General features: G+C 33.4%; 2 protein-coding genes and 2 long non-coding RNA genes across 4 annotated transcripts in view; 1 reads left to right on the top strand and 3 right to left on the bottom strand.

Moving 5' to 3' along the window:
- The window catches only part of LOC143079197 (uncharacterized), an 822-nt gene extending 432 nt beyond the window's left edge, over positions 1-390 (bottom strand). Inside the window, exon 1 of the mRNA XM_076254428.1 lies at positions 1-390. This exon is cut by the window's left edge and continues 432 nt beyond it. Coding sequence (XP_076110543.1) covers positions 1-245 — 245 coding nt within the window. The 5' untranslated portion in view covers positions 246-390.
- LOC143079198 (uncharacterized) overlaps positions 1-708 on the bottom strand; it is a 1,659-nt gene extending 951 nt beyond the window's left edge. The window contains exon 1 of the long non-coding RNA XR_012979352.1: positions 569-708. This is a non-coding gene — a long non-coding RNA (uncharacterized LOC143079198). The remainder of the gene's footprint in view (positions 1-568) is intronic.
- A 51,825-nt stretch (positions 709-52,533) lies between these two features.
- On the bottom strand, positions 52,534-61,347 carry LOC143079196 (uncharacterized). The gene is made up of 3 exons (XR_012979351.1): positions 61,161-61,347; positions 60,298-60,388; positions 52,534-52,709 (listed from the first exon to the last, which is right to left on the bottom strand). It is a non-coding gene; the product is annotated as an uncharacterized LOC143079196 (long non-coding RNA).
- A 12,625-nt stretch (positions 61,348-73,972) lies between these two features.
- LOC143078538 (nephrin-like) lies at positions 73,973-126,770 on the top strand. The gene is made up of 6 exons (XM_076253400.1): positions 73,973-73,979; positions 74,589-74,909; positions 93,327-93,647; positions 113,146-113,466; positions 126,446-126,569; positions 126,767-126,770. The coding sequence occupies exons 1-6, from the start codon at positions 73,973-73,975 to the stop codon at positions 126,768-126,770; spliced, it is 1,098 nt and encodes a 365-aa protein (XP_076109515.1).
- Positions 126,771-144,179: the final 17,409 nt, after the last annotated feature.

Genomic DNA, 144,179 nt, shown 5'->3' with positions numbered 1-144,179 from the left:
CTAAAAACAAATTCATCAGAATTTGATGTAATACTAGCTAATTTGAGATATCGTTCTAGCATAGAGACAGGACAAGTTACAAGATTAGTTCTAGAAATAACCACATCCCTCCCTTCTCTGTAAATATCAGTTTTACTCTTTGCCAAGTATAAATTTGCATGTGTAGAATAAATCTTTATATCGATACCTCTCAAATTAACTAGTTCTGAAAACCTTAAAAAACCTGCATAGCTTAATAAACACATACAAACAGTTCTTAAGTCTTTAAGATTACTATTAAGAGTACCATAAGTATGAACAATCTTTCGTAAAATGTCTGGTGTAATAGGATCTTTCTTAGTGATAAAATGTCCCAATTTTCTCTGTGCTCCTTCGTTTACAAACGTTACTAATTCAGATGTACAAGGATTATTAAATCCAGCCAGTTTATGTGCCCAGCTAATGGCGTATATTACTTCATTTATCTTGCTTGCCGATTTTGCATTCTGTGAAATGTGAATCAAATATAGAGAAACTGTATAATCAGATGAAGGTAATGGAGTAATATTATGTATTTTAGTCCACTTACAGAAAGCATTAAAGGCATACTGGTACTTTTTACGAGTGTTCAGAGAACGTGAGCTCAAGCAGTACTCTGGTAATCTAGCTTTCAATGTAGAAAGTTCATCCGAAATATCTGAATTCTGTTTCCATCTACCAACTCGAAAAATATCTGAAAAATGTGCAATCGTGAAACAAACATTATAAAATGTCAAAGTATTAAAAACTTATATACAAGTGAACCATGCCACTGTTAACATAACAGGACCTTGTCCAATATTTATTTGACCATGCCAGCTACAATGCTATATACATTAGTGCCGTGTTGAATACAACCATGCTTTCTACAATGTATATACACACTAGGGCCTTAACAACGACCGTGCCTGCTACAATACACATTCATGTACTAGGGCCTCGTAACTTTAACCTTGCCAGCTAGAATACACATCCGTGTACTAGGACCTCGTCACTTTAACCTCGCCAGCTACAATACACGTTCGTGTACTAGGGCCTCGCAACTTTAACCTCGCCAGCTACAATACACATTAGTGCACTAGGGCCTTGTTATCCTTGTCGCATCTAACTTCACTGCCAATACTGGAGCAATAAAAGGCTCAGTGCCAAAAATGGATTGTCTATTAGAACCACTGACAAAAATACCACTTGTATTTTTAAATTCAATAACATCAGATATGTAATCTCTGTAATTCATATTTTTATCAAAAATGAAAGGCCAATAGGTCGCAGATATCCATTTTGGTACAATTAAAGTACCTCTAGCTTTACAAGCAATTACATGTTTTATAGCTCTCAATACTAAGTAAATAGGTGGTACAATCCAATTGTTTTCACCAGACCAATTCTGAGTAAAACAGTCTACAGCTTCTGTATTTACATTCCAGAATAAAGAGTTAAATCTTTCTAATTTTGTGTTACGAGAACTAGCAAAACGATCGACTGTATAAGGACCCCAAAGGTCGTTAATAAAAGTATAGAACAATTCTGAGACTCCCCAGTCTTCATAATCAAGGATTTTACTGATATAATCAGCTTTCGAATTTTCACCTCTCGGAATCCATTGTATGTTAATGGAGATTCCCTTTTGTAAACAAATTGAAAAAATGGAAATTGCTATATCTTGCAGTTTTTCTTTCATGCTTCCTGCTTGAACAATTCTGACACAATTTTGATTATCAGTTAGCCATTTTAAGGATTTTCCCGCAAATGCATGTTGATAAGACATCAACGCCAATTCTATGGCCTTTAGTTCCCTCCACGTGGAACTCTCTAACATTTCAGTGGATTTCCACATAGTGTGAAAAATTTTACTTTCCAACTCTACTGTACATGCTCCGGCAGCTATGCTGCTAGCATCAGAATATACCATTACATGTGACTGACTATATTGATTTAATGTTTTAAAATTTACATTAGCAATGTTATCAAGCCAGAACTTTAATTCTGATATCACAAAACTTTTACTTTCTAAAACTAAATAACTATCCCATGACATTCTACTTTCAATAGACATATAGCAATATCTAGTCATTATTCTAGTAATATTTCCGATCACAGGAGACATACTTATAATTCTACCCGTTACCTGGGCTAAATTTTTGGCAGAAATATATGGAATTTCTCTGAAAACATTATGAATAGATTGAAATAATTCGTCAATTCTCCTTTGAGGAATGCATAAAGTGAAATTACATGAATCCCAAATGATTCCCAACCACTCCAACTTCTGTACAGGAGTAAAAACTGATTTTTCTTCGTTCAGAAGAAAACCCGCACTCAAAAGTGATTGTTTCACAAATTCAGCATCTTTGATGCATTCATTATTTTCGTTATTCATACCAAATCCATCATCAAGATATAAAACTATTTTTATACCATTTTTTCTCCAATACTTGACCAATGGTCTGAGACACTTTGTAAATATGTAAGGACCCGTTGAAAGACCAAATGCTAAAACAGTGAAGCAATAAAATTTATCTTCCCACGAAAAACCTAGATACGTGTGCTGCTGTGGACATATATCCAAATGAAAATAACCAGACTTTAAATCAAATTTATACAGATAATCATTTTTCTGAAAGTATTGCACAGCTATTTTCCAATCTTCAAATTTAATCTTTTCCTTTTTCACTGATAGATTCAAAGTGCTCAAATCTAAAATTAGACGCCTTTTCCCAGACTTTTGAGTAGCTACACTGAGCGGATTCACAATGTAAGGTTGAAAAGGGACCTCAATGACGCAACCTGAAAGAACAAGTTCATTTACAGATTTGCTAACAAAATCATCATTCTTAAGAGCAGATTTGTTATTTTTCATGTACATGCTCGAAGGAGTATCAATAAATGGAATAAGATAACCATTTTTCAGTGTGTCTAAAATAAATGAATTAGCACCGATATGCTCCCAGTACTGAATACTTTTGGCTAACCTTCCCTTTACACCAGAGAAAATACCCGTGTTAGATTTGAAATTTTCAAAAAATCTTACTTGTCTAAGGAAAATCTCAATATCATGATTTAAACAATAATCACTATCATATTCAGAAAATAAATATAAATACTTATCATTAACTAACTGTTCATTGTTAATTGTTCTGTTGTGTATTGTTGAAGTTGAACTGGTTGCGTTTGACAAGTGGACAGTTCTTCCTCCAGTGGCCAAATTGTTTACAGGCATGGCACATATCGTGCTGGGACGGCTCACGCCGCCCGCTGCCAGCTCGAAAGGGCGGCGGGTTCTGACGCTGATACTGATTGGAATAATAAGGATTAGGAGCAGTTTCAACGGGAGCCGGTCTAGAAGTTGTCTTGTAGGGATTTGGGCGTCGGGATTTGTCTTTAGTCGAACGCATGGCTCTGGACTCCGCCTGGCGGATTTTCTTCTCATCTTCAGAGTCTGAAGCGATAACATTTGCTTCATACTCTCTGACAGTAGCCCAACCACCGGCTGAAGTATCTGCTATGCGTATCAGTTTGTTTCTGCCCTTAACCTTATCTATGAGGTCTATGATGATACGTGACACCTTGGTTTCTGAACGGGGAACAAAGCTATAAACCTTGTTTAACTCGGTAATAGTTTCCTCGTTAAATTTGTATTGTATTTTGTTGCCCTCGTGCTTGAATTTAAGGGAAACCTCTTCCTTTAACTTTTTGGAAATTACGTCCTGTTCACGGACCAAATCTGATTTAAGATCTACAAGCTTATTGTCAAAATATACTTTAAAAAGTTCAAAAGTATCAGCTAAATCACGGCGCTCTTCTACTATGTGGTTGCTACTATGTGATTTACCGGTCGAAATGTGTGAATGCTCAGTCTCACCTTCGGACATTGGACTTCCTTCTCTATTCTCAGACATACTCAGGTTAAGCACAAGCTTACAACTTTACTGCACCAAAAGCGAACCTCGAATGACAATATCTTTAATATACAAAACCGCCAAAAGTATAGCACGAAATATTTGAAATGACCTTATTCAAATATTATGGTCAGTTCTAACTCGACCAATGAAAAACATTTAACCTATTATATACTTTCAAACACGTGTAATTTTATAAACAAATACACGTGGTAATGTTTACATACCGGTGTACATAACTTTAATAAATATATTTACAACACGATCTTACCAATCGTATACTGCGATTATAGCACGTTCTTCCAACAATTATACTACGTTCATACCCCGATCCTACTTCGTTCTCAGCAATAACGTCAACATCCGTGTTGTATATTAAAACTGTTCTATTCTTTCTATTTCTGATTAATACGTAAATTTCTCGGAGACAACACAGTCATGACACCAAAATCTACTAGAACACGAGGGCGTCGTGGTATCGGTAGATGTAGAGGCAGAGGGAGTTCTGGTAGTAACGAATCCTAATCCAACAGAGATGCCGGACCGACCAATCTAACCTGAATCAGAACCTTATGTTGGTCATTCAAACTTAAAATAACGATGTTTTAGTAAACGATAGCAGGGATTACAGAAATGTGTCAAGCATGGTTAAGCCGTTAGAGAAAAAGGACAAGAGTTTGTAATTACAACAGACAAACCTGGAGAGCTTTTATATATTTTATGCGAAAATGACAATGAGCATGATGGTCGTAGTATGAACGTACATGTAGGCAGGTCGTTAAAAGAGTGTGATGAGAACGACATAGGCATGCAACAATCGTACTATGGTCTTTAACAGCGTGGTGTAAAGCTAGGTTCACACTGCCGATCAGACCAACTCGATGATCCAGATAGTCCCCATTTCCACGACCAAGCGTGACCAAATTCTTGATTGGGCCTGTGTACGACTTCTATCCGACTGCTATCCGACTGTACACGACATTATCCCGACCATTCACGACTCCTTGACGACTCTACCACGACTCAAACCCGACCACTAATTGAATACATATTCGATTATTCCGACCAATTCACGATCTCTTCACGATCTTTACTCGACTAGCTAGACAAAATCAACTACATGTACACTCGATCTCAGCAAGATCTCGGCCAGACCAGATCGACTTGATCGTATAAGAATCGAAGGGATATTGGTCGTGTCTGGACAATTTCAGCATAGAAACATCTGATTTTTTTTTATTACCCGCTGCGGCGGAGGAGGCATCAAGTGTTACCCTTGTCCGTCCGTAAGTACGTATACGTACATTCCAACAATTAGTTTCCGTTCTCTAATTTTTGTTTACCTCAACCGAATTTTATGAATAGCAATACCATAAAACACAGAGCAAGTGCGAATTTTGGTGGTGCCACTTTTTCCGTTATTGAGTAATGACTCTTTATAACGTTCTATGTAAGCTGGGTCATTATCTGTGTCCAATAGGCACGTTCCCCGTTTAATTTGGTTAGATTCAGTAGTTCACAGGAGGTCTGAGTAAAATTATACATTTAACACATCTACATGGAAATAAAGCAGTTGGATTGTTTGGTAAGGTGGTTAGATCTCAGATAGGCAGGTTAATAGCTGTGACGGAGCTTGAAGAGAGTGTAGAAAACGAACAAAAACGGGTAGACAGAAAAGGGTGCCAAAAAATGTAGATGATACAGTGGCTGACAAGGCGACCACTGTGTGGGCAGTATAAATTGTAATAAACTACGAGGAAAATTAAAAACGGAAAGACCCTTATCAAATGGCAAAATCAAAAGTATGATAGCCTTGCAGGAGCTGAACAAAGAGGACCCCAATGGTTATAAAAACTTCCTGAAAGTAAAGTAGGACGCTGTTTTGCTATGGTAGTGTTACTGCTCTTTTCCTCAAAATGAGCTTGTCGCTGGATTAGAACTGATGTTAGATAGCAATATACATAAATATTCCCATCCTCAGGCCTTTTCTTGCTTTCTTACAAATTAAACCCACTGTTTGTGTCATATATGTGCATAATTATGTATGTAATTAGTATGTTCCATAGATCTGATACCCAGTAGTTGAATGGTTTAATATATTTCTTTTTGGTGTATCCATGGCAACAACCTGCCTAATAATATTTGCAAAACAGGGGTAAAGATGTCACGTATTTTTCCAAAAATTTAGCCAAAAATAGAATTTCAATCCCCTGGAAGATACCTTTTCTGAAACTGTTTACATATATCTTTCACGAACTCAAATAAATATCACTTGTCGTTCGTCTCATTTTTATGCCCCACCTACGATAGTAGAGGGGCATTATGTTTTCTGGTCTGTGCGTCCGTCCGTCTGTTCGTTCGTTCGTCTGTTCGTCCGTCCGTCTGTCCCGTTTCAGGTTAAAGTTTTTGGTCCAGGTAGTTTTAGATGAAGCTGAAGTCCAATCAACTTGAAACTTTAAAAGCCAAATTAGACTTTTGACCCCAATTTCACGGTCTACTGAACATACAAAATGAAACTGCATGTTTCAGGTTAATTTGTTTGGTCAAGGGAGTTTTTGATGAAGTTGAAGTCCAATCAACTTGAGACTTAGTACACTTGTTCCCTATGGTATGATCTTTCTAATTTTAATGCCAAATGAGATATTTTTTTACCAAATTTCACGGTTCATTGAACATGGAAAATGATAGTGCGAGTGGGGCATCCGTGTACTTTGGACACATTCTTGTTTTTTAATAAAATTATGTCAAAGACCGTATAAAAAAATGTTTGTAAACATTCGACCGTCCGTTACATATAGTTGGTAATTTCTGTGTCATTCCGTGTCCTGTGGAGAGTTGTCGTATTGGCAATTATACCACATCTTCTTATTTTTAAACTAAAAAAAATCTGGACATACTGAAAATACGGACAGTCAAACAAAAATAGCCCATTAAACAGCTTAAATATAATAAAGATGTTCTTAAAAACTAACTTTGAAGGCTAAATTAATCTTCAGCTGTCTAATAATAAATTTTAATGCACAGTTACTTTCATATTTAAAAAATCCTCTGGGGCCATTGCCAACATGCAGAATCTACTTCCCTTCCGAAACACCTGCATGAGATCATTCCAGGTTTTATTGGGTTTCGTATCTCATCATACATCAAACATCATCATCACCATCACCGATCATCACCTTCATCAACAAAAAACGTATAATGTTGTGAGCACTTCATATAATGTCGTGAGCACTTCATATAATGTTGTGACCAGTGCATATAATGTTTGGACCACTGCATATAATGTTGTGAGCACTTCATATAATGTTGTGAGCACTTCATATAATGTTGTGAGCACTGCATATAATGTTGTGAGCTCTGCATATAATGTTGTGAGCACTGCACATAATGTTGTGAGCACTGCATATAATGCTGATCATTAACATAAGCAGTCATGGCGTTCCATACAATACTAAAATTTCGTATCTGTAACAAAATTAACGCTTACATGAACTTATCATTTTGAAAATGTTGCTTGACCCTATTGATAGTTGAAGGTGTTAACAACCTGTTCAGTTTATTGTTTTCAATCACATGGTTTAACCGAATAATTCTATTTGAAGTTATGATGCAATGGCGGAATTTAAATTCGGTTGTAAATAGTCTATCGACCTATTAGATTTTAATATAGTTCCAGTGACGGATCCAGGGGGGGGGGGGGGGGGGGCGGGGTCCGGGGGTTTTGACGATCAATGCATTATAATGGGGACATACGGTTAATTGGAACCCCGCTTTTAACCTGGGTTTGGAACCCCCTTTTGAAAACAGCTGGATTGCCTTTGAGGTCCCACTGCTATAGCTTATTTACATGGGTAATATCGAAATAGACAAACAAATTGCTTTCTTTAAAAAAAAGAAAAGCAATACATGAACCTAAGACCGCTGACTGCCGGGTCACCAAAAGATTGTTGCTGAATTTGTGTTTGCTTTTGAATTGAAATAATTGACTGTAAATAGAAGAAGCCAATTGAACGTATATATTTACAGCTTCTATTTGAATAGTTATTTTAAAGCTCGACTATTTTATATATTACTGGGAATGTACATATTTTTTCCGATTATAACCCATTGGCAAATCCTAATTTCTACTAACCGGATGACTTATGCAAATTTCACAAACCTATCGCAATATAAATTTATGCACTCAGTTTGCTTTATAATCTGGAATTCTGGATGCATTTATTTTATCTATCATATCTTTATATTTTGTTTCCTAAATGAATGCCTTTATATTCTCAACTCGTATTTGAAGCTGTCTTTACTCATGGTAGATGTTGTATGCGGTTAAACCTGTGGCATGCAATTGATTGGGACATCTTATGAAGAGACTTATTTTGGACTCATAAAACATCTCAAATTTTAAGGATTTCCTGATTTTACTTAAATCTATTCAAACACTATACAGAGAAACTTAGTTTTGCCAAAGAATTTCTTAATTCAGAAGTTTAGGAATACCTGTTCACACTTACACTTTCAAAATAACCAATTTATATAAAAAGGTATGTAGATATAAAAAACACCAGACACGAGTTAAGTCTACAAAAAAGCATTTGTGACGCTCGAATGAAAAAAATTAAAAGGCTAAATACATTACAAAGTTAACATGAGGAATATATTCCTTGGGTAGACAATCCTAAGCTTTTTGAAAAGGTCAAAGTTTATAATAGGACAGTGACTCAAAAAAGAAACAAAAGAGAAACAACTCGAGGTCAGAATACCGTTAGTAATGATGACCGTGCTTGAAAGTCACATGTAAAGCTCTTTCTGCCGTGTCCTGAATTTAGAAAACGAAAATAAGCTTCCGCGAGTGAATTTTATAGTATTGCATGCAAGTAGTATTTTAGAGCACGAAATAGTAAATAGAAAGCATCTCACTGCTACTCAGGAAACGAATACGCATTTGCGTCATCACATATCTTAATCTAATAGTTGAAATCGAATGTCAAACGGCCTACATTAAATGTTTTGACTCCGGATTCATTGACATTCTATCCGGAATTTTTGAGAACGCAAACCGATAGTTGTAATTAAATTTTGCTGTTATAATTGTAAATTATTTGTACGGTTGTTGTGAGCTGCAAGGATTTAAAATCATGCTTTATGAATTGAAAACACACAAGTATTTTTATTCACGACCGTTTAAAATTTAAATATTTAATAAATTGATCTTACTTTCCGTTTTATGGATATATTACAATACAAAAAAATAAATAATAATTACTCATAAAACATAAAAACTAAAATGGTATGAAATAATTAATGTAGAAATATAATGATTATTGTTTATACACATTTTTTTTGCAAGAATTTATTTAGATTTAATTTTTATGTTTCCTTTACAAATGAATATTTAAAAATATCAAAGCAGAGTATCTTGTCATATAAAATACTTTAATTGTAACTCTGAAAATATTCTGATTTCAACCATTGTTAGTTTCTCCAGAAACATAAATACCGTATTTATTAGGTCTTTCCACTTTTCTGTGGAAAGACCTATTGTTTTTCTTCTGATTATTAGGTCTTTCCACTTTTCTGTGGAAAGACCTATTGTTTTTCTTCTGATTATTTTTTTTTTTTTTTTTTTTTTCTTCCGCCTAATTTTGTTCTTGCGATAAACATTTGTTTCGCAATATGTCGCTTAGATATTTGGTATATGATATCGAACAGTTTATGCACTTTTGAAATTTACCCTGCGTAAACGAATACTTTTCTTTGTAGGAGTTATCTCCCCAAACACTGTTTTCCTTGTTAGCGCATCTCCTTCGCAACCGTAAAAGATTATGACAAATTTATTTTACAAAATTGCTCGTTATATCCTTCGCATGATTTGTCCTATTTTGACCGAAGCAATATGACCACTCCATATGAGAGTTATTTCCCCTTATGCATCTGATATAAGTGATATGAATTTCTATCTTATAAATCATAAGTGATAGAGACCTAGGATCTTTTGATTTGAGGTCCTTGGTCCCAAAAAATGAAAATTAGGTCAAGGTCAAAGGTCAAGGTCATATTCTAATATTTGAATTTGGCTTATTTTCACTTATATCCAAAGACTGTATAAGATATCAACACATTATTTTTACTAAATTGTTAGTTGCGACATGTCGTAAGATGTAAATTTTGATTGCAAGCGTACGTTGAATGTAAAAGGGAGTTTTCTCCCCTCTTGTATTTAAAAATATGCGTTTGGTGATATAACTCATTAACTAAATATAATAAAGACCTATGGTCTTTTGATTTGAGGTCCTTGGTTTATGACCTTGAAACTGATCTCAAGGTCATAGCTTAATTTGACGTTCTAGATTTTGACCTTTGCTTTTATTCTATATGTATACATGATAAAGATATACAACTTTTAGAAAAAGATATCAAACCATTTAACCTTGTAAAAAACAACCGGAAGTGACCTTTTGTAAACCGGAAATAGCTATTTTTTTGTACTTTTTAATATAAAAGTATATAGAACCAGATATTTTTGGAATCAGTGTCAAGTGAATATTCAAATATAATCGGAAGTAACATTTTTCAAACCGGAAGTAACAAATTATCTCCCTTATTTAAAAAAAATGTATGGAAACAATATATTTTTGGAATCAGCTTACTAGGAGCTATCATTTGACGATTGAAATGACATTTTAAACTTAGTTTCACAACTTTTCATATCAAAATACATTGTTTTGATGGAAAGACCTTCAATTGTTCTCTGAACAATTGGTTTTTAATTTTTTTTTTTTTTCTTCCGCCTAATTTTGTTCTTGCGATAAACATTTGTTTCGCAATATGTCGCTTAGATATTTGGTATATGATATCGAACAGTTTATGCACTTTTGAAATTTACCCTGCGTAAACGAATACTTTTCTTTGTAGGAGTTATCTCCCCAAACACTGTTTTCCTTGTTAGCGCATCTCCTTCGCAACCGTAAAAGATTATGACAAATTTATTTTACAAAATTGCTCGTTATATCCTTCGCATGATTTGTCCTATTTTGACCGAAGCGATATGACCGCTCCATATGAGAGTTATTTCCCCTTATGCATCTGATATAAGTGATATGAATTTCTATCTTATAAATCATAAGTGATAGAGACCTAGGATCTTTTGATTTGAGGTCCTTGGTCCCAAAAAATGAAAATTAGGTCAAGGTCAAAGGTCAAGGTCATATTCTAATATTTGAATTTGGCTTATTTTCACTTATATCCAAAGACTGTATAAGATATCAACACATTATTTTTACTAAATTGTTAGTTGCGACATGTCGTAAGATGTAAATTTTGATTGCAAGCGTACGTTGAATGTAAAAGGGAGTTTTCTCCCCTCTTGTATTTAAAAATACGCGTTTGGTGATATAACTCATTAACTAAATATAATAAAGACCTATGGTCTTTTGATTTGAGGTCCTTGGTTTATGACCTTGAAACTGATCTCAAGGTCATAGCTTAATTTGACGTTCTAGATTTTGACCTTTGCTTTTATTCTATATGTATACATGATAAAGATATACAACTTTTAGAAAAAGATATCAAACCATTTAACCTTGTAAAAAACAACCGGAAGTGACCTTTTGTAAACCGGAAATAGCTATTTTTTGGTACTTTTTAATATAAAAGTATATAGAACCAGATATTTTTGGAATCAGTGTCAAGTAAATATTCAAATATAATCGGAAGTAACATTTTTCAAACCGGAAGTAACAAATTATCTCCCTTATTTAAAAAAAATGTATGGAAACAATATATTTTTGGAATCAGCTTACTAGGAGCTATCATTTGACGATTGAAATGACATTTTAAACTTAGTTTCACAACTTTTCATATCAAAATACATTGTTTTGATGGAAAGACCTTCAATTGTTCTCTGAACAATTGGTTTTTAATTTTGTATATATTTGTTTGATTCCGATAGAATTAAATACTTTTGATAAGAATATTATCTTTTTGTTTTCCGATCTAATATTAATATTTTAATCAGAATGTTATCTCCCGTAAGTCTAGTATGATGAAATACACAGTATCCCGTGGTTAAATCTTCAAACATAATTAGTTTACATGTTATCGAGACAACAGACAATATCACGTTATAATTGATCCAGATACACACAGTGTACAGTGGTAGTTTTAAAACAAATATAATTGCGTCGTCAAGGGCCATCAAGGGACCATATCAAAGACGTAGATAATAACATGTTAAGACCTGTATAAATGACAGAAAACTTTAGAGACGTTCCGAGAATTTTATTCTGACTTCCGGCCGAGAGATATCGAGTGGCCCATAGACACATCCAGAACTCGCCAATATATAAGCATGAACCCCTCAGGGGGTTCATGCAAAAAATATCATTACTTAAAAGAAGAAAAAAAAATTCATTCAAACAATCCAATCCATAACAGCTCTAACAGATGTCTAAATAACAATGAATATTCAAATGGTAAAATAAATATTCCAAACAAATGAAAATATACAAATTCTGATGTCCCGAACTTTAAAGATACCAACTGAGTAGCCTCAGACTATAAATTGTACAACTTCAGATACAGTGGAGATCACTTCTAACCTCTCATTAGAACTGTCAGGAGAACTGTCATAGAACTGTTCTAACCTGTCCTAGAACAGTTCTACCTAGAACAGTTCTACCCTAGAACTGTTCTAAGTAGAACTGTCAGAATCAGTTCTAGGTAGAACTGACTAAATCAGTTCTAGGTAGAACTGTCAGGATCAGTTCTAGGGTAGAACTGTCTAAATCAGTTCTAGGTAGAACTGTCCAAATCAGTTCTAACCGTAGAACTGTCAGCAGAACTGACTTAATCAGTCAGGACTGTAGAACAGTTCTAAACTGACGTCACTACAGTAAGGGCACTTTAAAATTTAGAAGAAATAAATCACTTCCAATTACTTTGCTATATAATAGCAGATTTTCTATATTTCTTTCTGATCATACGTTACATGTACAAATATCGAAGTGAATAGGAGGTTATCCAACTCATCGGAGAAATATTTTTATAAGATTGCATAGGAAACATCATTGTTTACGTTTCTTTGTTCCCCGTTTTTAACAGTCTCTTCATACATGTCATAAATATATCTCTGCATTTAATTCATGGAATTTTAATCGTAATTTACCTTGTTTGCCTTGGATTTACATTCATTTAAGATTCTGTTTTGACAAATGTTCATACGAAAATTGTACAGAGGATGAATTATGGGATATTAATGATAAAAGTGTTGTTTTATAACGTAAAAAAACTATATACATTTGCACCATCTCGTCTATTTAGCCAGACTTATCCATAACGATTATAAATGATATCTGGGAGTCTGAAACTCAGAAAAATATACTCATCTGGACATGAATGAAGCATTTGCCACTGGACGTTCGGCTACAAACAAAATCATGCATTTTTCTTTGACTTCTTGAAGTTCTTCCAGTTGTCTTCAAATTATATTAACAGTATACTATTCCAAGAAGAGAACTTCCCATACATGTACTTTTTATTTTAAAATAAAGTATATGAATCAGTCATGTTAGTGTTGGATGATTCCGTAAAATAGTTTTGTTTAAAAAAAAAAAAACATCACAAACTAACTGACTTAAAAAGTCACTTTAGTGACGGTTCATTATTATGGATACAGAGAGAAAATAAGGGTGCGCTAAATTTTTGGATATGGTATAAATACACCTTACCGCTATTTGTCTGCCATTCCTGGATATCGCACAGGTTCCCGTAAAAATTTGACATCATAATGAAACAAAATATCTGACGCCACAATGGAAAAGTGATTGTTGTATGCTTCAAAAGTTCAAGAGGCCGGGTCAGCCAGGATAAGCAATATAGGTGTATTGTGTTCCAAAGTTGGTGTCATTTTTGTCATACGATCCGTCCTGACATAGAAATATTATTGGTTTACAATGAGGCCATATATATTTACATGATAAGTGTAAATAAGTTCAGTTTTGGTTGATATGGTCAAATAATTTTTGTTAAAACGACCTAGTCTGATACATGTATATCGGAACTACTGAAATTTGTTTACAATTCAATATTTTGAATAAAAAGAGGACTTGCAGAAAATTGCTGGTACTCTAAATTGATTAGCCAATGTGTTACAATATTGCTGTCATTTGAATTATACAATCCATCGTGATATGTAACTACATGACTTTTTTGTATAAGTGATTTACTATGCGGCTATATATATATATATATTAAGATTTACATTAAATGTAAATCTTAATATAAAGTGTAAATATGGTCAGTTTTGGTTGATGCTGTCACATATGGTCAGTTTTGGTTGATGCGGTCAAATATGGTCAATTTTCATGGTTTTGGTTGATGCGGACAAATAATTTTGTTATATCCATGAGTCAGTCTGAGATATCAAAACTACTGAAATTAGTTTACGATTCAAAATTTTGATTAAAAAGAGGACATGCTGGCACTTTAAACTGATGCGAGCATAATTTTGTTTTCCAATGTTGCTTTCCTTTATCATGTTTATATTGAACAATCAAAACAATAAAAATATAAGCACGCGCAATATAAAATTCTACTCGGAACAATATTCCCCAATATTCATGCAATATCCCTATAATATAGATCATTTGTATTATAATGATTATACACGCCATCCTTACATAAAAATATTACAGATTTACTATGCGACTATAAGAGTTGTATAAAAAAGAGCAAATATGGTCAGTTTTGGTTGATGTGGTCAAATATGGTCAGTTTTGGTTGATGCTGTCAAATATGGTCAGTTTTGATTGATACAGACAAATAGTTTTGTAACATGAGTCAGTCTGAGGTATGAAAACTACTGATATTTGTTTCTGATGCGATATTTTGAATAAAAATAGGAAATGCTGGTACCCTCAATTAATGCGAGAAAAAAAATTTGTGGTCATTGATTTCCAATATTGCAGTTATTTATATACTACAGTCCCTCTCGAACTAAAATTATAACTGAATTGCTGTGCAGCTATATAGATTTACATAATAAAAAGCAAATATGGTAAGTTTTGGTTGATGCAGTCAAAAGATTTTATTACACAACTCAGTCTGAAGTATAAAAACTACTGATATTTATTTATGATTCAATATTTTGATTAAAACAAGGACATGATCATTGGAGGATCAAGGGGAGGGGGTCCAGGGGTTGGAACCCCACTTTTTTTTTAACATCAATGCATATGAATGGGAGCATATAGTTGGACCCCCAGCCTGGATCTAGGTGCCCCTGCATGCTGGCACTATAAATTGATGTGAACAATTACATTTTTTTTCCAAAATTGCTGTTACTTGTATATTACAGTCCCTCTAGACCTAAAATTAAAACTGAAGTACTGTGCAGCTATATGGATTTGCAAAAAGAAAAAGCAAATAAAGGCAGTTTAGATTGATGCCGTCAAAAGATTTTTGTTAAACAGGTCGTCCGAGGTATGAAAACTACTCGTAAACAGATATTATATTGGTTATTGAGGTCCGATAACTTTGTTATGTGATAATGAGCCATCCTGACTCCCGGAATAACAAATGTAAAACAATTCAAATAATAATGCCCCCCTAATACTAAAAACTAACTATGTACAAAAATTGAGAGAAAAACAAAAATTTATGTAACACATCAACAAAAGAAAATCACTGAATAACATGCTCCTGACTTGTTACAGGCACATGCATGCAGAATATGGCGGGGTTAACAGGTTAAACATGTTCTCTAAGGCAGCAACCATTTGATTTTCTGGCCGGGGGGGGGGGGGGCTTTGGGTTTTTTTTCTGTACAAACTCTTTTTTTCGACTTCGGCGAAGAAGAATCTATTTTTTTAGCGACAAACCGAAAACAATTTTTTTCTTTCAATTTTAGCATTACATAAACTGGAAACAAACTTTTTTTTCCAAAAAAACCCAAAGCCCCCCCCCCCTCCCCCCCCAGAAAATCAAATGGTTGCTGCCTAAGTCTTGACGATTATAAATCTGAAATAAAACCGGCAAAATAGCAAAACTCTATATAATTTAAATCGCTTTTTTATCCAACCCTTTATATTAAGGCAAAGCCTTCTTAAAACTTATAAATCAACTCTAGCCGTAGAATTTATAAATCAATTCTAGCCGTATAATTTATAAAAATCAATTTTAGCCGTAGAATTTATAAATCAATTCTAGCCGTATAATTTATAAAAATCAATTTTAGCCGTAGAATTTATAAATCAATTTTAGCCGTAAAATTTATAAATCAATTTTAGCCGTAGAATTTATAAATCAATTCTGGCCGTAGAATTTATAAAAATCAATTCTAGCCGTAGAATTAGAAATCAATTCTAACCGTAGAACTGTTCTAGAAGTAGAACTGACCAAATATCTGGTCAGTTCTAGCTAGAACTGTCAGGATCAGTTCTAGGGTAGAACTGTCAGGATCAGTTCTAGGTAGAACTGTCCAAATCAGTTCTAGGTAGAACTGACCAAATCAGTTCTAGCTAGAACAGTTCTAACCTAGAACTGACTAAAAGGTGTCAGGCTGACAGTTCTACGTACTGTTCTAGAACAGTTCTCCTGACAGATTTAATGAGAGGTTAGAAGAGATCTCCACTGTATTTATATATGACTGCTGTACCCATATTTTGACAATTTTACCTATTATGTCTGTTTTGTTTACGCATCGTTGTAAATATGACAGAATTTGATAAGACTGTCATACACGTGAGAGGTTTAGCGCTATAAAACCAGGTTCAATCCACCATTTCCAAAATTTGAAAATGCCAGTACCGATGGGGTTTAATAAACAATGTCGTAATCAAATAGCTAAGTATCAAAATTATTGTTCACATAAATTATATAACATTTTATAGCAAATTTTAAATTGAACGCACCGAAATAACATATATTTGATATGCTCTCAACGCACGCATGGAAGACTTTCTTTATTGATTACAATGAAACTAACTTGTGAAAAGATGAATCACACTGTCCTCGTTCAGATTGATTCGACAAAGTCTGACCTGTACTTTTGAATCTCTTTTTTTATACAAGTTAGACCGTTGGTTTTCCTGTTTGAATGGGTTAACACTAGTATTTTTTTATTCCTATATAGCGTGGTGTTCGCTGTGAGCCAAGGCTCCATGTTTAAGGCCCTACTTTGATCTATAATGGTTTACTTGAAACAAATTATTACTTTGATGGAAAGTTGTCTCATTCGAACGCATGCACCATCTTCTTATATCTATAAATCTTTAAAATTTCCACTTATAAATAACTGCTTTCCAGTCCTCCAAAAACGTCATTTGGGTGCTTAATCTTTTGTAAAGTGCATTATGAACTAGCACACTTCCAAAGCTTTAACGGTAACGACGACAGTGATGATGGTACAAGAACGATTACGTCAATAAAAATACCAAATAAACAGCACTGAACTATCTAAATTTATATATATAGAAAAGATATATACACATTTCTACCGTCAACAGACATTTACATCTTATTCATTTGTTTTCTTCACATTTGTTTTAGTATTCATTGAAGAAATTAATCATTACAACAAGCGATACGGATTGTTATTTTGCACTAAGAAATGTCCGCGTATTTATACGATCGGTTACTAGTCAAAAACGAAAGTCAAACCTCTGTGGCATCAATACATCGGAATGCCCTCACGGTCATGGCGATGTAAGAGAGCGTCCACTCGGCGAGCTGAATTATGTTCATAGAGATATCGATTTACCAACGGGAAAATTCTTTGATATCCAAAAAGAATTGTTTTCCTTCATAATATTTTTTCCCTTGTTAATAATAAACACATTTTCTGTTTGACAAGATTTTTGATTTTCGTTGTACAGTGGAGATCACTTCTAACCTCTCATTAAATCTGTCAGGAGAACTGTTCTAGAACAGTACGTAGAACTGTCAGCCTGACACCTTTTAGTCAGTTCTAGGTTAGAACTGTTCTAGCTAGAACTGATTTGGACAGTTCTACCTAGAACTGATCCTGACAGTTCTACCCTAGAACTGATCCTGACAGTTCTAGCTAGAACTGACCAGATATTTGGTCAGTTCTACTTCTAGAACAGTTCTACGGTTAGAACTGATTTCTAATTCTACGGCTAGAATTGATTTTTATAAATTCTACGGCCAGAATTGATTTATAAATTATACGGCTAAAATTGATTTATAAATTCTACGGCTAAAATTGATTTATAGATTCTACGGCTAAAATTGATTTTCATAAATTATACGGCCAGAATTGATTTATAAATTCTACGGCTAAAATTGATTTATAAATTCTGCGGCTAAAATTGATTTAAAATTCTACGGCTAGAGTTGATTTTTAAGTTTTAAGAACACTTTGCCTTAATATAAAGGGTTGGGTAAAAAAGCGATTTAAATTATATAGAGTTTTGCTATTTTGCCGGTTTTATTTCAGATTTATAATCGGCAAGACTTAGGCAGCAACCATTTGATTTTCTAGGGGAAAGGGGGGGGGGGGGGGGGGGGGCTATGGTTTTTTTTTGGAAAAAAAAGTTTGTTTCCAGTTTATGTAATGCTAAAATTAAAAGAAAAAAAATTGTTTTTGGTTTGTCGTTAAAAAAATAGATTCTTCTTCGCCTAAGTCGAAAAAAAAAGTTTGTACAGAAAAAAAAACCATAGCCCCCCCCCCCCCCCCCCAGAAAATCAAATGGTTGCTGCCTTAGAGAACATGTTTAACCTGTTTACCCCGCCATATTCTGCATGTATGTGCCTGTTCCAAGTCAGGAGCATGTAATTCAGTGATTTTCTTTTGTTGATGTGTTACATAAATTTTTTGTTTTTCTCTCAATTTTTGTACATAAATTAGGCCGTTAGTATTAGGGGGGGGGGGGGCATTATTATTTGAATTGTTTTACATTTGTTATTCCGGGAGTCAGGATGGCTCATTATCACATAACAAAGTTATCGGACCTCAATAACCAATATAATATCTGTTTACGAGTAGTTTTCATACCTCGGACGACCTGTTTAACAAAAATCTTTTGACCGCATCAATCTAAACTGCCTTTATTTGCTTTTTCTTTCTGCAAATCTATATAGCTGCACAGTACCTCAGTTTTAATTTTAGGTCTAGAGGGACTGTAATATACAAGTAACAGCAGTTTTGGAAAAAAAATGTAATTGTTCACATCAATTTATAGTGCCAGCATGCAGGGGCACCTAGATCCAGGCTGGGGGTCCAACTATATGCTCCCATTCATATGCATTGATGTTAAAAAAAAAGTGGGGTTCCAACCACTGGACCCCCTCCCCTTGATCCTCCAATGAGCATGTCCTTGTTTTATTCAAAATATTGAATCATAAACAAATATCAGTAGTTTTTATACTTCAGACTGAGTCGTGTAATAAAATCTTTTGACTGCATCAACCAAAACTTACCATATTTGCTTTTTATTATGTAAATCTATATAGCTGCACAGCAATTCAGTTATAATTTTAGTTCGAGAGGGACTGTAGTATATAAATAACTGCAATATTGGAAATCAATGACCACAGATTTTTTTTTCTGCATTAATTGAGGGTGCCAGCATTTCCTATTTTTATTCAAAATATCGCACCAGAAACAAATATCAGTAGTTTTCATACCTCAGACTGACTCATGTTACAAAATTATTTGTCTGTATCAATCAAAACTGACCATATTTGACAGCATCAACCAAAACTGACCATATTTGACCACATCAACCAAAACTGACCATATTTGCTCTTTTTTATACAACTCTTATAGTCGCATAGTAAATCTGTAATATTTTTATGTAAGGATATAGTGTATAATCATTATAATAAAAAAATCTATATTATAGGGTTATTGCATGAATATTGGGGAATATTGTTCCGAGTAGAATTTTATATTGCGCGTGCTTATATTTTTATTGTTTTGATTGTTCAATATAAACATGATAAAGGAAAGCAACATTGGAAAACAAAATTATGCTCGCATCAGTTTAAAGTGCCAGCATGTCCTCTTTTTAATCGAAATTTTGAATCGTAAACTAATTTCAGTAGTTTTGATATCTCAGACTGACTCATGGATATAACAAAATTATTTGTCCGCATCAACCGAAACCATGAAAACTGACCATATTTGACCGCATCAACCAAAACTGACCATATGTGACAGCATCAACCAAAACTGACCATATTTACACTTTATAATGTAAATCTTTTAAATATATATATATATATATATATCCGCATAGTAAATCACTTATACATGTAGTTACATATCACGATGGATTGTATAATTCAAATGACAGCAATATTGTAACACATTGGCTAAAAAAAAATTTTTCACATCAATTTAGAGTACCAGCAATTTTCTGCAAGTCCTCTTTTTATTCAAAATATTGAATTGTAAACAAATTTCAGTAGTTTCGATATACATGTATCAGACTGAGTCGTTTTAACAAAATTATTTGACCATATCAACCAAAACTGAACTTATTTACACTTATCATGTAAATATATATGGCCTCATTGTAACTTAAACCAATAATATTTCTATGTCAGGACGGATCGTATGACAAAAATGACACCAACTTTGGAACACAATACACCTATATTGCTAATCCTGGCTGACCCGGCCTCTTGAACTTTTGAAGCATACAACAATCACTTTTCCATTGTGGCGTCAGATATTTTGTTTTATGTCAAATTTTTACGGGAACCTGTGCGATATCCAGGAATGGCAGACAAATAGCGGTAAGGTGTATTTATACCATATCTAAAAATTTAGCGCACCCTTATTTTCTCTCTGTATCCATAATAATGAACCGTCACTAAAGTGACTTTTTAAGTCAGTTAGTTTGTGATGTTTTTTTTTTTAAACAAAACTATTTTACGGCATCATCCAACACTAACATGACTGATTCATATACTTTATTTTAAAATAAAAAGTACATGTATGGGAAGTTCTCTTCTTGGAATAGTATACTGTTAATATAATTTGAAAACAAATGGAAGAAGGCAAGGAAAAATGCATGAACGTCCAGTGGCAAATACTTCATTCATGTCCAGATGAGTGTATTTTTCTGAGTTTCAGACTCCCAGATATCATTTATAATCGTTATGGATAAGTCTGGCTAAATTGACGAGATGGTGCAAATGTATATAGTTCTTTTACTTTATAATACAACACTTTTATCATTAATATCCCATAATTCATCCACTGTACAATTTTCGTATTAAAATTTGTCAAAACAGAATCTTAAATGAATGTAAATCCAAGGCAAACAAGGTAAATTACGATTAAAATTCCATGAATTAAATGCAGAGATATATATGACATGTATGAAGAGACTGTTAAAAACGGGGAACGAAGAAACGTAAACAATGATGTGTCCTATGCAATCTTATAAAAATATTTCTCCGATGAGTTGGATAACCTCCTATTCACTTCGATATTTGTACATGTAACGTATGATCAGAAAGAAATATAGAAAATCTGCTATTATATAGCAAAGTAATTGGAAGTGATTTATTTCTTCTAAATTCTAAAGTGCCCTTACTGCAGTGACGTCAGTTTAGAACTGTTCTACAGTCCTGACTGATTTAGTCAGTTCTTCTGACAGTTCTACGGTTAGAACTGATTTGGACAGTTCTACCTAGAACTGATTTAGACAGTTCTACCCTAGAACTGATCCTGACAGTTCTACCTAGAACTGATTCTGACAGTTCTACTTAGAACAGTTCTAGGGTAGAACTGTTCTAGGTAGAACTGTTCTAGGACAGGCTAGAACAGTTCTATGACAGTTCTCCTGACAGTTCTAATGAGAGGTTAGAAGTGATTTCCACTGTACTAATAAATACTAATATTGATATAACAAAAACACCGCTATGAAATTTTAAAAGTATCGCATTGATATTAGAACTAATAGCATTTGTATATTTATGTATATAAGAAAAACACAGCACTTCAAATTTTACACGGACATAACTTCTGAATGTATATTTAGACTCAATTGTTGTTTATATTTGAACAATAAGTTTTAAAGTTAGTATTTTCTTAGTTTGTCGTTGCCGAAAACAACATTTTCCGCATGGAATGTTTGCGTGTTTACAATTGATATTAGACAATATCGCTATGTGATATAAGAAAAGTTTTTACCGATTCGCTTCTTCCATAGACTGGCTAGCTATGACTATTGTTAAACTACAGAACGAGCATAACCATGTGGCAGATGATACAAAAGCATGGGCTAAAGAACTATGGGTACGGTCAAGGAAAAAGTCTGGAGGTGTATCTAGTAGGCCTTCTTCCACGTACCTCCCCGTGGTTAGCGGGGGACAACATTTAATAGTATATACATGTTATGATTGACAATGCATAACAATTGTACAACAGGCTAACGGAAGAGGTCTATAATGATAAATGAAAAATAACATGACTTCGACGGCGTTTTGCATTTGCGCCGATCTGCATTTCATTTGCGCCGATTTTTTTACAGGTAAATTAGAGGTGAATAGATATAAGAAGATGTGGTATGAGTGTCAATGAGAGAACTCGCCATCCAAGTCATGTTATTTTTCATTTTCATTTTAGACCTCTTCCATTAGCCACTTGTACACATAAAATGAATTGTCAATCATAACATGTATATAACTGTTGTCCCCTACTCACCATGGGGAGATAGAATAAGGCCTACAAGATACACCTCCAGATTTATTCCTTGACATAACTCGTGGTTCTTTAGCCTGTCTTTCGGACATCTACCACATGGATATGCTCGATCTGTGTTTTGACAATAGAATCCGTGGTGACTCTGGCTTTACACGATTGTATGGTACATTTGTAAGATATGCTGTTATGTTTCAGGACACTAACCTTCCGATATGTACAAAAATGTATGGCCCTCGATGATTAAAGAATTGACTCCTCGGCTGGTTTCAGTGTGCAATATGTCAATCATGTTACAACAAAGTTCCAGAACAATATGAATCAAAATGAACTTAAACATAAACGAACAGCATTTATAACCAGATTTTACCAATGGTATAGTACAGTACATGTACAAGTATTAACCTACCTGTAAATCTAATTAGGAGCAAATATAAAATCGGCGCAAATAAAAAAATGAAATCGGCGGAAATTAAAGAATGAAAATTTTCAAAATCGGCGCATATGTCATACGCCCGACTTGGATAGTGAGTTGTCTCATTAGCACTCATACCACATCTTCTTATATCTATTCACCTGTAATTTACCTGTAATAATATCGGCGCAAATGCAAAAAAAAATCGGGGAAAATGAAAGAAAAAATCGGCACAAATGCAAAACGCCGACTTATACGGAACATATTTTTAATTCGTAATCCCCGCTTTCGACAAAACGCGAATTAATACTATTTAACAAAAAAATAGTTTGATTGGTCATTTCCTGCATGTCAATCAATCTTTGGAATTTGTATTTTATGTTTTTTTTTCTGTTGTTAGGCAGTTATGTTTTAATGTTTGAAATATATGGATGTGAAATAAAGATGAAAACTTGCCAGCGACTTGGACTTTATCAGAGCTACCGCTAGTTTTCCCCCGAAACTAATTAATATGACAGATCTCGAAGATTAGCTTCTGTCCAACTTGTCCAAGTTGTATAACAATCCATGAGGGTTTACACATTTATCATGTTAAAAAAGTTAATTAGGCAAATGTTTAATTAAAACAATATAAAACGAGTACTATCTTTAAAAAGGAAATCTTCTGCCACCGTAGATATCTGACGCATTCAGATGTGAGCATTGAGTTAAAATCCGACCATGAATCTTTATTATAGTTACACAAATTGCACACATTTTGGGTGTTGCTCAACGGCGGAAACGGAAAACGGAATGAATCAAAATGGTACTTTCAATCGGGTTACAACGGAAAATGAAGGTAAAAATAGGGGTTATTTTTTTTTTGTAATTCTAATAAGAAAACTAAGGTCAACTTTCAAGTTGTCGACAAATTCACTTAGATGTTTAGAATATTGAGCTCTATCTAATTTCCATTCACGTCAAAACGGTGAAATGATTTCTTGTCTATAGGAGTTTTCGCCCTTACATGTATATGACGAATTTTACCACTTTCCATGTTTGCCTATTATATTGAAATATATAATGAATCGATAGGAATTGTAATAGCAAACACTACTAGAACAACAAGGTCAACATGTCTGGCGAAATCGATAGTCGACTCGTTAGTTTCGCTCTTAATGATTTTATCAATCCTTGCTGTGTTTGTCAATTATCTGGCAAACTATACTCGATAGATAGAAACTTTTTTAAAACATAAATGATCAGCAAGACATGATCTACAAACAAGTAAAATTTCTGTTATAGTAAGTTGACTTTTTAGAGTAGCGATTGCCCTTAAAGGGCAACTTTTTTTATCCTCTCTTGTGTTTTGGGTAAAAACTAAAGAAGATCGATAAAAAAAATACATGAACTATTCAGGTCTTAAATGTTGGAGAGTTCCAATTGTTTAAGATACTCATAGACCTATATTAATGGCACGTCTTCGTGCTTCTATAGCCTCTTGTTTTTTTAAGCTGTTATGTATTTATAAAACTGATTTTCTTTGATATCTAGTTACGATCCTATTGTCAACATAATTGTAGTGTTATTTCGTTATTTCAGTCGTTATTGATTTTTCTAGTTCTTTCCACCCCAGCCCCATTAAATTCCGTCTATATAAATATTTCTTTCCGTTTCCGTTCCGGTTTCCTTTTCTGCGGTTTAGAAACACCCACACATTTTGACCATATGTCAAGCACAACTTTAACAATTAGAGATTCAACCTATTTCGGTGTGTGTATTGGGGACGGACAGACGACAAAGGAAAATGAAATATATAACACAGCTATTGACAAGAAATTAAATTGTGTGATATATGTATTTTGTCACTCTTAATTACAAGCATAACATTTTGTACCTTTTGAGATTATCATTACGCCATAGAAGTTTTAGACTGCACTTGTAAGTACACAAAATCCATAAGAAATATTTATAGCACTCGAGCTATTATTAGTCTTATTGACCCGATGGTAGCACTCTTGTATTATTATTGACTGCTCCATAGGCTTACATGCAAAACAGATGATCTTTGAAAATAGTTTTTATGTTATTTTGAATAGACAGAAAAAATGTAACAGTCATTTCTTATAATTTAATTCTAAATTTCATTTTAAACCGTAGAAAACCATGAAAAACGTTGATGACGTCATGGTCATGTCTATGGGCTGATAACAAAATAACGTCAGTCAATCAGAAGACGCGAAACATTCAAAATTAAATTATAGTAAAATATGATCTGAAAACAATTTGTACTTTTTTTCGAAATAGTATTTACCTTTCTAGTTTACAGTAAAAGTTTTATATATCTTAACTGTTATGATTTTATAGAAAAGCTGTTTATAAGGGTGGACTTGTTGAATACACGGTATTGACGCAATAATGCGCGTTACGTCAAATAGTGCAGAGATACAGGCGATCCCCTCTATCTCGTAAATGACGTCATAAAGGCGCGCATAATCAACGAGTTTTTTTTTCCGGTGACGGATGAACTCGAAAGTGGTCTATTGAAAGACTTAAAATTAAGCCTGATAATATAATCTTCAATGTGTCCCAAATGTAACGGTCATTATGGCATGACGTCATGTATCGAATGACGTCATTGTTAGGCATGAGACGTCACAGACGTCACACACGAAATGCAAAGGAGTAGGTCCGGTAAGGGCCGATTTTGGCCTCAAATTTCAGGTTCATCTAACGAAAGATTTTGGACACTTTTTAAACACTTAAGTGTCTATTTCAATTGATTCAATTAGTTTATGTGAAAATTTTCACTGAATAGTCATTAAAAACGCTCCGATTCAAGCTTAAATATGAAAAATCTATCAAATATGCCAAAAAACGTGACGTTTTAGATGGTTTTTGTCTAAATTGAATGTTGCCGCATCCATGTTCATCCTCAACCTTTATATATGTAATGTATTATCATCAGATACAACTAACATTTCAATATTATGAATGAACACGAATGCGGCCACTTTCATTTAAGACGGAAACCGTCTAAAATTTAACTAAAATGCTAAAATTGTGAAGATTTCAGTAATTTAGCATGACTTAATGATGCTAGTACCAGATAAATGTGCATTGTTTTGTCAAAAAACAGCCCAGATTTATGTAGCAGAGGCATTCTACTTTCCAGTAAATAGTTAAAAGATTACATTTTCACAATTTTGTAAAACTGCTATATGTTGGGGCCAAAAAGGGGTCTTACTGAACCTACTCCTTTTGAAAACCACCGGCAGCAAGAATAACAAAACAACTTATGACTGGTTGTGCGAGTGATAGCAAGTTTGTTGTCCCTTCGCATACTGGTCAACTATTGCCCTCGGCTTCGCCTCAAGCAATAGTTGGTATCTCAGGGACAACAAACTTGCTATTCGCTTACATCTAGTCAACAGAGGTATACTATAACATTACAAAATTTACTAGTATATAAAGAACTCATCGCTTATAAAACATATTGGTAAGAACATTATCACCAGCCCAGTAGTCAACACTTCGGTGTTGACATGAATATCAATAATGTGGTCATTTTTATAAATTTTCTGTTTATAAAACTTTGAATTTTTCGAAAACCTAAGCCAATTTTCTTATCCCAGGCATATATTACCTTAGCCGTATTTGGTAAAACATTTTAGAATTTTGAATCCTCAATGCTCTTCAACTTTGTAATTCACTGTGTCTAAACCACACCGGCAAAAATTGCTCGGACTCGATGGTATCTAACATCCGGCACAATGACGGAACATCAATAGACAAAAGAAAGGTAGGTTTCTCCTTATTTTTTTATTTTTTTTTATGATATCGAAGAATATATATACATATACAACTAGTTTCTATTGTGAGATGCAATATCTTCTACAACCGTTCTATATTAACGGAGAAATAAGTAAAAATGCATGTTAAAATTACGAATTGAGTGAACCTTGCCTCGAAATTGTTTAATTTCTCGTTAAATTGTTCACATTATACGGAAAGAAAGGTACGGGAAGATAGATACTGCCACGGAGATTGCAAATTTAGTTATTTTGAGCACCTCAATACTTGTATTTCTATGTATGGAACGAAAGAAAAGGGTCATGTCAAACTAAAATAAACCGGTTTCGTCAATGTTGTTTACTACACAATCACCCGGTTTCGTCTATATATATCACCCGTTTTTTTTTTTGTTTTTTTTTAAACAAACAATTTATGAAAAGCAACGTTGACACGGATTTGAACATTGTCTTTCGAGAATTTAAATATATATTTATTGTAAAGTAAAATTGGCGTGTTAAAATCTAATTTAAACGGGCACTTTTGGACATAGGTAGTTATGGTAATACACATTTTCCAAATGAAAGGCGTATCCCTTATTTCACTTAACTTCAAACTAATTTTAAATGGAATTTAAATACTCAATAACAAACACTGGTATCTAATTATTTTATAACATTATTATATTTTCTTTGTTTATTATAGTAGTATGTAAAGATGTAAAAATAAAAGGATGTGTTTTGATTGTGCCATAATTTTAATTTACTATACTATACACTTAGTTTACAATATTTACTATCAATTATTAATACATTTAATCATTCAATCATTGACGAACAGTCACAAACCGACTATAGTCTATACTATTCTGCACAAATTAATCATGCATGCAGCACTGCTAGATTTTCTGGTACTATATATATTATGTTACTCGCGCACTAACGCGAGTTTTCACACTTGAGCATCCATAACATAGCAGTGAGATTTGTAACTTTCTCCCCGTTTCTGGTAAGCACATTTATTTTCATAGGCATGTTCTTCACATTATTTTTACAGTTCAAATTCAAATTTTTTACAGTTCAAATTCAAATTTTTTACAGTTCAAATTCAATTTTTTTACAGTTCAAATTCAAATGAAACTTCAAGATAACTTTAAAAAAAAATATCTCTCAATTTTGTATTTTCAATGTGAATAAACGTTGGTTTGCAAAACATGACCGTCATTTATATCTAGGTCTTATTTAGAAGAAGTGACGGTCACCATTTATCCTATAAACATTGCCAATGAGACAACTTTCTGTTAGAGACAAACATGATGTTGAATTAATCAAGTTTAGGTCAGCGTATGCCTTAAACAATTAGCAAAAACACACAAACTGCATGAAAGCAAGCTATAACAGGGCCCTTAATTACAAATGTAAAACAATTCAAACAAGAAAACTACCTGCCTAGTATGTGTTCAAAACGCATACGGTATAAAGCAACCAAAGACAACAACGGAATTACAAGCTAGTTGATTCGGGAATGGACTGAGTTAAAGTGTTGTCGCTGACACAAACAGGACAACAAAAGTACAAACAATAAAAAATGATGAAAAAACCTTAACTCGTCCGATGACAGAGCCTGTATAGTAAATGCGCGAATTGTGCCAAAACTTGTATCACAGTTAAAATTATCCCTTAATAGTTCATCGACAAAATTCAATAATAATTATTTTGTTAACATTACTAAACAAAAAACGGGTCTGTACTGTCGCCATTGTCTTATGATGATCGTAAACTGACGTTGGTCAATATATTTTGACAATATATAGGGACAGACGGATTTAGTTTATTTCAAAGTGGACGTACTTCAAACAGCTTTTACATACCGCCGAGCGTAGCGAGTCGAACAATATTTTGATTATTTTTTGCATTACAAAATCAAGGAGAATGTTTATAATAAACATAATCCAACTCACATAATCCCATTTCTTTCGTTCCATACACAGAGATACAACTGTATTGAGATGCTCATAATGACTAGTTTTGCAATCTCCGTGTCAGTATCTATCTTCCCGTACCTTTCTTTCCGTATAATGTGAACGATTTAACAAGAAATTAAACAATTTCGAGGCAAGGTTCACTCAATTCGTCATTTTGACATGCATTTTTACTTATTTCTCCGTTAATATAATAACGGTTGTAGAAGATATTGCATCTCACAATAGAAAATAGTCGTATATGTATATATATTCTTCGATATCATAAAAAAAAATTAAAAAATAAGGAGAAAACTACCTTTCTGTTGTCTATTGATGTTCCGTCATAGTGCCGGATGTTAAAATACCATCGAGTCCGAGCAATTTTTGCCAGTGTGGTTTAGACACAGTGTAATTGTTTGGCTCAGGAACGTTTTAAATATTTTATAATGAGTGTCACTGATGAGTCTTATGTAGACGAAACGCGCGTCTGGCGTACTAAATTATAAACCTGGTACCTTTACAGTATAAAAAAGATTTCTACGTCTTTTTAAAGTAATTTACAGGCTTTGGCACAGCTACGGATCATATATTATTGATTTTTTTCTTTCCAAAATCGTCCTATATAAAAGGACACGAAAAAAATGGGCTTCATATTATTAATCATTCATACAATTATCACAAACTCGATCTTTTAAAATTAACTTTTAAAATTTCCCCGTTTCGATTCTTAGTGGTGCTACTCTACATCAAAATTGTGCAAAAGAACTCCTTTCCGAAAATGGCATTGGAAAAAAAGTTTCCGTTTCAAAACCGCTCTTATAGATTATATGTACGAATAAAATTGAGAATGGAAATGGGGTATGTGTCAAAGAGACAACAACTCGACCACAGAAAAAAAAAAAAAACAGCAGAAGGTACGAAGTTTGTTATCTCTTTTACCAGATAAATTTTTCTCTGACTGTAAATTGCATTGCCACTGTTCAACATATTTGCATGGCAATATAAATCGCTGTACTTTCAAGGGAAAAAAATATAATAATAGCAATCCTCTAATCTAGGCCTATATTTCAGAGACAAGTGACCGCGTGTCGGACTATCGAGCTTTCAGATTATAGGACTGTCAGATTATCGGGCTGTCGGACTACAGGACTAACGGATTATGGGACTGTCTGATTATAGGTCTGACCCCGTATTTGTCAAAATGCTGACAAATCAAACCTTTGAATTTATACGTTCTGTGAAAGCGATAAAGATGTCCTTGGTTTCGATGGTAAAACTACTATTGATTGTCACATTTCGTCTAGTTTACAAGTTTTGCGTTTTTAAATTAATGTCATAGACAAAAAAGTAAAAAAAATATTCTCCTGTTCAGTAAAGACCGACTCATGTATATATGAGAAGAATCTTAGCAGGTCTGTGCATTTCTGGCAATTCACAAACATTATTTGTTGATATCCACGTGCATTTCGGTTAAATCTGACTGCAAAGACGTTGCTTACTTTGACAAATTGTGGAAGTTTCTAAATTCGGACAGGGTATTCTACATTCTTCATGCTTGTTCATTCTTCACATTTACAAGTTACTATATTGTCTATCGAGTTTTGCAATTAATTTTTCTCTGCAGGACTGAGCATCTTGACGGGATCCCCACAGCAAGCCATCCTAGGTCAAAATGTGAATATAACTTTGAAATGTGTAGTAGATGTTGACAACACTGTTGTAACATGGAAGAAAGGTGAGCAGACTGTTGGTGACATTCAAATAGGCTCATCAGGAAAATGTACAGGAATGCCTTCAGACACACCATACATTTTCCGATGTGACCAAAGCAGTAGAACATATTACATCATCAATCAAATACGGAATCTGCTTGGAAGCGAACAATTAGTTAAATGGACATGTCGTCGACTATTTGATCCAACAAGTAGTGATCCTTGGAGCATATCAATAGCAGGTAATACTATGTGTTTGTGATTTACATTTGTCTTACTACATACAATGTTTTAACTCGTAAATTTGGCAATGTATAGGGGTTTATACAAACGCTGTGCAATATTATAGTTTATTCTAATATGATGTTCTTCTTTCGCTTTGTGAACAAACTCGTACTCTAAATCCAATATTTTTTTTTTGCACATGCGTATATTGACTTCTTTAGAATAATGAATTAGATCAAATTATCATGCACTTAATATATTTCCTTAACTTTAAAACACTTTCAAACTCTTAAATGGTGCACATGATGTTACTAATTCATTTATTATGACTGTAATGTGTTGCATTCCGAAATTGACATATTTGACCTAGATACGACAGCCGTTCATGCTGGCTGTTAGAACTCTTCCCTCTGAAAAATCACAGTGCAAGCCGTTTGCTTCTTTAAAACAAAAAAGGGAGGTTCATGGAAGAGCCGACACAAACACTTATATTTATCGGACATAGAAATTACCTTAATTGTCCTATTCAGAATTGAAATAATTGATGCAAGCTATAATACTTTATTGTAGTTTTAACATGGGTAGGCATTATATTTGTGTTATTTAATATTAATATTATTAGAATGAAATTCAAAACAGTGTGGCTGTGGCCATTGATTGACACATTAAGGGCATACGATACAGTTACAGGGAAGGTAATGACGTTGCTAACGTAAAATGTTATTTTCGCGACGTCAAACTATGACATATCGGGAAAAGATGCATTTTTCGACTATTTTTTATCATTCAAACTGATTTAATTTGAAAACGAGTGCATGGACCCCTATTTTTTAAAACGACATTTTGTTTCATTTTGCAGGGAGATTATGTGGACCAAATTTGATTAAACTGTAAATAGAGGAATTTTTTTAATTTTGATAAATAAACAGCAAAAAAATACTATTTTTTCTTAATTCATGATTAGGATACTTATAAAATACAAAAAATACAAATTATCTAACAAAAAACAATTTGTGTTTATCTTTTAAAACAAAAAAGTTATGGCTTTCTTTCGAAAGAGAAAATACGGCCACAAATCCGAATTTTGAGCAAATATACAAAATTTCGACCTCATTTAACTTAAAAAGTAGCACATGAAGGTATATTTTTTATTACATATTTGATTTAAGCAGGCAAAAACTAGCCTATATGGAAATTTTCATCAAACTGTAAATACAGGATCAAAACTGTATCGTATGCCCTTAAATTCATTCATTGATTGGGACAATTTACGTGAACGTGTGTCTGTAACGACCACTGTTCACGACGTACCTACGATAGACATTTAAACTGTGGGGTCACCAAAGGTTTCTTAACGCCTTTAATTATACAATAATTCGAAAAATTAATCAGGAATAACCTTTATGTTTTGATTTATACAATTGATATAAATCAAAACATCGTGTTATTCCTGATTAATTTTTTCGAAATACTTTATTAAGGTGTTGAGGACCTTTAGTGACCCCATAGTTTAAGTGTCTTTAAAAAGTACACAGTGAGCAATGGTCGTTACATACAAACGTTCACCTAAATTATCCCAGTCAATGGATGAATTTCATGTGTCAATCAATGGCCACAGCCACACTGTTTTGAATTTCATTCTATTATTATTTATATCTGTCGTTCGGGCAAAAATAATCAGGAATATAATGCCTACCCATGTTAAAACTACAATAAAGTACAGCTTGCATCACTATCGTTCGGGCAAAAAAACTAACGAATATAATGCCTACCCATGTTAAAACTACAATTAAGTATAGCTTCCATCAATTTTTTTCTTAAATAAAACTTAAAAACAAAAAACACATGCGTACCTTTTTTTCATAATCTGAAATGACTTCTCTAACTTTCATTAATTGTAATACTCATAGGATAGGACCATATAGTAATACTGAACGAATATCAATGAGATATACCAGAATTAAAATACTACAGACTTTATGATATTATACTCATTTGTGTTGAGGTTCCATCCTCTGTTTTTCATTATAACTTTTACAACTTATACAAAAAACATTCATTCTAATTACACATACATTTTATTACACCAACTTGTATTTACATTTTCATGACTAGTATATACATTTTTGCTTTGTGGCTTTACTTTGAGTACATATAGATTCTACCACTGCATCGAGTGTGATACGATATCTATCCACTTGAGACAGTTAAATTTTCAAATTTAAAACGCGAGGCTTGCCGAGCATTTTAAATCTTTAAAATTTAACTGTCGAGAGTGAATAAATATCGTATTACACGAGATTTGGTGGTAGAATTTGTTTCTCTACTGATTTTCAAACAATATGCAGGCAAACGTATTCCTTCTTTTCGAATGAATTGCAAAAAGATTTGTTCTTTCTATGTGACGTCATCAGGAATGGTCGCCTTTTTTTCTTGCCGTCACAATAAGAAATTCAGAGAATAGCAAGAACATGGGACGTCATAATCGGATTTTAACCAATGAAGAACTGAGATCAAACGAACCACACGTTGATTAAATGTTTTTATACAATGGGTGCAGGAAGGGATAAATTGATGAAGATTTAGAGAAATAGTATGCTATAATATTTAGTTGAGGCGCCGGGGTGACTACTGGTTACTTATACACAATGGTTTTCAGCCGACCTATGTTGACATAGTATCATAAAACCATGGTAGTTAAACACGGTTACACCCAAACCTACCATGGTGCCCCACCTGTTGGCGGGTGTAAGTCGCCCCTTTATAAGATGAGGTGGGAGGAGTTCCAGAGTTACCCACCTGTAGACCCCCACCGTTACCGCTTACCACACTTTCCAAATTACCTGCAAATTGTAGAACTCGTTAGGCCCAGAGCAAGGGCCGAATGAAATAGTCTCCCAAACATTACCAGTCTCCCTGGACCGCCTCATGACAGCCCAATTCAGCTACCAAAAAAAAGTCATTTAGACGAGGAATAGTATATATTCATTTATTTGTCTTTAAAAAAGAACAACATGTAATCATCAATCGGGACCATGTATAGCAGATTATACGGTTATATGTTTTTCTCATTGTTGAAGGCATTATGGTTGCCTTTCGACATCGTTTGAACTTAATAATCGGATAATTGTCCCATTGGAAATCCGACCACATCTCCTTATTTTTGTATACAAACACCTTTCAGAAAGATTGGTTTCCTATTATGACAATATTTATTGTAGAATACTAAGTTATAATTTTGTATTCAGATTTTTACAGGTACAGAACATGTTTAAAACCAAATCATCTATCAAAGGACAAGGTAAGATAAGGCTCGTATTTGGCCCCCCTATTTTCTAATTCTTCTAATTTTGTTTTGGAAAGCTACTTATCACTTTAAAATATTCCCTTATGTTTGAAGTTTGTTTGGATGAACTTCGAAACCATTAATTTCAGAAAATGGGTGAGGAAAGGGAGGGGGGGGGGGGTTGAAAGAACATTACTTGAAAAACGCCAAAAGAAGGAAAAATTTACGATTTTTGGCAATTGTTTCGATTTAAAATTCAATAGCGTGCACCTACGTTACCCGGAGAAAAAATATGGCGATTTCGGCAGCAAAAACACTTCTCATGACATTGGAATAAAAGAAATCCCTGGACCCGTTTGCGCAGGCACTTAAAAACTAAAAATTCGTTGTACGGAACACCTGCAAAGTGAATAATGATTACATTATTTCAATAATAACAGAAAGTGTACCCCCTCACCTCACCCAGTTGCTAACATAAGTGGTTTAAGAATCATCCAAACAAACTTCAAACTTCAGGGACTATTTTAACATAATAAATAGCCTTCCAAAACAGAATTTGAAAAATGAGAAAATAGGGGAACCAAAAACAGGCCTTATCGTACCTTGTTCTTTCATCAAAACTGCAGAAGACATTTTTTTTTAATTCTTTTTTAACAATATTTTAACTGAACTACTACACAATTTTATTTAGGGGCCAGCTGAAAACATACACATCCAGTATAGATAAGTATGTATCTGTCGTATACATCCATATTTCCCGACAGGCTGTAATGCCACAACGGCAATATTCTTGAAATTAAGCAGTTTTTCATTGCTAGTTCATTAAGGCTTTCGAAGCAGCAATGTTTAGGAATGGCATTGTACCGGTTTAAAAGAGCTCAAATGATTTTCTTACTGGACAGTGGTCACTTCATTGGAAATTTCACTTTTTCATGTCTTGAAATGAGTGCACAGGTTCAATACATTACAATAAACAAACCTGCAGAATAACAACATTGATAATGAGAGTCCCAGACAATATATTAAGAAGCTAGGTTCACACTGCCGATCAGACCAACTCGATTAATCTCGATCAAGACAAATTAAGCGATCAGGAGACTGGTCTCAGAGGTCGAAAACAAACCGACACAGCCATAGCGAAAAACGGTACCGACGAGAAGTCAGCAGTCCACATAACAAAGACAACTAAAAACTTAGCAACACGTAACCCAACAAAACCTGGGATGATCTCAGATGTTCCGGAAGGGAAAAAAATCCTGCAATTTTGGCACCGGCAGATTTTTTAAATATTAAAGTAATTGTGCAATAATATTCATTGTTAGACTACTGATGACTAAGTTATCTTTCAAAGTTGGTTTATAAGAACATCAAGATTATATTTTACCTATTTTCTGTTTTGTCTGTCCGTATTTTCCGTTTGTCCAGAAATGTTTGTAGCATAAAAAGAAGATGTGGTACAATTGCCAATGAGACAGCTCTTCACAGAACACCAAATGACACAGAAATTATCAATAACAACTATAGGTTGACCTTACAGTCAATTTTGTTTTCATTCGAACTTTTTGACGTAATTTCACACAAAAATGAGACGAAAGACAAATATTTTTTATTTGGTGCGAATTCTTTCTAACAGTAACGATACAAACTGTTCAGCGAGCACAAGTTTTGATCATTTGTTTCTAACATACTTTTGCTAGTTTGAATAAACTTTGACAAACTATACACTTGCTGCAAATGCGTCTACAGTTTGTCTTTAGTCGTTTGTTAGTTCAAACGATGCATTTCTTTCTAACTTTAACATTAAATCAATTATCGAAACGTGTTCTTGCTTGTCATAACTCAAAACATTGTCTAAAATTACTCAAAATTTCAATCCCCTCTATCCAAACGATGCATTTGTTTCTACTTCTGTTACGTTTAACAAACTACAACATATGGCACACAAAGTTAACCAAACCTTGGTTAGAAAAAAATGCACTCTTGATCTCTTGATAGATATATGTAAAGTTGTAAACTGTTTTAGAAAAGGTATCACTCAAGGGGGGTTCAAATTCTACTTTGGGTCAAATTTTTGGGAAATATATGACTATTAACCTGTATCTCTGAGCTCTTACCACCTTGCCCACAAATCTAACTACTATATTTCTATGTAGATATTTTAAATGTATGATTTTACTCGGACCTTCTACTGAAAATAACCAAATAAACGGAGAATGTGTCCATGGGACACCAATGATGCCCCAACTAGCATATATATATATATAACATTATAAAGGGTCATGTTTGGACGTACGTGTGTACGGACAGACAATGGTAACACTTAATGCCCACTCCGAAGCGGCAAGGGGGGGGGATTGGACGTTTTTTATACTAAAAATGTGCATATCCGACCAATTCCCGATTATCCCTACGGCCCATATACATGTACGATCAGGTCGATATGTTCTGGTCGAGATCAGGTTGAGATTTGGTCTGTCTAGTCGAGTAAATATCGTGTAAATACGTGTAAAGATCATGTAAAGATCGTGAATTGATCGGAATTATAGAATAAGTATTCATTTTGTTGTAGGGATGGAGTCGTGATAGAATCATTACGGAGTCGTGAATGGTCGAGTTAAGGTCATGTACAGTCGGATGGCGGTTGAGTAAAAGTCGTAAACAGGCCCGATCAAGAAGTCGTGAAAAATCGAACTATCGGGATCATCGAGTTGATCTGATCGGCAGTGTGAGCCTAGCTTAATTCCACGGGAACACTACCTTATATGGATATGCATGAACTAGCATACTTATTTCCCTGCACATGTAATTGTTTATTTACGTGTGACGCAATTTATTTTTACCATGGGCTTTGACCAATCCAATAAATAAGTCGGCGTTTTACGTTTCCGCATTCTGGCACTACGTTTCCGCATTTTTATAGTACTCTTTTCCGCATTGTTTTCAGGGGCGGATCCAGAAATTTTTATAAGGTGGGGCCCACTGACTGCCTAAGAGGGGGCCCACTCAAGTCATGCTTCAATGATTCCCTATATAATCAACTAAATTTTCCGACAAAAAAAGGGGGGCCCTGAATACCTCTCTAAATCTGCCTCTTGTTTTTACATTGTTTTTTTAAAGGTTATTTACGTTTTTGCATTTTTATTTTAATGTGTCACTATACCCCCTATTCACTAACGGGGAGGTGGAAGTAGGACTTCGAGTAGGATAAGTCTTGAAATGATAAAAATCATACATGGTCATATATATGATCAATTAAAAGTCAATGTTCAGCGCTAAAAGTTTTTATATACAGATAAAACAGTAAACGTCAGTATACTATTATACTGTTCTTGTAGCACAGTTTACATATTTGTCAAACTTGGAGTTAAAATGGGAATGAAACGATTGCGGTCCATTTGTGGTTCTGTTGGCTTCTGTGTCCGGAGGAGATACCCATATTTGCGGTGGAAACTTAGAATCAGCGGCAACGTAGTTTTCTGGGATGAAGTCGGCAAATAAAGTATTATATATCATTATTACCATTTTTTTTACAGATGAGCTACAGGTAAAATTGGGGTAAGGTGGTATCTATGTATTTCGGAAAAGTAATGCACGAAAATGCGGAAACGTGAAACTGGATTTTTGCTTAAAATGCGAAAACGTAATACGCCCATCTACAGATTATTTTCTTCTGATTATTAGGTCTTTCAACCTTTCAGGTGAAAGACCTATTGCTTTTGTTCTGATTATTAGGTCTTTCCACTTTTCCGTGGAAAGACCTATGGATTTCTTCTGATTATTAGGTCTTTCCACTTTTCCGTGGAAATACCTATTGGATTTCTTCTGATTATTATTAGGTCTTTCCACTTTTCCGTGGAAAGACCTATTGGATTTCTTCTGATTATTATTAGGTCTTTCCACTTTTCCGTGGAAAGACCTATTGGATTTCTTCTTTCTTTTTGTCCTTCGCTGTTTTTTTGTTTCACAAGATTTCGCTTAGATTTTTGGAATATGATATCGAACAGTTTATACGCTTTTGAAACCAACTCTGCTTAACCGAATACTAGTCTTTCCCAAATAAGAGTTATCTTCCCGAACACTGTTTGCCTTGTTATCTCTAAGGCTTCGCAACCGTATAAGAAACCGACAAATTTATTTTTCCAAATTGCTCGTTATATCCTCAGGATGTTCTGTTTTATTTTGACCGAAGCCGTATATAGATTCCATATGAGAGTTATCCCCCCTTTTATGTTTGATATAAGAATATGCATTTCTAACTGGTAAACCATAAATGATAGAGACCTAGGGTCTTTTGATTTAAGATCCTTGGTCCAAAAAAATGAAAATAAGGTCAAGGTCAAAGGTCAAGGTCATATAATAAATTTTGATTTTGGCTTATTTTCACTTATTTTCAAAAGCTGTATAACTTATCGACAAATCATTTTTACTAAATTGTTAGTTGCAACATGTCGTAACACGTAAATTTTAGTCGAAAGAGTACGTAGACATTTGATGCCAGTTTTACCCCCTTTTATATCTAATATTAGTTGTAAGGTAATACAACTCATTAACAATATATAGTAGAGGCCTAGAGTCTTTTGATTTGAGGTCCTTGGTTGATGACCTCGAAATTGAGCTCAAGGTCATAGGTAAATGTAACGTTCTAGATTTTGACCTTTGCTTTTACCTCATCTGTATACATGATTAAGACAAGGGACTTTTTAAATTAGGTTGCAAGCAATGTGATCTAGAAAAAGACAACCGGAAGTGAACTTTTGTAAACCGGAAGTAGCTATATTTTGTACTTAATTAATGAAAAAGTATATAGAACCATTTATTTTTGGAATCAGTGTCAAGTAAACAATAAAAAATACCGGAAGTAACATATTTTAAACCGGAAGTAAAAAATGATCTACCTTATTTATATCTGTTTGTATAGAAACCATATATTTTTGGGATAAGCGTTCAATAAGCTGTCATTTCCCGCTAAAATTGACATTTAAAACCAACTTTTAATATTTTCATATAAAAAAGGTCTTAACTGGTGGAAAGACCATCAATGGTTCTCTGAACAATTGGTTTTTAATTATTATTAGGTCTTACCACTTTTCCGTGGAAAGACCTTTTGGATTTCTTCTGATTATTAGGTCTTTCCACTTTTCCGTGGAAAGACCTATTGGATTTCTTCTGATTATTATTTTTTGTTTTTTCTTCCGCCTAATTTTTTTCCTTCGCTGTTTTTTTGTTTCGCAAGATGTCGCTTAGATATTTGGAATATGACATCGAACAGTTTATACGCTTTTGAAACTAACTTTGCTTAACCGAATACTTTCCCATATAAGAGTTATCTCCCCGAACACTGTATTTCTTGCTATCTCTAAGGCTTTGCAACCGTATAAGAAACCGACAAATTTATTTTTTCAAATTGCTCGTTATATCCTCAGGATGTTCTGTTTTATTTTGACCGAAGCCGTATCGAGATTCCATATGAGAGTTATTTCCCCTTTTGTATTTGAAATTTTGAAATGTATTTTAAACTGGAAAACCAAAATTGATAGAGACCTAGAGTCTTTTGATTTAAGATCCTTGGTCCAAAAAAATGATAATTAGGTCAAGGTCAAAGGTCAAGGTCCAATTCTAAATTTTGATTTTGGCTTATTTTCACTCTTTTTCATTAACCTTATAAGATATCGACAAATTATTAGGTCTTTCCACTTTTCCATGGAAAGACCTATTGGATTTCTTCTGATTATTAGGTCTTTCCACTTTTCCGTGGAAAGACCTATTGGATTTCTTCTGATTATTAAGGTCTTTCCTTTTTCAAAAGGGAAAGACCTTACTGTATTTCTTCTGTTTATTATTATTATTATTAAGGTCTTTCCTTTTTCAAAAGGGAAAGACCTTACTGTATTTCTTCTGTTTATTATTAAGGTCTTTCCTATTTCAGTTTTATGTGTGTTTGAATTCCAACCAACCAACCAATCACTCAATCAATCAATCAATCAATCAATCAATCATTCATTCATTCATTCATTCAATCAATCAATCAATCAATCAATCATAGCAAGTTTCCGTTTCATGTGTTTAATACGGGATTCAATTTCTTTTTTTTTCTCGCTTGTTTAACCATCCAACATGTTTAACCAACATGTTTAACCAACATGTTTAACCAACATGTTTAACCAACGTGTTTAACCAACCAACCAACCAACCAACCAATCAATCAATCAATTAGTGCATGTTTCCGTTTCATGTGTTTAATACGGGATCCAAGATGTTTTTTGTTCGCTTGTTTTAATTGAGCCTATCCAACGTGTTTAACCAACATGTTTAAACAACGTGTTTAACCAGCCAACCAATTAATCAATCAATCAATCAATCAATGGATGTTTCCGTTTCATGTGTTTCATACGGGATCCAATTTCTTTTTTTCTCTCGCTTGTTTAACCATCCAACGTGTTTAACCAACATGTGTAACCAACATGTTTAACCCCAACGTATTTAACCAACCAACATGTTCAACCAACCAACGTGTTTAACCAACCAATCAATCAATCAATGCATGTGTCCGTTTCATGTGTTTCATACGAGATCCAAGGTTTTTTTTCGCTTGTTTTAATTGAGCCTATTAAACGTGTTTAACCAACCAACGGGTTTAACCAATATGTTAAACCAACATGTTTAACCAATGTGTTTAAGAAACCAACCAACCAACCAACCATCCAACCAACCAACCAACCAACCAATCAATCAATTAATCAATCAATCAATGCATGTTTCCGTTTCATGTGTTTCATACGGGATCCAAGGTGTTTTTTTCTCGCTTGTTTTAATTGAGTCTATCAAACGTGTTTTACCAACCAACGTGTTTAATCAACCCACATGTTTAACAAACCAACGTATTTAACCAACCAACCAATTAATCAATCAATCAATCAATCAATCAATCAATGTTTCCGTTTCGTGTGTTTAATACGGGATCCAAGGTCTCTTTTTTTCGCCTGTTTGAATTGAGCCTATCCAACGTGTTTAACAAACCAACGTGTTTAACCAACATGTTTAACCAATGTGTTTAACCAACCAACCAATCAACCAACAAACCAACCAACCAATCAATGCATGTTTCCGTTTCATGTGTTTCATACGCGATCCAAGGTGTTATTTTCGCTTGTTTTAATTGAACCTATTAAACGCGTTTAACCAACCAACGTGTTTAACCAACATGTTTAACCAACGTGTTTAACCAACGTGTTTAACCAATCAATCAATCAATCAATCAATCAATCAATTCATGTGTTTCATACTGGATCCAAGGTTTTTTTCTTCCGCTTGTTTTAATTGAGTCTATCAAACGTGTTTTACCAACCAACGTGTTTAACTTACCAACATGTCTAACCAACGTGTTTAACAAACAAATCAATCAATCAATTAATCAATCAATGCATGTTTCCGTTTCATGTGTTTCATACGGGATCCAGGTTTTTATTCCGCTTGTTTTAATTGAGCCTATTAAACGTATTTACGCAAACAACGTGTTTAACCAACATGTTTAACTAACGTGTTTAACCAACCAACCAACCAACCAACCAACCAACCAATCAATCAATCAATCAATGCATGTGTCCGTTTCATGTGTTTCATACGGGATCCAAGTTTTTTTTTCGCTTGTTTTAATTGAGCCTGTCCAACGTGTTTTACCAACCAACGTGTTTAACTTACCAACATGTTTAAGCAACGTGTTTAACCAACCAACGTGTTTAACCAACCAATCAATCAATCAATCAATGCATGTTTCCGTTTCATGTGTTTCATACGGGATCCAGGTTTTTTTTTCGTTTGTTTTAATTGAGCCTATTAAACGTGTTTAACCAACCAACGGGTTTAACCAACATGTTTAACCAACGGGTTTAACCAACCAACCAACCAACCAATCAACCAATCAATCAATGCATGTGTCTGTTTCATGTGTTTCATACGGGATCCAAGGATTTTTTTTTGCTTGTTTTAATTGAGCCTATCAAACGTATTTTACCGACCAACGTGTTTAACCAACCAACATGTTTAGTCAACGTGTTTAACCAACCAACCAACCAACCAATCAATCAATCAATCAATGCATGTTTCCGTTTCATGTGTTTCATACGGGATCCAAGGATTTTTTTCGCTTGTTTTAATTGAGCCTATCCAACGTGTTTTACCAACCAACGTGTTTAACCAACCAACCAACATGTTTAGTCAACGTGTTTAACCAACCAACCAATCAATCAATCAATGTATGTTTCCGTTTCATGTGTTTCATGCGGAATCCAAGGATTTTTTTTACTTGTTTTAATTGAGCTTATCCAACGTGTTTTACCAACCAACGTGTTTAACCAACCAACCTGTTTTGTCAATGTGTTTAACCAACCAACCTGTTTAACCAACCAACAAACCAATCAATTAATCAATCAATCTATTCCATTAATTAATGCATGTTTCCGTTTCATGTGTTTAATACGGAATTAAAGGTCTCTTTTTTTCGCCTGTTTCAAGAGACCCAATATCAAGTGTTTAACTAATAAACCAATCAACCAACCAACCAACCAACTAATCAATAAATTAATCAATCAATATATATGATATGTTTATTAATGACAGTATAATTAAAACAAAATGGAAGGAAAGACCTATCAATTATTCAAGAAGAATTGAACTTTAATTATTAGGTCTTTCCACTTTTCGTGGAAAGACCTTTTGTTTTTCTTCTGATTTTTTTTTTTTTTTCTTCTTCTGCCGTCTGAGATGCTTTTTTGTCTTACAACATATCGGATAGATTTTTTGGCCAATGATGTTGTACAGTAATGGAGGTTTCAAAACTCACCCTGTGTGACCGAACACTTATTCTTATAGGAGTTATCTCCCCGCATCCCCTTTTTCTTGTTATCGCTTTATCTCTAAAACCGTAAAAGATTTTAGCAAACTGTTTTCACCAAATTGTTTGTCTACTCTTGAGAATGATTTGGTTTATTTTGACTTCAGTGATCGGAAGACATCTTATGGGAGTTATTTCCCTTTGAAAATTTAAGATAGGCGATTTGTTGGATCAATTCATACGTTATAAGTCGTAGAGGCCTACAGTCTTTTGATATGAAGTCCTTGGTCCATTTGAAGGAAATTGAGGTCAAGGTCAAAAGTCAAGGTCATGTTCTAAATTTTGAATTTTGCTTGTTATCGTTATACCACAGAAACTGTGACAGTAAATGATATGATGTGTTTGCCAAATAACTGTTTACAATCAGGCGCAACTTCAACCTATTTCAGTCAAAGTGTTTTGGTTAACCCTTATAGGAGTTTTCTCCCCTTATGTATTTCAAATCAGTATTTCTCCACAACCATACAAGTGATTGACCTCCGGTCTTCCGTTTTGTGTTCACTGACCTATGACCTTGAAATTGAGATCAAGGTCGAAGGTCAAGGTCATGTTATAAATTTTGAATTTTGCTTGTTATCGTTATTTAAAAGAAACTGTTACAGTAAATGATATGATTTGTTTGCCAAATTGCTGTTTACAAGAAGGCGCAACTTCAATATATTTCAGTCGAAGTGTTTTGGTTAACCCTTATAGGAGTTTTCTCCCCTTATGTATTTGAAATCAGTATTTCTCCACAACCATACAAATGATTGACCTGGGGTCTTTTGATTTGAGATCCCTGACCTATGACCTTGATATTGAGGTCAAGGTCAAGGTCAATGTCAATTTGACATTCTAGATTTTGACCTTTGCTAAAAATTATTTCAAGTCTTCTGCATATACGTATTAGTCTTATTTTTTATATCAATTTGAAGAACCAAATAACATCAACAAGGAGTGACATTTTCTAACGTCGTTTTATAAATTTCATTCTTATTATCGAGGTGGAAAGACCTTCAATTGTTCTCTGAAGAATTGATTTTTAATTAAGGTCTTTCGTTTTACAAAAGGGAAAGACCTTACTGTATTTCTTCTGTTTATTATTAAGGTCTTTCCTTTTACAAAAGGGAAAGACCTTACTGTATTTCTTCTGTTTATTATTAAGGTCTTTCCTTTTTCTATAAGGAAAGACCTTACTGTATTTCTTCTGTTTATTATTATTATTATTATTATTATTAAGGTCTTTCCTTTTACTAAAGGGAAAGACCTTACTGTATTTCTTCTTCTGATTATTATTATTATTATTATTATTATTATTCTTTTTGTTCCGCCAAACTTTGACGAAGTTAGCCTCCGTAACCGTAAGACGTGTCGCTTTCATATTCACACTTTGTATCGGTGTCATGAATACCTATCCGGAACTCACCCTGTGAGTCGAAATATTTTGTCGGTTCGGAGTAATCCCTCCGAAACCCAAAAACATTGTTATCGTTCCAACACCGTAACCGTAATAGGTAGAAAAAAACCGAAGGGTGAAATTTGTTCAGGACCAGACCCCGGTTCTTCGTTACATTTGGATCGAAAAGATTCAACGACTCATTGGTAGGGTTATGCCCCTATGAAAATTAACCGGTGTCGGTTGGCCACCAAAACTCAGAAACCGTAAGTCGTAGACACCTAGGATCTTCACCAATCATCATCAATTCATGTATCTTTGAAAAATACCTCAAGGTCAAATTTGTATGTTGACCTTGACCTTTGACCTAACACCTTGTTATGGGATAATCTCAGAAACCATTATACTTACAGAAGTTTTAAATAGTGGAAAATGTTTGGGTCATTACGGCGCAACTTTGTTACATTTTGACCAAAGAGATTTGACCTTTTAATAAGGGGCATAACCCCTGTTTTAGGTTTCTGAAAAGACAAAATCAGCTTTTACTATATAACCAAAGGTCCTAGACCCATGGGGTCTTTTGCAATGACATTGGGGACTAATGACCTTGACAAAGGTTAAAAGGTCAAAGGTCAAGGTCATGTCCCAGATAGCGAATTTAGTGTTTTTAACCTCATATAATGGATTTTAAGTGTGTTTTCAAGCTTTGTACGGTTGACCTTGACCTTTTCAATAGATTCTACATCTATAAGAACATGTATTTTACATTACAAAAGGAAAGACCTCTCAATTGTTCAAGAACAATTGACAGTTTAATTATTATTATTATTCTTCCGCCAAACTTTGACGAAGTTAGCAGCCTTAACCGTAAGACGTGTCGCTTTCATGTTCACACTTTGTATCGGTGTCATGAATATCTGTCTGGAACTCACCCTGTTAGTCGAAATATTTTGTCGGTTCGGAGTAATTCCTCCGAAACCCAAAAACCTTGTTATCGTTCCAACACCGTAACCGTAATAGGTAGGAAAAAAACGAAGGGTGAAATTTGTTCAGGACCAGACCCCAGTTCTTCGTTACATTTGGATCGAAAAGATTCAACGACTCATTGGTAGGGTTATGCCCCTATGAAAATTAACCGGTGTCGGTTGGCCACCAAAACTCAGAAACCGTAAGTCGTAGACACCTAGGATCTTCACCAATCATCATCAATTCATGTATCTTTGAAAAATATCTCAAGGTCAAATTTGTATGTTGACCTTGACCTTTGACCAATCACCTTGTTATGGGATAATCTCAGAAACTATTATACTTACAGAAGTTTTAAATAGTGTAAAATGTTTGGGTCATTACGGCGCAACTTTGTTACATATTGACTGAAGAGATTTGACCTTTTTTTAAGGGGCATTACCCGTGTTTTAGGTTTCTTGAAAGACAAAATCAGGTTTTACTGTATAACCAAAGGTCCTAGACCCATGGGGTCTTCAGCAATGACATTTGGGACTAATGACCTTGACAAAGGTCAAAAGGTCAAAGGTCAAGGTCATGTCCCATATAGCGAATTGTGTGTTTTTGACCTTATTTAAAAGATTTTCAGTGTGTTTTTAAACTTTTTAAGGTTGACCTTGACCTTTGACCTAACAACTTTTTAGTCGATATCTAAAAAACGATTGTACTTATAGAAATAGTAAAAAACGTAAAGGTGGATGAGGCGCATTTTTTTTTACATTTAACCAAAAAATTGACCTTTCTGTAAGGGGCATAACCCCTGTTTTAGGTTCCTGAAAAGACGATACCAGATTTTTCCGCTTTTACTATATAACCAAAGGTCCTAGAACCATGGATCTTCAGCAATGACATTGGGGACTATTGACCTTGACAAAAGTCACAAGATCCAGGTCATATTCCAGAAAGCAAATTGTGTTTTTGACCTTATATAAAGGATTTTTAGTGTGTTTTTAAGGTTGACTTTTGACCTTTAAACCTTTTACTGGATATCTCAAAAACGATTATACTTACAGAAATGGTAAATACTGAGAAATGTTTTGGTCATAAAGGCACTTTTTTTTATATTTTGACAAGAGATTTGACCTATCCGTAAGGGGCATAACCCTTGTTATCTGTTTCTGAAAAAAAAACATTACCTTTAACTCTCGAAACAAAGGTCCTACACCCATGGGGTCTTTTGTAATGACATCGTGGACCAATGGCAATGATTTTGACAAAGGTTAAAAGTTCATGTCTCAGATACGAATTTTGTGTTTTTAACCTTATTTTAAGGATTTTAAGTGTGTGTTAAAGCTTTCTAAGGTTGACCTTGACATTTGACCTCACTACTTGTTTTGTGATATCCCAGAAACCCTCATATGTATAGGACCTATCAATAGTTGAAATATTGTTTTTGTCAAAAAGGCGCAAATTTGGTAGGTGTTGACGGAAGAAATTTGACCTTTTCATAAGTGGCATAACCCCGTTAACAGTTCCTTAAAATAGCTTTAACTCCTTAACCAAAGTTTTTAGTCCAATTGTGTCTTAAACAAGCATACAGGGGACCAACTACCTTGGCAAATCTCATACAGTCACATGTCAAACCCTAGAGTACCAATTTTATGGTTTTGACAATATTTTAAGGACTTTTATGTGTTAAATGCTTTTCTTTTCAATACATTCAATATCTATTAAAACATATTTCACATCATGAAGAAGACAGGTCCAAGATAATGAACTTAAAAGAGTTTTTTACTTATGTGGGCGTTACCCTTTAAGTTTGTTGCTTAGTTATCTGCCCAAATAAGAACAATTACCTGAATCATAATAGGTAGACAAAACCTAAAGAGTTTAGATTATACAGGATGTTAATTTTTGACTGGATCATATAATCATTTGTGATAGTTTTGGAAGTCTTGAAGTGGAAAATGGTGGATCATTAAGGCTCAACTTTGTAATATTTAGCCCAAAGATATTTTACCTTTCCTTGAGGGTATAACCATAATTGACAGTAAAAATATTACTAGCTGTGTTAACAGTCACAGTATCAAAAAATGAAATAATAAATGGGGAATGAGTTCATGGGACAGATGATGCCCCATGTTAAAGGGAGATAACTCAAGATCTGTATAAGTGACAATACCCAAATTTGTACTTGATCAGAGTTTTGTGGTAATAAGCATTGTGTATACTTTTCATAACACTTAGTTGAGGTAAACTTAAATTAGAGAACGGAAACGAACAATTTAGCAATTTCTCCATTTGAAGAGGGCATTACTCTAGAATGGTAAAAGTGACACCATCAAAATTTAGACTTGATCTGTGTGTTGTGGTAATAAGCTGTGCGTATAGGTTTCATTACATTTGGTTGAGGCAAACTAAAGTTAGTGAACAGAAACCAATAATTCAGCAATATTTCCATTTGTAAAGGGGCATTAATCTAGAATGGTAAAAATGACGCACCAAAATTCGAAATTGATCTGTGTTTTGTGGTAATAAGCATTTTGTATAGATTTCATCACATTTGGTTGAGGCAAACTAAAGTTATAGAACAGTTACGAAAAATTCAGCAATATTTCCATTTGTAAAGGGCATGACTCTATAACGGTAAAAGTGACGCCACCAAATTTCAAACTTGGTCTGTGTTTTAAGATAATAAGCATTGTGTGTAAGTTTCATAACATTTGGTTAAGGCAAACTAAAGTTAGATAGATATAGGAAGATGTGGTGTGAGTGCCAATGAGACAACTCTCCATACAAATAACAATTTAAAAAGTAAACCATTATAGGTTAAAGTACGGCCTTCAACACGGAGCCTTAGCTCACACCGAACAACAAGCTATAAAGGGCCCCAAAATTACTAGTGTAAAACCATTCAAACGGGAAAACCAACGGTCTAATCTATATTAACAAAACGAGAAACGAGAAACACGTATATATTACATAAACAAACGACAACTACTGTACATCAGATTCCTGACTTAGGACAGGTGCAAACATTTGCAGCGGGATTAAACGTTTTAATGGATCCAAACCTTCTCCCTTTTTCTGAAACAATAGCATAACATCACAACAAAGAAAAACATACGATAAAATATCAATTGGCAGACTTAACTCAATCAAAAAAAGAATGGATTCCAAAAATTTAGTAATTTTTCTATTTGAAAGGGGCATAACTATGGAACGGATAGAGTGACACCACCAAAATTCAATCTTGATCTGTGTTTTGTGGTAATTAGCATAGTGTATAAGTTTCATATTATTTGTTTGAGGTAACTCAAGTTAGAGACAGGAAACAAATTGTGGGATGTACGGACATGCAGACGGACAATGGTAAAACTTAATGCCCCTTTCAATATGGTAGGGACATACTTAAAAAAAATTGGTTCTTGCCGTTTGCAAAAGAGCATCCTGGTAGGGTGAATGAATAACAAAAATGTAAAGACAGTTAATACATTTAATCATATGGTAATCAAATACAAAATTATTGTAAAAACATAATAATTTTCCTAGTAAAAGTGTACATTCAACCTAGCTAAACCATGATTCTTCTTTTAGTGAAAGCAAGTTTGTGTATTAATTGTGAAAAACACCTAAATTTAAATACATAACATGACAAGCACATCATCCTTAAATTTTGATTTCCTGAATTTCTTGTACTTGTTAGAAACATTTTAAGTAATAGTCGAACTTTCAAAATTGTTCCTAATTAAATAAAAATATGTAAAATTATTTAATAGTATACTTTGTCTGGTGTCTTTGGGTATAAAAGGACTTTGTACCTGTAATAACACATTTTAATGTGAATATTGTCAATGTCCAAAATGAAAATTCAAATTAATTATTCACCGCTCCACCATTCCTCCTTTGTATATATATATCTTCAATAAAGATTTAATGCCAATAAATTGTTCAAGATAAACATTGGAATAGTATTGTCTGAGAGAAGTAAAGTAGACAAAACGATCAGTAATCACCACAAAGCCACAGAATTTATTGTTGGTATATTTGGTCTGTTTTTTATTTCAATTTCTATCTTCATTTTACTGAACAAAAACAATCTGATGTTTTGGATTTAAATCCATTTCGCCTAGGATGCACAAATCATCAAGGTTAAAATAAAATACCACCATAGATTGCTGTTTGTCTATAATATGTATATATATATGGCTGAGTAGTCTAGAGCGCTAGATACAGTGATGGCAGAGTTGTCTCGATATCCCAATAGCATGAGTTCGAATCCCAACAGGGGAAGCACAAATTTGCTTCCAAACATTTGCAGATTTAACATTGTTGTCTTGATATTTAGAATAATTATGAATTCAAGATGTGTTTTCAGCTGTGTATCACCTTCACTAATGATCCAATGGATGGATCTGTCGTAGCGTTGTCACTTGTTTAAACGTACTTATATATATATATATTATATATATATAGGTTATAAATGCTATATTCTGAAAAAAAAACATGCTGATAAAAAGGTTTACAGACAAATACATCAATAGCAAATGATACAGTTGTACAGCTGTGAAGAATCAGTATATGGTATACAACAAATACAGAAAAATATCAATTACAGTGAAAACAAAGGAAATGTGTTACTGTTGTTTTGTAGGTGGAAAAATTTCTCTATTATTTTATGTTAAGATTTAAAGTTTTTATACTACTGACAGTTTTGATACTTTCATTAGACTTTTCCATTTCAAGAATATTACAGTCAGTTAATCATGTTTATATAATGTATTTCTTCAAAGTTAGCAATGCAAATAAAATATTTGTTCATTGAAAATTTAAACATGGTACATACTCATTAATTGCAATTGTGCAAATTACATTTAAAATTTTAACTGATATATAAATGCTTGTGGCTACAGGAAATAAGCTTTATAAACAGTACAAATAAATTTACTGGAAAAAACAAAACTATGCATTGTCTTTTAACTGTCATAAAAAACCTTCAATACATCATCATTACATGGCATACAAGCTTTAAAACTCTAACAATTGAGCTATTCAATATAAGGACATCATTTCTTCTTATGCAGTCATTTACAAAGTATACACATATTATATCTATTACATTCCATTCTCAACCAAAACTATACCGTCCATCTGACCAATAAAAAACACACATCTAAAAAAATGAGCACATCTAAAACCCAGGACATGCAAGTAGCCGTTTACTGTAGTAAATTCAATTTTGAGAAAATAACATTGGAATCAAGGGTCAAGGTCAGATTTGTCTATTTATTTGCTATAGTACACAAGTTATGCACAGTACACAAATCAGACAATGCTTTACTTGCATAAAGATCAAAGGTCAAAGTCAAACAGATTGACCTGACTTGATATAGGACCCCCCCCCCAACCCCCAACCCCCATCCCATGGTGCATCAGCAACCAGATTATTTAACCTAAATTCTACAGTACAAGTTATGCACAGTACACAAATCAGACAATGCTTTACTTGCATAAAGATCAAAGGTCAAAGTCAAACAGAGTGACCTGACTTGATATAGGACCCCCCCCCCAACCCCCATCCCATGGTGCATCAGCAACCAGATTATTTAACCTAAATTCTACAGTACAAGTTATGCACAGTACACAAATCAGACAATGCTTTACTTGCATAAAGATCAAAGGTCAAGGTCAAAAAGTCAAACAGAGTGACCCGACTTGATATAGGATCCCCCCCAAACCCCCTTCCCATGGTGCATCAGCAACCAGATTATTTAACCTAAATTCTACAGTACAAGTTATGCACAGTACACAAATCAGACAATGCTTTACTTCCATAAGGATCAAAGGTCAAAGTCAAACAGAGTGACCTGACTTGATATAGGACCCCCCCCCCCCCCCCCATCCCATGGTGCATCAGCAACCAGATTATTTAACCTAAATTCTACAGTACAAGTTATGCACAGTACACAAATCAGACAATGCTTTACTTGCATAAAGATCAAAGGTCAAAGTCAAACAGAGTGACCTGACTTGATATAGGACCCCCACCCCCACCCACCTTGTCTTAGTTTTGTGAAACAATAGTTGTGAGCTGGACATGAATTGGACAAACATTTACTTTAATAGGGATTAAAGGTCTAAGTTATGGTCAGTGTGACCTGACATTGCTTTATCGAATTCCATAGCCCATGAAACAGACAGACAGACATATATAGCTTCAAAATCTGTTTTCAGGGGGTGTTAGTAATTTAGCAGTGCATCCTATGTTAAAACAATTTGATAAATATTAACATTGATTATTACAATTTGAATTCGACATGAAACCAATTGTTAATAAAATTGTAATGAAACAACCTACTTATTTAGTTTTACTAGAGGCAATATTAAGTGGGATAAATAACTTTTATATAGACACATTACCTTTAACCATTTTTTTATAGCCTATGTTTAACAAACGGTTCAATACAAATCATGCTTACACACATTTGGTCTCAATAGCCTTGTAATATCTTGGAGAAAGAAAAAGTAGTGTTTTACCTCCCATGTTCTATTTATAGTAACATGGGGCATGTTAATTGGATGGCGAGCTGAACAAACATACCATTTTAACTAGACATCCTTAGAATGACTCAGGCCAATATTTGTTTAAATTGGCCCAGCAGTTTCAGGGGAGAAATTTTAAAAAGTTTCCAGACAACAGATGACGCTTTCAAACATATGATATCAGACAACACAGGACAGTTGAAATTGTGTCAAACACTCACACTGGCCCTTAGACAGTTTGCATTAGTTATCTTTTGTAAATACTATTTGATCGAACATACCTTTACATAATGCTGTATTTTAATCTTCTATCTCCTATTTCTTTTTACTTCTTAATTATAAATAGACATTTCTCAGCTGATGATATATATTTATCAACTATCTAACCCATTGGCAAGTGCTGTATTTAAATTACCAAAGCATGCACAAAAAGTTAGACAATTGATTTAAATTCTTTACTACTGACGACCATGAATTTGATCTGAAATTAAAGTAAACATATAAAACTCTTAAAATATTCAGTTAAGAAAACAATTCCACTTTATAATATAATTCAGAGTTTGATACTTAGCTAAAAAAAAAAGGGAAACTATTAATAAACTTGAAATTTAAACACATAAAGAACATATATACAAAACTAGGTTGTTAGTATTGGCTTAGTATTTTGAAAAATAATATGTAGGGAAACTTTTGATCGTTTTGTACAAAATGAATTTTCCTTAAAAATGTTTAAGGCACTCTTATCATTTGCTATTAATACTATACAGCTTTCAAGTAGAAGGGTTTATTTCCAAAATGACAGATATTGCATCATGATAACTGTAATAAGTTGGAATAACACTTACTTGTACTTTTTCACAACTTTTGATATAAACATGGTCAATCAGTGTACCACCCTCTGTTGTTGCCTCTTGTACTAACTGTTCAAATCCGAATGAAGCCATAAAATCTTGTATTGATCTGCCACCCTTCATAATGTCTTGATTAAAGTCTCCTAAAACAATAATACTGCTTGAAAGCTGTGTCAATTCTGACAAAAGAGCACAAACATTTCTTAAAAATAGTTCAATTTGGTATTTTTGAGTTCTATATATTGTAGCAATTAGAACATTCATTTTCGGAACTTTGAAAATTATACATTCAAGATTTTTTTGAGATATATCAAATTCTTCATACTCAGAATCTGTTTTAACATATACACCAACTCCACCATGACTCATTTCTTGTAAAGAAGCATACAAAGGATTATTTGATGCAAATGCTGCTGACCTTGGCAAATGATGAAGTTTATAATTAGGAAGGTGAACATCATCACTACAAGATTCCAACCATGTTTCAGTCAAACAGATATAATTTGCATTTTGGAAGTCTGAATTGGCTTTCAAATCATTTTGGTGAGCCTTTAGACCTTGAATATTGTGGTAAACTATTGACAAACCTGCTTTATGATTTGAAACTATGGTGTCATTTTGAGACAAAAAATTATCCATGGATTTGATTCCCTCCATTATATCAGGATCACTGTATATTTTTTTGTTCAAAGTTTTATCATCAATTGGTAATATAGTCAGCCCATTTTTTGAAGTAACTCTACTCAATGCAACATATGCCTGACCATATGCAAAACATTTATTCAAGCAGACAACTGCCTGTTGCACTGTCAAACCCTGAACCTTGTGAACAGTACATGCCCATGCTAGCTGCAGAGGATATTGTTTTCTTGTTCCATTACTGAATGGTATATTTTCTGTAGATGGTTCTAATCCAACACATCTTTTTCCATTTATTATCTTCTGTACTTTTGCATTTTTTCCAACTCTATCATTATCAAAATGAATATATATATTTTTTGGTAATGCTCCTTTTGAAAATTCTGAAATACTGAGAACAGTACCCATAACACCATTCACCAAACCATCACTGACGGCTTCATTTTTTATCATCATCACACGAGCTCCTTCTGCTAACAGGATTGATGTTGGAAGACAAATATTAGTTTTTGCAAAATTCTGTCTTCTCTTCGTAAGTTTCCCTGTTGTCTTATCCTTTTCAAAATCTTGAGCTTCAATTAATTTGGGCTCACTTGACAACTTCATAATCATTTCGTTATTGTACATGTTAATTTCATTATTAGTAGCATAAATGTGCAGAGCTTCGTCTGGTCCACTATCTATGCACTCTTTCAACATTTCTTGATCTGAACATTTTAGTGGATAATTGTTCTGTTTGACCCTTAGTCTATTCAACAACTGGGCAAACAAACTATCTTCTCTCTGTCTCATGACTTCATCTAATTCCACAACAGAAAAAAGATCATTCCAAAGATAATTCAAAGGATTTGATGGATCATTAACATAAAGTTTATCTGATCTTTTTGATTTTACTGGTGGTAATTGATAGAAATCACCCACTGCTATCACTGAAACTCCTCCATAAGGATACTTCTCAGGCCTTTTCTTAATTTGACGCAACCTTTCATGAATAAAAAATAACAACCTTTTGTTGACCATTGAGACTTCATCTATGATGAGAATTTGTAAATTCTCTAATTTGGACCTCAAACTATTCAGCTTATCTTCTCCTAGCATAGCTTTCTCAACAGATAAACCTTTAAAAATGGAAAGTGAACTATGAATTGTCAATCCATTTATATTAAAAGCTGCCGTGCCAGTTGGTGCCGTTAACAACACAGTCAAATCATCAGGATTTGGGGAACAGTGCGCAAGAATTCTTGTGGCCTCATAATACAAGCATTTAATCAAATGGCTTTTGCCTGTTCCGGCTCCTCCAGTTACAAAAACATGAAATGGCGGTGGATTCTTACCATTCACTTTTAAATTGCACCACTCTCTGATCTTAAAAAATATGCGCTTTTGTTTCTCATTTAAAGTTCTCAACAATGGTATAACTTCAGACCTTGAAAAACTTGTTTTTTGAACCATTCCATTTTCATCACTTGACCTGTCAGTTTGGTTCAAATCTGGTATTCCTAATTCAGGACTATCTACCTCTTGAGTGGTTGTGTTTTCACCAACTTCATTACATTCATGTCTTTCTTTCTCTGTTTCTGGACATAGTTGTGCCCATGCATCCTCTTGATATCCTCTTTCTTCTAATTGTTTCTCAGCAATCTCTAGCTCCTTGTCTTTCTTCACAAATTTTGACATGTTAAAGTTGACTATATTTTGAACTGAACTGAGGTCTTCCATCTGACTGTACTTTATAAATCCAGAGTTGTAAAAATCCTCATATGATAAAAACTGTGGTGGTTTCAATTGTTCATTTAATCTGTATGGCAAAAACAACTGTAATATACTTTGGTAGTATTGTTCAGGAGCTGACTCTACAGAAAATCTTGCATATTTGATAACAGCATCAGAAGTCCTTGTCCTCTTTCTTATATACCCCATATCATTCTTAAGTTTGAATGTAGTGTCCTCATTAATTTTATTTGGTATCTGTGTCTCTGCCAACACTGAATATTCGGAACAAAATGTTGCTAAACACATCTGATCAAATCGTTCTAAATCAGGCCTATTTTTATACCTGTCAGTTATACTTTTCAGCCAAATATCATCACTATCACCATCATCATCATCACTGCCATCATCTATAGACTTCTTCATCTTTAATGTTTTTGATTTTTGTTGAAGTTCTTTGAGGGGTATACTCATTCTGCATGGGTTTTCTCCTAGTGGAATGAATTGCACTTTTCTTGAACACTCTTTCAAACGTAAACCTATGACTCTGAAAACAGCTTCTTGTGTACTAAGTTCGCGAAAGTGAAAGTATGCTGTACCTACTTTTTTCATAGTCTGCTGTGCATCCAAATTTCCATCAGCTGCCTCAGTTTTTGTCTGCTGCAACAACAAGCCGAGTTCACGTTCTGATTTGCTTATATAGCTTATAATGTAAACCACACATGAGTATGCATCCAAAATGTTCTGAATATCCATATTTGCATTCCATGATTTTAGCAGATGAGGATTGTACTGATTAATAAACAACTCATCTTTATTTCTCTTTAATACTACAGTATTTCTGTTTGTTATCCATCTAAAACATTCTTGAAAATCCTCTTGAGACAATCCAGCTTTCAAAAATAATTCACTGGTAGTCAAAGTTTTATCTTCACACTCTTTAATTACATCCCATAAACATGCTAACATCTGTTTTGCTTTTAAGATACTGCCCTTAGATTTTGATTTCTCATTAATATTACCATCAGTATGTTTATCATGATGGTCTTCATCATCATGTTTCATTGGGCATGGTATAAATGTCTTTTCAGATGGTTTACTGCTTTCAGAATCTGACTTCTTACTATCATCAGCATCTTCATCATGTTCCTTATCCTCCTCGTCTTCAATTGGACAGGATATAAAAGTTTTTTCAGATGGTGGTCTTGGGAAATTGAACCGACACTCTGTTCCTTTTTTGCGACAACTTTTTGAGTGGTTTTTGCTATGCTGTTGAACGGTTTTAACAATGTCAGTAAGCTCTGGGTCATCACTTTCCAATGGTAATTTGCAAGAGATATATTTATCAATGAACTTTGTTACAGTATCATCATCGTCTACTCCAAATTTGGGGGCATCTTCTACCCAAAATACACAATGAGTATGTGGAGAACCTCTCTGTTGAAATTCAACTCTATAAAAGTAGTCAATCACATGACCAATTGGTTCAGCATCTGACATTATCACATCTTTAAGAAATTTGTGAAATCTGTGATCAAACATTCTTGCCACTGTAGCAGGGTTACTACAAAGCACTTTACATTTTTCATCCCAACTAAGACTGTCAACATTACGAATATCTCCTTGTTGCTTCAGTATGGTTTCTACAACTTCTTTCCATCTAAAATCTGCAGATGAGAATGACGCAAAGAATGAGGGTATACCTAACTGTCTAATCATACAAAAAATGTCCTTCTGAATAGATTGCCAATATGGTGGTGTTCCTCGGACAGGCTTCATGAACTTGATTGCTTCATCTTTTCTAAATAATCCATTTAATGACTCCTTATTGCACAGCATTTTACTTGTTACTTTCTGTCCATCTGAAAAAGCTGACCCTTTCCGTAACGATATCTGTACATTTGACATGACCCTATCTAGTTCAGACATATACTGGCTAAAGAATATGTAGGAAGTATCTCTGGCAAACCTGTTTTCGACACTCATTAATCTCAGATTAAAATATCTTAATAAAGATAGTTTCTCTTCTCTGTCCTCATTCCAAGTGTTTTTACCTGTAGGGTAATGCACTGGAAAGGTTTTTGCTTCAATGCCCTTTTCTTTCAGTAAACTGACTGGATTATTTCCTTCTGCAGGAGATAAATTAAACTCTTGGTCAAACAATAAATCCAATGCTTCCTGTGCAATGTAAGCAGGCTGTAAGCATGTGTCCAACTGTACACCCTGTAAACTATCATCTAAATATGAATCAACTGCATTTTCCTGTTCTTTTTTATCTGATTTGTCCTCCAAGTTATCCTCTTTCACTCTGTCAATTCTTGTACAACTTTTATTGTCTTTTTTTTCAGCGACACAAATATTCTCCGATGATGGAATTGGATTCAACCACTCTCCATTTATTTCAACATTTGAATACCAATCATTCTTTTCTTTTAAAAAGGACAAGGCCTCTTCTAAATGTTTAGTGTCCACAAACTGATATTCCTCATAACCTTTGTACTGTAATTTTCTTTTGAGTTTTACTTTCACTAAACAATTATCATCTTCTGATCTAGGCAAAGTTGTTGTGACCTTTGAAATATCTGATGGTACACAAACACATGGACCATGCACAGCTTTTTGTCCACCCTTAGGTAAAGCAACAATTTTCATGAAAGGTATATTTAATGAAATAAGATGTTGTTCTAGTTGATTTAATCTGTTAAGTTCTAGTGGAATATCCTCTAGAGCCAAGTTGTTAGCAAAAGATTCAGCAGGTATTTTTCCTTTAAGAATCTTTCTATGGCATGTGTAACAAATCCAAAGTGTAGCTCTGCTGGCTCCCTGATATAAACATTCATCTTTGCATTCTTCTGAACATCTATGTAAATACTTCTCAGAAATACATATGTCTGCTATATCTTTGCCACAACCTGGTTTATACAATTCTCTTCTACATTGTACAACTTGATTTTCGAATAACAGTCTAAAGCAGCAAGAACAAACAAATTCTGGACCCTTACTTACATTTTTCCTAAAGTTTTCAATAACTTTTGTAACATCATTACTGTCCTCTTTGGCATTCTTTCTTCTAGTCAATATCTGATCTTTGACTTTTCTTTTGAAATCATCATCATCAGCATATTTCTGTATGCTTGCCCGTTTGACTTCTCTTTTGAAATCATCATCATTAGCATATTTCTGTATGCTTGCCTGTTTGACTTCTCTTTTGAAATCATCATCATTAGCATATTTCTGTATGCTTGCCCGTTTGACTTCTCTTTTGAAATCATCATCATCAGCATATTTCTGTATGCTTGCCTGTTTGACTTCTCTTTTGAAATCATCATCATTAGCATATTTCTGTATGCTTGCCCGTTTGACTTCTCTTTTGAAATCATTATCATCAGCATATTTCTGTATGCTTGCCCGTTTAACTTCTCTTTTGAAATCATTATCATCAGCATATTTCTGTATGCTTGCCCGTTTGACTTCTCTTTTGAAATCATTATCATCAGCATATTTCTGTATGCTTGCCCGTTTGACTTTTCTTTTGAAATCATCATCATCAGCATATTTCTGTATGCTTGCCTGTTTGACTTCTCTTTTGAAATCATCATCATCAGCATATTTCTGTATGCTTGCCTGTTTGACTTTACTTTTGAAATCATCATCATCAGCATATTTCTGAATGCTTGATTTTCTGACATAGCTGTTGTGTTCTTTATCATTTGCATACTTTTGAATACTTTTTCTTTTCTTTGATTCCCTGTATGATCTGTCTTGTTCATACTTACTATTTTGCTTTTCTATTTTATTGAATCTAAACTGACCATCCAACTGATACTTTAGTTTATCTTTTTCATTTTTTGTCAAACCTTGGTTTGGTGCTCGAGGTTTACAGACAGCTAGACCTTTACCTGGCCATTCCAAACAAGTTTTTTTCTTAATTAAACCATAACTATTTTCATCTTCCTTTAAGCATTTCTTTGGAAAATTCAACTCATGTTGTTCATATTTTCTCTTCATTGTACCTTCATGAGATAGTTCATAGTGTAAGTTCATTTTGTCTTTCTCTGCACCAGATTGATTTCGTTTCTTGGCACTTTCTTTACTGTTTAATGTTACCGCTTCTTTACCACCAGGTAAAACAGAAAGAACAACTTCATAGTGATTACCTACATTATTAAGATAAATTGCTTGATCATTCACATTATTCTTGCTACTGATTTGCTTTGAGGAGTATTTAATCCATTTACCTTCTAAATATGTAAAAATGTCAGTTTTTAATAAATCAGCAGCAGCTATTATTTCCAACTCAGTTCCCCAAACATTGTCTTCTATCATATTAGTACGTTTCATATACTCATTGACTGTTTCAGAATCAAGAAAAGAATTGAACTGATGTGAATGACACAAGATGTGGCGCACTAATTCATTTCTTATTTGTTTAAAGTTTTCTTGCCTGCTTGATACTGCATATGAAATAGCTCTGAATAAACAGTTGCCGTCTGCAGTGATTTGTTTTGATTTTAAAGGTGTACCTATATTGTGTGTTGGCATTAGCCGGTTTTTCAAAACAAATTTTGATTTAATATCTAAAATATTACACAGTTTTTTTTTTGTATAATAATCAATTGGATTAAATAAATAGCATGTTTGAGTTGGGACACCAATAAATTCTACGTCAGAGTTGTTTTCATCCTCTAAAACCTCTCTATTATTAATATTTCCAATTAATTTGTCAAGATTGTTAGTGGCAGAATCTTCATCTTGAATTTCGATGTTGATTCCTGTTACTTCAAATTCTGCATTTACATCTCCTTGCACAAAATTGTAAAAGTGTTGGTACAAACTGTTCACATCATTAATCTGAATAACAATGCTTTTACCACAGCTGTCTTGTAAGCCAAAACAATTTCTAGCATGTGAATCAAATAAATACATTTTCCCATTTTGCCTAATAATGGCACTAGTAAAACCCCTTACACAAACAAAACATCCATCTGAATCAATAAGAGCCTCTTGAAGAGCATGATCCAAAGAAAGAACATTAAATTCAATTTTACCATTATTATCTATCAAAGCAAATATAGACTCTTTTCTGTTACACTTAACAATCATATCTCTTATTTCCACCATTTTCGGCAATTCTGTTACTAACAACTCTTCCTTATCACCATGAATCCAAGTATACAAAATATTCCCTTCTATCAAGATTTTGTCCAAGAAAGTCATATTCCAATATTCAATCAAACTGAGTTTGCTGTAAGCTATGGCTGTTAATGAATTTGCTACACATTGTTTACCACTATTGTTTCTGAACCTGTCATCACCTTGATGGAAACTACCTTGCATCATAAATGGTTGATTAACTGAACATGTATTTTCTAAATTCCTTACCTCATTTCTAGTTTTTTCTTGATCTACTAAATTAAGGTCAGTTTCTTCATTTTCTGTTTTCCCCTGAATCAGCTTTCTTGATCTTATTTTGCTATAATGAGAAGAATCAGAGGAATGTTTATTGTTTCTAATATCAACTTTGCCACCTATAAAATTTATTTTATTTTTTGAACTACCATTCACTTTTACTGACTTGATATTATTGCTTTCTTCACTCCCTGAAGCTATGTTTAAATGAACATCAGGAGGCAACATTTTAAAGCCTGAACTACATACAGATTCTAACTTTGCTTTTTTTGTTTTTGGTGGTTCATCAAATTCTAACGTTAGCCTTATTTTGGATTCGATCTCGCAATCTGACTGGTCTGTTTGTAATGTTGATATGTTTATGTCTTTTATTTCTTGTGTTCTGTACACAGATTTGGGTTTAGTTTTTACTTCTGGTATAGGTTCAGTTTGCATTTCTTGCATTAGTTCATTGTTAATTTCTTGTTTAGATTCAGTATTGCATTCTTCAGTATTGATTTCTAGTATTGAATCAGTATTGTATATTCTAGTATTTGGTTCAGTACTGTTTATTCTTAGTATTGTTTCAGTATTGTATTCTTGAACCTTTTGCTTTGTTTCAATTATACTGGTGACATCTAATGATGTTTCTACCACCAGTTTCGTCTGTCCTGCAACACCAACTTTTGGTGAGGGTACTCTCGGCGGAGTACAAACCCACGGTGGGGAGTCAGAGCTCAGTGGCATATCCATGCTTTGGATAGACAGGCTTCCCAGAGGAGGTTCTAACCTCTGGGCATTTGAAGGATTTTTCTCACAAGGAGAAGCCAACCTTCTGGCTAAGAGTTCTTCCTCACCTAGAGGTGCCAACTCTATAGAGGCAACACTGCTTTGTCGTCTACTTCTCATTCTCTCCTTCTGCTCTCTAGCTACAGTAGCTTTACTCTTTCTTTTACGACCCATTTTCTGTCAAAATAGAAAATCAACAAGTTAATAAACAACAGACTTTTGAGAGTCTGTATCACTCACCTTGTAAAAATATGCTATTTGATATTTATTTCTCTGTGATTGTAATCATTTATGTTTCCTTGTTCATGTTATTTGTAAATCTTATTTAGTGGACTTTATGTAGATATTGTATTGATGATCATTTTTACTGTTTCCCATGTTTCCAGTTTATACTTACATGTATCTATTCAAGCTTTCATAATAATTGGCAAAATAATAGAAATAAGAAAAACAAGAGTGCACACGCTGAAATTTTTCGCCTGCTTTACTAACCATGATTGGTTTTACGTTGATAGTCCTAAAGAAAAAGTTTAATACTAGTATCACATAAACTTAAAATTATCAATGATCCATGAAAATGAGGTCAAAGTCAAATGAACCCTGCCAGACAGACATGTACACCTTACAATCATTCCATACACCAAACATAGTTGATCTATTGCTTATAGTATACAAGAAAAAGACCAAACCATAAAAACTTAATATTGACCAATGAACCATGAAAATGAGATCAAGGACAAATGACGCTTGCCAGAAAGACATGTACAGCTTACAATCATTCCATACACCAAATATAGTTCACCTATTGCTTATAGTATTAGAAAAACAGACCAAAACACAAAAACTAAGCATTGACCAATGAACCATGAAAATGAGGTCAAGGACAAATGACATCTGCCAGAGAGACATTTTTACCTCACAATTAGTCAATACACCAAATATAGTTGACCTATTGCTTATAGTATTACAAAAACAGACCAAAACACGAAAAATTTACATTGACCAATGAACCTTGAAAATGAGGTCAGATGAAATCATGTCGACTTATTTGTAGATCTTATTGTACTGAACATTTTGCTATATAATGTTCTATATGCTGTTCCTCTCTATCGATTATCTTAATCAATTAAGGGGCTTATGCTTATATACAAAATCTGAAAACTATGGGAGTACAGGACATTCCTGTAAACTAGAGGCTCTAACGAGCCTGTGTCGCTCACCTTGGTCTATGTGAATATTTAATAAAGGACACAGAGTGATTCATAACAAAATGTGTGTTTTGGTGATGGTGATGTGTTTGTAGATCTTACTTTACTGAACATTCTTGCTGCATACAATTATCCCTATTTATAATGATTGGCCCATTAGTTTCAGTGGAAAATGTTAGTAAAAATTTACAAATTTTATAAAAATTGACTATAAAGGCCAATAACTCCTTAGGGGGTCAATTGACCATTTTGGTCATGTTGACTTATTTTTAGGTCTTACTTTGCTTTATTTATTGCTGTTTACAGTTTATCGCTATCTATATTAATATTCAAGACAATAACAAAAAACGGCAAAATTTCCTTAAAATTACCAATTCAGGGGCAGCACTCTAACAACCCGTTGTCCAATTCATCTGAAAATTTCAGAGCAGGTAGATCTTGACCTGATTAACAATATGAACCCCAATCAGATTTGCTCTAAATGCTTTGGTTTTTGAGTTATAAGCCAAAAACTGCATTTCACCCTTTTGTTCTATTTTTAGACATGGCGGTCATCGAGGTTGGTTGGCCGGGTCACTGCACACAATTTTAAAACTAGATACTCCAATGATGATTGTGGCCAAGTTTGATTTTATTCGGCCCAGTAGTTTTAGAGGAGAAAATGTTTGTAAAAGATAACAGGTTTACGAAAAATGGTTCAAAATGGACTATAAAGGGCAATAACTCCTTAAGGGGTCAACAGACCATTTTGGTTCTGTTGACTTATTTGCAGATCTTACTTTGCTGAACATTTTTGCTATTTACAGTTTATCTCTATCTATAATAATATTCAAGATAATAACCAAAAAACAGCAAAATTTCCTTAAAATTACCAATTCAGGGGCAGCACTCTAACAACCAGTTGTCCAATTCATCTGAAAATTTCAGAGCAGATAGATCTTGACCTGATATAAACCTCAATCAGATTTGCTCTAAATGCTTTGTTTTTTGAGTTATAAGCCAAAAACTGCATTTTACCCCTATGTTCTATTTTTAGCCATGGCGGCCATCTTGGTTGGTTGGCTGGGTCACCGGACACAATTATCAAACTAGATACCCTGATGATGATTTTGGCCATGTTTAGTTAAATTTGACCCAGTAGTTTCAGAGAAGATTTTTGTAAACATTAAAAACGACGGACGCCAAGTGATTGAAAAAGCTCACTTGGCACGGCCCTTCGTGCCAGGTGAGCTAAAAAGATGAAGAGCTATGATCCAGATTTCAATGTTGAATTCAATCAAATATATTTGTTTAATACATCATTGATTTTATTCTTTCAATAAAGTTTATAAATAACATTCCGTCTATTTTTTGTCTATCAGTACATGAAAAAAGAAAAAAAGAACCAGACATTATCTATTAATAAATAAATAAATTTTTCCTTGACCGGTACTTTTAAATTAAACAATAAACAGATTTGTTTAAAATGTTGTTCAATATTGCTCAAGTATTTATCATCTTTTTTCATGCATTTACTGCTTAGTGTAAGTCTTTATATTTTTATTTCCCGTCATGTCAAAAATGCAAACAAATCACCCCAAGCTTGTTTTTTCTGACTGTTAATGACGTCTTTACACTAAATTCATTGGATGTTGGATGTGTACTGATTGATAATTAAGTTTTAGATGCATGATTTTTTTTATTAGTTGTTATTGGCTCACTAGCTGCAGTATCGTAGCTCTTTAGGTCCTTATGTTATTTTTTGACTATTTGCGGACCATAGAGCTACGGATTGTTCCTATTTCAAAACGTTCGGAATTGCGACTCAGGTTCAGGTCGCACTTATTTCCCTAAAATTTATTCTTTAGAATCCATGCAAAGCTTGTCAATATATCTAGTTCATTCCGTTAGATATTTTTCTAGGATATGACGTACCTATTTATGTTTGAATATTCATTTCCTTAACACTATATATTATCTAATTATTTCCATTTGTATACGTTCTCCGCCTATTTTGTTCGGCCATATTGAATCTCGTGGTGACGTCACGAAAAACAAGAAAAGATAACTCCAATTTCCTTGATCTCCTATGTTGGAGGTGAGGAACGCCTACGAAAAACAAGAACAGATAACTCTTGTAGAAAAACACGTGTTAGTTTGTTTACTTATTTCTAAGCGAGAATCGAGTGTTTAAAAGACTTTAAAACCTTTATTCATACTAAAAATTTAAATTCAATGAAATAATTATTATTTCCGTTAGTTTATAATCTTAATTAAACGTACTTTCATTCAAAAAGTCATGAAAATAAAATAAAAGACAACGTAAACAAACTAACACGTGCTTTCCTACAAGAGTTATCTTTTCTTGTTTTTTCGTGACGTCACCACGAGATTCAATATGGCCGAACAAAATAGGCAGAGAATGTATACAAATGGAATAATTAGATAATAGTGTTAAGGAAATGAATATTCAAACATAAATAGGTACGTCATATCCTAGAAAAATATCTAACGGAACGAACTAGATATATTGACAAGCTTTGCATGGATTATAAAGAATAAATTTTAGGGAAATAAGTGCGACCTGAACCAGGGTCGCAATTCCGAACGTTTTGAAATAGGGAAAATCCGTAGCTCTATGGTCTGCAAATAGTCAAAAAATAACATAAGGACCTAAAGAGCTACGATACTGCAGCTATTGGCTCACTAGCTGTCAGTACTCTCAGATCTCTCAGATCTGTACTAAGTGTCTTTTTGATGTTTGGATGTACAAGTACCCATGTTTTTGTTAGATTTATTTCTATGTGTATCGATCAGATGAGTTAAGCCTTTTCAACTGATTTTTATAGTTTGTTCTTATATTTGTACTGTTACACCACTGTCCCAGGTTAGGGGGAGGGTCGGCTAGTTTAACTCTGCAACATTCTGTATGTGCCCGTCCCAAGTCAGGAACCTGTAATTCAGTTGCTGTTATTTACAACTTGTTTGTTGCTGTGTTACATATTTGTTTTTTTATATAAATTTCTTGAAAAACTTCATATGTGAGAGCGCTAACAATACCAGACAGTCACCTGGTTTTTCTCTGTCCACTGCAATGTGTCGCATGGGGACAAATAAAGGCAACAGCAGTATACTGCTGTTCAAAACACATAAATCCATGGACAAAAAACAAAATTGGGGTAACAAACTAAAACTGAGGGAAACGCATTAAATATAAGAGGAGAACGACACAACATTGAAATGAAACACACACAGAAATGGACCAAGCATCAGACAAAATCCAACGAGAATAACAAATAAAACATTAAATACAACAAAAACAGTGAAACCCCATTTAATCCCTTTTAAAACTGGTTCAGAATCACCAAATTCAATACAACACATTTTGTCATTATTGTGGCAATTAACATTTGTTAAAATTTCGTAAGAATTGGTAAAACATAACTCAAGTTAAAAGCACAGAATTCATTATCTTCGCCTACGAATACCAAGTACAGGAGATCCTTGTTTTTGCACGCCTGATTGTGATTGGCGGGCTAAATAATTTATGACAGTTATTGTTTGATTTTCTTTATTAATTTGTTCTTCAAATTACAGTTGTGTTATGATCGTCAGTTTGCCAAGAATTCCGCTCAAACTGGTGCTAGGGGCCGTCTTAAACTTGCAGCGAAGTGAGAGATTTTATTCCTTGTTCAAGTCCTCACTATGACTTTGAGATGAAGAACAGCAATAAAAGCACTGTTCCTTTGCTTTTTGTGTGTTTGATATGCATGAATCATGATTTTTTTGTGTCATGGATGGATACCTCACATCCTTTCTTTTATATTACATACACTGTTCACTAATTTATGATAATATATCAATGGCCTTTAGAAATAATTTCTTTGCTTTGTTTCAAGCACATTTAACAAATCACAAGGGGAGGTTTTACTTGAATAAGTCCAAGAAAAAAATGTGCAGGGTTCCCACTTACAATGGCGTTTCAGAAAGGAAGTTCTACGCTGAATTCTGGGATAGATAATCATCACATCTCGGACCAAATTCAAGTCGGACCACGAACACTCGGACCAATTCTAAAACAACTCGGACCATGTACGAAAGCTCATATACTACAAAAACACAAGCTACAGAAAGTACAGATCTCAGTGGATGATCAAAAGGGGGCGTTTGACAATACATTCTACTTCTATTGGAACATCTATTTTATATTACAAAAGGAAAGACCTCTCAATTGTTCAAGAACAATTGACGTTTTAATTATTATTATTATTCTTCCGCCAAACTTTGACGAAGTTAGCAGCCTAAACCGTAAGACGTGTCGCTTTCATGTTCACACTTTGTATCGGTGTCATAAATACCTATCTGGAACTCACCCTGTTAGTCGAAATATTTTGTCGGTTCGGAGTAATCCCTCCGAAACCAAAAAACCTTGTTATCGTTCCAACACCGTAACCGTAATAGGTAGAAAAAAACCGAAGGGTGAAATTTGTTCAGGACCAGACCCCGGTTCTTCGTTACATTTGGATCGAAAAGATTCAACGACTCATTGGTAGGGTTATGCCCCTATTAAAATTAACCGGTGTCGGTTGGCCACCAAAACTCAGAAACCGTAAGTCGTAGACACCTAGGATCTTCACCATTCATCATCAATTTATGTGACTTTGAAAAATACTTCAAGGTCAAATGTGTAAGTTGACCTTGACCTTTGACCTAAAACTTGTTATGGAATAATCTCAGCAACCATTATACTTACAGAAGTTTTAAATAGTGGAAAATGTTTGGGTCATTACAGCGCAACTTTGTAACATTTTGACCGAAGAGATTTGACCTTTTTTTAAGGGGCATAAAGCCTGTTTTAGGTTTTTGAATATCCAAAATCAGCTTTTTCTATATAACCAAAGGTCCTAGACCCATGGGGTCTTCAGCAATGACATTGGGGACTAATGACCTTGACAAAGGTCTTAAGGTCAAATGTCAAGGTCATGTCCCAGATAGCGAATTTAGTGTTTTTAACCTTATTTAAAGGATTTTAAGTGTGTTTTCAAGCTTTTTAAGGTTGACCTTGACCTTTGACCTTTCACTTTTTATTGGATATCTCAAAAACTATTATACTTACAGAAATAGTAAATAGTGCAAAATGTTCAGGACATTGGGGACTTTTGACTTTGATAAAGGTCAAAAGGTCAAAGGTCAAGGTCATGTCCCAAATAGCGGATTATGTGTTTTTGACCTATTTAAAGGGTTTTTAGTGTGTAATAAAGCTTTTTAATACATTATAAGTCTATTGGAACATGTATTTTACGTTACAAAAGGAAAGACCTCTCAATTGTTCAAGAACAATTGACAGTTTAATTATTATTATTATTATTATTATTATTATTATTATTATTATTCTTCCGCCAAACTTTAATGAAGTTAGCAGCCTAAACCGTAAGATGTGTCGCTTTCATGTTCACACTTTGTATCGGTGACATGAATACCTATCCAGAACTCACCCTGTTAGTCGAAATATTTTGTCGGTTCGGAGTAATCCCTCCGAAACCCAAAAACCTTGTTATCGTTCCAACACCGTAACCGTAATAGGTAGAAAAAAAACAAAGGGTGAAATTTGTTCAGGACCAGACCCCGGTTCTTCGTTACATTTGGATCGAAAGGATTCAACGACTCATTGGTAGGGTTATGCCCCTATGAAAATTAACCGGTGTCGGTTGGCCACCAAAACTCAGAAACCGTAAGTCGTAGACACCTAGGATCTTCACCATTCATCATCAATTCATGTGACTTTGAAAAATACCTCAAGGTCAAATGTGTATGTTGACCTTGACCTTTGACCTAACACCTTGTTATGGAATAATCTCAGAAACCATTATACTTACAGAAGTTTTGAATAGTGGAAAATGTTTGGGTTATTTAGGCGCAACTTTGTTACATTTTGACCAAAGAGGTTTGACCTTTCTGTAAGGGGCATAACCCCTGATTTAGGTTTCTGAAAAGACAAAATCAGCTTTTACTATATAACCAAAGGTCCTAGACCCATGGGGTCTTCAGCAATGACATTGGGGACTAATGACCTTGACAAAGGTCAAAAGGTCAAAGGTCAAGGTCATGTCCTATATAGCGAATTATGTGTTTGTGACCTAATTTAAAGGATTTTCAGTGTGTTTTAAAGCTTTTCAGTACATTCTACGTCTATTGGAACATGTATCTTACATTACAAAAGGAAAGACCTCTCAATTGTTCAAGAACAATTGACATTTTAATTATTATTATTCTTTTTCCGCCAAACTTTGACGAAGTTAGCAGCCTTAACCGTAAGACGTGTCGCTTTCATGTTCACACTGTGTATCGGTGTCATGAATACCTATCCGGAACTCACCCTGTGAGTCGAAATATTTTGTCGGTTCGGAGTAATCCCTCCGAAACCCAAAAACCTTGTTATCGTTCCAACACCGTAACCGTAATAGGTAGAAATAAAACGAAGGGTGAAATTTGTTCAGGACCAGACCCTGGTTCTTCGTTACATTTGGATCGAAAAGATTCAACAACTCATTGGTAGGGTTATGCCCCTATTAAAATTAACCGGTGTCGGTTGGCCACCAAAACTCAGAAACCGTAAGTCGTAGACACCTATGATCTTCACCATTCATCATCAATTCATGTGGCTATGAAAAATACCTCAAGGTCAAATGTGTATGTTGACCTTGACCTTTGACCTAACACCTTGTTATCAGAACATCTCAGAAACCATAATACTTACAGAAGTTTTGAATAGTGGAAAATGTTTGGGTTATTAAGGCGCAACTTTGTTACATTTTGACCGAAGAGATTTGACCTTTCTGTAAGGGGCATAACCCCTGATTGAGGTTTCTGAAAAGACAAAATCAGCTTTTACTATATAACCAAAGGTCCTAGACCCATGGGGTCTTCAGCAATGACATTGGGGACTAATGACCTTGACAAAGGTCACAAGGTCAAAGGTCAAGGTCATGTCCCAGATAGCGAATTATGTGTTTTTGACCTTATTTTAAGATTTTTAGTGTGTTTTAAACATTTTCAGTGTGTTTTAAAGCTTTTTAAGGTTGACCTTGACCTTTGACCTTACAACTTTTTAGTCGATATCTCAAAAACTATTGTACTTACAGAAATAGTAAATAGTGAAAAACGTTGAGGTGGATTAGGTAGGCGTCTTTTAAATTTGACAATACATTTTACGTCTATTGGAACATGTATTTTACATTACAAAAGGAAAGACCTCTCAATTGTTCAAGAACAATTGACATTTTGTTCTGATTATTATTAGGTCTTTCCACTTTTCCGTGGAAAGACCTCTTGCTTTTCTTCTGATTATTATTTTTTTTTTTTTCTTCCGCCTAATTTTTTTCCTTCGCTGTTTTTTTGTTTCGCAAGATGTCGCTTAGAAATTTGGAATATGATATCGAACAGTTTATACGCTTTTGAAACCAACTCTGCTTAACGGAATACTTTACCATATAAGAGTTATCTCCCCGAACACTGTTTTTCTTGTTATCTCTAAGGCTTCGCAACCATATAAGAAACCGACAAATTTATTTTTCCAAATTGCTCGTTACATCCTCAGAATGTTCTGTTTTATTTTGACTGAAGCCGTATCGAGATTCTATATGAGAGTTATTTCCCCTTTTGTATTTGAAATTTTGAAATGTATTTTAAACTGGAAAACCATAAGTGATAGAGACCTAGGGTGTTTTGATTTGAGATCCTTGGTCCAAAAAAAAATGAATATTAGGTCAAGGTCAAAGGTCAAGGTCATATTCTAAATTTTGATTTTGGCTTATTTTCACTCATTTTCATAAACCTTATAAGATATCGACAAATTATTTTACTAAATTGTTAGTTGCGACATGTCGTAACATAATAATTTTGGTTGAAAGGGTGCGTAGACAATGACTGGGAGTTTTAGCCCCTATCATATCTAAAATTATGCGTAAAGTGATATAACTTATTAACCATACATATTAGAGACCTAGGGTCTTTTGATTTGAGATCCTCAGTTTGTGACCTTGAAATTGAGGTCAAGGTCATAGGTAAATTTGACGTTCTAGATTATGACCTTTGCTTAAAATTCATATCTTTACATCAGAAAGCCATAGGAACTGACATTTTAGACTGATTTTTAATATTTTAATATCAAAATAGATATTTACTGGTGGAAAGACCTTCAATTGTTCTCTGAACAATTGGTTTTTAATTATTATTATTTTTTTTTTCTTCCGCCTATTTTTTTCCTTCGCTGTTTTTTTGTTTCGCAAGATGTCGCTTAGATTTTTGGAACATGATATCGAACAGTTTATACACTTTTGAAACCAACTCTGCTTAACCGAATACTTTCCAAAATAAGAGTTATCTCCCCAAACACTGTTTTTCTTGTTATCTCTAAGGCTTCGTAACCGTAAAATAAACCGACAAATTTATTTTTCCAAATTGCTCGTTACATCCTCAGGATGTTCCGTTTTATTTTGAGCGAAGCCGTATATAGATTCCATATGAGAGTTATCCCCCCTTTTATGTTTTATATAAGAATATGCATTTCTAACTGGTAACCCATAAGTTATAGAGACCTAGGGTCTTTTGATTTGAGATCCTTGGTCCAAAAAAATGAAAATAAGGTCAAGGTCAAAGGTCAAGGTCATATTATCAATTTTGATTTTGGCTTATTTTCACTTATTTTCAAAAGCCGTTTAACTTATCGCCAAATTATTTTTAATAAATTGTTAGTTGCGACATGTCGTAACATGTAAATTTTAGTCGAAAGAGTACGTAGACATTTGATGCCAGTTTTGCCCCCTTTTATATCTAATATTAGTTGTAATACAACTCATTAACAATATATAGTAGAGGCCTAGAGTCTTTTGATTTGAGGTCCTTGGTTGATGACCTCGAAATTGAGCTCAAGGTCATAGGTAAATGTAACGTTCTAGATTTTGACCTTTGCTTTTACCTCATATGTATACATGATCAAGACATGGGACTTTTTAAATAAGATTGCAAGCAATGTGATCTAGAAAAAGACAACCGGAAGTAGTTATATTTTGTACTTAATTAATGAAAAAGTATATAGAACCATATATTTTTGGAATCAGTGTCAAGTAAACAATGAAAAATTACCGGAAGTAACATATTTTAAACCGGAAGTAAACAATGATCTCCGTTATTTATATCTTTTTGTATAGAAACCATATATTTTTGGAATAAGTGTTCAATAAGCTGTCATTTGACGCTAAAATTGACATTTAAAACCAAATTTTAATATTTTCACATAAAAGAAAGGTTATAACTGGTGGAAAGACCATCAATGGTTCTCTGAACAATTGGTTTTTAATTATTTTTTTTTCTTCCGCCTATTTTTTTCCTTCGCTGTTTTTTTGTTTCGCAAGATGTCGCTTTGATTTTTGGAATATGATATCGAACAGTTTATACACTTTTGAAACCAACTCTGCTTAACCGAATACTTTCCAAAATAAGAGTTATCTCCCCAAACACTGTTTTTCTTGTTATCTCTAAGGCTTCGTAACCGTAAAATAAACCGACAAATTTATTTTTCCAAATTGCTCGTTACATCCTCAGGATGTTCCGTTTTATTTTGAGCGAAGCCGTATATAGATTCCATATGAGAGTTATCCCCCCTTTTATGTTTTATATAAGAATATGCATTTCTAACTGGTAACCCATAAGTTATAGAGACCTAGGGTCTTTTGATTTGAGATCCTTGGTCCAAAAAAATGAAAATAAGGTCAAGGTCAAAGGTCAAGGTCATATTATCAATTTTGATTTTGGCTTATTTTCACTTATTTTCAAAAGCCGTTTAACTTATCGCCAAATTATTTTTAATAAATTGTTAGTTGCGACATGTCGTAACATGTAAATTTTAGTCGAAAGAGTACGTAGACATTTGATGCCAGTTTTGCCCCCTTTTATATCTAATATTAGTTGTAATACAACTCATTAACAATATATAGTAGAGGCCTAGAGTCTTTTGATTTGAGGTCCTTGGTTGATGACCTCGAAATTGAGCTCAAGGTCATAGGTAAATGTAACGTTCTAGATTTTGACCTTTGCTTTTACCTCATATGTATACATGATCAAGACATGGGACTTTTTAAATAAGATTGCAAGCAATGTGATCTAGAAAAAGACAACCGGAAGTAGTTATATTTTGTACTTAATTAATGAAAAAGTATATAGAACCATATATTTTTGGAATCAGTGTCAAGTAAACAATGAAAAATTACCGGAAGTAACATATTTTAAACCGGAAGTAAACAATGATCTCCGTTATTTATATCTTTTTGTATAGAAACCATATATTTTTGGAATAAGTGTTCAATAAGCTGTCATTTGACGCTAAAATTGACATTTAAAACCAAATTTTAATATTTTCACATAAAAAAAAGGTTATAACTGGTGGAAAGACCATCAATGGTTCTCTGAACAATTGGTTTTTAATTATTTTTTTTTTCTTCCGCCTATTTTTTTCCTTCGCTGTTTTTTTGTTTCGCAAGATGTCGCTTTGATTTTTGGAATATGATATCGAACAGTTTATACACTTTTGAAACCAACTCTGCTTAACCGAATACTTTCCAAAATAAGAGTTATCTCCCCAAACACTGTTTTACTTGTTATCTCTAAGGCTTCGTAACCGTAAAAGAAACCGACAAATTTATTTTTCCAAATTGCTCGTTACATCCTCAGGATGTTCCGTTTTATTTTGATCGAAGCCGTATATAGATTCCATATGAGAGTTATCCCCCCTTTTATGTTTTTATAAGAATATGCATTTCTAACTGGTAACCCATAAGTTATACAGACCTAGGGTCTTTTGATTTGAGATTCTTGGTCCAAAAAAATGAAAAAAAGGTCAAGGTCAAAGGTCAAGGTCATATTATAAATTTTGATTTTAGCTTATTTTCACTTATTTTCAAAAGCCGTATAACTTATAGACAAATTATTTTTACTAAATTGTTAGTTGCAACATGTCGTTACACGTAAATTTTAGTCGAAAGAGTACGTAGACATTTGATACCAGTTTTGCCCCCTTTAATATCTGATATTAGTTGTAAGGTAATACAACTCATTAACAATATAATGTAGAGGCCTAGAGTCTTTTGATCTGAGGTCCTTGGTTGATGACCTCGAAATTGAGCTCAAGGTCATAGGTAAATGTAACGTTCTAGATTTTGACCTTTGCTTTTAACCTCATATGTATACATGATCAAGACATGGGACTTTTTAAATTAGGTTGCAAGCAATGTGATCTAGAAAAAGACAACCGGAAGTGACATCTTTTGTAAACCGGAAGTAGCTATATTTTGTACTTAATTAATGAAAAAGTATATAGAACCATATATTTTTGGAATCAGTGTCAAGTAAACAATAAAAAATTACCGGAAGTAACATATTTTAAACCGGAATTAAAAAATGATCTCCCTTATTTATATCTTTTTGTATAGAAACCATTTTTTTTGGGAATAAGTGTTCAATAAACTGTCATTTAACGCTAAAACTGACATCTAAAACAAAATTTTAATATTTTCATATAAAAAAAAGGTGTTAACTGATAGAAAGAACACCAAATGTTCTCCGAACAATTGGTTTTTAATTATAATTGTATTGACACATACTTAAAAACAAAACGGATATTCAGTTCAAAATTCGGAATGGACAGTACAAATGTAGGAGCCCGTCAATATTATATTGTGTTATTGAAAAAAACATATTATTAAAGTTATAAAAATAACAGCCGGATTTATGGATTTTGAGCTAAGCATGTACACAAATTCCATAAATTAATAATGAATTGTTTGGAACACCTTTTTTTTTACAATGTTTGGGTTAAAAATTAAAGTCTCCTCAATTACAAAAAAAATTATTGCATATATATATATATATATCTTAGACAAAGGAAGGTATACAAACAGTTACTATAATTAAAATCGGTGCAGATTGGTATGGTATATAACATTGTATGACACTTCATAATCGTATCCGTCGAGTCTCAAACTAGTTGATAAGGGTATTATAAAAGGTTATCTATGTCAGCAAGTTAATTTCAATTATTCCGGGAAAACACACAAAATGTGTATGCGAATTATAGACCTTCTATCCACAGTTCAAAACTTGATTCCAGGGCACACAATCTCGACAACAAGAGAACGCCGTTTATAATCGACTGGCACACATAGGTTTTAGTATATCTTTTTTCATATGTATTCTTTTATTTTGAACGACGGGATCCTTTCTCATCAACTCATTCTGATTGTATTTATCTTACAGTACCAGTGACAACAGTAACAATCACACCAGCTGGAATCAATAATGTAGTAAATGTTGTAGTTGGAGACACACAAACATTCAACTGTTCTACAGGTTTGAGTCGTCCAGCTGCCTGGATACAATGGTATATCGGTGGATATAATATGACCGACCAGGCAGAACCACAGACACCACAACCAGACGGTGATAAGTTTATATCGTCTAGTAGACTGGTTTATACAGGGAAAGATGACAATCACAACAAAACCATCTATTGTGAAGCTGTTAATATTGAAGGACGAGATAAAGTCAAATCTACGGAAATAACAATTAATGTTGAATGTAAGTATGTTTTATCGTTCATATTAAAGCCCCGGTCACAACAGATCGTACGATTTTTTATCGTGGAAGATCTAATAAATATTTGTCGTGGCACTATCGTGCAAAATATCAAAAAAATATTTCGAGTGGTCACTTCAGCTACGACATGGGTTTGTCGCAAGTCGGTCGTGCGACAGTCGTACGACAATCGTGAGTTGTTTGGGGCTATTTTTTAGCTTTTCATTTCATGGGATGTGCGAGTTACTGTCGTGCCACTGTCGTACGACCGTCGCACAACATTTGTTGGTCACTCGCGCATTCGAATCCGAACTACTATAGTTATAGTATATAAAGAAGGCCCGATTTGCTGCATGCCATTTGCAATTAGCTTTCAATAATATTCAGTGCCATAATAAGTTCGGTCCAAGAAAACGACGTTTTTCGTATTCGGCTATATTATAATTGTTTAGCAAATTTAAACCAGGATTCCCCCCAAAAGAAAAATTAACAAACGAAAGATGGTAGGACCATATTTTGCTTTTGTTGGAGTCCAACAGGCGCATATTTAGCCGGTACAAGCGTAATCATTCTGTTGGAATAGCCATCCTCTTTAAACGGCAGACGGTATGTTTTTCCAAACATTCATTCCGGCCGAATTGTATTCTTCTAAATAAACCAAAAATATGTTGCACGACGAACTTACCTTCCCTTTCATAAATGTGACCTACCGAATTATACTATTTACCGGATTTGTTATCTCATAAGCAACACGACGGATGCCACATTTGGAGCAGCTTACCCTTCCGGAGCACCTGAGATCACCCCCAGTTTTTAATTGGGTTCGTGTTCTTTATTCTTTTCGTCCCACGACACACGACAGCGCCACGATGCCCAAAGTATCGTGTGAATGTCGTACGAAGATCACAGATGATCCGTGATTTGTCTAGATTTAATGTCGTGGCGCTGCATAGATGTGTCGTGGGTTCGTTGTGACCAGGGCCGCGTTCAATATCGAAGCTGCTACGTAGTGCTACGTAGATTTTGACTATTGAACGTGTAGCTATAGACTAGCTGCTACATAGATATTAATAGCAGCTACGTAGCCGCTACGTAGCTGCTCCGATATTGAACTCAACCCAGGGCTTAACAAATGACATACGACTACGAAAATGCAACAACATGCGTTTTAACTCCTTCTGAAGAGATGATCTGACAAAATACAACTAGTGAAAATACATGTAAAATAATTGACCGACGTGTGTTTTGTGTCATACATATTAATGTTTGGTGTTGCTACACCGCGGAAACGGAAAACGAAACGGAAACGGAAAGTAAAATTTATATGGACGGAATTAAAGGGGGCTGGGGTGGAAAGAACTACGAAAATCAATAACGACTGAAATAACGAAATTACACTACAATTATGTTGACGATAGGAACGTAACTAGATATCAAAGAAAACAGTATTCAGTTTTATAAATACATAACAGCTTAAAAAACAAGGGGCTATAGAAGCACGAAGACGTGCCATTAATATAGGTCTATGAGTATCTTAAACAATTGGAACTCTCCAACATTTAAGACCTGAATAGTTCATGAATTTTTTTTATCGATCTTCTTTAGTTTTTACCCAAAACACAAGAGAGGATAAAAAAAAGTTGCCCTTTAAGGGTAATCGTTACTCTAAAAAGTCAACTTACTATAACAGAAATTTCACTAGTTTGTAGATCATGTCTTGCTGATCATTTATGTTTTAAAAAAGTTTCTATCTATCGCGTATAGTTTGCCAGATAATTTGCAAAAACAGCAAGGATTGATAAAATCATTAAGAGCGAAACTAACGAGTCGACTATCGATTAAGCCGGACATGTTGACCTTGTTGTTCTAGTAGTTTTTGCTATTAAAATTCCCATCGATTCATTATATATTTCAATATAATAGGCAAACCTGGAAAGCGGTAAAATTCGTCATATACTTGTAAGGGCGAAAACTCCTATAGACAAGAAATCATTTCACCGTTTTGACGTGAATGGAAATTAGATAGAGCTCAATATTCTAAACATCAACAACAACAACAACAACAACAACAATACTTTATTTTAAGAGGGTTACACAGTTAGCTATATAACTAATCTTCCCTGAGGCCCTCATCATGAGAAATCAAACAAAATGCAAATATATACATTGCATACATTAGTATAAAAAGTCAAGTATGATAATAATGTTTAATACAACTTGATAAAATGTGATGAAAAAAAATAATTATGATGACATGATCAGTTTTTAATATTATTGATACAGCTAGGTTGATTTCAATAAATGATCTGTTATTTTGTATTTGAAAGAATTAACATTTGTAATATTTCTTAACGGTATTGGCAAATTATTCCACAAGAATGGTCCAGAATACATAAAAGATTTTTTGAACAGTTCTGTTTTTGGTTTAGGGAGTATGAGGTTTCCTTGAATAGCATTTCTCAAGGGGTATGGATTATATCTATAGCGTTGTCGATCTTGACGTACGACATAGAGCAGGTGTCTTTGTCTACTAATTCATTGATGCTAAAATGAATATCACTTTGATGAGGTGCCGATAAATCCAATAAAAGTCGTTTTTGCGGCCCCGCAACGAAGTTATCGGTGCCATATAATTTTTCCCTTGTCCGTCATTCGGAAATTCCGTCATTCCGTCATTCCGCAACAAACCATTATACGCAGTTTTTTTCTAAATGCCTTCAGATATTGGGCTGATTTTTGGTATGTGAGTTAACCATGATGAGTTACAGATCAAGTTAAAGTTTCGTTCCGCTCCACTAATTTTTGCCGAAATTACGGGCTTTGGACTTTGAGAAATTGTTGAAAATCACAGTTATACGGTTTTTTTTTCTAAACGCCTTCAGATATTGGGCTTATTTTTGGTATGTGTGTAAACCATGATGAATTATAGGTCAAGCTTAAGTTTCGTTCCGCTCCACTTATTTTCGCTGAAATTACGGGCTTTGGACTTTGATAAATTATTGAAAATTACAGTTATACGGATTTTTTTTTCTATTCCCCTCTAGATTTTGAGCTGATTTTAGGTATGTGAGACAATCATCATGTTTGTGTCCACATGTGTTTATATTGAAATTGCAGATTTTGCAACTTTTTTGGACGGGACCATTCGTGTCGCTTTGACACATCTAGTTTCTTTGAATATTTTCCTTCCGCAACTCCCAACGGACTGACACGGTAACTTGAAAATGGGAGTGTATGTAAAACCATTTTCACACTCCTTTCTTAACAATTCATTTACTACTTTCGATTGCGATCTTGCAGGCAAATTGTTTCGACATTCAAGGGTTGGTAAACTAGTAACAGACACTTTAGTGACAAAACCATATTTTAAACCATTGCATAAATAATAAACAAAAGATTTGTTACTGTGATTTCTAAGTTCGTTTTGTAATACTTCTATATTAATCGGAGTAGTAGCATGTAGGGGGAAGTTAATATTTGACAGCCATTTTTCGGAACCGAAGCTTGGCTTTGGTGCAGGAGTACTAATCTTAGCAGCTGCATTTTTCAAAGCGTGATTCTATCTATTTTTCTCGCTATCGTTATGATTAGATTGACGATGACAGGCGGTTACGCTTTGATCATAGTTACGACAATTGGAGCACATGTGTAAGAAAAGGCATCGACCGCCTTTATTACAGCCAGACAAGCTATTGAAATTATTGCAAATTTCTTTCCCGTTGTAATAAAAAAAAGCTTCTTACCACGAATATTTCCGCTATTTTTCGTTAGATGTGGGGTAGATACGCTTTTCTCTGATAATTGCAAAGGACAGAACTTTGTGTCATTGTCAACCATGTGACAAAGCTTGCAAATGATTATTTCCACACCCGCACCAATTAAGATCATCAGGTCGCGATCCCTTTTGCTCCAAATGACCTTTATGTGTTTCTCTTGAAGAAGGGTCGAGACTTTAGCAGAAAACAATATATGATAGTCGTAGAACTTATTACCGTAAAAATTACTGATCTCTATGATATCCTCCTCATATGCGTCTAATTCAAATCTCCTACCTTGAAAAGCAGATGTCATTACACGCTTGAATTTTCCGAAAGCCTTTATGAATTCCTGAAATTGTTAGTTGTCGATTTAAGCGTGGGTCTGGCTTATTCCCCATTTTAATTTCCATACCGTTTGCCAAAATGGTGTGTGACTGGGTACTCTCGAAACTAGGAATAAGGAGAGAAGCTAAGTTAATGTCCTTACACTGTAAAATTTGTTTCTGTAATCCTGTAGAAACTTTGTCTACATTGGGAAAATCATCAGAACGAACTCCTGTTTATTTAATCCATGATGTAACGGACCCGGAGTGCTTTGTAACGACGGTGCCGTATTGCTGGAATTGTACCATTGATGTAGATTATATGGTTTGCTATTATCATACAACTTCTCTGTCATCAGGGTATCGACGGGTTTCTGAAGGCCGTTCACACATTGGGACATAGTGTTAACAGCAGCCACCAATATATTAGTGTTAACATTTTCACTAGCAGAAGAAGTATTGTCAATGCTCCCACGGTTTTGAGTCTCTGTTGAAGCAGTTTGAGTATCAGATGAAAAACTGTCTGTTGCACTTAAAGTATTTTCGATGGTTTCTACGCGATCATCACTTTTGTTACCAATGTTTCTGTATACAGAGATTTAACCACGGTTAAAGTTAGAATCGTAGGCACTTTGAAACCAATTTTAGACAGTTCGTCCACCATTTCCGTTTTTGTTTTCTCAGAATTAGTTTTTGTAACAACAATTTCGGAACTATATGGCTGGAAACGGGATTTCCGTTTCGTCGCATTCCTATTTTTACTTGGAGGCATAACTTATATAAGGCCAAACCAATTTAATTTATTGTTCTACGGATTTTTGGACTCCAAAACTTGGGGCGAGCGAGCGATTTGAAAATTTTTAATAAAAAAATATTTAATTTGCAAATTTTTGAGGCGAAGCTTAAAAAGTAAAGGCGAGCGATTATAATTGTTTTTTTGTAAACATAAAATAGTAGGTTTTGACTATATTAAAACTTGATTTATCACTTGTACTTTGACATTTCTTTAATTTATGAAGTATTTTTTCCCTGTTCAACAAGAAATAATTGAATAATTTAATCTGGTCTGTGTATGTGTGACTGACAATGAGATAATTATCCATCCAAGTCATAATCAGGTTCAGAACAACCCCTTAATGTTATAAATATCCCTTTTATGAGGGGTCAATATAAGTTATAATATATTGTTTTGGTAAAACACTTTTTAGTACAAAAGGGCTCATATTTTCTCAAAGAACTATAATATCTACATGTATATGGTATTAAATGGTCAAAACATGTCCAAGAATTTTGTAATATTCCTGGACTTTAAACATATTAACACAATTTACTTTAACAGTTTAATATTATTCAAAATAAGTGGACTCCTCTTTTAGAAAAGTTGTTTAAAATATAATGTATTTTACCTCATTTTGAGTAAAAAATTCTAAGTTTTCAAAGGTTTTGTATAGTAGCACTATATAAATCCTTAGTATTTTTATTTTCTTTTCTACAACAGTAAAATGACCCCTGGTCTGAGGGAGGGTTGTTCCCAACCTGATGATAACAAACACAGGTCAAAGTACGGCCTTTTACACAGGGCTTTGACCCATACCAAACAGCAAGCTACAAGGGACCCCAAAATTATTAGTGTACACAATTCGAACCGGAAAACCAACGATCTAATTTGTATTCCCAAACGGGAAAATACCAATGAACCACATCAACAAACGATAACTGCTGAACGACAGGCCCCTGAATCAATCAGGACAGGTGCACAAACCTTCAGCGGGTATGGCCGTCAGCATACAATATAATTGCAGTTGAAGGCAAATCCTTCAGAAGTTCCTTGTACTTTATTTTAACAACGAACATTTTTGATAGAAAATATAAGTCAGGGGGAAAGAAATGTTTTGTTCTGTACAGGTATTTCCGCTGTTATATATTTATATCGGAACACTCATGCTGAAACACATATTCTGACAGATATTTGCACAGTTTGGTGGGGTGCTTTATAGGTTTAAAATCGTTATATAAAGGTTAGAATGTGATTTTAAAAACAAATGTTGAGATCTTTTTATAATATTTACAAAAAAAAACGGTGCTGGAAATGGACATGATTCTATTTCCGGATGCGGGAAGCGGGAATATAAAAAAAATAAAAAAAATCTGTTTTGAAAAAATAGGTGCGTTATATTTTGCATATTAAATGTTTTAAGTGTCTGATATTTTTGTTTTCATCATCTCAAGACAGAATAATGGATTTTATAACAACCACTGTAATTTTGCACCATAAAATGGCATATACTAAAGCATGGAATGTAGATTAGTATGGAAAATCTTGAATTTGTGCTTTGTAAATTTTGGAAATACAAATTGAATGGAATTGTCATTTTCATCTGTTTTAATAGAACTTTTAAATAAGGTAAGATATGACTGGATACAGGTTGTTTAGTAAACCTTATCTGAAAGAAGTAGAGAAAGAGGTAAACCAGCATGTAGGGGTGGGGACATAAAATGATCCATGTTTCTGTAAGTAATGGGGACATACAAGTATTTATTATAGCCAAGGTTTTTCAATAACCAAGTATTGCATTAATAATGTCATAAGAATTCGTTATAGCTCTATGTCACAGTATACTCAAGACAGCAAGGGAAATCAAAATCAAGCAGATTTAAGTCATATTATACTATTTTAAATTATTTGATAAGTACATTTGATTTTTATCACAAAGAATAGAAATTTAAAACTGAGAACAGTACTGTGTAGAGAAAAGTGCTAAGTCATCATAATATGTCAAATTGCTGGGTACTGATGTAAAACTTTATTCTAGGATTTTAATATTAACTATATTGTATAAACTGCACCAAACTATTGTTCTTTTGTATTTTGTTTTCACCTTTCACAATGATTAATTCGATTGGAAAACCCAGAGTTCAAGTCGCGACAAATATTTTCAACCATATATCATTTTGTATATTTGCCTTTCTTGCTGTGTAAATCCCTTAATGTTTCACTTGGATATATCTCTAATCATAATCTTTTAAAATAGGAAATTGTCTGGTTAAGTTTGTACTGTATATGGAGTAAGGGAATATTTGGTCATACTAGAAGCATTTTTAGTGTTAAAATTGCCTATTTAAGAAAAAATAGGCCCACTTGAGGCTACATTTAGATAGAATTTATACACTCCTGTCTATAGAATTGTTCATATTATTGGCTATTCATGGAGCAAATATTTCAATAGTGCAATTTTTTGTAGTTTCTATCTTTTGTTATATCAGGCATATACAATTTTTCATTTTCTACTTTTGAAGGAACTTATGTTGGAAATTAATACTCACAAGGAACATAATTCAGCTTTTTCATAGATTAATACAGGTCATCAAGTCAAATTCATATCTTTATATTTTGCATATTAAATGTTTTAAGTGTCTGATATCTTTGTTTTCATCATCTCAAGACAGAATAATGGATTTTATAACAACCTCTGTAATTTTGCACCACAAAATGGCATATACTAAAGCATGGAATGAAGATTAGTATGGAAAATCTTGAATTTGTGCTTTTGTTGTAAATTTTGGATAAAATGAATACAAATTGAATGGAAATGTCATTTTCATCTGTTTTAATAGATCTGTTAATTATTCTTTTTTAATAAGATAAAATATGACTGGATACAGGTTGTTTAGTAAGCCTCATCTGAAAGAAGTAGAGAAAGAGGTAAACCAGCATGTAGGGGTGGGGATATAAAATGATCCGTGTTTCTTTAAATAATGGGGAAATACAAGTGTTTATAATAGCCAAGGATTTCATAATAACTTAGTATTGCATTAATAGTGTCATAAGAATTCTTTATAGCTTTATGTCAAAGTATAGGGAAAACGGTATTATTACATTTTCCCAGCATTAGGTTGGCCTTTTGTGAATCCAAGACAGGTAAAGGAAATCAATTTCGGAGCGCTGTGATTGGATGTAAGACTTAGGGTACAATATATTTTTTATTTATCTATGAATAACTGCAGTGTTTATATTTACAATATAATTTTTAAAACCTATTGAAATATTTTCTAGAGAATTATTCGAAAAGGCTTCCAAAATTTATATATTTAGTGTAAAATGACGGCGGGCATGGATAACATAAACAAGCTCCATTGGAAATTGGTCATGATACTATTTTGCTTCAATTTATAAAATAGAGTTATAACTTACTAACACCACACATAACTGTTTTATCAACGTTTTTATTTTAAAAAGTGGTAAATTTAGAAATTGTTAGTATTGTCGCCTATGGCAGAATAAATAGTATCGTTTTCCCTATAGTCATGCCTATTATAAGATGCACCTGGAACTCAACCACTGGAAGTTATCAATTATTGGTAATATTGATTATTTATAAAACAAAAGGGACTGGAATAGAGTATTTTTTAATCAACAGCATTGTCCTATATTAGTTATAAATAAAGTTGAATTCTTTGATTCGCTGTTTTACGTCATGTCGGCTAACAAATTAAAAACTGTACCTATATGCCTTATTTGATGTCCAGATTTTTAGTATTCGTATTGTCATCTTAGAAAGTCATACTGATTAAAATATTGCAATAGGGAACAATGTGACAATGATTGAATTTAGTAGTGTCAACCCTGTGATAATGACCCGTGTACTAATATATAGCAAAATCTTAAATATACCGCTTGAAGGTGCGTCATTCAGATGCGGAACGTACAGAAAAGTTAATAGGTAACATGCAGGTCCGAGACCACAATTATTTCGTAGTGCATTTCTTTTAGAACATAAATGAAAAGTAAAAAAATCCCACATGCGCTTTCTCAATGAAATTTTTACAGTGGGTTGTACTACTTTTGGGACAAATTATATCAAAATTATAGAAAACTTCATCGGCTCTAACTCAAAATATAGACAATTTTATTTTTAGGGCGTCTTAAAAGCTTTTGACAGCTTCAGAAGTGCTAATTTTAAACCTTTTTCAGCTGGACCAAATCACTACTTTCCTTTAAAATTCTGGACACAATTTTTTACAGTGTAATTTCACCCCCTTTCTTCCCATTTGAGGCATTAAACATGGAGTAATAAATTTGGAAGGGGTATAACAAAAGTTGCCAAGTAACCCACTGTCGACACTAGGGACTATATATTCGTGGACAACGAAAATCCAGGGACGACAATTGTGGTCTGGGACCTGCAGGTGAATATACTATTGGTATCGGTATCTGATTCGACCCGGAACTTGTTTTTTATTGGCAATATTAATTATGTGGAAAACAAATGGGTCTGGAGTGGTGTAATTTTTAATCAACACCATTGTCCTATATAAGCTTTATACATATATAAAGTTGAACTCTTTGATTTGTCGTTTTTACCCCATGACTGATGACAAATTGGACCTCGTTATTTTAGTATTATAGAATAGCAAACAACAGTGCGGTAAAAGAAGTGTAACAAGTCGTCTAGATTGCGAGTTAAATCTCCCCAAATAACACACGGCTAAAACTGATCTTAACTTAAAGACAAATATATCTTCTTTATTTTTTGCCCTGTCGTCAGAATTTCATATGGTCACATTTTTCTAAAAAGCCGTTTTAATGACTAGTAGTATATTGGACAGTTTCAACCCCCCTTTTTCAAAATGAAAATTTGTGTATGTTTGCTTACATTTAATTGAAATGTGTTTTTCTGAAGCTATTTTCATATGTCAAAATATTATATTCAGTATTTTGTTTTCTTCTACTCTATAAAATTTGCTTAGTTTTGGCTGTTTAAAAATGAGGTAATTTAAATTGCAAATTCAGACACAAACTTTAGTTTCTTCGTCATAGTAGTAATAAAAATTATCCCATAATATTTTAAGCATATAGTATTTCATAAACTAGTTACTGATAAAAATTTCGTAACCTAGATATGCAAAAAGCCTCAAGAAATCAATGGAAACAGAATAGAGTAAACAACTTAAAATTTAACACGGAACTAAATCACTTCCCTTCCATCACATTTTGTGTATTAGTCAATAATTTGTTCTCAACTGATATATGAAGTTATAGTGCGGCGGCTACAAGCATATTTCAGACGAATTGTGCACATCCTGCTACAAGCATGAAATTTTGCATATACCTTCCTCAGCTATTACTTTTTATTTCAGATAGGGAGGCATTTGAAAAAAATGTCTCACTTCCGGTAAAATCCAAAATGACGGACATCATACTTAAATCAGCCCTATATCGAAGACTTGTATGTGAAAAAAAAGAAAACTCAAAAATACTGAACTCCGAGGAAAATTCAAAAAGGAAAGTCCCAAATCAAATGGCAAAATCAAAAGTTCAAACACATCAAACGAAAAGGTGTTATATTCATGCTACTAACATAATATTTGATACAAACCTTTGTTATATACTACTTTTGGATACATGATATAGATAAAATGTCTTTAAAACCCCTACTTCCGGTAAAATCCAACATGGCGGACATAAAACACGCTTATTTCTATGGAGGGTATTTGAAATGTGTTTTATTGTATTGCTACTATCATTGCGTTGTTAAGGAACCTTTCTTTTGTGCGTCTCATGGATATAATGTATAAGACATATCTCTTTAAAAACCTTACTTCCGGTAATATCCAAAATGGCGGACAAAGAAATATCAATTTCCTATTTTAATATTCAACTTTTTTCTATATGTAAAGAAAATGTTTTTTTTTTGCTCGTCATTAATTTCTTGGTTTCTAGTTGTCCTCTAAACCACTAATTTTATTCTGTTGTAAATTTTTAAATAACACTTCCGGTAAAAAAACAATATGGCATAAATTTCAAAAATGAGTCCTCAATCCATATCTTTGATGTAGAGTTTTAGATAGATTGATTAAAACAAAATAAAATTACTAAAGTACTGAAACATTTTTCAAATTACTACTATTTGGCTAAAAATACATGTTTATTCACAGTCACCACCACATGCAAACAAAGCAGTGCACAGGAGACCTGATTTTCCACATTACCAACGACCGCGACATTCTATGTATCTGTATCTGTATCTGTATGAATACGTTGTCGATACCAATTCTGGCTTTAATATAACGGTTTGAGAGGGCGCCGCCGATTTATTGACGAGGCGTTAGAGTAGATTTGACGCTCCCTACGCTTGATGCGCGCACTACAGTGTCGTCTAGCTGATTCGACGCGATCACTGTCTTTACAAAGAATGAGCTTGAGTATTGTGGTGTTTTGCTTAGTGGAATGTCAAAACACTTAGAGTGATTCTTTACTTGCTTTTCTACAATATTTGTTGCCTGGTATTCTTCGAACTTCCTGGCAGTTATGTTTCTCTTAGAACGTGCTTTTTTTTTAGAAATTCGTCTAGTTCAATAGCGAGAATTAGCCCCTAAACCACTTTGTACATAAATATCTGTCTTTTCAACAGACTATCGGCATTCCAATGGGAACGAATTGTGCCTCTCTTCTTGCCGACTTGTTTCTTCATTATTATGAGGCTGACTTCATACAAGAACTTCTTCGGAAGAAAGATAAGAAGTTGCCAAGATCCTTTAACTTTTCTTTCCGCTATATACATGTAGATGATGTTCTTCCACGTAATAATTCAAAATTTGGTGACTATGTCGAACGCATCTTTCCAATTGTACTAGAGATAAGGGATACAACAAATACAGTTAAGTCGGCCTCATATCTTGACTTCCATCTAGAAATTGACAATGAGGGTCGATTGAAAACAAAACTTTACGACAAAAGAGATGATTTCAGCTTTCCAATTGTGAACTTTCCATTTCTAAGTAGCAACATTCCAGCAGCACCTTCATACGGTGTACATATCTCCCAATTGATACGATATCCCCGTGGTTGTATTTCCTATCATGATTTTCTTGATATAGGGTTGTTGTTCACAAAGAAGCTACTATAACAAGAGTTCCAAATGGTGGGGTTGAAATCATATCTTTGTACATTTTACGGACGCCATCACGAGTTGGTTGACTGTAATGGAAAAACCAATTCACAAATGATATCGGATAAGTTCCTTACGCCGATTCCCTTTCATAAATGTGACCTACCGAATAAGACTATTTACCGGATTTGTTAGCTCATTAGCAACACGACGGGTGCTACATGTGGAGCAGGAACTGCTTACCCTTCCGGAGCACCTGAGATCACCCCTAGTTTTTGGTGGGGTTCGTTTTGTTTATTCTTTAGTTTTCTATGTTGTGTCAAGTGTACTATTGTTTGTCTGTTTGTCCTTTTCATTTTTAGCCATGGCGTTGTCAGTTAATTTTCGATTTATGAGTTTGACTGTCCCTCTGGTATCTCACGTCCCTCTTTTTTCTAGCTTGTTCGTCTTGCAATTGTCAGGAGGTCTTGTAATTCCAGCTGAACAAGCATATTGGAGACACACCGGATCTGTCTTGACTTGTAATCTATGGTGATAAATCTTGCCACTTGACGTGGTATCCTTTCTAGCTTATTTATGTTTGTCACCGTGTAGTGGTCTCATACTATGGCTCCAAGTTCCATTGTTGATCTGACGAGCGAGATGAAAGCTGTTTTTTTGCAATCTTGTGGGCAGTATTTCAGGTTTCTTCTTTGAAAGCCAAGTGTTGAATTTGCTTTCTTTGCAAGGTTTGATATGTGGGTGGTCCATTTGAGGTCTTCCGAAATATGTAGGCCTAGGTACGGGTTATGTTTGACTTGTTGTAGTATGTGTTCATTTAAACTGTAGATTTTATGGCTTTTGTTTCTGATGCTTAGGATGTAGCATTTTTTTGGCATTGAACCGCATTCCCAAGTATATCCACAATGTATAAGTTTTTGACACAATGATGAGGCCTTAGAAAGAGTTATTTAAAAGAATTCTCTTTGTCCCTTCGCCATCCATTAGCGCCTGAACTGGGTAGCAAAAGAGCCAATTCCAAACTCGTCCCCTACTCACCTGCCTTAATATATTGCACATTTTACATGAGGGAATACCCTCAATTAGTCTTCCCTTTTGCGCAAATAGTTATTTTCTTGATTCGTTAACCATGTTAACCCCATCTGATAAGTTTGTGTGATCTTACAGTTAAACCTCGTTGATTCAGGCTGATCATGCATCATTGTTTATGTTAAAGTCACATCTTCAAATGCCATCAATGTCTCCCACAGTCTTTTTATCCTTTTCAAGCAATCAGAGAACCATATCACAACCGGTAAAGACATTGATCACAATTAGTGTGTTTAATCACTCATTTCCAGGTGCATTTGAAAGATTATTGATATAATAGTATATATCCAAAGCTTTCTGCCCAACACAATCCATAGTTCGTCTATCCCTGTCAATGAATAGCGAAACAGTAACGACTATTCGAATCATGACTCGTGTTTCATTGCATCAAACACTTGCACCATGATTCTATTGTCAGTCTCTTAATGTGGGCATAGTGATAAACTGTGATACATCAAGAGGTAGATAAGATAGAATATTCTGAGCATTTGTTATAAGAAGCAATAGCTACATTTGGGGGAAAGCGAATACAAAGACGAATCCAGAGTCATAACAAAATCCTCAAAATTGGCAAAGTTTTCTTGGAGATGACGACAATAAGAAAGAATTTTAAAGTTTTCATTCGCAAAAGTGCAATATATTTTGATGAAAAGGTAGTTGTAGCAACATTTACTCAGAATGTTCTGTGTTATCCACCACATGATGATGTTTCAAGCTTAGCACCATGTTCACATGAAGAGGCTGACACTTTAATCAAGATGCATGTGCATGATGCAGTGAAACACATACTTAACTCAGTCATGACTCGAACAGTCGATACTGATGTTGCATTATTGCTGTTTCGCTTTTCAGTGACATAGGGACAGACGAACTTTGACCTGCATGTGGAAGTGGGAAAAGCTTCAGATATATATATATATATATATATATCCATGACCTTTCAAATACACTAGGCATTGAGAGATAACACGTTTGCTGGAAAAGGAACTGCTTTGGTGACACGGATGGGATTTGAAGATGTGACTCTATCATTTAGAATGATGATTGATCAGCCTACATCACTAGATATGGATTTGACAATGTCATTAATAGAATGATACGTAGTTTTGTTGTCAGATCGAGCACACTTATCAGATGGGGTTAACGAAGCAAGAGAACATGTGATTTTGGAAGAGGAAATACTTATTGAGGCTATTCGCACGACTCGGTCTATTCTTTTTCAGCAAGTAAAACGAGCAATATAACATGGCGGGTGCAAATGAGTAACAAACTTGGTATTGGTTCCTATGCTAACTAGTCCAGACGCTTATGGAAGGCGAAGGGAAAATATGATCCATGGGAACCCTTTTGGACAACTCTTTTTGATTCCTCTTCATCCTATCAGGAGCTTGTACAATTTAGATGTAAGAAACAATACCACGATCTTTGTAAATTTAAAAAAAAGCTCTCCGATTGTGAATAAATGTTTTTGCGGCCATAAATTGGTCATTCTAAAGATGTTTAACAACTTTAGTGATTTTATTTTGTTTTAATCAATCTGTCTAAAACTCTTCATCAAAGATGTGGATTGAGGACTCATCTTTGTTATTTACGCCATATTGGTTTTCTTTTACTGGAAGTGTTAACTTTGTATTAAAACATATAAAGCTGAATAGAATTAGTGGTTTTAAGGATGACTTAAAGCCACAATTTTAAGTTTAATAACCAGCTAAAAAAAAGCATTTTCTTTACATTTTAAAAAAGTTGAATATCAAAATGATAAATTATCAATATTTCTATGTGCACCATATTGGATATCAACAGAAATATGTTTTATACATTGTATTCATGAGAAGCACCAAAGAAAGGGCCCTGCACAATATAATGATAGTAGCAATACTTTGAAACACATTTCAATTACCCTCCCTAAAAATAAGCCTATTTTATCACAATGTCCGCCATGTTGGACTTTACCGGAAGTTAGGTTTTTGAAGACATCTTATCTATATCATATATTCAAAAGTAGTACATATCAAAGGTTTGTACCAACTATTATGATGGTAACATGTTAATAACACCTTTTCACATACCAGCCTTCGATATTGGGCTAATTTAATTATGATGTCCGCCATTTTGGATTTTACCGGAAGTGAGACATTCTTTTCAAATGCCCCCCTATATGAAATAAAAGAGAAATAGTTGAGGAAGGTCTAAGCCAAGTTTCATGCTTGTAGCTGGATGTGCACAATTGTTCACGAAGCCGCCGTACTATTACTACCTTTTTAGCTATTATATACAAACTTTTTCAATTAAAGTGCACTAATATATGGCCAATACTTTGTTTGTATATGTTATATTTTATGTATTTTTGTTATAAAACATCAAATATACTTTGTCAGAAAAGTCTTATTGTAAAAATCAAAAATAATTGACGACCTGTTTCAGTAAATATTCCGCGACATGTACGATCCGTCAAGTCCGTTCAAACTTGCTCCTTCAAGTTCAAAGAAAAGACAGAAGTCGTTAAATTTTATGCAGTGCTTAATATGCCAAAAAACCTCATCGACTGATAGTTTGAGTCAATATACCAGTATAGGGAAGTCGACTTTTGTATCTGCAATGAATAAAAGATTGGATGAGGTGAACATCAAGGTGCTGCATGCGATAGCTGTGAATTTGAAGAACTGAAGGCAGTTTACCATCGTTCATGCTACAAAAGTTACGCTAGTAAACAAAATGGTTCCCCCTTTAAGACCAACGAAGCTTCTAACCTGACATTTAATGACGACATACAATTATCGGACTGTTGTCTCTCAGTTTCGGGTGTTTGTTCGCGTTATAGAATGCAGTCGTTCAACTGGAGCGCTTGATATTTTGTTGCAACAAAACATTTCAGAAAGATGGAAAACAACGCAAGTTTGAATCAGATGAGCGTATTAAGAATGTTTAATTCGTGGAAGAAAGCAATGGCGATGATGTTAAAGTTGAAATAGTTTCTTGTCCATCTTGTTAACTTCAAGCACTCTGGTTGCATTACATACTATTTGCTTAACCCCCCCCCCCCCCCCCAAAAAAAAAAAACAAAATTCCAAACCCGTGGAAGGAGAAATCTCAGATCACGATACTGCTTTTACTAATTTTATTTTGGCTATTGACAACGATTTAATGGTTAAAAAAAACATTCCTTATGACAACGTTACTTGATAAATATAGATCTCTTCTTCCTACTGAGTCTAACTTAAAATATTCTACTTGTAAAATGCCGCCTAAACTCATTGATTTCTTTAGAAACACAGTTGTCATACAACTTCAACAAGTTCAAGGCAAATCTAACCTAATATTCGAATTCAATAGCAACATAACTATTGAAGATGTCAAATCAGCTCACAGTCAATTGAAAAATGACCGTAAAATCTCAATGTCAACAGTTACTGTAATAGACACAAATAACGGACAGATACGTATACTTAGAAAAGACATCGAAACTCTTCTAATTTCCATAGAAGAATACCCAACCGGATTAATTGTCTCTTTTTTCTTCGATTCAGGCAATGCCTTCGTATTTATTGCAATTCATTTTATGGTTACTCAATGATACTGCATACAGCCAAGTCTATTCTCAGGAAATGGCACCAGAGAAATTGCGTAAATGCTTGGCGCGATTGTTGAGTCAATCTTTTATGTGGCCAAACAAAGTTTTACTCCTTGTCATTTAGGATTGGCTTTACAAATGTACCATGAGTTTGGTTCAAAACACCTTATTGAAACATTGAATGCCAGTGAAGTGCGACGCTATCTAATAAGTGTTGCCAACCATGATCTGAAATTGAGCAAATTCAAGACAGTGTGTACATCCCGTATAATGTTTCCCAGCATCTTTGCAGACAAGCATAAGGATGTCATCTAACCTTCCAAAACAACCTATTAGATCAGAACCTTTCATGTACAGACCTGTGTCATTGAGTGAAATGTGTAGACATATTAAAAAAGACATATCTTGTAACGGTTGTTGAAAATGAAGATGATGAAGATAACGATTGATTTTATATATAGCTTGTTGCACTGATATACACTGTCCCAGGTTAGGGGAGGGTATGCGCGCCTTTAAAAAAGTTAAACTTTCACATGCTGTATGTGTCTGTCTCAAGTCATGAGACTGTAATGAAGTGTTGTCGTTTGTTTGTATACTCTATTTTAGTTATTTTCTTATTTATTTTCTACATAAATCAGGCCGTTACATTTTTCATTTCGGGAACTGAAGACTATGCAGTATGGATTTTACTCATTGTTGAAGTTCGTATCGGACCTTTATTTGATAATTAATGTGTCAGTTGGTCTCTGTTGGAGAGTAGTCTCATTGACAATCATATCCCATCTTTTTTTTTTATATGGAATACTTTTGAAGTTTGTGGTACATTGCAAGGAAAAAAGGGGGTATAGGTACAAAACCGATCACGTAGTAGACATTAACCAGAGTAAGATACACAACAACAGATAATACTATGGAAGCAGCAATAATAGTGAAAAAAACGAAAGAAACGAGTAGTCTATAAAAAACCAGAAGTATCCGCAAATTCAATTTGAGGTCATATTGTAGTGTTATTTTGCTTCGGTTTGATACCTCATCCTAAATGATAGTTTAAAAAATAATTGTAAAGTATTATTTTTCATGACACCTGATTTAATACCTGAAATTGAAATTATTTATAAGGTTAAGGTGCTCTAAACATTTTATGGGTTAAAAACAAAATTTTAGAAATTTTGTTTATAAAACGTGGTTTTAGGATTTTTTTTGGAAAAAATATCTTAATGACTAAGGTTTATGTATAATAACAAACATTACCTAAGCCAAAACAGTATCGTTTGTATTAAGGTAAAGTTTAGAAATAGAAAAAAAAGTCAAAATTGAAACCCTTCAATATTTTAACAGATTTGTACAGATGACCTTTTACCTTTATAAAAAAAAAATGTGACCATATCAAGTCCTGACGACAGGCATATTGTTGTAGAACAAGGTTTTCTCTTTCCAATGATATATTATATAGGTGTGTGTTCGGTGGGGAGATTAAATTCGAAAAAATATGCCTTCATGCAGTCACTGCACTAAAATTACTTCTCCTCAAAGTTATCGTTGACTCCCTTACAATATGTAGTCCATTGCGTTTTTTTTATCACTTAAACTAGGTATATATACTTACGAAAATAATAAAGAAAATGCATGTTACTGATTCATAAGCCAAACAGATTTATTTTTTAAAAAAATGCACATAGGTTTGTATACGATGACCATAATAGTTGTTATTTTTTATGTCATTTGGTCTCTTGTAAAGAGTTGTCTCATTGGCAATCAATTTATATCTTTTTTATATGTATATTTTACAGTACCAGTGACAACAGTAACAATCACACCAGCTGGAATCAATAATGTAGTAAATGTTGTAGTTGGAGCCACACGAACATTCAACTGTTCTACAGGTTTGAGTCGTCCAGCTGCCTGGATACAATGGTATATCGGTGGATATAATATGACCGACCAGGCAGAACCACAGACACCACAACCAGACGGTGATAAGTTTATATCGTCAAGTAGACTGGTTTATACAGGAAAAGATGAAAATCACAACAAAACCATCTATTGTGAAACTGTTAATATTGACGGACGAGATAAAGTTAAATCTAGAGAAATAACAATTTATGTTAAAGGTAAGGATCATAAATATGCTTAAGTTGACGTCACGTTAATATATTCTAATGAAAAGGAACAACTGGCACTCCAAAAAATGAGAATTTTTTTTACAATGGCTGTAACGGGTTTGTTTCAATCAAACAGCTATCCATCACATAAGTAAGTAAGTAAGTAAGTAAGTAAGTAAGTGAGTATGGCATGATACGTAAAAATTAACGCAGTAAATAAGAGCTCTGTAGAGCTCTTAACCGACTTCAATTTAAAACGTTTTTTTCACGTACGATATAGCATGGCATTTCCTAGCTACATACGGGTCTACATACTATTTTTTTTATAATATAACTGTAAACAAGGATCGCATTAGAGGAATAAAGTAAAGATACATTTGAACACAAAATTATTTCAACATACAGACAATCAAAGAGGACGGTTTATCAATTATTGTATGCAACTGTAACTTATAGATACATAGAAAATAACACTTAGTCTAGTAAATGCTAATTTATATAATGACTTTAAAAGAATTATACTGCTCATAACGCCTAAAAAATTGTACACAACAACTCCAAATACAAAAAAAGGTAACTATAAATGTAATTATTTATAAATATTTTGGATAACAGATATCCTTCCTCAGTGAGATTCTGATGTTAAATGAATCATCTTTAAGTCTTCTTAGATTAAACTGTTACAATCTTGAAATTTATACAATAAAAAAGTCAGACCAAACATCAGTTAGGACGCTTGCACCATTCTAAAAATTGATTAAACATGAGTTAGGTGATATGGCTTATTACAACAGAGAGTTCAAATATATGCTTTAAATACAAATAATAATGTGCGATATGAACTAGCACAATTCTAAAATTCATTTAACATCAGAATCTCATTGAGGAAGGATATCTGTTATCCGAAATATTTATAAATAATTACATTAATAGTTACCTTTTTTTTGTATTTGGAGTTGTTGTGTACACTTTTTTTAGGCGTATATATATATATACAAGATTAAAACTGACATGGAAAGGTAACACACGACCACCGAAAACCTTATTATTGTGAAGCCCAGGTGGTCGTGTGATCTAGCAGGACGACTACAATGCAGGCGATTTGGTGTCACCATATCTCAGTAGCATGGGTTCGATTCCCGGCGAAGGAACAACAAAAAAATTGCGAAAGCAAATTTACAAATCTAACATTGTTGGGTTGATGTTTAGACGAGTTGTATATATATATATATATATATATATATATATATATATATATATATATATATATATATATATATATATATATATATATATAATATATATAAGTGCCTATAAATAGCAGCACATGACATACAAATCTATGGGAGTGTGGATACATCAGCACAGAGATTAATTCAATTACACAAATAAAATTATAGATTGCCTAACAATGTAATTTTAACACACTATAAGTATGTAGATATAAGAATGTTTAAATATTTACAAAATGATGAAAAGAAACGCAATGTTTCGCTAGACCAACTAGCTTTATCAAGCGTGCATCTATCCAGGTTAAATCGGATGTAGATGATAAGAAACTTTTGCAGCTCAATGTCTATGTTGCATTTGAATTACGCTGCCTTGAAAATAAGAAAATTTTGCAGCTCAATGTATATATTGCACTTGGATTTATCTGCCTTGAAAATACATAATTGGTAGTTGAAGTAAGCTACGTCCATTGGCCAATATTACGGGATAAAAAGGACGATGCTTTGTTTTAAATTATTCTTTATCTTTCCTGTATCTTTTCTCGTTTTTTTCGTTAAGACCATCAGGTTCTAAAGTGTGGAGTTGGTGGATCCAAAAGTTTTCCCTTCTCCTTTTCGTCGTGGTGTCCCACTCGGTGTTGACTTCTATAATTTGGATAGTAACATTATCAAAAGGATGTTTCGTTGAACGAAGATGTCTTGTGGTCGAAGAAATGTTTGTGTTGTGAAGCTGCAAATACAAGCAGTTCTTTCAGCAGCTCCGTTACTAAACAAAATTATACCATCTACTTTAATTCCAACTGTAAAACGGAGAACTCAATTTATATATTAACATGTGACACTTGTGGCATTCAGTATGTGGGAGAAACAATGGACAAATTTAATATTGGGCTCAATAACCATCGTTCATCGTACAAAACCAACAAAAACTGTCCTCTCACAAGATATCTTCGTTCAACGAAACATCCTTTTGATAATGTTACTTTCCAAATTATAGAAGTCAACACCGAGTGGGACACCACGACGAGAAGGAGAAGAGAAAACTTTTGATCCACCAACTCCACACTTTAGAACCTGATGGTCTTAACGAAAAAGACGAAAAAAGATACAGGAAATATAAAGAATAATTTAAAACAAAGCATCGTCCTTTTTATCCCGTAATATTGGCCAATAGACGTTGCTTACTTCAACTACCAATAATGTATTTTCAAGGCAGATAAATCCAAGTGCAACATATACATTGAGCTGCAAAATTTTCTTATTTTCTAGGCAGCGTAATTCAAATGCAACATAGCCATTGAGCTGCAAAAGTTTCTTATCATCTACATCCGATTTCACCTGGATAGATGCACGCTTGATAAAGCTAGTTGGTCTAGCGAAATATTGCGTTTATTTTCATCATTTTGTAAACATTTTAAACATTCTTATATTTATACCTATAACTTTCAGAACAATAGAAGTCTCCTTGAACACTGAAAAGTCTAATATACCATACCAATAAAACAGTAGATGTCTTCTAAAGCACATTAACAAGTCTCCTGTAACCTACCACAAGGAACAATAGATGTCTCCTAATAAATGCTACCAATTCTTATATACCATACCACATACAAATGTAAATGTCTTTAAGTACATAAAAGTCTCAAGAACCATACCACATAGAACAAGTAGAAATCTCCGCCTAAAACCTAACAAGTCTCATACATATATACCATACCACAAGAACAGTTGATGTGTCCTTATAGACAATAACTAGTCTCATGCATCATACCACATTTATCTATATTTCTATAGATGCTTAGAGTAGAAAAGGAAATGTTCAACTAGGATGGAACATATATATCTTGCCGTACAGGATACTGATATCATACGCAAAACTTTATAATAACTATTCTAATTTTATTAACAAACTAGTATACTAAAACACTATTGTATACACAGTATACTAAAATCATATTCACAATCATTTCTACATCTTTTATACTAAATACATATGAAAATAATAATAAATGTATCATTTGGCTTTCTAGGGGGCTACTCGTTAAAACTTACAATAAAAATAAAAATAACCATATGAAAAAACACTACCTACTCAAAACAATTTTTAAATTAATTAAAAAGTAAATTGTCTAAATTATGCAATTTAAGAACCTGCAGTAGAGCCCTGACAGGTGAAAAATTAATTTAAGAAACCTGACTGGTAGAGCCCAAACAGGTATAAATTTGAAAAATGAGAATGTCTGCGGTAGATCCCAGCAGGTACTTTTAGAACCTGAGTGGTAGAGCCCACACAAGTATGAATTTTGAAAACTGAGAATTCCTGCGGTAGATCCCAACATGTACTTTTAGAACCTGAGTGGTAGAGCCCAGACAAGTATGAATTTTGAAAACTGAGAATTCCTGCGGTAGATCCCAACAGGTACTATTAGAACCTGACTGGTAGAGCCCAGACAAGTATAAATTTGAAAAATGAGAATTCCTGCGGTAATAGTGTGTTAAAATTACATTGTTAGGCAATCTATAATTTTATTTGTGTAATTGAATTAATCTCTGTACTGATTAATCCACACTCCCACAGATTCGTATATCATGTGCTGCTATTTATAGGCACTTATATATATATATATATATCATGTACTGTAGTACGCCGCTAGATTAAAACTGACAAGGAAAGGTAACACACGGCCAGCGAAAGCTCTTTTTTGAGAGCCCAGGTGGTCGTGTGGTCTAGCGGGACGGCTGCAGTGCAGTCGATTTGGTGCCACGATATCACAGTAGCATGGGTTCGAATCCCGGAAAGGGAAGAACCAAAAATTTGCGAAAGCAAATTTACAGATCTAACATTGTTGGGTTGATGTTTAGACGAGTTGTATATACATTATGTACACAGCCATGTAGCACCATCATTGATGGCGATCCGATGGATACATCTGTTGTAGAGTTGTCACTGAGTCAGACGTTCTTATACAAATAATTATTTTCTGTGACTGTATATTACATTAATTTGTAGGATCCTTTACTATAGATAATTTAGCTGATCTGTAACAATAACATCTTCATGCCTTATATATCATGTACTGTAGTACGCCGCAAGATTAAAACTGACGAGGAAAGGTAACACACGGCCAGCGAAAGCTCTTTTTTTGAGAGCCCAGGTGGTCGTGTGGTCTAGCGGGACGGCTGCAGTGCAGGCGATTTGGTGCCACGATATCACAGTAGCATGGGTTCGAATCCCGGCGAGGGAAGAACCAAAAATTTGCGAAAGCAAATTTACAGATCTAACATTGTTGGGTTGATGTTTAGACGAGTTGTATATATATATATATATATATATATATATATATATATATATATATATATATATATATATATATATATATATATATATATATATATATATATATATATTTATATACATAAGTACGCCTGAGCCAGTGACAACTCTACAACAGATTTATCCATCGGATCCCCAGCAGTGATGGTGATACATGGCTGTGTACATTATGTATATACATCTCGTCTAAACATCAACCCAACAATGTTAGATCTGTAAATTTGCTTTCGCAAATTTTTTGTTCTTCCTCCGCCGGTATTCGAACCCATTCTACTGAGATATCGTGACACTTAATCGCCTGCACTGTAGCCTTCCTGCTAGACCACACGACCACCGGGACATTTAACTCGTCTAGACATCAGGCCAAAAATGTTAGATTTGTAAATTTGCTTTCGCAAATTGTTTTTTCTTATATTATATGTATACACACACTTCTTTTTACTTTATTTAAATACTTGCAAACACTTTTTTTGTACCGATTTTCTGTAAAAAAGTTTAACTACTTTGTGTAACACCTGCTTTCTAGTCCACAGCAAATTAACAAGAGCTCGATACGGGAATTCTAAAATGCTAATTCCAGCTGATACGGGAATTCCAAAATTCTGATTCAAGCTGCGAGCGCCCTCTATGGCCATGCCGAATATGGCAAGGAGCTACAGGCTGCAACACCCACGCACCCACACAAATATTTGATTGAATTAAACCAGATTATAGAAAATATAAAATTTTTATAATCTCTATTAATTGCAATACTCATAAAAGAAGACCCTATATCAGTACTGAACGAATAAAAATGAGATGAAGAACAACGATCAAGAGTTGTTGACGTATTTTTCTAAACTACGTTAAAAATCAATCTAGAGTTGTCTCTTTTTGTCTGTTGTTAATTATAATTCACAAATACCAAAATTAAAATACTACAGACTTTCTGTAAATTATACTCATTTGTGTAGAAGTTCCATCCTCTGTATTTCATTTACAACTTAAACAAAAACAATCCTTTGAATTAAACATACATTTTATTACACCTTGCATTTACATTTACATTACTAGAATATACATTTTTACTTTGTAGCATACTTTGGCTACAGAGTATTCTATAATATTTTAATGAGGCGCCAGGGTGACTACCGATTACCTATACACAATGGCTATCAGCTGACCTATGTTGACATGGTGTCATAAAACCCCTGGTAGTTAAACACGGTTACACCACCACCTACCATGGGGAGTAAACGGGGAAAACACTCGTATTACCAATGCTCCAGTTACTAGTGCCCACCTGTTGGCAGTTGTAGGCCTCCCCTCTATAAGATGAGGTGGAGGAGGTCCCAGAGTCACCCATCTGTAGACCCCACCGTTACCACTAACCACATTTTCCAAAACTGCAAATTTTAGAACATGTCAGGCCCAGAGGGGCCGAGTGAAACAATCCCCCAATAGTTTCCAGTCTCCCCGGACCGCCACATGAGAGTCCAAGTCAGCTACCAAATCTGAAATGGATTCTCACCTCCACAAAATTTTCATTATTGAATCTTTGAAAAAGTTGATTTTGTTGTACGTAGGAAAGACTCAACCCCCCTGTATATTATTTAAGAAAATCTGATTTCCAGTTTGTGACAAATGAGTTCCATCTGTTCTGTATAAAGACACTTCACTTGCCCTAATGTTCTCATGTATTATAGCTTTACCTCCGTTTTCTATAACAAAGTTTTTGTCCACTAAATTCCTCTTTTTCTGTTCTGTTCTATTATTGCACCCGCATTCAAAGGTGCAAAATGCCAGTATCGCACTGTAGCATTGAAGACCATATTATAATAACCTTTTTAAATAAAGCCTGGTAACCTAGGGTAGACTTTTTCACATTTTCAATTAAACCCTTCCCTGTCAATTCTAAATCTGTCCAATCATTAGCTCCACAGTGAATAAAAATAAAATGGGGAGATGGTGAGTCCATATCTTAAAGAGATTATAGAGACAATAACAAGTGGAAACAAGGAGTTATCGTTCATAAACTCGGAACAGTAACTTATCAAATCCAAATTTGGTGGAGCTGAGAACCCATTTCAGATTTGGTAGCTGACTTGGGCTCTCATGTGGCGGTCCGGGGAGACTGGAAGTGATTGGGGGATTATTTCACTCGGCCCTTGCTCTGGGCCTGACAAGTTCTAAAATTTGGAGTTTTGGAAAATATTTTTTTTTGCATCCAGTAGGGAGGGAGTCCATATCTTAAAGAGGTTATAGAGACAATAACAAGTGGAAACACGGAGTTATCGTTCATAAACTCGGAACAGTAACTTATCAAATCCAAGTTGGAGATTTAGTATGGAATGACATTTTGATCAGATTCGTGAATTCGTACCGCAGGAAAACAAAGACATACCAAACATACTTGAATGTACCATATCTGATATTTACACTGAATTCATTACAGTACCAACATGTAATTCAAACCGCGATACCGAAAACTCTGAAAATAACAATGAATCCGAACAAACTAAAATAACCGAAAATAAAACAGTTAAAATGCTAATGACACTACCGTTACGAACCGCACAGAAAGAGTAAGAAAGGCACCAGAGAGACTTATTGAAAACATGTGACTGTAAATATCTGTGGTTAAGTTAGTGTAGTGATATAACTGTAGGTTTAGGATTTCATAATTGAACATTTAATATATAGACAGTAACGCTTGTAGCTATTTAGTTCAATATTGAGTGCCAATTGAATTTATTACTTTCATTCACTAGAGATTAATCTTGTTTATCTTGATCTTCTAAATTAAAAGGGGAAAGATTGTTATGTTTACATTATACTTTATCACTTATTATAGTTTAATTGGTTTTTAATTAATGCTGGCAGTTAGGAATTAATAATCATCAAATTAGCGGGTGTTGTGTATTTGGTCTATAACCCTGTGATTGCACTGACACACTGTTTTGTACTTAGGGAGATGTGATGTGTAATAGCCAATATTCACGGTGTATATTTCCCCAAGATACATTTGGATTCTTTTCTATTTTTAGCCTAAATTGCTCGTCATAGGTGGCCCAGTTTTCTGACATCGTTGCCGCTAATCTTATATCGCGCATATATTTTAACAATTCCTGTGCCCGTGTACTGTATTTCTCAATGTAGACACTCATAAAAACCAAAAATGCTGAAGTTCATTCATTTATGGACAAATAAACACTCGAAGATCTTTTTTCAATGCAAATTTTCCCCCTTTTTAATTTCAAATCGCCCTCGTCTACCTCTTCCATTGCTTTTTGCGTTCTCAAAAGAGAATGAAGCTCAAAAAACTTTCCCTCCCAATTTTTTTCCTTAATTTTAAAAGGCACGTGTTCCCCCACTGTGTCATGAATGCTAGATTCTTGTGACGGAGTGAAATCAATGAAATTATTTGCAATTTCAATGTTTTGGTGTAACGGGTCGTGCCTTAAAGCGGGGAACGCTCGTGCATCCTCCTCCGACTCATTACCTGATGAAAAATCAGTAGTTTCCACCGGTCCTTCTGCCACCACGTGTCCGACCCCTTGTGTTTTCTTGGCAGTTCTTTTCCGGCCAGCTCCGTCCTACTTTTGGGGAATTTCTTCGTTCTGCCCCCTTTGTCCTCCTGTCCTGCTACCTGCTCTTCTCTTCTTTCCCATGGCCCTTGATGGCGATCTTATGGCATTTCTCTTGTTTGGCATCTTTTCTTTTAAAAAGTTTAACTAATTTGTATAACACCTGCTTTCTAGTCGACAGCAAATTAACAAGTGCCCGATACGAAATTCCAAAATTCTAATTCAAGTTGATACGGGAATTCCAAAATTCTGATCCAAGCTGCGAGCGCCCTCTATGGCCATGCCGAATATGGCAACGAGCTACAGGCTGCAACACCCACACACCCACACAAATATTTGATTGAATTAAACCAGATTATTGAAAATATAAAATTTTTATAATCTCTATTAATTGCAATACTCATATAAGAAGACCATATATCTACTGAACGAATAAGAATGAGATGAAGAACAACGATCAAGAGTTGTTGATGTATTTTTCTAAACTACGTTAAAAATTAATCTAGAGTTGTCTAAGGTTTTGGAATTTGTGTCAAATGTTCGGACTCCTTGGTGTTTTCCATACAATACAAGGTAAAATATTTTGCCCCATAACACCCATTTATTTTTTCATATAATAATAAATTGCTCATAAAAGGTCACTTATCAAAATTTTAGAAGATTCTTGATTTTCTTTCTTTTGTTTTGAGACCCAAATTATACCAATGCAAATTTAAGGTAAAAGTCCGAGTCAGCCTTTTCCCGCCATATTTTGAATCTTAAATATCTCGAAAAGGAGGTCCATGATCTACCAATATTTTTAGCTTATTTTTGTCCTTAACGAATGCTCTACCGGCTTATAGTATCTGTTTTAAGTTTTTGATTTATTAATTTTCACCTAACCTCACCTAAGTTCATCCTTAATTAACAACTCTTCATAGCTGAAATATTTTGATGCGTATATCACGAACAGATATATATAACAATGTTTCTGAAGTTGTCAGTATGACATCCAACTTCTTAATCCGCAATCGACATTTTCCCTACAATGTTGAATATTGTATATTTTTGATGGAATACCCTTACACACACATGTGACCAACAGGAACTGATATAAATATGATATCTATTATTGTATTTTTCAAAACCTAAATGATTGAAAATATTTAAGTAGAATATGAAGTTGCAAAATATGCGCATAATTATAATCTAACGTAATACATGTAGTTCAACATAGGAGAAAAAACTCAAGTTGAACTTTATTGAATAAATTTGAAAAATATATATACATGTACATGTATTTTGCGATTAGTAGTGTAGTGTATTATAGGTGTAAGTTCAAATCCCGTTAACTAAAGGACACAGAATTGTCGGCTTACACATCTATTTCGAACACTGTTGGTTTTAATTTTCAGACTCAGTTATAGATTTTAGTAAATTTTATAAAACAAAATCGAGACGATATTTGATATTGGCTGTTTCAAATATAATGCAATGAAATAAAGATGAAGTTAAGAATCATAATATACATAAAAGTGAACACATTTCAGTTATAACATCATGATATACATGTAATTGAACCCATCATATAAACCAGGATTTGAATTTCGTATTTCCGCCAGTCTACTAAAGCTGCATCTTAGACACTCGAATAAAAAAAAAATTAAAAAGGCCAAAAAGTACGAAGTTAATGCGAAAATGAGTATTTTGCAATTTAAAAAAAGTTATTACATAGTGAATATGCGTGACATGAAGAATTATTTCTTAAATAAATACTTAATTTAAAGAGGGTCAAATCAGTTAATACAATATTTATCTCCCCTGATGATGCCCTTTGAATAATTCAAAATATAACAATGAAATAATACATTTACATACATACAACTTTATGCAAAACAAATGGCGAAAAACATACAGAATCGGTTCATGAACATATTTTGTTAATGTCAGATATACAAGACAAATATATGGAGTTCAAAAAATTTGATAAATACATTTTTTAGTTTAGAAACAAGAAATTATAATATTTATTTTCGAACTGTATTATTGTTTCTATTCCAAAGAACTGTAACGGAATATTAAAAAGAAAAAAAATATCATAAAATTTGTTCTTGGACGTGGTATTATTATACCATTATATATATTTTTTTTAAATATTTTTTTTCTATATGAATTTTTCAATTATACTATAAATCTTAATCATGTTAATACAATTTGGTGTTCCAATTACAATTTATATTGGAATAGTAATTACAGCCGAAAAAATGGTCATCACGAGATTGACTCTCTGTTTGTTAGCGTTAAAAGTTTGAAGGTACAAATGTATGGCAATTAACTTACTTCGGACATTTCTGCAAGGCTTTGCAAACCGATTGTTTTGTATTATAGATGCAGCTCAATTAATTTGATTATTGAAGTTGGAGACTGCATTAAAAAAAACCACCAGCATACAATTTAATCAATCACATGTTAAAATTTCCATTTTCAGCTGTATTATTTCAAGCTATCAAACTTGTAATATTTCCGCAATGTTGATGATGATAATTTGTCAAATAGCATACAACTAAAGGAATTAAACTTTTATTTGATAGAATTTCTGCTAAAATGACCAATTTTGTCATTTTATGGTCAAAATAAGCATTGTATAGCTTTTTCAATGTTGATGCATAAGCAGCGTCCTGACTTTCTATCTGACAGCTTTTCATGTGTTAATATTTGAGTTTCTATGCTTCAATCCAGTTCTATTACTTATTTATAGACTCTGTATCTGCAGAAAAAAAGATTATCTCAGACAATATGTGCAAAATGTGTTGTATAAATGACCCGCTTCTAACACCCTGTTTGTATGAAGTCAAAAGTGGGGAGCTTGGTACATAATAAAGACCTCACTAAGTTTGTATAAAAAGCACTTTACAAAATCAATTGTAGCTGTTTCATTTCGCATAAAATCTTTCTTTTCTTCTTTAGAATAGCAAGTGGCTTAAATATAAGCCTGTTGAGACTAAAATTGCATGCTAGTTTCTCACTAAAAAGTAAACAATCTTTAAATCCGACCATACTGTCTGCAAGAAAAGTTAAATGTAAGAGTCTTTTTGTCCCCAAATCTGTTTTATCATGTCACATGAGTATAGAAATGATAAAAAAGATACCTTTTTTTTTAATTTCCTATAGGCTAAATATACATTTTTAAGTAAATATGTGACAAGGCCTAAATTGACCCTAAATTATTTCCAGTCTTACTTGGCCTAAGACCCTTTTAAACTAATATGATATGCTATTTGGAACTTTTCTTTCCATTTAAAGTATATCAAATACATATGTAAGGTTTATTTATAACCAAAAATCTTCACAAATTTAAAATTGCTGGAAAATATTACATCTTCATGTAAGGCCCCCCTTTATTTGAAAACCTCAATTTTTAGGAACAGGCTCATATAAATTTGACTTTTGAATAATTATGCTAAGTCTTACATATCAAATGAGTACTCTGTTGCTTTTAATACTTGATATATTATATAAAAAGGCATTTGAAAAGAATTATTTTGCAATATTTTAATTTTTAAAGCCCCAAATGTTGATAGTTGAATTTTTTTCAATCTTAACATCAAAATTTAACACATAAAGTTGAATATAGAATTTATCTTATTGTCTATAATATACATCCTATTGTTATGAGACTTTATAAGCAGTATTATAATTTATCAAGCTTTGGTCATACCAAATTTTATTAAGATTGGACAACTTTTTCTATCCTAAGAGTTAAAATCAGTAAATATAGAATCTGTACTTTTGCAACTTCCCTGAATGATTTGAGAGTGTCGATTTGTCAAATTGCATACAACTAAAGGAATTAATCTTTAATTTGATAGAATTTCTGCAAAAAGTGACCAATTTTGGCATTTTATGATCAAAATAGGCATTTAATAGCTTTTTCAATGTTGATGCATAAGTGGTTTCCTGACTTCTATCTGACAGCTTTTCGTATGTCAATATTTGTGTTTCTATGCTTCAATCCAGTTCTATTACTTATTTATGGACTCTGAATCTGCATTAAAAAGAAGATTATCTCAGACAATATGTGCAAAATGTGAAGTATAAATTACCCCCATCTAATGCCCTGTTTGTATGAAGTCAAAAGTGGGGAGTTTGGTACATAAAAGTTGAAGTCCATAATAAAGAACTCACTAAATTTTTTTAAAAAGCACTTTACAATGTCAATTATATCTGTTTCATTTCACATAATATCTTTCTTTTCTTCTGTAGAATAGCAAGTGGCTTAAATAAAAGCCTGTTGAGACTAAAATTGCATGCAAGTTTCTCACTAAAAAGTAAACAATCTTTGTATCAGACCATACTGTCTGCAAGAAAAGTTAAATGCAAGAGTCTTTTTGTGCTCAGATCTGTTTTATCATGTCACATGAGTATAGAAATGATAAAAGAGATACATTTTTTTTTAATTTCCTATAGCCTCAATATGCATTTTTAATGTTAATATGTGGACGGCCTAAATTGACCCTAAATTATTTCCAGTCTTACTTGGCCTAAGACCCTTTTAAACTAGTATGATCTGTTATTTGGTACTTTTCTTTCCATTTAAAGTACATTCAATACATATGTAAGGATAATTTATAACCAAAAAGCTTCACAGATTTAAAATTGTTTGAAAATATAACATTTTCATGTCAGGCCCCCCTTTATTTGAAAACCTCAATTTTTAGGCACAGGCTCATATAAATTTGACTTTTGAATAATAATGCTAAGTCTGATAAATCAAATGAGTTCTCTATTGCTTTTAATACATGATATATTATATATTAAGGCATTTGAAAAGTATTTTTTTGCAATATTTTAATTTTTAAAGCCCCAAATGCTGCTAGTTGAATTTTTTTCAATTGTAACGCCAGAGAGTAGGTACAGTAAGACCCCTTTTTTGCCTCAAAATATAGCAGTTTTACAAAATTGTTTAAATGTAAACTTTTGGTTATTCATTGGACAGTAGAATGCTTCTGCTTCATAAATATGGGCTGTTTTTGACAATACAATGCACATATATCGGGTATTAGCACCGTTAATTCATGCTTAATTACTGAAATCTTCACAATTCTAGCATTTTAGTTAAATTTTTGACGGTTTTCGTGTAAAATGAAAGTGGCTGCATTCGTGTTCATCCTTAATATTGAAATGTAAGTGGTATTTGATGATAATACATAACATATATAAAGGTTGAGGATAAACACGGATGGGGCATTTGATCTTGAATCGGCTCGTTTTTATACGACCGCAAAAAAAATTTTTTTTTTGGTCGTATATAGGTATCACGTTGGCGTCGTCGTCTGCGTCGTCGTCGTCGTCGTCGTCCGAATACTTTTAGTTTTCGCACTCTAACTTTAGTAAAAGTGAATAGAAATCTATGAAATTTTAACACAAGGTTTATGACCACAAAAAGAAGGTTGGGATTGATTTTGGGAGTTTTTGTCCAAACATTTTAGGAATTAGGGGCCAAAAAGGGCCCAAATAAGCATTTTCTTGGTTTTCGCACTATAACTTTAGTTTAAGTTAATAGAAATCTATGAAATTTGGACACAAGGTTTATGACCACAAAAGGAAGGTTGGGATTCATTTTGGGAGTTTTGGTTCCAACGGTGTAGGAATTAGGGGCCAAAAAAAGGTCCCAAATAAGCATTATTCTTGGTTTTCGCACAATAACTTTAGTTTAAGTAAATAGAAATCAATGAAATTTAAACACAAGGTTTATGACCACAAAAGGAAGGTTGGGGTTGATTTTGGGAGTTGAGGTTCAAACAGGTTAGGAATTAGGGGCCAAAAAGGGGCCCAAATAAGCATTTTTCTTGGTTTTTGCACCATAACTTTGATATAAGTATATAGAAATCTATGAAATTTAAACACAAGGTTTATGACCATAAAAGGAAGGTTGGGATTGATTTTTGGGAGTTTTGGAATAAAGGGCTCAAAGGGTCCAAAATTAAACTTTGTTTGATTTCATCAAAAATTGAATAATTGGGGTTCTTTGATATGCCGAATCTAACTGTGTATGTAGATTCTTAAATTTTGGTCCCCTTTTCAAATTGGTCTACATTAAGGTCCAAAGGGTCCAAAATTAAACTTAGTTTGATTTTAACAAAAATTGAATCCTTGGGGTTCTTTGATATGCTGAATCTAAAAATGTACTTAGATTTTTTATTATTGGCCCAGTTTTCAAGTTGGTCAAAATAGGGGTCCAAAATTAAACTTTGTTTGATTTCATCAAAAATTGAATGATTGGTGTTCTTTGATATGCCAAATCTAACTGTGTATGTAGATTCTTAATTTTTAGTCCCGTTTTCAGATTGGTCTACATTAAAGTCCAAAGGGTCCAAAATTAAACTAAGTTTGATTTTAACAAAAAATGAATTCTTGGGCTTTTTTGATATGCTGAATCTAAACATGTGCTTAGATTTTTGATTATAGGCCCAGTTTTCAAGTTGGTTAAAATCAGGATCCAAAATTATTATATTAAGTATTGTGCAATAGAAAGAAATTTTCAATTGCACAGTATTCAGCAATAGCAAGAAATCTTCAATTGCACAGTATTGTGCAATAGCAAGAAATTTTCAATTTCACAGTATTGCACAATAGCAAGAAATCTTCAATTGCACAGTATTGTGCAATAGCAAATATTTTCAATTGCACAGTATTGCGCAATAGCAAGAAATATCTAATTGCACAATATTGTGCAATAGCAAGAAATTTTCAATTGATTTGAGTTATCTTTCTTTGTCCAGAATAGTAGTTGAATCAACTTAAATCATTGTTTTATACAATATACAATGTATATTCACTTTTACTACCAACTGATAAATTAAAACAATCTTTACCATTCAGTGATAACAAGCACCTTTTGTTTTATGATGTATTTAAATGAGTAGTTATTGTTGCAAACTCCATTAGAAATTTAAATTGAGATCAGTTTTGGAAAAAGGGAAAGGGGGATGTGAAAAAAAATGGGGGGGGGAGGAGGGGTTAAATTTTTCTCATTTCAGATTTCATAAATAAAAAGAAAATTTCTTCAAACATTTTTTTGAGAGGATTAATATTCAGCAGCATAGTGAATTGCTCAAAGGCAAAACAATATTTTAAGTTCATTAGACCACATTCATTCTGTGTCAGAAACCTATGCTGTGTCAACTATTTAATCACAATCCAAATTTAGAGCTGAATCCAGCTTGAATGTTATTTGGTACTTTTCTTTCCATTTAAAGTACATTCAATACATATGTAAGGATAATTTATAACCAAAAAGCTTCACAGATTTAAAATTGTTTGAAAATATAACATTTTCATGTAAGGCCCCCCTTTATTTGAAAACCTCAATTTTTAGGCACAGGCTCATATAAATTTGACTTATGAATAATAATGCTAAGTCTGATAAATCAAATGAGTTCTCTATTGCTTTTAATACATGATATATTATATATTAAGGCATTTGAAAAGTATTTTTTTGCAATATTTTAATTTTTAAAGCCCCAAATGCTGCTAGTTGAATTTTTTTCAATTGTAACGCCAGAGAGTAGGTACAGTAAGACCCCTTTTTTGCCTCAAAATATAGCAGTTTTACAAAATTGTTTAAATGTAAACTTTTGGTTATTCATTGGACAGTAGAATGCTTCTGCTTCATAAATATGGGCTGTTTTTGACAATACAATGCACATATATCGGGTATTAGCACCGTTAATTCATGCTTAATTACTGAAATCTTCACAATTCTAGCATTTTAGTTAAATTTTTGACGGTTTTCGTGTAAAATGAAAGTGGCTGCATTCGTGTTCATCCTTAATATTGAAATGTAAGTGGTATTTGATGATAATACATAACATATATAAAGGTTGAGGATAAACACGGATGGGGCATTTGATCTTGAATCGGCTCGTTTTTATACGACCGCAAAAAAAATTTTTTTTTTGGTCGTATATAGGTATCACGTTGGCGTCGTCGTCTGCGTCGTCGTCGTCGTCGTCGTCCGAATACTTTTAGTTTTCGCACTCTAACTTTAGTAAAAGTGAATAGAAATCTATGAAATTTTAACACAAGGTTTATGACCACAAAAAGAAGGTTGGGATTGATTTTGGGAGTTTTTGTCCAAACATTTTAGGAATTAGGGGCCAAAAAGGGCCCAAATAAGCATTTTCTTGGTTTTCGCACTATAACTTTAGTTTAAGTAAATAGAAATCAATGAAATTTAAACACAAGGTTTATGACCACAAAAGGAAGGTTGGGGTTGATTTTGGGAGTTGAGGTTCAAACAGGTTAGGAATTAGGGGCCAAAAAGGGGCCCAAATAAGCATTTTTCTTGGTTTTTGCACCATTACTTTGATATAAGTATATAGAAATCTATGAAATTTAAACACAAGGTTTATGACCATAAAAGGAAGGTTGGGATTGATTTTTGGGAGTTTTGGAATAAAGGGCTCAAAGGGTCCAAAATTAAACTGTGTTTGATTTCATCAAAAATTGAATAATTGGGGTTCTTTGATATGCCGAATCTAACTGTGTATGTAGATTCTTAAATTTTGGTCCCCTTTTCAAATTGGTCTACATTAAGGTCCAAAGGGTCCAAAATTAAACTTAGTTTGATTTTAACAAAAATTGAATCCTTGGGGTTCTTTGATTTGCTAAATCTAAAAATGTACTTAGATTTTTTATTATTGGCCCAGTTTTCAAGTTGGTCAAAATAGGGGTCCAAAATTAAACTTTGTTTGATTTCATCAAAAATTGAATGATTGGTGTTCTTTGATATGCCAAATCTAACTGTGTATGTAGATTCTTAATTTTTAGTCCCGTTTTCAGATTGGTCTACATTAAAGTCCAAAGGGTCCAAAGTTAAACTAAGTTTGATTTTAACAAAAAATGAATTCTTGGGCTTTTTTGATATGCTGAATCTAAACATGTGCTTAGATTTTTGATTATAGGCCCAGTTTTCAAGTTGGTTAAAATCAGGATCCAAAATTATTATATTAAGTATTGTGCAATAGAAAGAAATTTTCAATTGCACAGTATTCAGCAATAGCAAGAAATCTTCAATTGCACAGTATTGTGCAATAGCAAGAAATTTTCAATTTCACAGTATTGCACAATAGCAAGAAATCTTCAATTGCACAGTATTGTGCAATAGCAAATATTTTCAATTGCAGAGTATTGCGCAATAGCAAGAAATATCTAATTGCACAATATTGTGCAATAGCAAGAAATTTTCAATTGATTTGAGTTATCTTTCTTTGTCCAGAATAGTAGTTGAATCAACCTAAATCATTGTTTTATACAATATACAATGTATATTCACTTTTACTACCAACTGATAAATTAAAACAATCTTTACCATTCAGTGATAACAAGCACCTTTTGTTTTATGATGTATTTAAATGAGTAGTTATTGTTGCAAACTCCATTAGAAATTTAAATTGAGATCAGTTTTGGAAAAAGGGAAAGGGGGATGTGAAAAAAAATGGGGGGGGGGAGGAGGGGTTAAATTTTTCTCATTTCAGATTTCATAAATAAAAAGAAAATTTCTTCAAACATTTTTTTGAGAGGATTAATATTCAGCAGCATAGTGAATTGCTCAAAGGCAAAACAATATTTTAAGTTCATTAGACCACATTCATTCTGTGTCAGAAACCTATGCTGTGTCAACTATTTAATCACAATCCAAATTTAGAGCTGAATCCAGCTTGAATGTTGTGTCCATACTTGCCCCAACCGTTCAGGGTTCAACCTCTGCGGTCGTATAAAGCTGCGCCCTGCGGAGCATCTGGTTAATGACTAAATCAGTTAAAATCTTTCACATACACTAATTGAATGAAATGAAATGGACACGTAAGTGCTTAAAAAGTAGTCAAAATCTTTCGTCAAATGAACTTGAAATTTGAGGCCAATTTTGGTCCTGACCTACTTCTTTAACACACAAGGTTTAATATAGAATGTATCATATTGTCTATAATATACATCCTATTGTTATGAAACTTTGTAAGTAGTGTTATAATTTATTAAGCTTTGGTCATACTAAGTTTTTATAAGATTGGACAACTTTTTCTATCCTAAGAGGTAAAATCAGTAAATATAGAATCTGTTATATGATTTTATTGTGTGAATTTGTCAAATCGCATACAACTAAAGGAATTAAACTTTTGTTTGATAGAATTTCTGCAAAAATGACCAATTTTGACATTTTATGGTCAAAGTGGCTTTCAAAAATTTAAAGCAAAACATTCGGAGGCTATCATATAAAGCACAATCTTTGGTTACAAGGGCGAAGCCAACGGAGTACAAATTTAAGACCGCAACATGTCTTAAAGCCAAAAAGTGTATATTTGGTTGCTAAGGACAGTAAAAAATAAACTTAATATGTATTGCAATCCTAGCAGATTTTTTTCCCTTCAGAACTATATTAAGAACTAAAAGAAGAAAGATTTGTGGTAAAAATTATCTTAAAAAGTGAATTTCGGTGCTTTCTGATATGCAATAAGGTAGCACTCATCAACAGTTAGAAAATAAATTTAAAATTGAACCACAAAATGTTATCATCTTCAATTCCTGGCTTTCTAATACATTAACCTAATTGTTTGTGTTATACATGTGCATATGTATGTAATCATTATCTTCCATAGATATTTCCAAAAGTTAAAAGGGTGAAATATAATTCCATTCTTTAGTGTATCCGTTGCAACAATCTGCATTTATTTACAATAAAATATTGCAAAAAGGTGAGGGGGGGGGGGGGTGAAAATGTCACATATCCCTCCAAAATTTGGATCAAACTAGAATTTCAATGCCTTTGAGTGATACCTTTTCAGAAACTGTTGACATTAATCTACCTAATTATCAAATTAAATATGGGTGTCTGTTTCTTCATTTTTTCGAAAAATTTAATTACAAAGTTCGTGCGACAAAAAGTTGGAAAAAAAAATTGCAATTTTTGCCGGACCAATGTTTGGTATGGATATGCAAATACGGACTGTCATACAGAAACAGTCTATCTTACATACATAACATAATGTTCAAATAAACCCACTATGAAGACTATTTTAATCATCAGCTTTTTAAAAATGAATTTTATCGCACACTAGCTCTCATATTTGAAAAATCCACAGGGGCCACAATGCGAAACTAAACACCTTCCTGTGGAGTGCTACCTAATACATTTCCTTTCTCATAGGCGGATTTAGAGGGGGCCCAGACCCCCCTTTTCTGTGAAAAATTTGGTAAATTATATAGGGAATCACTGAAGCATGACCGGAGCGGGTCCCCTCTAAGGCAGTCAGTGGATCCGCCTCTGTTTCTCATAGTCATTCTTATTTAAAGACGTGATCATTTCTTATCGCATAATTCTGATCTTATGTATTTTACAGTACCAGTGACAACAGTAACGATTACACCAGCTGGAATCAGTAATGTAGTAAATGTTGTAGTTGGAGCCACACGGACATTCAACTGTTCTACAGGTTTGAGTCGTCCAGCTGCTTGGATACAATGGTATATCGGAGGAGAGAATGTGACCAACCAGGCACAACCACAGACACCACTACAAGACGGTGATAAGATTATATCGTCTAGTAGACTGGTATATATAGGGGAAGATGAGGATAACAACAAAACCATCTTTTGTGAAACTGTTAATATTGAAGGACAAGATAAAGTCAAATCTAGAGAAATATCTATTTATATACAAAGTGAGTTTAATAATTATTGGCTATTTGCCTTCAATTGTTATCATAAGAGTGAGCATAAATCTTTTTATTTCAAATACTAACATGCCTTGTATAACCTTGTATATTAAACTCAAGCTTCTATATCACGTCTTGTCAGAAAGGAAGTCTGTTTGTTTACATTTTTTTTTATCATATTCACGCGAAAAAAATCGGCCACATTCGAAAAAGCCCAATCAAAACACTCGAAAACCACGATCCAAGCCGGACACTATACCTACCGTGCAAATATTCATGTAAATATATTCCGTTTTCGTAGACTTTCACAAAATATGTATATTCGATATTATAACGAAACAAACATTTTTTTTGAGATTCAATATGTCAGAATCTTTCGTTTTTGTTTGTTTGTTAAATGTACATAATTCCCTTTTTAGCTGACCGTTCCGAAGGAACTGTGAGCTTAAGCCATCAGTTGGCATCCGTCGTCGTCCGTCGTCGTCGTCGTCGTCCGTCGTCGTCCGTCGTCGTCCGTCTGGTGTAAACTATTTCAAACATCTTCCTCTCTGAAACTACTGAACCAATTCCAACCAAACTTAAGCTGAATGATTCTTAGGGTATCTAGAATAAAGTTTGTGTTTTGTTTTCTGTTTCGTCAAAAAACATGGCCGCCATGGCTAAAGGTATAACATAAAGATAAAATGCATATCTTATATCTCAAAAACCAAAGCAGTTAGAGCAAATCTGACGACGGGTTAAAGTGTTCATAAGGTAACATTCTATCAGCCCTGACATTTTTAGATGAATGTAATAACCCATTGTTGGGTTGCTGCCACTAAATTGGTAATTTTTTGGAAATTTTGCAGTGTTTGATTATTATCTTGAATAGTATTCATAATAAAGATAAACTGTAAACAGCAAATATGTTCAGCAAAGTAAGGTCTACAAATAAGTTTCATGACCAAAATTGTCAATTGACCTCTTAAAGAGTAAATGCCCTTTAAGGACACTTTTACACAATTTGTTTTTCATGTTTTCTAACATTGAAAAATATTCTTTTCTGAAACCACTAAACCAATTCCAACCAAACTTCAGCTGAATGATCCTTAGGGTGTCTAGAAATGTTTTATTTTTTGTTTCGTCAAAAAATATGGCCGCCATGGCTAAAAATAGAACATAGAGTTTTTGGTATATATTTCAAAAACCAAAGCAGTGAAAGTAAATCTGATATGGGGTAAAAGTGTTTATAAGGTAGAATTCTATCAGCCCTGAAATGTTCAGATGAATCTCATAATCCATTGTTGGGTTGCTGCCATTAGATTTGTAGTTATTATCTTGAATAGTATTAATAGTAAAGATAAACTGTAAACAGCAAATATGTTCAGCAAATCAAGATCTACAAATAAGTTTTATATGACCAAAATTGTCAATTGACCCCTTAATGATTTATTGTCCTTTAGGTACAATTTTACACAATTTGTTTATCATGTTTTCTAACACTTAAACCAAAAAAACAAACTACGATGAAATTGGACACTTAAACTCTTAAACGAAAGATAAATACCAAAAAATCAAGGTAAGTGATTCAGGCTCTTGAGAGCCTCTTGTTTGATATGTGATATATACACCAAATTTACAATAAGACCTTTGACTTAGTATAAGATGATATACGCAACAAAGATTACCAAGATATCATTTTGTTCACCAATAATAAGAAACTAAGACGATAAATGAAAGTAATATTTATGTATAGATTAAAACACACCAATTACTCCCTCCAATAAAGAACGTGCTAAGATATGATGTTTTAACTACAACTTGACTAAGGATTAAGAATAAAGCTGAACAAAAGATTTCTAATCACCTTTTTTCGCGTTAGGTGTCAGACCACCAATTACTCCCTCCAATTTAGAACGTTCTCAGATAGGATGTTTTTAGCTACAAATTGACTAAGGATTAAGAATAAAGCAGAACAATAGATTTCTAATCACATTTTTTCGCGTTAGGTGTCAGACCACCAATTACTCCCTCCAATTTAGAACGTGAAGGTAGGCCTACTCGGACAAAAATAGTGCATTTGATGTCATTGTTAACTTTCACTAACAAACACATTGGCAGAAATGAAACTTTTTGTGGAATAGAAATAAATTAAGACTTTTTTAGCCAAAATTTACTTGTCTATGAGTTTAAATTCAACATTGAAGATTAATGCGCTCCATAGTATACTAATTGAAGATTTCGACAAAAAAACAGGGGTTATTTTTAGTGGTACTGTAATGATTTTATAGGGTTATGTGTATGCAATATATTACCTATAATATCACAATCATATGCTTGAGTCATTAGTCGTCTAATAGGCCGCTCATCAACGTGGGGACGTCCGATCAGGATAACAATTAGGATAATGACTGCCAAATATACCATGGGGAATCCCGGAATTCCTTAATATGACGTGGAAGTTGTCCGAATGTATATTGGTAATAGTAAGCCAAGATATATGTAGTTCCGAGTCTACCATATTGATAACAGTACTGTACCTCTATTCGGGAGACCTCTTCTTTATATGATTTAAATGTATGTTGAAGATTGGCATGTAGAAACCTAATACATGTACAATGCAGGATACAACTGGTTTCTATGAAGTTAAACTTAGAATATTAAGAAAGCTGTGAAAATCGCAAAATTTGGTAGAACAGATAGGGATTTTAATCGGTGGTCTGACACCTTCAAAGGGAAATGCGGCGAAACCTCAAAATTAGAAAACTTGATTTTTTTTTGCCTTAACTGATCATTTGAAATTAGATTAGCCACATTTCAATTTTTTTGGGGGCAAAACGTCACATATTGCAAATTTAGAGCCTTAAACCTGAGTTTGTGGTATGTTTAGTGTTTCTCAGCCTGACAATATGTTTTATATATAAACAAAACGTCATAAATTGTTATAAATGCACAGTTAGTTGATTTTGTGGTGTTTTAACATTAAAACATAGGATTTGTACTACCCCAAAAAAATTATCATGAAGATTTAATATAATTATTTGATTTTTACCCCTTATATCATTGCGTCATTCCATGTATTTGGCAGATAGCAAAGCCTGATGAAAATACCATTTATCATCTCAAATATTTTTTTTTTATCTTAGATTTTATTGACAAATGTAAATAGAACAGTTAAATGACCATGTTTGCACTTTTGGTCAATTAATAGTCCCTTCACGGATACCAGGTGAAAAAAGGGGGTCAATATTCCTTGACACTTCAGTACCTTTGATTTTTACTAAACTTATCGCAAAAAATGTGGAAAGACTTCAAAGCAGTAGAACAAACAAGGAAATATCATCAAAAAATGATCTTGATATTCAAAAGTTTATGTTCATGTAATCCAAAATGACTTTTTAAAGTATTTTCTTTCAAAGTCATACATTACAGTCAGTTTAAATTGAAATGTGAATTTTGTAATATAAGTCACATTATGCTCAAATAAGATGTTTTTAACTACAATTTGACAACGGAATAAAAGTAAAGCAAACCAATAGTTTTCTAATCATGTTTTTGTCTCTTCAAAGGGAAATGCGGTGAAATCTCAAAATTAGAAAGCAATTGATTTTTTTGCCTTAATTGATCATTTATAGTAGCCACATGTCAATCAATTTGGGGGCAAAATGTCACATATTGCAATTTAAGAGCCTTAAACCAGAGTTTGTGCTGTGTTTAGAATTTCTCACCCTGACAATATGCTTTTATAAAAAAAAATGTCTTAAATTGTAATAAATGCACAGTAAGTTGTTTCTGGGGTGTAAACATTTTAATAGGATGTTTACTTCCTCAAAAAAAATTGTTGTTATGACAACTTAATGAAATTATATGATTTTTAACCGGATTTTTGTGACAAAAGAGTCAGTTATTGATTTGGAGATGTACGGCGGGCAGTCGGGCGGTCGGTCGGGCGGGAGGCAACCAAATGTTGTCCGTGCATTTACTCATAAATCGTTCAAACAAAGCTTTTTTTTTATTATTATGTTTCTGACAACAAAATGAAGGTCATGTTCAATAATGACGATTTTGACTTTTACCGTTCAGGAGTTATGGTTCTTGAAAGATTGAAAAATGGCTTTTCCAGTCGTGTTCCTGCATTTACTCATGAACTGTTTAACCAAAGCTTTTCAAATTTTAATATGTTGTTACTGATTACAAAATGGAGGTCAAATTCAATAATGTCGATTTTGACTTTTACCGTACATCAGTTATGGTTCTTGAAAGATCGAAAAATGGCGTTTCCATTCATGTTGTTGCATTTACTCATGAACCATTCAACTTAAGCTTTTCAAATTTTAATATGTTGATACTGATGACAAAATGTATGGAAAGCCAACGGGGTCAAAATTCTTAATTCGTAACTTGTCAATTCGTAACTTGTAACTGTGCAATTTCTAAATTGTTAATTCGTAAATTGTTAATTTGTAACTTGTTATTGTGAAATTCATAATGCTTAATTCGTAAATTGTCAATTTGTAACTTGCACCTTTGTAGTTTCAACATTCTTAATCGGTAAATTGTCAGTTTGTTACTTGTAACTGTGCAATTTCATCATAATGCTTCATTCGTAAATTGTCGATTTGTAACATGTATCTTTGTATCAAAATTCAACATTCTTCATTTGTTAATTGTCAATTTGTAACTTGTAGATTTCAAAATTCTTTATTGGTAAATTGTCTTTTTGTATATTGATGTTTTGTAACTTGTAACATGCGACTTGTCGATTCGTGAATTGTCGATGTGTGAAATGTCGAAGTGTTAAATGTCATCGTTGTATTATGCTAACGATCATTATGACGACAGATGGCGCTCGGGTTCTTCTTCGGTGTATAAGCCTCCTGTAAGTAGGAGCACCGCCATATGGAATACATACCAAAGGAGTATAAATCAATTATGTACAGCACATACATATAAAAGATAACAAATAGATAAATACATTGTTTATTTTATATGGCATGTATAAAAGGGACTCGGTTTTGTATTGAGGTAACCTCGTATAAACATGTTTGTTTACTGTACTGGTCACCAAACCTGCAATGAGGTGTGTCACTTCCTTTATTAAGGTATATAGATGTGTCGCTGGAACGGGCTTCCTTATCAACTTCGTAAATATATTACTGTCACTTGGCAAGAAATTTCTACTTAATATTTAACCGGGTCAAAACAAGACTAACAAGAATGTGTCCCCATTACACAAATGCCCCACTCGCACTATCATTTTCTATGTTCAGTGGACCGTGAAATTGGGGTAAACACTCTAATTAAAAAGATCATATCATAGGGAACATGTATACTAAGTTTGAAGTGGATTGGACTACCTTTACCAAAAACTTTAACCTGAAGCGGGACAAACGGACGAACGGACGGACGGACGGACGAACGAACGGACGCACAGACCAGAAAACATAATGCCCCTCTTCTATCGTAGATGGGGCATAAAAACTTGAAATATAAGACGGTGCTGGAAAAATACTAATATTGTCCTGGGCCCGCACATTAGGACTCAATGTATAATGGCAGAAATGGTTTGACAACCATCATTCATTAATATTATAATCTCAATATTAGAATTTCAGAAAAGAATGTAATTTATTCTAATGATATGTTTTACTACAAGAAACAAATGGACGAACAGTCTTTATTTATTTGGCTCCTGCGTAATGAACATAAATCAGGAATCTGATGTACAGTAGTTATCGTTTGTTTATGTAGTTTATACGTGTTTCTCGTTTCTTGTTTTTTTTATATAGATTAGACTGTTGGTTTTCCCGTTTGAATGGTTTTACACAAGTAATTTTGGGGCCCTTTATAGCTTGTTGTTCGGTGTGAGCCAAGGCTCCGTGTTGAAGGCCGTATCTTGACCTATAATGGGTTACTTTTATAAATTGTTATTTGGATGGAGAGTTGTCTCATTGGCGCTCATACCACATCTTCCTATGTCTATAAAAAATGTTTAATGATATCATATAAGTTTTTTGTAAAACAAACTGAATAAAAAAATATTTTAAATGAGCCACTTAGTTAATGTATACTATATATCAAAACTGTGTAGAATATGCACTATTTTGTAATAAAATCTAAAGGAATCAAAAAAACTAATCGAGGCCCTAAAATTTGAGATATTGTCAACCGGAATGCGAGAAAACCGCATATATTTTAATGGTCAGGTCAATAATGAGATATCATATCGTCAATAGTATGGGACCAGTTCACATCTTCAATCATCAATAAGCTTGAAAGAATACAGTGACAACCTGTGAGATTTATAACAGGAGAGTACAAGGACGTTCAAGTCAGAAGCTAATATTTCTGTACGAGATGGTCGCAGTGCTATAGAACCAGACAATTTCAAAAAAAAAAAGCTCGTCCAAAAAGAACACTAAATTGCTGTCAAGGGCCCGATTTGACAATTATCAGTCAAGAAATGTTGTGAACAAACATGCAGATAAAAAACTACACGAAGTGTTTTGAGATTTCAACGAGTAAAATACAACAATATTCTAACTCATTTTTCGTATAAACAGTATTCGAATAGGACCACATTGAAGAAGCGTAGTGCGTACACCGAGCGTTGACAGCCGTTATGTAACTTCTCTCGAGCATCGTCAATACATCGACGGCGCTCTCTCTACCGTTTTATTAAAGCCGGTATTTGTATCCAAAACGTTCTCCTACAGATACAGATCTATAAGGATCGTGGTACAAGATCGAAATATACTAGGAGGTGTCCCCTCTATATTTTTTAATGACCATGATCGTTAAACTACGAAACTGTTTATTTTTTACTACACGCGTCACCTACATAAATTTGAGAATGGAGATGGGGAATGTGTCAAAGAGACAACAACCTGACCATAGAGCAAACCACAACCGAACGCAACCAATGGGTCTTCAATGCAACGAGAAACTCCCGCACCCGGAGGATTCCTTCAGCTGGCCCCTAAACAAATATGTATACTAGTTCAGTGATACCGGACGTCATACTGAACTCCGAATTATACACAAGAAACAAAAATTAAAAATCATACAAGACTAACAAAGGCCAGTGTTTTTTTGAAATCTCAAACCCCCCTTCTTAATACTCCCACTTTTAAAAAAATTGACGCCCTCTCCCTCTGACTTGTCAGAGAAAAGAGCTTGCCATATCGCCATTTGCATGAAAGAGGCAATTATCTCTTACTAGTATATGCTTACACTAATTATACCCCACGCAACGAAGTTGCGGAGGGTGTAATGTTTTGACCCGTCCGTCTGTCTGTCTGCCTGTCCGTACGTCAGTCCATCGGTCCTGTTTCTTGTCATCGCAACTCCTCTCAAACCACACAATAGAATTTCATGATAATAAGGACAAACTAAGTAGATTTGCATATCGGCAAGAAATTACAATTCATTTTTTTCTAGAAGTTACGCCCCTTTGAACTTATCCTCTGAAACCACACCACAGAATTTCATGTAACCTTGTAGATAATAAGGACATACTATGCATAGGGGGATCCAGGGGGCCCGGGGGGGGGCCGCCCCCTCCCCCTTTTCGTGGAAAAAATTTGGTTGATTATATAGGGAATTACTGAAGCATGACTAGAGAGCCCCCCCCCCCCCCTTAGGTCAGTCAGCGGGCCCCCCCTTAGGAAAAGTTCTGGATCAGCCACTGCTATGTAGATGTACATATCAACAGGAAATTATGATTCATTTTTTTTTTCTTATACAACATTTTTTTCTTACAGTTATTTTATTCCTCCAGTGACAATGTGGGGACGTGGGGCATGTAAGCGCGCTCACTAAGGTTCTTTAATTTTATTTCTCCACGAAAATATTTGCACATTATTTGGGGTTTGGCCAAAGGAGTATGTATTTGGTCATTTTTAGAGTAAAATGATAGCCTTGGATCCTGGTTGCTTGGATCCTGGCTGACTGTTCGACAGAAGAGCCAGGCGGAATACAACCTGGTTTGTCAATAGAATATTAGGATGTTACGAATTCATTGCAAATGATTTTTTATTTTATATTTGACATGCAAATTGAAAAAAAAAATAGGTATATTGATTAACATCGTGAATCATTTCAGTTAATTAACGATTGACAACATGTTAGATTTAGTAAGGTTGCCGGGCTATAAGAAGGTGTGGCACCAGATGGGGTTCATATCGGGAGTACGGGGCATTAAGCAGCTTTTGAGATTGAGGGACTCGTGAATATTTTGGTCTTTTTGGTTGTACATTTTTATTGTAGGAAATCTGGTAGCGGCAATTTTTAAGCTTCTTGTCCAGAAAATTCAGTAGGCTTTATATTAATACATAAAATTGAGAATGGAAATGGGAAATGTGTCAAAGAGACAACAACCCGACCATATAACCGACAACAGCAGAATAGAATATATATGTCAGCCCTTTATGTCAGAATAAAATGGTCCGATAATAGCATTTTATGATTAATAGAAATCGTTTATTACTAGTACCTGGGGTTTTCAGTAATGATGTAGCCTTTTAAAGCCGACTATATGGTATACGGTTTTGTCATTGATGTAGGCAGTAGGTTGCCTATAGTTGCTTACATGGACTTTAATTGTACTTCGCCGGTTGGTGGATAGTTGTCTCATTGGCAATCATACGGTTTATTACCACATCTCCTTATTGTATATACCTGAATAATCCAGTCGTAATATTCCACTGACCAACGACTATTTCATTAACCTCGTAATTAGGAGAGATCAATTATTTTGAGGGACTGAACTAGTCGGGATGTTTTTTTTATATAGTTTCCGAACGAAAGTCCACGTCAGTAATAAAAATAAAACTGGGATCCTGTAAACATGCAATTTTTAATTTGCTTTTTTTAGACGCATTTGCTGTAATCAATGGATTAAAATTACTTAGGTATATATTCCACATGGAGGTACTCCGACTTACAGGAGGATTATACACCGAAGAAGAACCCGAGCGCCATCTGTCGTCATAATGATCGTTAGCATAATACAACGATGACATTTAACACTTCGACATTTCACACATCGACAAGTCACATGTTACAAGTTACAAAACATCAATATACAAAAAGACAATTTACCAATAAAGAATTTTGAAATCTACAAGTTACAAATTGACAATTAACAAATGAAGAATGTTGAATTTTGATACAAAGATACATGTTACAAATCGACAATTTACGAATGAAGCATTATGATGAAATTGCACAGTTACAAGTAACAAACTGACAATTTACCGATTAAGAATGTTGAAACTACAAAGGTGCAAGTTACAAATTGACAATTTACGAATTAAGCATTATGAATTTCACAATAACAAGTTACAAATTAACAATTTACGAATTAACAATTTAGAAATTGCACAGTTACAAGTTACGAATTGACAAGTTACGAATTAAGAATTTTGACCCCGTTGGCTTTCCATAAAAATGGATGTCAAATTTGATATTGACGATTTTAACTTTCACCGTTCATCAGTTATGGTTCTTGTGATATTGGCAGGACACAAATAAATGTTAATAAATCCGGTTTGCTGTCGTTGTGACAGCTTCTTGTTACCCCTTATGTCATTTCGTCACACCATGTATTTGGCAGATAGCATAGCCTGATGTAAACACTGCAGAAACTCACAAAATACCATTTATTATCTCAATTGAAATTTTGATATTAATGGTCCCTTCACTAACAACACGTAAAAAAGGGGGTCAATATTCATTGACACTTCAATACCTTGGATTTTTTACTAAACTCATTGCAAACATTGTGGAAAGACTTCAAAGCAGTAGAACAAACAAGGAAAAATCATTAAAAAGTAATCTTGACATTGAAAGTGTATATTCTTGTAGTCAGTCAGGGGACTTTTTGAAATAAATGACATAGGTTTAGATGATATCTGTACATTAGTAAAATTGAAAAAAATTGAACATTTTGCTTCGTTTAAGAAGCTAGTGTTATGCCTTTTATGCAACTATCTGGCTGCAAATTCTATTTTAGTTGAAAAAATGCTATAATAATGGCTTTACATAATGAACTGATTTTCCCCAGCAGTGGGAGTATTTTTCCTGTAAATTCAAGGTTTCATCTTATAGATTATATAATAAAAGTCTACTATTCGCGATAAAAATTTCACTGTTCGGGGGGTGTTAAGATTAGAGGGGGTTATTAAAATAATGATACTTTTGTTGCAGAAAGCTCGACATAGGGATAGTATTGCGGTGGCGGCTACGGCGGCTGCGTAGTCGTTAGCTTACTTCTTAAAAGCTTTATATTATAGGGGGAAGACCTGGATGCTTCAAACTTTGTATATGAATGCCTCATGTTACGAAGTTTTCGTCAGTCACATGTCAAATGTCCTCGACCTCATTTTCATGGTTCAGTGACTACTTCAAAAAAAAATTAAGATTTTTTTTGTAATGTTAAATTCTCTCTTATTATAAGTAATATGATAACTATATTTGGTATGTGCGTTCCTTGCAAGGTTTTCATGCCCGTCAGACAGTTTTACTTGACCTCGACCCCATTTCATAGATCAGTGAACAAGGTTAAATTTTGTAGGTCAAGTCCATATCTCAGATACTATAAGCAATAGGTCTAGTATGGTGTATGGAAGGACTGTAAGGTGTACCAACTGTCCAACTGGCAGGTGTCATCTGACCTTGACCTCATTTTCATGGTTCAGTGATTATAGTTAGGTTTTTGTGTTTTGGTCTGTTTTTCTTATACTGTATGCAATAGGTCTACTATATTTGGTGTATGGAATGATTGAAAGGTGTTCATGTCTAGCTGGCAGGTGTCATCTGAACTTGACCTCATTTTCATGGTTCAGTGATAAAAGGTGTGTTTTTGAGTTTTGGTCTTTTTTTTCTAATACTAATTGCAATAGGTCAACTATATTTGGTGTATGAATACTCATTGCAATAGGTCAACTATATTTTGTGTATGGAAATATTTTATGATCTATTTGTCAGTCGGAAGGTTTTATTTGACCTTGACCTCATTTTCACGGTTCATTGCTCAGTGTTAAGTTTTTGTGTTTTGGTCTGTTTTTCTTAAACTATAAGCAAAAGGTCAACTTTAGTTGTTGTATAGATTGTAAGCTGTACATGCCTGCCTGGCATGGGTAATCTGACCTTGATCTCATTTTCATTGTTCATTAGTCAATGTTTAGTTTTCTTTGTTAAGTTTATGTGACAGTTGTAACAAAGCTTTATGTTTAGGACTATCAACATAATATCAATGATAAGTAAAGAAGACGAGACATTTTAGCTTGTTTGGAAGGAAATTGAGGTGTTTGTATGATACTTCAAAAGTGATTTTTATGTCATTATCCTAGATTCAGTACAAGGTCATCACCTGACATGACCCGGTCATTCTATCAACACAGATGTTGGTTCTGATAATTTTAGCAAATGTAACATTGTTGGACTGATGTTTAGACGAATTATAAAATTGCGGTTTTTATCCAACGCAATCATAGGTTTAAACGTAGTTTTCAATTTAGACTTGTATATATATATATAAACGTGTGAACTTTCAAGGTGCAATATGTTGGTCAAACAGAAATACCATTCAACATCCGACTCAATAACCATAAGTAGTTTTATACAAATGAAAGAAACAAGACATCTATCAAGAGAAGGGCATGATTTTGAAAACGTTAGATTTCATATCATTTTTAAAAAATGAGACACACAAGGAAGACAAAAAAAGAGAGAGAGAGAAAGAGAGAGAGAGAGAGAGTTACGAACTCTTGAACCTGATTGACTCAACCGGAGACACGAGAAAAGATTCAAAACAATGATCATGAATTTCATTCAATTTATATAAATTCATATAAATACAAATAACATCAATATATACGTTAAACATTAACTCAAACTCTGTGTTGAGCTACACAATATTTTTTGTCATGCATTCGATTTCACCTTGATAGATGGACACACGACTGATGAAGCTAATTTGTTTAGCGAAATATTGCATATTCCTATCTAAACTTTAATAAAACCGGCAGATATATACATAATGTAGTCTTTTGAATATACGCCAACGTATTCATGCTATTAAAGTCACTTCAAAAAGTGTTTATAATATGATGTTTATAATATGATGGGTAATTGTTAGTTTCACAGTTTTGACAGTTTTGTCTGTCTCATTTCCTTACAATCGTATCTAACCTTAGTTTTCCTTCTATTAAATGATCGTTTGGTCAATCTGGGCAAATATTTTTTCTGCAACTCGTTTAAACTAAAGACTTCTTCTCTACTGTGAAAGGTTAGATATACTTACTGGAGGTGTTACAAGATGGTTGAAGCTGTTAATTTCTATCTTTATAATATTTATGTGCGCTTCGGCATTAAAATTTATCGGCATATTGTAGGTATTTCAATGGGCATTCGTTGCACCCCATTTACAGCAGACGTGTTTTTTTCTCTGTGAGGAATCACTGTGTATGACCAAGCTAAGTAAAGATCATTCTCAATTGCATTTAATTGATACAATGGATATCTGTTCCTTCCTAGATTTAGATATATCAGTTTTACACAGGAAACCCCACACTAAAATTTACGACAAAAGGGACGATTTTGCATTCCCTACTGTTAGTTTTCCTTTTTTTTTTTAAAGGTGATGTCCTTTGGCACCACCGTACGGTGTGTATATTTCACAACCTGTTCGCTGTTGTGTTTTATAGATTTTAACGAACGTTATCTATGTATTAATACTGGTAAATATTATCCTTTGCATAATAGGTCAATTTGAGGGAATGCTTTTTTTTTATTACATATATTAGCTATAGGCCGTTCTATTTTGTCGTTTGGATGGTTTTACGTTGTCATTTCGGGGCCGTTTATAGCCGACTATGCGATAATAACTTTGTTCATTGTTGAAGGCGTACTGTGACCTATAGTTGTTATTTTTTGTGTCATTTCGTCACTTGTGGAGAGTTGTCTCATCATATCATATCTTTTTTATATGTATATTTTACAGTACCAGTGACAACAGTAACAATCACACCAGCTGGAATCAATAATGTAGTAAATGTTTTAGTTGGAGACACACAAACATTCAACTGTTCTACAGGTTTGAGTCGTCCAGCTGCCTGGATACAATGGTATATCGGAGAAGAGAATGTGACCAACCAGGCTCACCCACAGACACCAAAACAAGACGGTGACAAGTTTATATCTTCTAGTAGACTGGTTTATACAGGGAAAGATGAAAATCACAACAAAACCATATATTGTGAAACTGTTAATATTGACGGACGAAATAAAGTCAAATCAAGAAAGATATATTTTTTTATTTTAGGTAAGTGACGATAGAATAAATAATGTGCATGCAATGCAATTTGTATAATCACAAAATAACGTTTCACGTTTTATAAATCTGTTTAGCTCAATGTTAAGCTGCACAGATCAATGGGTAAAATAGATTTACTATTTATCATATTGGTTTGTGTTAATTTTTAATTCCATGTAACGTGGTATGTTCTAGTACAGGGAGAGTTGTTAAATGGTTCAATACATTCCGTAAATAACCACATCTATTTGCCATGCCTTGAACAAGAACATCTCCATACCTGATCCTGCAGGGTATAATGAATGACTTTTCTGTATTATAATGTTTAAAATAGTTGTTTCAACTCATCGTGCAATAAAAAGTAAAATCACAAAAATACTGAACTTTGAGGAAAATCAATTCGGAAAGTCCATAATCACATGGCAAAATCAAATAACAAAACGCGCTCTGTATTACAAGACTTGTGTTATTACACAAAGCATACGTTACATTTAAGTGTACTTGACGTCGGCATTGTCAACATATTAGTTTTGTTTTCAAAAATTATAGGCATTCTTATTTGAAAAAAAACATTGTGCCTTATCTTGCCGACCTCTACTTTTTTTCATCATATGAATCGAAGTTTGTTAAGACAAAAACAAAAAATCAAAGCCAGATCATTGAATTTCACAATCAGAAATATGGATGCTCTCGCCTCATTTTTAGACTTTTTCTCGAAGTTGACATCAGTGGTAATCTCAGAACAAGAATCTATCACAAAAAAAAAACGGTGTTATTTTGAAATGATAGTTTCCCCCCACCTTAGTGGCAATAAACCAACTCCATCTGTATATGGGATATACATTTTCCAACTCAATCGGTATTCAAAAGCTTGCAACATTTACTCAGACTTTATAAAACGTCACCGACGTAGAAAGTTGTTAAACCACGACTATGTCAAAGAACTTTTTCGTATTTTTTTTCTAGAAAAAGTGCATCGGAAAATACAAATAACCTGTTGATAGATATTCCGTGTTAACTTCACAAAAAAGAAAATAGTAGTCGACTCGTATAGATTCTAGGTACTGCCGTTGTGTATCGTCTAATAGTTAGCAAAGGTACCAGGATTATAATTTAATGCACCAGACGCGCGTTTCGTATACATAAGACTCATCAGTGACGCTCATATCAAAATATTTATAAAGCCAAACAAGTACAAAGGTGAAGGATTCAAAATTCCCAAAAGTTTTGCCAAATACGGCTAAGGTAATCTATGCCTGGGATATGAAAATGAATAACGTATACTTCCTTAAATGTTTTATAATAGTCCATTATTTTGGTAATTTCCTTTTGGCGTGGCTCGGTACTTATACATCTTGTTTTATTCAAACATGGTTGTCAATATTGTAGATTCGTTGCGACCGTCATACAACTAAAGCAAAGAGGTTGCGATAGCCATAAAATTAGGTTTAATCCACTAGTTGCTACAAAAAACAATGCCTGTATCAAGTAAAGAATATATCCATTCGTTTAATGCGTTAATATTTTTTAATTAGACATATGAGAAGAAAATTTTCGATTTAAATTTTTCTTAATCTCGGTATAATAGGCAAATGCATATAAATATAGACCATATATTTTTGAAATCAGTGCACATAAAGCTTTCATATGAGACGGGGGAAAACAAGTGTTTAAACGGAAGTAGCTAATTATCATAATATTTAACAAAAAAAGGTAGAAACCTTATACCTTTTAAATGAGTATGGAGAAACACATGATAAGTTGTCAATAGGACCTTTTAGTAAACCTGGAAGTAGCATCTTATTAATAATTTGGATGTGTAATAAGGAAAGACCAATCTTTAATTTTTTTTTTAAACACTTGGTTTTAATTTGCTTCCAACTTTTCTGTGGAAAGACTTTTTTCTGATAATTATTACTCTAAGGTCTTTCCACTTTTAAGAAGAGAGAACTATTGCTTTTGGTCAGATTATTGTTTTCCTTATACGCTACATATTTTTCTTGAGGTTGCATTTCTGTAAATATTGACAATACAATTTCCCATAGGAACTCCTTTTACGGCTAAAACTGTACCACTTTTACTATGAAGTTTTGATAAAAATCTTATCCTAGAATTGAAAGTTCATATGCACTACTTTTTTTTCAAAGGTCAAAATATAGGGCTGTGCGGCATATTTTATCAACGTTTATATGCCCTGAACTTCTCAGAGATTAAACTTACACTAAAATTCTTATTTTCCCCTACCTCGAATGCGTGGTTTGAGAAACAGCTGTACTTACAAAGTGCAACCTATAAGCGTATAATGGTTTCGCAAAACGTCGCGTTTTTGCATGTGATATCAAACATTAATCATATGGCATAATCAAAAGGTCAAATGTCAAGGTCAAAAGTCAAGGCTATTTTATCAACTTTGCTTTTTTGCTGGTGTATGCAGCTTTTTTTGTACTAGAAAAGCTAGATGTAAAAGAACTGATGCTAATATTTGCATTGGTTTTTAAGAGGAAGAAATTGTACATTCAGTCCGAAGGGATCGTTGATATCTTGTAGGAGTTATTGCTCCCAAAATGTTAATATTTTGGATAAATTGAAATTTTTTGTACATAATAAAACCATAATGTCATTTGCAAAGACTAGGGTGTAATATGACTTCAGAAAATTTGGTAGGTCACATTTATGAAAGGGAAGGGGATTGTAGTTACGACGTAAGGAACATATCCGATATCATTTGTGAAACGGTTATTCCATAACAGTCAACCAACTCGTGATGGCGTCCGTAAAATTTACGGAGAGATGATTTCAACTTTACCATTTGGAACTCTTAATTTAATAGGTTCCTTGTAAGCAACAACCCTCTATCATGTAAATCATTAAGAAAATGCAAGCACGGGAATATCACTTCAATTAGGAGATTTATACACCGTATGAAAGTGCTGTTGGAAAGTATGAAACCTGGAATTATGTTATCTTGACCGGAAGTAGCTATATTTCCACAAGTTGAGTTAAGGTAGATAGGGTGTCTTCCTCGATCTTGGATTTTGAAATACTAGAAAACAAGGTCTAGATCTTTGATGAAATGTGCAAATTTTTATAGTAGTAGGTAATTCATATGTAAGAATTTTCATTATAATATAGAAAATGCCATGTTTGATCATATTTATGATTGTATTTTACAAAAATAAGAATTCTTTTGTTTGATTATTTTTTTTCCAACTTTGTCAAATAAGGGGAGGCAACTCAAATGCAAGGGCAGATAATCCAGATAGTGTTACTTTTACAATAGAATGTGTTAGGAATTTACCCATTTTTACATGTAGCAAGAAAACGAGTCCAGTGACCCCATTTTTTCTTTTTCTAATCTGAAAGCATAATATTGAAGCTATCTTCTCATATTTTATCTCAAAATTCTATGGTGTGGTTTGCGTTTTATGGCGGAAAAATGGGTTTTCCATGCATAATCTATACAAAATCTTGACAATTTTGAACAACCTGTAGCGTGAAAATAAGTCCAATGACCAATTCTTTTTATTAATGTTTTTAAACAAGCAGGATATGAACTACATTTTGGCAAATTATTAAAAGATTCTATGGATTATAATTTAGACACCCCATATACCTTAAAAGCATATCATGTTTTTTTTCATCGATATGATAACACAATTTATTGGATGACAATTGTAGATGAGTAAACCGGAAAAAGTTCTCATCCATTAGTGAGAAATGTTAAGTGGTAAGACCTTTAATTGTTCTCTTAAACATTAGTTTTAATTTTGTTATTACAATTCTTGTCGGAAATCCTAATGTTTCATGTTGATGTTAGTGTGCTTAACTCACAGAAACGAAATGTCTAATTGATTTCAAACTTTACAGCCACCAGGACACACATGATTCAATTCAAATAAAACAATATTTTGTAGCAACCATTCCACACACTTCATAGAGAAATCAAAATAAAATGCTCCGTTAATATCAAGCACATACTACAATAAATTATTTGCTAATAGAATAGAATACAAATCTGTGTAAAAAAACTGCTGCCGAAATATGTACATTGTATGAAAATTATCGCTAAACGTGTTTTCAAAGTGAAAACATAAATCAAAAGCCTGCACTGATCGTGAACTTTTACAAAAATCTTCTCCTCTGAAACTACTAGTTCAAATTAAACCACACTTGGCCAGAATCATCATTGGAGTATCTTGTTTAAAAATGTGTCTGGTGACCCGGCCAACCAACCAAGATGGCCGCCATGGCTAAACAAAGAACATAGGGGTTAAATTTAGAATTCGGCTTATACCTCTGAAACCAAAGCATTTTAAGCAAATCTGATTGTTGTACAATTGATAATAAGAAAATAAAATCAACGGTACTAATTTTGTTGCACCAGATGCGCATTTCGACAAAACATGTCTCTTCAGTGATGCTCGTGGCCAAAATATTTGAAATCCAAAGCTTATATAAAAGATGCAGAGCTATAATCCAAAAGGTCCAAAAAATATAGTCAAATTCGTGAAAGGAATCAGAGCTTTGCATGAGGGAGATACATTCCTTAATTTATAATAATTTCTAATATTTTGTAACAGCAAATTTTAATAACACACACAATCCGTATTTTCATGTCATGATCATCTGCCCTGAAATTTTCAGATGAACCAGAGAACCCGTTGTTGGGTTGCTGCTCCTAACTTTGTATTTTTTTGGAAACTTTGCCGTTTTTGTTTATTATCTTGAATATTATTATAGATAAAGATAAACTGTAAACAACAATAATGTTCAGCAAAGTAAGATCTACAAATAAGTCAACAATTGCCCTTTTTTTGTTTAACATTCATAAATTCTTTATTGCACTATTTGCTGTTTTAACATATTACTTAATGAACAGCATTCCATCAAGTATCCCTGTTACATACAATCATTACTGAATGTACATAGAGAATATACAGAAAAACTTCTCTTATTTTATACATTTTCTATTTTCATATTTTCTATTTTTATTAGATGACCAATTACAAGGTGTCAATAACATAAATTTATAAACTTGGTTATTTAAAGTGTTGAAAACAATGAGGATAAAAACATCTGTTTTAGTGTTTACGAGTACGGTAGCTGCATGTGCAGATAAGAACTGATAGAGTCGATATTTATTGATTAAACTCAGGTGATATTTAAATAAAAATAATGTTTAACTAGATCTATTTCAACAAATTATTAAACAAAAAAATAAAAAGTGTTTTTTTAATTTGAATTTCAATTTGGTGTTGCAATACTTTTTTCCATGTATATAATATGTTCTTATAGTTTCACATAAAAAGAGAAAAAAATCATTAAACATATGAAAATGTACAAAAGCTTTGTTGTACAGATATGAAAGGATACATGTTGAACATTGTCTAAAAATTATTTATTTTTTACTCCCCCCACCCTTTTCTTTCCAAATTAATTTAATTCTTCACTAACATGCATGCGTAACTTACATACGTACATACATGCATACACACTTACATATTAACTCATTCACACATATGCTATAGTTACATACATACATGTTTACACATAAAGAGACATTTACAGATGATGCATTACATACATGTATCTAAATGCATTTTCATACATTTTTGTACATACACACATATATTTATATTATAGTAGGTCTACTGATACACTTGAAATATTGAAAAAAAAAAATACACAATATTAAAATTTTAGAACATGCATTCTGTTTTTCCAAAAGTTAATTTTGTTTATTTCAAAATCTGTAACACTTTTTTTTAACATTTTGTTTATTTCTATATTGGCCGTATAATATAATTCAACTGTACTCGAGATTTTATATTTAAAAATATTCACTAGATCTATTTGTTTTGCCTTATTATTGGATTTAAAATGTGATTTATAGACTGAAAAAAACATTAAACTCAGCAAGTGATTAAGTCCAAAATAAGCATCATCATGAATCTTGTATCCTATTACTAGAGAGTGTAGGCGTATAACATGTTTATCAACAATACCTAGTTTGTTAAATATATTATTCATTGATCCCCAGAAGGTTGTGTTATATGCGCATGTGATGAAAAAATGATTATAGTTATCTTGTTCTTTACAATATGAACAAAGGCCGTTTTCAGAAACTTTCTATTGAAATAACAGCTCAGTTTATTTGGCAAGATGAAGTGCATTAATATCACCTGATCATCTTAATTAAGTCCCCCAAACAAAGTTTGGAGACTTATTGTTTTTGCTCAGTTCTTATTATTTTTATTATTCTTCTTTTTCTTTTCCTTTTTCTTCCGCCACTTTAAAAATGGACTTGTCCGTATCTTTTCTCCAAAACCGCTTGTCAGATTTACTTGTTAGACTAATATATCTAGGTGAGCCACCAATCTTTCGTTGGTGCATTGGGTTCTATTAAGGTTTTTTTTTTGGGGGGGGAGGGGCAGAAAGAGTGGAGGGGTTTACTATAAAACACTATGGGATTTTTTTTTCTAAAATTTTCGAATGAATATAACTTGAAAACTGTGATAGTCACACGCAGTCTTCAGAAATTATTATAGGACAATGAAACACATCACATGAACTATAGGGTGAGTCCCTGGGGATCCTCCCCACCCCCTTTGATTTGAGAATATGCTAGTATCTTGTAAACAGTCCAGAACCCAACCCATAAACCATATATATTCTTCAATGGGACGACAAAACAAATCAAATGAAATTAAAGGGAAGTCCATTGGGGTCACCCCCAACCCCTTCAAGTTGAGAAAGTGCTATTAACTTGTAAACGGTCAAGATCCCCACCCCTAAAACAAATATATTTTTGTATGGGACTATAAAACAAACTAAATGAAATCAAAGGGAAGTCCCTGGGGGTCGTCCCCACCCCGTTCAATTTAAGAAAGTGCTATTATCTTGTAAACGGTCCAGATCCCCACCCCTAAACCATATATATTCTTGTATGGGACAATAAAACAAATCAAATGAAATTTAAGGGAAGTCCCTGGGGTCACCCCAGCCTGTTCAATTTGAGAATATGCTAGTATCTTGTAAACGGTTCAGATCCCCACCCCTTAACCAAATATATTCTTGTAGGGGACAATAAAACAAATAAAATGAAATAAAAGAGAAGTCCATAGGGGTCATCCCACTCTATGGACTTCTCTTTTATTTCATTTTATTAAATGGTCAAGATCCCAACCTCTTAACCATATATATTCTAGTATGGAACAATAAAACACATAAAATAAAATACAGGGAGTGTTTATGGGGGTCAGCCCCACCCCTTATGTTTCAAAAACTTTTAAATGGTTGAGATCCCAACCCCTAAACTATATATAATCTTGTATGGGACAATACAACAAATCAAATGAAATGTAGGTAAAGTCCTTGGGGGTCACAACCACCCCTCCTATTTGAATACTTGTAAATGGTGGAGATCCCCACCCCTAAACCATAGATATTCTTGTATGGGACAAGAATTCAAATCAGATGAGTATGGGACCATAGGAATTGCGAGTTGTGGGAGCTTTGTTTTGGAGACTTCGTAACAGCATCCTGTTACAATTACTTCTTGTCTTATTATCTTTTAAGTATTCAAAAGTTAATTTTATAGTGTCTTTGAGTTCACTATTTGTATTTCCTGTATGCAATATCTTTTCCCCTTTTAAAAAAAACCAAACAATAGGTGTTTCTGTTTTTATTCGACTTTGCACTATCTTATAAATATCTTTATTAATAATGCCCAGTATATCCTCATGGTCTCCCTGACTATTTTTTTCTCTGTTAATATTAACTATAGTTTAGAATGATCTCTCAATTTTAAGCTTCTCCTCCCAGTGATTTGGTATGGCTTTTTTTAGTTTTGAAAATTCAGCAATCCAATTACTTTTGTTTTTTAGTTTTAAATTGATTACTTTTTCTGATATTTGTCCTCTATTATCACTTATGTCATTTATAAATGAAATATCACTTTCAATCCATTTGTCAAAAAGCAAACATTGTCCTTTAAATTTTATCAAATTATTGCCCCATATTATTTGTTTTCTGATCTCTAAAAAGTTAGACATCTCATTTTGTTTAGCATCATTCAGATTTACATGTATCCATGATTTTATCAGTTCTTGATAGAATAGTGGTGCATTGTTCCATATTTTTGATCAAGTAATTTTATGTTTCTTATATTTATCTTGAAAAGTTTAGGCAACACCGACCAGTTAGCATTTTCTGAATGTATAATTTTTTTTATGTGCATCGACATTATATAAGACTCCAGATCAATCATTTTTAAGCCCCATACAGCATATTTTTTTTTTATCTTTTCTTCCATTCCATACAAATCTATGTATTATATTGTTAATGATTTGCAACTTATCTTTAGTAATAATACCATTAGTAGCAAAATAAGTTAAATTTGGTAGCAGAAGAGCTTTTACAATTAAAATTTTTCCAAGCAATGTTGAATTTCTTTTCGACCATGTCTACAACTTTTGTAATTTTATCCAAGATTTTTTTTAGATTCAGTGCTTGACATTCCTTATTATCATACCCAAAATAGACACCTAGACTTCTGATTGGTTTATTTGTCCAATTTATATTTTCATATTAATTGTTACTGCTTTTTAATCTCCCTAACCATATTCCTTCTGTTTTATTCCTATTAAGTTTCAGCCCTGATAGACTTCCAAATGGCTCTATTTTACTGAGACCCAAACTTATATCTTTAAGAGACTAAAGAAATAATGTTATGTCACCTGCTTATTCATAGATTTTTAAATTACAATTTTTAACAATGTTTTGTAAATTTTTGTTATCTTTTAAAAAAAATCTACTCCTCTAAAACTACTGAGACAAATTTATCCAAACTTGTCCACAATCATCATTAGGGTATATAGTTTAATAAATGTGAGATCTACAAACACATCAACATCACCAAAAACTCAATGTTTTTCAAAAAAACATATGTGTCCTAAGTTTAATATGCACATAGACCAAGGTGAGCGACACATTCTCTTTAGAGCCTCTAGTTTACGAAAAGTGACGCGCGTAGGATTGAAAAAGAATAATAAATTTCGAATCCAAACAGAAAACTTAGCAAAATCAATAATACGACCCTTGTATGAAAATGGGAATGTTTGTTCCGCTCCTTTTTGTATTTAGGGGGGATCACTCAACCTGTTTATTTCTTTTACTCCTGTTGTTTTATGTCTTTGTAACATGTGTAATGTGAACAATTGACTGGTAGACGTTAAGGTATTCATTGAAGAAATAAAAGAAAGAAATAATGCAAGCAAGCAAACAAGCAAGCAAGCAAGTAAAAACTAACAAACATAATCGCAATCAATCATTTATCGGATGATGAAAGACGGTTTTTACTTGCTTTTGCTAAACAATTGATTTATAATTTTTTTTATGCAGTGATATTGTTTCGTAATGTTGCTTTGATATTTTTTTATATGATATCGAACAGTTTATACGCTTTGGAAACAGACACTGACACAAATTAAACACCGATTTCTAGTGTCCACTAGTCCTTCGCAACCATAAAATAAAACGGATTACCTTATTTCACCAAATACATTCTATATTCAGAATGTTGAGTTTGGTTAACCGAATCGTTCCGGAGACTCCATATCAGAAGTATTACCCCTGATACATTTGATTTAAATGATTTGTCCCCAAACACTGTTTTGCTAGTATCCACTACTCCTTCGAAACCGATAAACGTATTTCACCAAATTACATGCTATACATGTACATTGCACATTCAGGATGTTGAGTTTGGTTTTAACCGAATCATTACAGAGATTCCATATAAGAGTTATTCCGCCTGGTGTATTTTATTAACGTGATATGCATTAGTAACTAGTAAACCACAATTGATAGATACCTAGGGTCTTTGTATTTGAGTTCATTTTCAAAAAAAGAAAATAAGGCCAAGGTCAAAGTACAGGTCATATTTTTAATTTTGATTTTGGCTGATTTTCACTTAAAAAAAATCTTATAAGATGTTGCTATATTTAAGTTAAAAGCAGATCATTGCAAGATTTGTTTCGACTGTTCCAGTATACTGGAGTTTATTATCGACAACTTATTTGTTGAATTTGGAGGTAGATTTTGTCAACAAATTGTCGGAACTCCTATGGGAACGAATTGTATGCCTCATCTTTTTTTTTCAAATGAATCGGAGTTCCTTCAGACCCTTGTCAAAAACAAGAAGATCAAAGAAGCCAGTTTATTTAATTTCACTTTAAGATATATTGATGATGTTTTTGACATTAGGAATCCGAACATTCCTGCTAGGATTCTATTCATATATCCCCAGAACTAGAAATTAAAGAAACAACAGACACGGCTTCCTCCGTCTCATTTTAAGACTTATACCTCTAGTTTGACATACACAGTCATCTCATTACCAGAATCTATGACAATTTCCCCAACCTAAGAAGCAATATACCAAGTTTACTTGCATATGGGATATAGATTTCCCAAATTATTCGGTATCAAGATCTTGCAGCTCCTACTCAGACTTTGTAAAACGCCACCAGTGTCTAAGTACTTCTTGTTCTTTTTCTAAACAAGTTCATCGGAAGATATTAAAACCTTGTTGACAAAAATTCGGTATCAAATTAACAAATAATACATGACGGTCTAGGTGTACAGATTCTGCGTTCTGACGTTATTTATCATCCTAATTACCACGATTACGCGTTATGTTGTTCTTTTATTCGTCTTTATTACTTTTACTGTTTTGTCTGTTTTTGTTGACATCTCCATGACGTGGCTCGGTGCTTATGTATCCCGTCAATGTGTTTTTTGTACTATCTTTCATTTTTTCTAGTGTGCTTTGTCCATGTGACATTTTGTGTTTCTTTGATACATATGACGTGCCTCTGTACTTTTAAACATCCCGCCATTGTGTTTTTGTTTTAGTATACCTTTTGCAAATATTTTTTATCTCTAACTGTGTGATTTTACATCCTGGCGTCAAAAACGCGATTTCTCACCAGCGTTGATGTTAATCAAGCCATTTGCTCACAGGACTTTTCCTTTTTTATGGGTTGATATAACATACATAAATAAAATAAAAAAATAAGTAGGCAAATAACGTGGTTGTTATATTTGAAATAGCCTTTTTGGGCTTCTTTGTTTACTATGTATTTGTTGGTTTTGTTCTGAGCACGTACCAAGTCCGGAATATGACAGTCGTTTTCCATTCATTAGATGTGTTTTACCTTTTGATTTTGCAATTTAATTAAGGACTTCGTTTTCTCGGAGTTCACTATTTTTGTGATTTTACCTTTTAACATATGTTACGAAACTTTTTTTTTATAGAATATTACGTCTTGATTTTTTTTTAATTAATGTGCTTTAGTCACCCTGTCAAGCCTATGATAATGATTACATTAGAACAACGACTGTTTGAAATCACATAATGAAATCCATAAAATCATTTTTAAGTTTGCAGAATTTCAACCGATTACAAGTATAATTTTGCCAGGATTGTTTGTGGTCAAACATTATCCATAAGCGACATTGACTGTAGTTTAACCATCTTCCAAACTCTTACTTGTAATTGAATAAGAAGAGACAAACCAGGGTTACTAATAGAAATTGAGTGAATCACAAACAGACTATTTGAGTGTTCCTTTATCATTACTGACAAATAAATTGGTTGGTGTGTAATGTTTCTTGAATCCATTCATTTCTCATTTAAACATAGCCAATGCTAGGACATAGTGTACTCATATTTGTATTATATAAGGAGATTATGAAACAACTTGGTAATTCTGTGTATAAATCCTTAACTTGTTTTTTTTTCTGTGACAGACTTTAAACACACTGTCAAGATCCATGTACACCAAGACGTTTTGATTAAGAAAATTAGTGTGGTAGTTCTGTTTGTTTTTGTAACTTCTCAAATAATAATAATATAATAATAATGATATTTTTTTATTTAATGGGGGTTACATAGTTAGCTATAGAACGAATCTTCCCTAAGGCCATCATGAAATATAATGAAATAAAACAAACAATTACAAAAAATCAAACAAACACATATATGGGCGTTTTTCAAGAAAAGCGTAGCTTTCAGACCTAACAAAATGGAAAATGAACTTGTCTAAAATATAGTTTCAAGAGTTATTTTGAATACTTCATGATAGACCTGTTTGTAAGCAAATAGTGCAATCTTAAATACTCTTTAAAATGATATTATTTTCATAATTTGTGTACTGTTTCGTAGGGGACAAAAACGAAACTGCTTCTAAACACAGATATTTTTGCAATTTTAAATGTTTCCTATAGACATTCCAGTTTGTTTACTTTCTATACTGAAGGTACAACTCGTGTTACGTAGTGGACATTTTGATGCGTTTCGTAGTTGACAAATCCGTTTCGTAGTGGATAAAAAGTTTCGTAGTTGACATTAACCATATTCTAAGTTAATAAAAACATACTAAACATTGCATGAAACTTACCCTTGTTATTTGTTTTGCACGAATATAATTAAAAAAGAATAAAGAAAGATCGATGGTAATGGTAGTGTCCACTACGAAACGTTTTTCTCCCATACGTAGGTGGACGTTTCGTAGGGGACATATTTACATGTTTTGTTTTTCCCCACAATCCCTATATTGCAATAGTAACAAGACTGTTTGTATTCATCAAAGCATGTATTAGGCTGTACACTGATATTTTGTTCATAATTTTAAAACCAGATATTGAAGGAGATTTGACCCGTTTCGTAGTGGACATTAACAAAAATACGGTATCACTCTGGTCCATTTGATGTGCTCAATTTTTCTTACCAACAATTTAATTGCCGTTAAAAAAACATCACTTTTTTGTAAGACCCTAATGTGTATATCTCTTGCAAACAAAAATTACATTGATTTTATAAAACTGTGTATTAGCAAATTTTAATGACTTCGTTTCGTAGAGGACATTTTGTCAAGGATATACCTTCTGAAATTAAAAATCCTATTTTTAAAGCTGTTTATTAAATCATTTTGGCTCTAAACATACTTTTGAATAATTAAAGAACTTATATTAAGTAAAAATAACATTAATTTCTACATTTTTTTACGATATGTAAGAGTATAAATGTTGAACAGGCGGTCTAGGGACATGCCATTTTTGTTGTTTTGGACCATTCAGGAATCAATATCTTATCAATCCCTATAAAAAATTAACTGTTTTTTTTGCTTAAAAATGTTAAATCTTATTCAATGTACTGACTGCACAAAAAATTACTTGCAAAGATCAAACACTTTTTTTTTAAAGTGGCTAGGACAAAAATGTACGTTTTTATTGAAAAACGCCCATGTATGAAAAAATAAAAAATAAATATTGTTATGAAATGTACAATTTTTAAACCTGGTAAAAATGAAAAAAATATTATATAGTATTGGCATCATTCAAATTAACTCAACAATATCTTAAGATTGAGTAAGTGTGTGAAAAATATTATGCATATAAAATTACACAGCTTCTTAATGTTCCAATAAACAATCTTTTAGATCATTTTTGAATGCGCTTGTACTTGAGGTTGATTTTTTCAGGGATATTGGTAAGTTATTCCATAAAATAGATCCTGAATTTATAAAATATTTCTTGTACAGCTCTGTTTTGACTTTTATAAATCAGAATTTATATTATAATTTCATTATAGTACGTCGATGTGGCACTTAAAATCTGAATTGTTTGATTGACAGTGATAAATGTATAATATATGTTCTACCACTATATTGAGTGGATACAATATTTTGTTTCATTCGACACAGTTACATTTTTAAATATTTAAAATATACTGTCGAGAGTGGAACCATCTATTATTAAACGAAATTTGGTGGTGAAATCTGTTTCTCAATTTTGTTTTAAACAATATTCAAGCAAATTCCTTCTGCTTTTTAAAAGATCTGCAAAATGATGCGTTTGTTTTTGTGAAGTCCTCAGGCATGGTTGCCTTTTTCATGGCGTCACAATAGGTATGTCAGAGGGAAGCAAGAAGATGCGACAACATAAACGAATTTTGACCAATGAAGAACTGAGATCAAACGAACCTTACGTTAATCGATAAAAAAAATTAACAGGTCAGGAAAGTGATAAATCGAATAAGAGTTAGAGAAATACATACATATAATAATATTGCATTTTTTACAGTACCTGTTCGCAAAGTGACAATCAAACCAAATGAAAACAACGAGATGACAAACGTTGTAGAAGGTTTTAACCAAACATTCAATTGTACAACAAATTCAAGTCGGCCTGCTGCCTTAATACAATGGTATATTGGTGTCCGGAATGTTACCGACAAAGCTCAATTTCAAATATCCCAAGCAGATGGTAACAAGTATAGATCGTCAAGTAGTCTTGTTTATAATGGAAACAATTCTGATCACAAAAACAAAATATATTGTGAAGCTATGAACATTGCAGGACAAGATAGTGTCATATCAAAAATGTATTCCATATACATCCAATGTAAGTTAGAAATCTGTGTTATGGGATATCTAATTACCAAACAAACGTGAGACATTTTTTTATCTTTTAAGGCAACACCATCAATAATCAGAATATGTCAAATGTATAAATACGCTGTATTTATATGAGGTGTGTAGTTTGATTATTCGTACTGTGTGATTTTTAATATTAAGAGAAATCAAAATTATATTCTCCTTCATTTTCTTCTGCAGTATAAGTTTAAAGGTACTGAGAACGTTTTAAATTGGCTACATTTGAATAAACCGTCACACAGTAAGACACATACGAATTAATATTCAAATGAACGAAAAGTGTTAGTACCAACTGTCAGTTATACAAGGGAAAATATCATCGGTGTACTAATAAATGGCAGATAAGTAATTGTACGATAAAAACTTAATTTTAATCACTTTTTAATGTGAGAATGTATTTATAAATCTTTCTAAATAGAAGGTTCTAAGATTATAAAACTTAGAAGAACATTTTTCTTTAATCAAATTCACACCAATTATTGCTTGCAATTGATCTATATTTTTTCATTGTATGACGATGTATTTTGTAGTTGGTCCTAAGGATATTGCTCTTCAACCGGCTAATGAGTCATTTACAATTACTGAAACAAACAGTGTGGGGATTAACTGTTCGGCAACATGCAGACCAGACTGTAATTTTACATGGACTGGTCCAGCTGGTTATACAGGACATCAGCCTCAGCTTTATTTAACGTCGGTTTTTCGTAATCAGAGTGGACTATACAGTTGTGATGCAAGGAATTCTTTTGGGTCTAATATTTCGACGGGAATCAGTATTACTGTTAACTGTGAGTTACTATGAATACATTTTGAAACCAATATACCGAAAATATTATATCAGATTAAAAAGCGAAACTCGTGACAATAATCAGATAGAACTCTGTACCTAATCTAGTAAATTCGAATGAATTGTCCTATTTATAATCATTGAAAAGGTTAAAATTTAATCCCAAAATAATTTATAAATAAAGATCAAGGTGGAAGAATTCAAAGTGTTATCAGTTTCATAAAAATTTCCAGCCAAAAGAAACACACAGTACAATATGGACAATTGAATATTTAAACAACAGAAGTTATTTATTTTCAAACCATTATGTTAAAAGATCATTATTTATTCATTCCTTCTATATGTCAATTATCTGGTCTTATATTAAAGTTCAAATTGAGTTTGTCGGGGAAAATGTTGCTTTCAGAAAATAACACCCGACTTGCAGATTTGAACAAAAAATATATATGTCCTATCAATGACGATTAAACCCCTATTTTAGCTAGAATCCAGATCAATGCTGTAGTGCACATTGAATCAATCTGAAAATATGTATTACAAATAAGAGGCCAAAAATAGTCAAGCCAACAATCAAACGTTTTCAATAAATATTTCTATTCAACAAAATAAATGTTGACTAAAGTTTTTGGTTAAGAACAGGTTCATAACAGATTAGAGATACAATTCGGAAAGGTAAAAGCAGTTAACTCTACTTCATTTACATAAACATGACAACAATCCAAACAAAAAAGCAAATGATTATTAGCAGTATACAAGAGTGGTCTCAGCTACTCAAAACAAGTTTAGGGTGTCGAATTTATTGAAATGAAAGCCCTCTTTTGTGCTAAACACCCACCTCATATAAACAAAATATATTTCACCTTAAGGTAGATTCATGGTATACCGCCATCTTGGATTGTACAATCACAGTAAAAAATCGGTCTAGTTATTTGGCCAAATCAGCAAATTTGGAAACAGGTTTCCAATTTAATGGTTAGACTGTTTATTAATATATAGAAAACTTGTTAATTTGTTATATTATTCAAAATATTTTAACAAATATCAAATTTTTTGGTTTTTAAAACTATTTTTTTTCAAATGAGCCATTTCAGGAGAGATAACTTTTTAAGTACAAAATGTATACTGGGCTAATAGGAAAATAGGAAAATTTTTAATTCTTACTTGTGGCAAGAATACAAGTTCGGTGACACCATCTTTTTTTTTTTTTTTCTTAAAACATATTATGAAACCTTTCTTCTCACAATTTATTTCAAAATTCTGTCTCATAGAATTTTTTTTATGCACTCTTATGTGCTTTTTCATGAACAAACTAACAAAATTTAGGCAATTTTTAACGACTCATAGCTTGAAAAATTGCACGATGACCCACACTTTTTATTATATCTAAAAAAAAAAAAAAAGCATAGTAAAATCTTCATTTTAGCAAAATATAAGAAAATTCTGTCTCAAAAAACATTTACTTATGATCTACCTTAAAACAAGACAGTCCAAACATCTATCTGAAAGTAAGCATTATCTTTAAACAAAATGTTTCTACTTGAATTTGTAAACTATATTTTTCAGACCCACCAAATATTGTACAATTGCGATCCTCAAATGGGAACTACATTAAAGAAAACACATCTGTAACTTTAAATTGTAAGATAGACAGTCATCCGTTATCTGACGTCAGTTGGTTATTTACTAAAAACAATTCTTTGCTGAATACAACTCTAAATACACAACAAAGTAACTACACCATTCAGACAGCGGATTGTTTTCGAACCGGAACATATCAATGTATTGCACGAAACAGATTAGACAATTCTGTTATGACTGACAACAAAAGCATTGCTATGTATGTAAAGTGTAAGTACGAGTACTGTCAAATAGCTTTAGTCAGACAAAAGGTGAGTGTCCTTTTTTAGGGGATAACTGACGTAGTTCTTTGCATGTGTGTTATCATTGATTAAATTGTACTTTCACGATTTTATTATTCAAGTTCGGTACTGTCAATTGCGAAAATGTTACTTGAAGAATTAGGCACAAACGACCCGCTTTTTATATTATTACCCATCGGAAACGCTCGACCTGGTTTAAATGTGTAACCTTAAATTCTGAATACATTGTTAATGTATCGATGGATAATTCAAGA

The sequence above is a fragment of the Mytilus galloprovincialis genome, chromosome 6 (assembly GCF_965363235.1).
Source record: "Mytilus galloprovincialis chromosome 6, xbMytGall1.hap1.1, whole genome shotgun sequence".
Classification (NCBI taxonomy): Eukaryota; Metazoa; Mollusca; class Bivalvia; order Mytilida; family Mytilidae; genus Mytilus; species Mytilus galloprovincialis.
This window is presented reverse-complemented; position numbering and strand designations above follow the sequence as displayed.

What these genes read in the sequence shown, in the direction of transcription:
- LOC143078538 (XM_076253400.1), top strand. An exon ending in AATAACAATTAATGTTGAAT is followed by an intron (nt 74,910 to 93,326) that starts GTAAGTATGTTT and finishes TATATTTTACAG; the next exon opens with TACCAGTGACAACAGTAACA. An exon ending in AATATCTATTTATATACAAA is followed by an intron (nt 113,467 to 126,445) that starts GTGAGTTTAATA and finishes TATATTTTACAG; the next exon opens with TACCAGTGACAACAGTAACA.